This window comes from Camellia sinensis, chromosome 7 (genome assembly GCF_055761805.1).
Source record: "Camellia sinensis isolate YWXY chromosome 7, ASM5576180v1, whole genome shotgun sequence".
NCBI classification, from domain to species: Eukaryota; Viridiplantae; Streptophyta; class Magnoliopsida; order Ericales; family Theaceae; genus Camellia; species Camellia sinensis.
In genome coordinates, this window is record NC_138967.1 from 88782997 (window position 1) to 88927175 (window position 144179).

The 144179-nt window shown below is 40.3% G+C and overlaps 1 protein-coding gene and 1 long non-coding RNA gene across 2 annotated transcripts; both read left to right on the forward strand.

Annotated features, from left to right (window-relative positions):
- The first annotated feature begins 9034 nt into the window (after positions 1-9034).
- LOC114269727 (uncharacterized) lies at positions 9035-21585 on the forward strand. Its single transcript, XR_014335612.1, has 9 exons — positions 9035-9458; positions 11287-11466; positions 13244-13366; positions 15532-15579; positions 15728-19724; positions 19867-19943; positions 21043-21144; positions 21294-21386; positions 21542-21585. It is a non-coding gene; the product is annotated as an uncharacterized LOC114269727 (long non-coding RNA).
- Positions 21586-22305: 720 nt separating this feature from the next.
- Positions 22306-92168, forward strand: LOC114297792 (uncharacterized). Its single transcript, XM_082878580.1, has 9 exons — positions 22306-22318; positions 85801-85905; positions 86048-86123; positions 86817-86913; positions 87837-87916; positions 88649-88718; positions 88803-88910; positions 89281-89362; positions 91656-92168. Exons 6-9 carry the CDS (start codon positions 88674-88676, stop codon positions 91913-91915), a joined length of 495 nt encoding a protein of 164 aa, XP_082734706.1. The 5' UTR covers positions 22306-22318; positions 85801-85905; positions 86048-86123; positions 86817-86913; positions 87837-87916; positions 88649-88673; the 3' UTR covers positions 91916-92168.
- Positions 92169-144179: the final 52011 nt, after the last annotated feature.

The following is a 144179-nucleotide window of genomic DNA, read 5'->3' on the forward strand; positions in this document are numbered from 1 at the left end:
GCCATCTTTGGAAAGGATACGGTCCTTGTTAAATCGGGCTACGGGCCTAAGTAACACAAGTCCCTTGTGCTGGAGGACTCTAAACTTTCGCAGTACCTAGTATAAAAGGATACGGTCCTTGTTAAATCGGGCTACGGGCCTAAGTAACACAAGTCCCTTGTACTGGAGGACTCTAAACTTTCGCGGTACCAAGTGCACAAGTCCCTTGTATTGGAGGACTCTAAACTTTCGCAATACTTTTGACCAAACGATTACGGATCGTACAGCTTTTGATATTTGATGATGAATACGGTTCATCCCTTGTCTCGCCGATGTTACGATATTTGATGATGAATACGGTTCATCCCTTGTCTCGCCGATGTTACGATATTTGATGATGAATACGGTTCATCCCTTGTCTCGCCGATGTTACGATATTTGATGATGAATACGGTTCATCCCTTGTCTCGCCGATGTTACGATATTTGATGATGAATACGGTTCATCCCTTGTCTCGCCGATGTTACGATATTTGACGATGAATACGGTTCATCACTTGCCTTGCTAAAGTTTTGGTGTGTTTCGTTTTGAAGGACCTCGGCTTTATTCATGTAAAACCTTTATTTTTAGTACCATTCACTGAGTTTTGTACTCACCCCTCTATATATATGTAGGTGATGAGCAGGACGGCGGCGACGCCTAGTTCGTTGGGATACTTGTTTTGGATTCGTGTATCTGTCGGCCTTACTTTGTATTTACGTCGGCGATGCTCTGTTTTGCACGTCGGCAGATCTTGAAAATCATGCTTCTTGAATTGTATTAATTGTATTTTGTATATGTCGGCTCGAGAAGCCTTTTGATCAAGATGTGATATGGAATTTTACTTGTTGTATTCAAGTTGTAAGTTAATTGAAAATGTTTGGCACTGCTTTAATCTACGCACAGCTCTTATGGACCGCTTGTAATTGATTTATCGCTTCCGCATTTGTGAGCCCCCTATATTCGTACTCTGATTGTGTTAAGTTTTGAAAAGTTGGCCTTCGGTAATTACGGATTACTGGCCATCACGGCACCAAACTACTAGGGGCGGTTTGGGGTCGTGACAAATTTATTGGGAATTTACTAATTGATTTACTGAGAATTGACTAGGAATTTAATGAGTAATTTATTGAGAATTTAGTAGGAATTTACTCAGTAATTTACTAAGAATTTACCAGGAATTTACTGAGTAATTTACAAAGAGTTTACTGGGAATTTACTAAGTAATATACTGGGAATTTACTGAGTAATTTACTAAAAATTTACTTGGAATTTACTGAGTAATTTAATGAGAATTTGTTGAAAATTTATTAAGTAATTTATTGAGAATTTATTCAAAATTTACTGAACAATTTACTATGAATTTACTAGTAATTTATTGGGAATTTACTCAGTACTTTACTAAGAATTTACAGGGAATTTATTCAGTAATTTACTGAGAATTTATTAAGTGATTTATCGAGAATTTACTGAAAATTTATTTAGTAATTTTGTGATAACCCTGTCCCGTATTATGCTAATTAATCTTAATTATAATTGTGATTTTGTGTTTGATATGCTTTGGTGTGCCATTTATATGAATATATGTGGTTTTGAATTTCTACCTGTTCACCGTAAGAAAATCTATTTGATTACCTGCTTCGGAAATTAAATTGAAGGCCCTATCGGCCACAGAAATCAAATTTGACTACGCCATTGTGATTAGCGTAATTTTTAGAGCCTACGGTGAAATTTAATTGAAAATTGATTCGGATCAAATTAAATAGATTAAATTGATGTAATAATGCTCAATTAATTAGCATTAATGCCTTGTAATTAAGAGAGCCTATAAATAGGCCCCACTACACTTATCTTCACTTTTGTTTGAACTCAAAATCTGAATTACACACTAGTGAGAGTGAGGGGCCGGCTCTAGAGAGGAAGAAAGAAGGAGAATTGTGTGTTTGGCTCAAAGATTGTGAAATTGGAAGGTTGGACTCAAGATTCAACTAGAATTTGCGAAGATTAAAGCTCCTAGGTGAGTAAATTCATGGGTTTGAGCTTGTGATTTTGTGAATTCAAGATTAAATGGTGATCAAGAAAATGAATTGAATTGATTATGATGAAAATGAGTTGGTTTTGATAAATTGAAGGTCAATATACACATGCATGTAGGAAATTGCCTTGAAAGACATGATCCATGTGAATCTTTGATTGAAGTTCATGCTTTTGATCATCTCTTCATCATTTAAATTGAAAATGAGAGCTATATCTCACATGCATGTACAATTCATAAGAGTATGAGTTTTGAATACATGAAATTGTTATGTTGGAAATAAATTTGGTGTAATTTGGGACATGCATGTGATTAATTCATGAAATTGAGCTTCATAATGTAATGAATTTGGTGTTGGATCGTGTTAGTAAATGTATATGTGAAGTTTGAGTCATAATATGCAAGATATGTTGATTTGAATGCAAGTTTGAAGCTCAAGAACAATTCTGGATTTTTCAGAATTTGGCATGTTCACTCGAGAGGGGAAAGCGCCGCTCGAGCGGGAAATGCGAGCTCCCAGAAGTTTTGTAGACATTGATGTCCGCTCAAGCGGGGAAGCTCACGCTCGAGCGGTGAGCTATGTAGAGTGACTTTCAGCTCGAGCGATTCAAGTGACTCCGATGAAGGGCCAAATGAGGTTTGGAAATAAGGGTAAATTGTCACCCCGTTACATTAGGCCATTTCAAATTATGGAAAGGCTTGGTCCAGTTGTTTATTGAGTCGCTTTGCCATCGGGATTCGAACAAATCCATAATGTATTTCATGTATCAATGTTGAAGGGTTATCTTCGAGACCCGTTTCATGTGATTGACTATCACTGGGTAGCTCTTGATGAAAATATGGAGTACGCCGAATGGCCAGAACGAATCATTGACCGGCAAGTGAAACAATTGAGAAGCAAGTCCATCCCAATGGTGAAAGTGGAATGGAAAGAACACTATGGGACAGATGCCACATGGGAAAAAGAGGATGAAATGTGACTATGCTATCCGCATTTGTTTCCTGACGAAGGTAAAATAAGTTTGGAGGACCAAACTTCCTAAAGGGGGGAAGACTGTGATAACCCCGTCCCGTATTATGCTAATTAATCTTAATTATGATTGTGATTATGTGTTTGATATGCTTTGGTGTGCCATTTATATGAATATGTGCGATTTTGAATTTCTACTTGTTCATCATAAGAAAATCTGTTTGATTACCTGTTCGGAAATTAAATTGAAGGCAGAGGTCAAAATAAATAAATAATATAGGGAGAGGGGGACCTCTGCCTTGAATATTTTTTCCAATTAAAGAATTTCCAAGCTGGCGATGATCATGAAAATGCTAACATTTTTCTAAGCTTAAAATCCCTCAGATATTTTATCCTCTTCTAAATTCTCCTTTTTATTTTACTAATTTAAAATAAATAAATAAAATAGGAGAGCTCAATTCAATGTGATAGTCTTTTATAAGCATAATTATAAGAGTTCCTATTTGCAAGAGATTCAGAACTAGAACTAAAACGAGACGAGGAGAGGCATGGCTGGACCCCTAGTCCCACCAACATCCTCCTGAAGAGCTACAGTTGGGATATGAGAATCACATCACTCTCACAATGACTCGAACCTAAAGTTATATGTTGGCTAAATTCATGAGATGTTCGAAGAGCCCTATGTTACGATAATAAAATATAATCCTTTGGTAGTAGGGCCCGTCACTTCGAGTTAGTATGAACTATGTTAACATATGTGGTATTTAATATTTTGTTATTGAAGTATTAGGCTTTTGGAGTAAAATTATATGACAAGTAGCACGCAACACTCTAAAACATCTCAATAATTTTATGTGACAGAAGCTGAGAAATTATCAATATTTCCTATTCTTCCTATGGTGTAGAGTTTGAAATGCATTTTATATTTGACAGTTGTGGTTGGGATTAGCGGCTGTAGGGGACAATACACAGACAAATTATTGGGTTGGATCGGTTTGAAATACAAGGTTTAGTTTAGTTTGATAAAAATAAAATAAATAATAATAATTAACTATCCTAATATCATATGTATGCATTGTAATGTTTGGACCACTGAACTCTTAAGCAATAAAAGTATGTAACTCACAGGTAATTGAAGATTTCAAATATTAGGACATGGTACAATCTTATGATTTTATTTTGAGGTTGTAAGATATACTCGTGGTTCAGAGATCAATATTTTTTTTCATTGTATGTAATATGGATGTAAGTCTCAGGGCATTTCTTTTATTTGTATATAAATGACATTGTTGTGTAGCGAGAGGGAACATGCATATTTATTTATTCATCAAAAGATGAATTGTCATTTGTAAATGGACTAAATTAATGAATATTGGTAATGTTATCCGACTAATAAAATACAGGGCATTACACGGACGACCGGTAAGATGAAATTCGAGCCATTCGGGCCAAGCTCAAATTTGAGCTACGTAGCAGAGCTCTTTTTAGATTCACTCAATTTAAATACACTTAAAACGTATAAAATTTATGATCTTTTTTTTATATAAAAAAAAAATCGCTAAATATTAACAAATATACAAAAAAAAATTAATATATATTTTTTGTATTTATTAAATTTTTTAAAGATTTCTCCAATCATTTTTTTTAGCTTTTTAGGTACATGTATCTGAAAAACAAGTGGCCATATATGAAAAAATTTCATTATAAATATAAAAAAAAATATATGAATTAAAAATTTAAAAATTATTTTTGAATATTTTTAAACCAACCAAAATTTTAAAAATTAGTTACTCATTCCACATTGATCATCCAAATTTAAATTTAACACATTTTTTTTCACAATTTTCATAAATATTTTTTTTATTAATTCGATATACAAATTCATTGTATTTTAGATTTGGGCAAATTACATATACACCCCTCGAGGTTTGGCTAAATTACAGATACCCCCCTGAGGTTTCGGAAATTACATCCCGCCCCCTGAGGTTTGTATTTTCATAACAATTTGCCCCCTGAGGTTTATATTTCATAACAAATAACCCCCTAATTTCTTATGCAAATATAGTATTCAGGGGGGAATTCGTAATTTCTCAAACCTCAGGGGGGCATCTGTAATTTGGCCAAACCTCGAGGGGTGTATATGTAATTTGCCCTTTAGATTTTTATATGAATTAGTAACAAATAACTTCTTTAAAAAGTTTCATAATTTTTTTTTTTTAAAATTTAGATTAATTTGAAAATATGATGTACTGCATACTTCAACTTAGATATTGGTTCAGTTAATGCAGCTTTGGTAATAGAGCTAAAGTTGATTTGAAATAGTTTTGGAAATAGAGATAATTTGGAATTGGTTTGAAATATATTGAATATAATGACCTAAATGTTAATCCTTCATCAATTTTATTTGACATAAATAGACAATTAATTTAAATTAAAAAATTAAAGTTTAAATTGACACAAGTAAAAACTCATAATTTATTTTATTAGAATGGTTAAACCATTTTTTTTGAATTTTTTCTATATTTTTAATTAAAAAAAAAAGAAAAAAATTCAGTGAAACTAATTGGTCATTCCCATAATGAATAAATTACAAATACATCCCTTACGATTTGCTTAAAATATAGATTGTTCTCTGTACTTTAAAAAATTACAAATGCCCACTTGTCAAAATATTTTATTCGATAGAATTAAATAAAAAATAAAATTCCTTATTGATTTACCATACAATAATAAAAAGGAAAATTAGTGAAACATTTCTCGCCAATTTTTTAATTTTAAAATATAGTGTTGTCTCTATAATTAAAATAAATGTCTCTTAATTTTGTATTGAATCTTGTTTCGTAATAATTATTTTTTAGTCAATAATGAATATTTATAATGTATAAAATAAATTGATCATTCTATTTTATTTCATTCCAACAATATTAGTTAGGAGAAATTATCCAAAAGAAAAAAAAAATGATCCTTATAACAAAATGAATCTTGAATTTTTAATTTGATCAATTTAAACCTTAATATTTTGATTAGTTTTCAATCTAAATCATTTATCTATTTTTCTTAAGTAAAATTAACAACAAAAAAAAAAAGCATTTTAATTACTAAACTTAATGAAAAATGACATTAAATTTAGCAGAATTGGGTAGTTGGGATCAGTGGTTGTGGGTGACAATACAAAGGCAAATTATTGGGTTGGAACAGTTTGAAATGCAAGGCTTAGTCTAGTTTGGTAAAAAAAAAATTTAAACTATTCTAATATCATATGTATGCATTGTAATGTTTGGACGGGAGAACTCTCAAACAATAAAAGTATGTAAATAAAAATGAAAAATGTCAATAAAAAACACATAATAAGAAGAACATATAACAAAAATTGATGTGGTTGGGATCAGTGGCTGTAGGGGAGAATATACAGACAAATTATTGGGTTGGATCGGTTTGAAATACAAGGCTTAGTTTAGTTTGATAAAAATAAAATAAAACAAATAATAATAATTAACTATCCTAATATCATATGTATGCATTGTAATGTTTGGACCACAGAACTCTTAAGCAATAAAAGTATGTAAATAAAATGAAAAATGTCAATAAAAAACACATAATAAGAAGAAAATATAAAAATTGATAATTATTAAAAGATAGAATGAACCTTATGCATTGTAAAGTTTTTGGCAATGGTAAAGTTTATTCGATCGAAACCGGATACCGGTCAATAAGAACTTTTAGAAAGTTGTTGCAGAGACCTAGGTGCTATGAAGTATCGACACTTTAAAATAAGTGTTGCAGTCATGTTGGATAAGAACGCAATTGTCGTCAATTTTGTTGGTGAAAAAGCAAAAATTAAATAAGTTATAGTTATCAAATGGACTTAATTTTTTGTGTATATGAAATACACAAAGTGCTTGATAAAATGAACGATTCAGATTATCAAAACGGGGCATGTGGTAGGCCTCATGGGCCAAAACAATGCTCTCTAATCCAAATTTTAAATTGGAACGGATCTTCCTCTTAATTCGATTCCCTATGCCCTATGAAACCTCTTAAATTAGAGAGAGAGAGAAAAAAAAAAAAGAAACACAATCACTAACGTAGTTATTTTATATGAGGAAATTCTTTTCAGTCCATAATTTGAACTGAAGAGTGATATTTAGTCTTGTGATATCTATCATAGATATCGTTTTGATAATTTGAACTATTAAGTATGTTGGACATTTCATTTTTTTCTTTCGTGAACATATAAAAATTATATCGATTCAATAATTATAACCTATTTAATTTGCATTTGTCACAAAAAAAAGGGACAATTGTAATCTATTCAATTTAAATTAATTTTACAAACCTGTATCTCAACTCTCCGAAAGCGAGCTATGCTCCATCCTCATGCTTCAATGCATAATATTATAGTACATAATATTTTAATTATTAAAGTATTTGTAATAAGTGAAATATTATTATATATTTTTATGTATGTTGGAACGTTAGATTTGATGACTTTTTAATACAATTTTTATTTCATAAAAATTAGTTCGCTCACATTTAAAATATATATATATATAATAATAATAATTGGAATTCAAAATTATATTATACTATTAATTTTACATTTGACTTAAATTGATTACATCAGCTCAACACAAATTGCTTATAAAGTGATAAAATTTTGGTCCGGTCCGACCTGGCCAATGCCCAACTCCTACCCCGACCGGTTGGAGAAGTTATAAATAGGAATGGCAACGAGACAAGAAGGGTGAGTTTTACACTCTCTGTTCCCAATCTCCAATTATTATTATTTTTTTCCATTTCCATTCCTCATCCCTAACGAAGACCATTTTTATTCCACCGTCTCGCCTCTAATGGGGTTCGGTTTTTCCCGCCCCACAAATCTTTGACCCATTTTCGTGACCAGGAATGTTACATTCATCTAATTTGGTGCCGTCTGAATTGCATGAATTTGTTCACACTAGTCATCTAGATGACAGGATGACAACTGCGGTAGACGAAGGTGAAACCAATCGTCCAGCTGGCACAAATTCAAACGATTCGAGTGACAACAAATTCGATAAATAAATCATTTCACTTTTGTGATTTATTCAAAGTTACGTTGCTTCAGTTTATATCCCCATAACGAACAAAAAGATAAAAAGAACAAAAAAATGAATAAGAGCAGAAAGTGAATGAAAGTGACTTCATCAAAGATTAAAAATATACAGTTTTTATTATTTATTTATTTTTTATCTTACTTACTTATTTATTTTTGCTTTCAATATTTTCAACTTTCTTTTATTTTAAAATTATTTTAACTGAAAAAGTAATTTTTTTATATATAAATTTAAAAAAATGTTAAAGAGAAAAAAAGTGTAAGGCCTTAATTATAAATTAGATTACGCAAACTTGATTATGAAGTTGAAAGGCTTAAATAAAATAATTTTAAATTTACATTAAAAATTTTGAACATCGCATTGAAATAGAATGAGAGGGTTTAAATAAAAAAATTAATAGTGCGATGATTAGTTGCCAAATTTAATGGACAGAAATGAAGGGCGAACAGATGTGGTGCCTGTTAGCAATGGGTAGTCAAACTTATTTGTCGAATTTAGTAGTTGGACGATGTCGAAGAATATGAGATGACCTGAAGAATACCAATTGATAATTGAAAATCACAACGGCGATCACCCATTTGCTAGAGAGTTGTCGAAGTTTGGTCAGAACTCGCCATTCATTGATAGTTGTGGTGAGTGGTGACTAAAAGTGATGAGCGAGATGAGAAAATAAAAATTTATTTAAAAAAAATTTGAAAACAACTTATATATATACAAAAACATAAAGATAAAACTAATACCCATATTATAAGACATAACAACTTTTGAAAATATGTTAAAATGTATTTATTTGAACAATTTTTGAAAATATGTTACATTTTATTTGAATAACTGAAATAATTTTTAATCAATATCTACGGTTGGCATTATTTTTTTTTCCGCCCAAACACTCTCTGCTCTCTCTCCCACGTTTGCCAAACGTCTCTTAACGTCTCTTAACTCTCTCTCCAGGTACTCTCTCAATGTGTTCTAGTTGAGTGAGAGAGATGAGATGGGTGTTCACACTCTCTCTCTCTCTGAAAATCATCCTTATCCCTACATTCATAAGTCCTTCACCGTTTTCTCTCTCTAATCTCTCTCATGGCGTCGACTCTCCGCCAACATTCCCTTCTCCATCCCCTCGCTCCGATCCAAACCCCCACAAATTCGCCTTCCAAAACCCTAAAATCTCCTCCCGATTGAGTCTCTCTCATCAAGCCCTCACTGTCTCTCTAGGGTTTCCGATTCTGCACTCTGTCCGTGTTCACTGCTCGATGGTCCCGTTGTTTCGGTGCCGAACAGACAATCTTCTGCAGGCTCTTCGCTACGCTGCTCAATTTGGCGACGGTGCTCTCGCAAGGTAAGACCGATTGAGTCTTTTCACCCCTTCTCTCTCTGTCTTTGTTTTTGACTGATTTGGCTAAACCCCACTGTCGTCTTCAAGAAGAGAGGTATTTTATTTTACCCCAATTTCGGGCTTCCTGTAGTTCTTTATTGTTCATTCGCTCTTCAAGGTTATGTACATTTTGTTGATTGGTGTGATGTGGGTTTGATATTTTTTCCCTTCTCTCCCTGTTCTTCTCCTTTATTTCATGAATACATACATTTTTAGAGTTGTTTATTTGTTATTTTTTTCCCCTTCTCTCTCTGTTCTTCTTCTTCATTTCATTTATACATATGTAATTTGGGGTTTGATTTCCTGTTTTTATTAGAATTCCGTGGCCAATACAGACTTACAGGTTAAATGGAGGATTTTCTTATAATTGTTGCCAGGGACATAGAAGCTTGTTCATTTTTATTGTCATCATGATCATCATCATTTTGTTTAATATTTTTTTGGTACCACTAAGAACATCCTTAAATTTATATTTCTTTAACAAAAATCTTGTAAACAAAAAATATTGATGAGTTAGCAACCTACACATTTAATTAAGTTAGCAGTTTGTAAAAGTTTCTTTATATCAATTAATTATTATTAGTATAGGTTGTATTTATTTAAAGTTTAATATTATGATTATAATTTATTGAATTTTTTTAATTAAAAAAAATGTTGGGTTGGGTTGGGTTAGGTTTGGTCAATTCGAATTTGGATTAGAACAGACGTAAGTCTCCTCACGTCCACAGACGTAACTAGTAGTCTTCTTCTTCAGCTCCAATCCAAGTCGTTGTTAGTTCAGTTGGTGATAATCTGTGTCTGTCTGTAAATTTCAATGGCGGACTGGGGGCCTGTGCTAGTAGCAGTGGTGTTGTTTGTGGTGTTTACACCGGGGTTGCTGTTCCAGATACCTGGTAAGAACCACCTTGTCGAATTTGGGAGCCTCAACACCAACAGCAAGTCCATCGCTATTCACACTCTTCTCTTCTTCGTCCTCTACTCCATCCTCATCGTCCTCCTCCATCTCCACATCTACACTGCCACCTGATTCTTCTCTCCAATCCATTTCAACAAAACAAAACAGATCTTAGATGTTACTCAACAAGATCTCTATGTCATCTTTGTGTATTTTGTATCTTTTCTTCTTCTTCAATATTTCTGTTTTTATTTTTATTTTTTAAGTATGTGAAATCAAAGCATAAAAACAGAAATTTCTTACATAAGCAAATGTGTGTATTAATTAATCTGTTTGTAATTAAATGTATCTGCTGCTTGTAAATGTTAATGTCATGTATTGGTTTTTTTCTCTCTGAATCAATTAATTTGATTACTATCATATACATACATAGGGATTCATGTTACTGTTTTCTATACATGAATTCAGAGCCCTGATCATCTGAATGGACAAAGAGTAAAAATCGCCTCTTTTTTTTTTTTTTTTCTTTTTCTTTTTCTTTTTTATAAATAAAAATTCTTTCCTTGACAAAAAAAAAAAAAAATTACCCTAGAGCTGACTTTCCCAGTCATTTGCACCCTAAAAATTATTCATCTCAGTGGACCATACATGAAACTTTAAATACAACCTCTTCCCAGTCATTTGCACCCTAAAAATTTATGCAAAATGATGTGTCGCATTTATATCCCTTCATTGATAGTCAAATGCCCATCACTATGGTTCATAATTGCAAGAGTGTCATTGTCACATTATTTTTGTCTTAAATTCTGTACGAAAATTGTGTGAGAATATCATTTTCCTATTAATACAACCTTTTCCGAGTTATTGTCTAATTTGAACTACTCTCTAAAATGGCAGGGAGTGGGTGGAATTATTGAATTGGCCCCAGGTTACTTCCCTGCCGTATACAGCAGTATTAAGAAAACAGGAGGGCTTTGTATTGCCGATGAGGTTCAATCTAGGTTTGCTCACACTGGGAGCCATTTTTGGGGATTTGAGACCCAAGGCATTGTGCCTGACATAGTGACAACGGCAAAGGTAAATCTATATAATATGGCAGGATGATTTTTAAAAATGTTCAAAATGATTTTTAATGGTCTAAATTAATTCTAAGTGTATATCAATGGTTAAGATCAATCCTTTCAAATGTACCAAACACTTGATTCCCGCCCAAATACTCTTCGCTCTCTCTCTCTCTCTCTCACTCACATCTCAAACACTTAATATGGCAGGATTATTTTTTTGGCCTTTATAGATTTGGCCTCTTCTTCTTGGGGGGTAGCAAAGTGTGTTTTGAGGGGAGAGAGAGAGAGTGAGTGTGTGTTTTAAAATTTGAAATTTGAAAAAGTGAGATGAGCGAGAAAGGATTGATGGGTGGGTTGGGGTGAAGAGTTTTTTTTGTTTTTTGTTTTTTGTTTTTTTGGGCTGTTGTGGCTCTTGGACACAAAGTGTGTTTTGTTGTCCGTCGCGGCCACCGCCACCGTTGCCTCACTCTCTTGGGAACAAATTATGTTTTTGTTTTTGTTAGTATTTATTTTATATAAAATATAAAAAAATAATTAAAATGTATTATTTACTATAATTTGAGTTCAAATACTTAAAATACATAAAAATACATAAATCATGCAAAATTATAAAATTTTATTTTAAATTTGTAAAAATTATTTAAAAAATTTTTAAGGGTAAATTTTATGACATTACTCTAAATTTTATAATTTTTAAGTGTATTTAGATTGAATGGATCTGAAAAAGTAAAAAATGTTGATTAAAATATTTAAAAAGTTGACTAAAAGTAATAAAATATAGATTGAAAATTTTAAAAATTATTTTTGAAAGCTGTAAACCAAATAAGTTTTGAATTTCAAATTTGTAAAAATTATTTTCAAAATATACAACCAAACTTTAATTATAAAATTATTTGAAAATCCAAACCAAACGGACCATCTATTTATATTTTGACCTCAAAATTTTTTTTTGTGCAACAAATTAGATAAATTATATTTTAATCCATAAGATGAATATTTCTTTATATTTTTTTAGTATTTTTATCAAAAAAAGTTACAGATTTTAGCATGATATGTATAAATTATAACTGCATTTTGATCTCAACAATATTTATACCGTGCCTTTAGGCACGTGCATACACTAGTATATATATATATATAAATTATTAATTTCAGTTCCATATCAACATTTTAAGGTAGCTTGGTTGGTTGAAGCTTGCTTCCACTTACCCCCAAGGTAACGTGTTAAAAATTAGGGTTTCACAACTTTCACTCTCTTTTCCCTCCTTTGTTTCTAGACCCCTCTCTCTCGCTAATCTTCCACCGCTTCAAAATTAGGGTTTTATAACGGTCTCCTCTCTCTTTTCACTCCTTAGTTTATTAACGCCTCTCTCTCTCTCTCTATTATCTTTCATCACCGCTCTCTCTCTCCGTAAACCTAAACCCTTTCGATCTCTCTAGCTTCTATCCATCTGAGAAACCCAAAACCTTTGAAATTGACTCATTCAAATCGTCTTTCTGATGGAGAACATGAAGACGAAGCACAAAAAAACCCTTAGACGAATCAGCAGAAACCCCCTAAACCACACTGAAAGCCTAAGACGAAGTAGAAGAAGAAGAAGAAGTGTGAGATCGTCTGAAATCCATCATGCATCTTGAAATCTAGTTATTTATTTTTCTGAAATCGTCTTTCTGATGATGGAGAATTGCTTAAATTTTGCTTCAAATTGCTTGAGATTAATTGAAATTTGTATAAAATTGCTTGATTATTCTTGTGATTATTTTTGTTTATGTGATTTCAATATGATCAGGTGAACAAGCTTCATGAAGTGTGTTGAAGATTTCAGAGCTAGGGTTTATCTGCAACTTAACAAGTTTTTTCAATGCTCAGTGGCTTTGATTTCGCAATCTCAAAGAGTGGTCTTCTTTTACTGGTATTGATTTCTCTATCCATTGATTGCTTTATGACCACACACCCTCATCAAACTCTTAATCACCACTGTCACTATCTCTCCTCTCTCTCTTGATGTGTATTTTGCTATAGCATTGCATGATGTCAATATTTTCACTTTGACTCTATTCTTGATGCATGTCACAATATTTTCACTCTGTATAGTAATTTTGAAATTCATGTTCTGTTTTAGCTTTAATATGTGTTTCAGCTTTAATATGTGCATTGGTTCCGCTACTTACAGTGAAAACCTTTACTCTATTTATAGACCAAATTTTCTCTTATGAGGTAAAAAAGTTATGTTAATAGAATTGAGACAAGTTTTGTTTTGGTATTACTCTGAGGCTTTTATTGGAAAAGCTTGAAAATCAAAGCATTCAATGTATATTGTGTCATGGCAGGCTGCAACTTGCCTACACCTTTGCTTGTGGATGTACAAATAATTTTCCATCACTACCGCCATAGATTTTAGTTATAAAAATGCAGTTCCCATTAAATAATGTTGTTGCTTCTTTTTTTTTTTTGGGTGACTCCTATATGCATGTCCCCACTTTTCCATTGTTAAAAAATGTGTATTGTTTTTGTCTCATCTTATTTAATTTTGCTTTTACTTCACGTTCAGAGTTCTACATACATTGCAATTCCTGTTAGTGTAGTCCATGTAATTTGGAGATGTTGATGGAGATTGAGGGCGAGGCAACCGCCGAGATTTTCAGTTATTTAGAAGTTTAATTTTATAAAAAATAGCCCTTCAACCAAACAAGAAACAAATAAAACTTGGAAAAAAATGACTATGAATTGATTGCAGGTGTTACTAACTTGTAGTTACTATTTATTTGGAATGTTGAAGTATTTTTGGTGCTTGATATTTGCCTCTCTCCTAGTTCTTCCCCTCATCATTATGCTTACATATGTGATGATGTAACCATTGTTCTTCTATTCTATACTTTTACTCATGAAATTCGTCTATTTTTTCTTTATTTTGGAGAGGTGGTTCTACATGATGTTGATCCTAGTATGGGGACCTTCATTCATTCATGTTTGAGTCGGTAAAGATGATTCTATTTTTATTTTTTTTGTTGAGTAGGAAAGTCAATTTGTAGACATAAGTCGTAACTCAAAAATAAAATACTACTCATGCCAATTAGTTTCTCAATTTTCTCTTGACACCAGGCTCTAAGGATTCTTTTAGATCCTCCTTTTTGAAATTAAACATATGTGTTTAGTTGTCAAAATCTCCATTAAGCTCAATTAGTTTCAGTACGAAATTACTATACCATATTTTGTTCCAACAAGGTCGGGAAGGTGCATAATAACTTTAAACATACAAAATAAGATGTGGCATCACATAAGGAACAAAATTTATTTCTGAAGTAGCATTGACAGGACGAAAATAAAATAAAACTACAATTATGAATACCAATATATGAAGGGTCTTGTTAACAAGTGCCTCGAGGACACGAAAAGTAGACCAAAAAATAAATTTGAAAACACAAGACACTTTTTATTAAATTTAATGCAGTTTTTATTGAAATTAATGCACTTCTTTTAACTGTTTGACCTATTTTCAAGACACTTCTTTATTTCAATCCTAATATCCAGCACTTTTAGCATTTGTCATATGCAAATATCTCGAGGACACCACAATTACACGAATTATAACTAAGACTATTCCAATAAAATAAATTACATATATCTATTAAGAACAGAACAAAAAGATGATATGAGGAACTTGCTTCTCTACATTTCAGGAGCTTTAGCAATAATGGAGAAAACTACAAATGCAAGACTGATGTTACAGGAGGATAAGTTGTCAAAAAATTTGATATCCATGTTTCATATTTCTTCTTTTCTACTTCTAAATCTCAAAATTCAGTCAAATAAAGAAACTAAATCCTAAGCAAAGACTCATGCCAATCTCAAATCATACCGGAGGGAGTAATGTAGGGAAATTAGTTAGAAGTTTTCTCTTGTTAAGATTTCGAAATTTTAGTGTAGCTTCTACAACAACATGGTCTAAAAATTCACTTAGTAGTTTATTGGTGGTAGTTGCTACATAATTAATGTCTGTTGGGCTATATATAATAAATCCATGTGTTTTTTGGGCGATTAATGGAGACCTTTTTTTATTCAATGGCAACTGAGCAGCGAGTAGTAACACAAGTGATGAAGACTAAAGAACTCCTCAACTGAGCAGTGAGTCAACAACCATGTAATCTTAGTTATCACTCAAGAATTCCTTTACTTATGTTGCTGCCATTGCTTGGAAATGGAGACTAAATTGGGCCCTAGTTTTTTTTAGTTTTTATTTTTTTCATTTATCCTTTTTGATGTTGTGATGCAGAGTGTGATTCTTGGGAAGCTAACATGGGCATGGAGATAGAAGGTGATGGGGGTGCCTGTATATCGTCAACCTGATCTGGAAGCAGATCTCGTCTTGCCTCTGGCACCAGCTAATAGAGTCGACAACCATGTAATTTCTAATCTCAGTTATCACTGAAGAATAAATTCACTTACATTGCTAGAATTCCTTGGAAATGGATATTGTATTTCATGAGTAACTGATCAAAATAATTCTATTGACACTGCTTTTACAGGTTCCAACTAGTATGGTGTTAGAATTGTATGATGCATGATTCGATTCATACAATTTAATATGAGTTTCAACCAAAATTATTTGAATTGTGTTGTTTGAAAATTGGGTGTGCTGTTGAATTGAGAATTGAGTAGTTCATAGGTTTTTGTTTACATAATGTATTGAAATGACGCCTTTTTCAACTACTCTATGATGAAACAAAAATAGGCCAATTGGTTATACTGATATACGTGGTGTTATATATATATGTAATATATAATTTATTTATATTGATCCTGTGATGTATTTGATTGCGATTGCTATAGTGTTCCAACATATATGTGAGGTTTGGAAATTCCTTTCCAATAATTTGGGCTATATTTCATGATAAGCATCCGGTGGATCTTGTATGAGAAGGGAAAAAGAAATGGAAGGAAAAGTGGGAAAAAAAAACTTTGTTAATAGTTTCATGTGGAAAAAAACATGCAAAGAGTGAACTGCTAATACATGTATTATCTTATGCAATTTTATCTCTTCTTTTGTGGAGATTTTGTTGGAATTTTGTGTTTCATTTGTTGTGGCGCGTTATAGAAACCAAGAACACCCTTTTCGTAGTTTTTAGATAATTAGAGATCGACGATTCCAACTTCCTTTACTCCATTCAAAAAGTTGTTCAAAATAATTGATCAAAATTTCCAATGATCCGATTTGTGCATGTTATTCAAAATAATGTTACTTTTAGGAGTTGTTAGTTTTTCGTTTGTATTTTTTTTCCTTTATGTTTTTGGCGCTAACCCTTGCAGGCAATGGCACATATAGACATGGTAATCATTTAAGGTAATCTCCTTAACTTTTTGATTTTATTTTTTACATTCAGGACAATGCATTTAGTTTGGGGGGAGAAAATACTTATTTTGAGAAGAATTTATATATTTGCTTGCAGCTATGAGTTAGTTATTTTGTTAAAAAAAAATAAAAATTTAGTGCTCATGGTATTCTTTTGTTCTATACATTGAGTGATTGGGCATACTTGTGGTATTTAATTGCTTTAACTCGAGAATTGTTTTGAAGTTTGATATGCTAGCTACTTTGTTAAAGTATTCTGTGTGTTCATATTTGGAAATCATTGCACTGCACTTCAGCCACATGAATATGATTTTTAGTTGATAAGCGGGTATGACTTGAAAATCTTGAGGAATGATAGTGGAGACTTTTAACCCTGTGAGTTTTGTGCCAATCATTTATTGGAGGGTCATTATACATCTACTCTTAATTTTTCTTTGGAAGCGCATTAATTTGTTGTTTAGTCTCATTATTTTTTCATTTTTGGTTGAATGCTGAGAACAAATCAATTTGTTATCACACTTTTTACTCCCTCGAGGATGATGCATCGTTTAGGTTGGGGGGAGAAAATACTTATTTTGGGAAGAATTTATATGTTTGCTTGCTACAATGAGTTAGTTGTTTTGTTTAAAAAAAGAAAAAAAGGTGTGCATGGTAATGTATTGTTCTATGCATTGAGTGATTCGGCATACTTGTAGTATTTTATTGCTTTAACTTGAGAAATTGTGTTGAAGTTTGATATGCTAGCTACTTTGTTAAAGTATTTCATGTGTTCGTATTTGGAAATAATTGCACTGCACTTTAGCCACATGAATATGATTTTTAGTTGATAAGTGGATATGACTTGAAAATCTTGAAGAATGATAGTGGAGACTTTTAACCCTGTGAGTTTTGTGCCAATTATTTATTGGAGGGTTACTATACGTCTACTCTTAATTTTCTTTGGAAGGACATTAATTTGTTGTTTAGTCTCATTATTTCTTCATTTTGGTTGAATGCTGAGAATAAATCAATTTGTTATGACACTTTTATTCCCTTGAGATCATGAAAGTTGAAGGACCATACTAATTCTTGAGAGATGATTTTAGGCCATCTTTGTTTCTTTGAGCCTTTTATTTATTTTTCTTTCTTTTATTATTACTTCACGAACCATTAGAAACCAATTTGAGCCTTTTATGTTAGCCTTTCTTTGTTTAACCCCACAACCCATACTTTCTTTTTACTTTTGTAGATATGTTGGGATTATTTGAGTTTGACAATGGCAAATTTGTTTGAAAAAAAAAAAAGAAAAAAAAAGGAGAAAAGCTGAAAAAAAGAAGAAGAAATAAATTGTGTTCAATGAAGGGAAAAAAAAAACAAGAAGAAAAAAAAAAGAGGAGGAAGTTGAAAAAGACAAAAAGAAAAGTAATAGAAAGAGCAAGGCATTTGGAATAATGCTCTAATTGTGTTTATTTTTATGCCAATTGTCTCTCAGACGTCCTTTTTTTTATTCACCTTTGGCTTTTTATTATTTTTTCTTAATTCCTCAACCCAAGCATTACAACCAAATAAAAGTCCTATTTGATCTTGAGTGTGGTATAGTTTACAAGTGGACATGATGGATTGGGGTGATGGTGTGGTAATTTTAATTCTCAGTATTTGATATTCCATTCATGAGACTATTTATTCTTTCATTATAGCGTTTTTTCAAAAAATTAGTATGCGGGATATTTTGCCTTTGATTTACATTATTCTACTCGCATATATTGAGAGTAATTTTTACACCATATTCTGAGTGATTTATTTGTTGAGTGCAATAACTGGTGAGATTTGAGTCGAAGCATGTTTCAGAAAGAGATTTGGGTTATATTTCACTTTAAGGCTAAGGTTGTATATGTGTTGGCTAAACTTTTTCACACGCCAAATTCTGAATGTCATGAGATATCTTTACTTGCTGCTAGTGTCTTGAACTTTGATTGGTTATCTTGTTAAGGTTGTGAAATTCATGACTTGTTCTTGAACTTTAGCATGAGAACGAAAGAAATCCTTCGAGTAAAGAAAATTTTTGACGTTTGTGGGTAACATTTCTAGAAATTTTATTTCTCAGTATTTGATATTCCATTCATGAGACTATTTATTTATTTTTTCATATTAGCGTTTTTCAAAAAAATTAGTATGCGGGATATTTTGCCTTTGATTTACATTGTTCTACTCGCATATATTGAGAGCAATTTTTGCACCATATTCCGAGTGATTTATTTGTTGAGTGCAATAACTGGTGAGATTTTAGTCGAAGCATGTTTCAGAAAGAGATTTGGGTTATATTTCACTTTAAGGCTAAGGTTGTGTTTGTGTTGGTTGAACTTTTTTCACACACTCCAAATTTTGAAAGTCATGCAATATCTTTACTTGCTGCTAGTCTTTTGAACTTTGATTGATTATCTTGTTAAGGTTGTGAAATTCATGACTGGTTCTTTAACCTTGGCATGAGAATGAAAGAAGTCGTTTTAGTAAAGAAATTTTTAGATGTTTGTGGGTAACATCTTTGGAAACACGAGACTTTAACTCGTCCATGAGGGGTAATCTATTGGATTAAGGGCTTGTTGCATGTGCTAAATTCAATCGTGATTTCTTGCGGAAGTGGTTTAGAGTAGTTGCTTTTATTTTTCTTTTTGATTTTATTTTAGTCGCCTTAGTTGCTAGGTTCTAAAATTAAAGCTGGTTGGGAGGTGTGATGAATGCTTAAAATTACGTAGTTATTCTAGGAATTTTGGATATTATATTCATTCTCTCAATTTATATTTAATTGTGATTTAATGTATTTAATTTAAATTTTTAGAAAAACTACATTTGAGCCATCAACAATATAAATTGCTCAACCAGGCCCATAAGACTTGGTTTGCTTTGAAATCATCTCATAACATCCACAGAATCTCTCTCAAAGGTTAGACAAGATTTCATTGTACCTCCAGTCCTTTTATATTTTGATTTTGTTCTTCAAATATTTATTTATTTTTCCTTTTAATTACTACTCATCTTTTGTTCCTTATTTGTTCCTTTTATGTAATATATATTGGGTGACTTAGATAATAGCAAGAACCCTAGATCTGACCGCAATGTTGTCAAGGGTGCTTGGGCTGCTCGAATTCAGCGCAAGAAGATGGTAATTTTTATCTTAATTTTGTACCCCTCTACATAAGATGTATACCTTTTTACTCACAACGGTCTTGTGTTTGTAGCTTTTCATCGAATAAAGGATAATATTTCTATTGCCTAAAGGCAGGATTGCATATTTTTGTTGATAAGGGAGCAGAAAAGGTGTGCTGTTTTGGAAGAAAAAAGGGCATCTAGTTGATTGACTAGTCCTCCCCGTGTCATTGTATATGATATGTTTTTAATGTTAATATTGTTTGTACTCGAAGGAATTGTTAATCCTTCACAAAAGGTTCTTTTGTATAAAACTAGACTACATTTGTTTCCTGGTAAATTGAGATCTAGATGGACCGGCCCTTTCATAGTTAAAACTGTTTTTTCTCATGGGGCCGTTGAGATTGAAAATCCCAGGAATGGTAATGTTTTTAAAGTGACTAGCCAACGTCTTAAACCAGTTTTGGAGAATTTCCCACCTGAAGAGGAGAGGAGTCCATTGAATTGAAAGGGCCCTATTTATCGAGACCCATAAACATAATAATAAAAGTAATGTTACTTTTAGGAGTTGTTAGTTTTTCGTTTGTAATTTTTTTCCCTTGTGTTTTTGGCAATAATCCCATGCAGGTTCATGGTTCATCTTTTCTTTTTTAATAAATTTTTTGTTGACGCTCAAAAAAAAAAATATATATATATATATATATAGACATGGTTCATTATTTAAGGTAATCTCATAACCTTTGTGATTTTGTTTTTTACATCGAGGACAATGCATCGTTTAGGTTGGAGGGAGAAAATACTTTCTTTGAGAAGAATTTATATGTTTGCTTGCTGCAATGAGTTAGTTGTTTTGTTATAAAAAAAAAGAAGAGACCTTGTCTAGCTTAAGAAGTTGTCAAAGCTCGAGCCATGATGGTTCTCATTCAAAGCAGAACCAAACAAACCATGGAAAAAAATGACCATAAATTGATTGCAGGTGTTATTAACTTGTAATTTCTATTTATTTGGAATGTTGAAGTATTTTTGGTGCTTGATATTTACCTCTCTCCTAGTTCTTCCCCTCATCATTATGCTTACATATGTGCTAATGTAAGCATTGTTCTTTTATTCTACAGTTTTATTCAGGAAATTCGTCTATTTTTTCTTTATTTTGGAGAGGTGGTTCTACATAATGCTGATCGCAATAGGAGGACCTTCATTCATTCATGTTTGAGCCGGTAAAGATGGTTTAGTTTGTAGTCCTTTCACAATAGTTTATTTGTGGGGAAAAAATGAAATTATGATTTCATCTAACAATTATTCTCTATTTATGCATATCATATGATAAATCATATTTGAAAATCACTCTTCCAATGTTTGATTGCAGTGAATTTTTAGACCGTGTTGTTGCTGCTACACTGACTTTTGAAATCTTAACAAGAGAAAACTTCTAACTAATTTCCCGACATTACTCCCTCAGGTATGATTTGAGATTGGCATGATTCTTTGCATAGGATTTAGTTTTTTTATTTGACTGGATTTTCAGATTTAGAAGTAGAAAAGAAGAAATATGAAACATGTATATCAAATATTTTGGTAACTTACCCTCCTCTAACATCAGTCTTGCATTTGTAGTTTTTCCCATTAATGCTAAAGCTTATGAAATGTAGAGAAGTAAGTTCCTTGTGTCATCTTTTTGGTTCCATTCTTAAAAGATATATTTCATTTATTTTATTGAAATGATCTTAGTTATAATTCGTGCAATTGTTGTGTCCTTATAACTTGATATTTGTATATGACAAATGTTAAAAGTGCTGAATATTGGGATTGAAATAAGGAAGTGTCTTGAAAATAGGTCAAACAGTTAAAAGAAGTGCATTAATTTCAATAAAAACTGCATTGAATTTAATAAGAAGTGTCTTGTGTTTTCAAATTTATTTTTTAGTCTACTTTTCGTGTCCCAGGGCACTTTTTAGCAAGACCCTTCATATATATTGGTATTCATAATTGTAGTTTTATTTTATTTTTGTCTTGTCAATGCTACTTCAGAAATAAATTTCGTTGCTTATGTGATGCCACACCTTATTTTGTATGTTTAAAGTTATTATGCGCCTTCCTAACCTTGTTGGAACAAAATATGGTATAGTAATTTCGTATTGAAACTAATTGAGCTTAATGGAAAATTTGACAAACACATATGTTTAATTTCAAAAAGGAGGGTCTAAAAGAATGCATTCAGAGATACTGTGGACTTAATCTGCAGTGAAGGGCATTACTGACTTTCATACATATATTTTTTTTCTGTTTTCTTTTTTGATGCAGATCAGAAAAATCGTTTCTAAGTGTGCTTCTAGCATTGATGTCTCTTGGATCATTTGTTCAGCTTATTTCCATCTCTCGTTGACTTACCAAGTGAGTTTGTTTTCCAGGATTCCCTAGTTACATTATGCTCCTTTTCGTGTCTTTCTTTTGTGGTTTTCATCTCTTGCCATATTTCACCAATGAGCAAAATGCCTAGGGATACGCAAAAATTTACCAAAAAATCTACCACGCACATGGGTGTGGGACCAACACCCATGTGAGTGTTTGCTAGAACATTTGGGGTCTTGCATTATTGTTCGCTAATTGAAGTTCTACTTACTCTATTAAAAGTTGCACCGTGTTATTTTCCTTCCATTAATTTATTGATTAGTCAAATAGGCCATTTTGAAATGCCTTAATTAAATTTGTTCAGAAATTTAAAATCTACATGCTTGGTACTAGTTGGAAAACTAGATTTTATTATTTTGAATGAAAGCTAGAAAGAATAATATTTCTTATTCTCATATTTAAACAATGTACACACAACACCTCTATTAATAGGAGATACATGGCATAAAATAAGGGATTGATTAGCTACTGATTCTGAGGACTGATTAGCTACTATTTAGTTACTAATTCTAATTCTAAATATAAACTTTCCTATTCTATAGTATTGACTAAATCTAGATATTTACAGCTGTGATATCCTAAAGAATTTTGCCATATCCTGGCAGAATTATTTTCTTCCCATTTCCAACACTCCCCCTCAAGTTGGCTTGAATATGTCTTCCATGGCCAACTTGTAGATTAGGTGGTCGAACTGCTTCTTGTGTAGTCCCTTTGTACGAACATCTGCAATCTGCTCCGCAGTGGGTATATAAGACATGTAGATCAATTCCTTCTCAATCTTTTCGTTGATAAAGTGCTTGTCGAGCAATTGCATTTGCTGCCTTCTTGTTACAGTAAACTTCCATTGGTGATGTTCTTGGAATTTTTAAGTCTTCCATTAATCTCTCGATCCACAAAGCTTTACAAATTCCATGAGCCATTGATCTAAATTCAGCTTCAACACTATTTCTAGCCACTACGTTCTGTTTTTTTAGAGGGTCAGAAATTAAACCCCAAATTAAGTATGGGCCTAAGTACTGAGGTCGTCGCAAAGAGGCGACCAAGAATGAAAAAGGAGCATGGGCTAAAGTCCAAGGGAAGTGGGCCGGAGTAGGTCCGACCCGCCAAGGGTCCAAATAGACTCCACGAGGGAAAATGACGAAGTCAAGTTGCAGAGGGAATACATGCAGCGGGGAAGTTGCCGAGGTACTTTGCCTCAGCGCTGCCATTCCTAATATCTTCAGCTCCGCCGCCATCCAAAGTTGATGAGGGAAAGAGAAAGCCGAGGCAACTAAGTTGCAGAGGTGACAGTTGCGACGACCAAGTTGCGGAGGCACTTTGTCTTAGCGCTGCCATTCCAAGTATTCTCGGTTCCGTCGCCACCTGGAGTTGCTGAGGGAAGAAGAGAACCGAAGCAACTAGGTTGCAGGGGCGCCCAAGTTGCAGAGGCACTTTGTCGGCGCCGCCATCTCCAATATTGTCGGTTATGCCATTTGAACTTGCCACGGGAAATGACTGCCGCAGCAACTACTGCCGCCGCAACCAAGTTGCGGAGGGAACATCCCGCCAAGGTGATAGCAGTCTCTCGGAAAAGCTTTCCCTCTGCAAGGAGAGGGTAATGCTTGGCGCTGATAGCAGTCCTCAAGGCATTACTAGCCCAGGGCTGATAGCAGGCTCCAAGACTTATTGGTTGGAGTTGATAGCAGGCCCAGGGTACCAGTTTACCGCGACGTGAAGATGGGAGCAGGGTAGCCCTAGCATAAGGGACTCCCTTTCCATTACCCAGGTCATAGACCTGCCTTAGTCGCACAGGCAGGACTAAGGAAGCCCCTTGGGCTTGGTACTAAGGAACAACAAGGCTGATGGTAGGCTTGGCTGTGGCCTTCGCCTGGGGAAGCTGGGGAGTTTGTGGTTAGGTGGCTAAGGGTGAAGGCTTCGTTGCGGTGAGCACGAACATTGTCGATAGCAGACTAATGGAGTTCTGAGAATGCATGTAGTGGCCAAGTAGAACTGAGAAGGCAAGTGTAGTAGCAAAGTTTATTGCTGCAAGTGCACTTGCTGAAGTTCGAGCTGAGAAGGCAAGTGCAGCGGCAAACGCTCCCGTTGCAACTGCACTTCCTCAGGCTCAAGAGGGAGTTGCAGCGCCAAACACTCCCGTCGCAACTACACTTGCTGAGGCTCAAAAAGGTAGTTGCGGAGGCAAACAGATAGTACACAGTACATGCAAAAGGACACGTGGCACCTTCAGCCTAGTGACTCAAGGCAGAATATTCCATGTGATCCTCTAGGACACATGTCCTCTCTCTATTTGGCCACTTAGTGTCCTCTTGGTGCCAAGGAAAAGCCTATATAAATAGGACCCATTTCCCATGGTTCAACAAGAGGAATTTTGGAGATTTGGGGTAGATGTTGCCCATTTTGGCACTGCTATACATTTCTTCTTGAGCTACTTGCTTCACCCTCGCCCAGCTGCACACTCTCTAACTTCCAGACAGTTGCTGTTGCTCATTCTCAAGCCACTTTCACCATTTTTGGACCATTAGCATAGTTTTGCCTCTCTAATTACCTTCTCTAACCTCGAACCCCTTTACATTTCTGGCGACTCCGCTGGGGAGGCTGCTTTGTTGATGGTTCATACCGATAGTGGTTTACATACCTCACTGGAAAAAAATGGCAGAGGATGAAGTTCAGCAAGGCTCTTCAAATGGCGGAGTAGCACATGCGGAGGATCGTGACCACAGTGTTGTGATTGAGGCAGTTCAGTCACTCCAGGATACACAGGGGGAGATCCTGGCAGCTTTGCAAACTCTCACTGAGGTTGTTATGGCCATGGCTTCTCGACCAGCTCCAGCGCAATCATCTCCGCCCGTAGCAGTCCCAAACCCAGTGCCTAACTTGTTCCCTAAGGTTTGGGTTCCAATCCAGGTGCCTCCGGCGGTACTTCAGGCGAACGGTGCGGCCGCTGGTTCAGCTACCCAGGAGCAGACTGGACCATTCCAGCCCACTCCCTTTTTCTCTAGCTGATGTACAAGCTATGCTCGAGCAAGAGCGTAGCAAGAAGCCACTCCCATCTCTCCCCGACTCAGATGTGAAGGCCCCATACTCTCAGGAGATATTGACCATGCCATGCCCAACTGGGTATACAGTGCCCAAGTTTATTAAGTTTGATGGGAAACAAGGTAATGCCAGAGAACAGGCGGTGAGGTTCATTGAAACTCTTGGTGTCCATGGCCGTGACCACTCTCTGCGCCTTCGGGAGTTCTCCAAGTCCACTTACTGAAAGGGCTTGCAGCTGGTATGTGAACTTGGCTCCCAACTCGATCAAGAGTTGGGAGGAGATGGTGAACAAGTTCCACACGAAGTTCTTCCAAGTCCAAGAGAAAGCTACAACTCTCACCCTTGGGCGAAATGTCCAAAAGGGGGGTGAAGATATACTGGACTATGTTAAGCGGTTCCAAGATAAGACTATTGATTGTCATGAACTAATGGATGAGGCCCATTTAGTCGGCATATGTGTGGAGGGGTGCCATACGCGACTACAAAATTTTCTTGGTGAATCATAATCTGCCTACCATTTCAGTCTTGATTGAGGCAGCTAGGAACCTCAGTACCACTGGTCCTTTGCACAGATCTCGTGACAGCCACCGCTACCCTCGCAGTAGCAGAGTTGCTGCGGTAACCTCTACAGGAGGGAGCCGCTCGCAAGGGGAGGCGACGTCCTCTCGGAAGAGAAAGAGTTATGAGGACAGAAATCCATGTCCTTGCAGTGTTGAGAATGTTAAGGCTCTGGTTAAAGAATGGGTAGCTGATGGTGAACTTACGTTGCCTCCAGTTAATGTCCCTCCAACTAAGAAGGACAAAGAAAGCTCGGATTATTGTGTCTATCACAGAACCACCTGACACCCTATTAGGGATTGTTGGACTTTGAAAAGTATCTTCAAGAAAAAAGTTGACGCAAATGAGCTGAAGTTCATAGATGCCGGTAACTGTCATGTGCGGAAGGACCCTTATCCTAACCACAAGGAGAAGGGAAAGAATATACATATATGATTGGCTATCTCGGGCCTGTGCATGATCAAGTGCATATGGCGTCTTACTATGATGAGTTAGAAGAAATTACAACCGGCCAGCTCCCTGAGACAGTACCTGCAGAGGCAAAATTCGCAAAGGATGCTAATGCCTAGGGCCTTGCAAAACTCTGTTAAGTTTCGTGCCTTCTTTGACCATTTGGGGCTGAGCTAAGCCGCCAGGTTGGAAGCAACAAAAGCCCTCATTAATATCTTTGAAGTGCACCATGATGAAGTTGCTGAGGCTAAGGAGTATGTGCCTCGGTGCATGCAGGAAGCTTATGGGGCCATTACCTTTTTAGAGGCAGACAGAGCATACCTATTTCCCTATAATCGTCCTTTTTTTGTCACAATATGCATCGATGATGTAGAGTTCAAGCGTACCTTCCTTGATGGTGGGGGCGTCCATAAACATCATCACTACTGACACCTTTGCAAAGGTTGGGATCCCAGAGTCCAGGATGGTTCACCAACCCATCACTGTGATGGGTTTTGGCGGCGAGAAAAAAGATACCAAGGGCCATGTGGTCATGGACTTAGCAGTTGGTGAGATCTGTTCCGCAACCAAGTTTCATGTGATTGAAGCGGACACAAAATTGCCACATGATACTTGGCAGAGCTTGGATGCACCGATATGGAGCTCTCCCGTCGAGTTATCACCAATGCGTGAAGGCAAAGTTGGGAAAGCGCACAGTAACCATATAAATGCGTTTGAACAGCCATTTGGGGTTGAAGAGGCACACTATTTGGATGCAGTTTTCTTTACTGAGTTGTCAACGGGTGAAACTCCAAGGATCGGTAAAGTTGCAGAAGTAAAATAGCCAAAATGGGAAGGCATTTGGGATGCAGGGGCTCCAGAAAGTAGTGGGCAAAAGAGAAGCAGCAAGTCCACAAGTCCACCGCCCAAGATTGTTAAGGTGCGGGAGGGCGGTAAGACAGTTTACTACCTAAGACGGGTCTTGGAGGGCTGGCTTCATACCTTGGGAGGAAGGCCCCGAGGCAAATAAATGTGACGATGATGAGTCCTAAGAAGAGTTGGTGGAGACACCTGAGCCCGCCCCTGAATGCGTGCAAGATAGACCCAAACCGCAGCAGGAGGTGCTTGCTGAGGTCAACCTCAGTGACTTGCCAGGGCAGAGCAAGCCCCGTGTTCATCAGGGACACAATGGCTCCAACAGCTGAGGCAGAATTGATAACACTACTGAAGCGGTACAGTGACGTCTTTGCTTGGACATATGATGAGATGCCTGGTCTTGACCCGTCTCTTGTCACCCATCACCTGGATACTTTTCCCAACTCTAGGCCAATTAAGCAGCATGCTCGAAACTATCACCCTGACCTTGAGGAAAAGATTAAGGAAGAGGTAGAAAAATTGCCGAGGGCCAAGTTCATTGAGCCTATACAGTACCTAACTTGGCTAGCAAATATTGTGCCTGTGGAGAAGAAAAACGGCCAGATCAGGGTCTGCGTAGACTTTCCCGACCTGAATGAATGAGGCCTGCCCGAAAGATGAGTTTTCATTGCCCCATGTTGACACACTTGTCGATTCTACTGTAGGCCATAAGATGCTCTCCTTTATGGATGGGTTCAGTGGTTATAACCAGATCAAAATGGCCTCAGAAGATGCAGAAAAAATGGCATTTAGAACGCCCTTAGGAAATTTTTTCTATACGGTGATGCCTTTCGGTTTGAAAAACGCGGGGGTAGCCTACCAACGGTCTATGACTGCTGTGTTCCATGACATGTTGCATCATGAAGTGAAAGTATATGTGGATGATCTGGTGGTCAAGTCTACCGAGGCAAACCGACACCTCTGCTACTTGGAAAAAGTTTTTCAGCGGTGCCGCAAATTCTGCCTAAAGATGAATTCTCTCAAGTGTGCCTTCGGAGTTACCGCCGGCAAGTTCCTTGGCTTTTTTGTACTCCGGCGGGGGATTGAAGTAGATGGGGATAAAATTATATCAATCATGCAGATGCCACCACCACACTCTCAAAAGGCTTTGAAGAAATTCCTAGGCAAAGTGTCATACCTCAAGAGGTTCATTCCAGCCCATGCTAAGATAACCTTTTCCTTTGGGACACTGTTGAAAGGGAATCGCAAGTTTGAATGGTGGCATGAACACCAACAGGCATTTGATATGGTGAAGAAAGCACTTACAATGATTGCCCTACAACCCAACAAGCCTCTGCTACTGTACCTGACGTCTACACTTCGGTCTATTGGGGCAGTCTATTACATCAGTCGCAAAGTCAATGGTGTCGAGTGGCGATATACCCCAGTTGAGAGGCATTGTTTAGTCTTAATCTTCACAACGCAGAAGTTGTGCCACTATTTTTTGGCACACCCGATCCATGTTGTGACCTCGGAGTGATCCAGTCCGCTACTTGCTAAGCAAACCCGCTCTGACTGGAAGAATGGCAAGATGGCTTTTGGCTCTAGCAGAATATGACATCACTTGTGTTAATCTCAAGGCTATTAAGAGCCAAGCAGTTGCAGACTTACCGGCCCAATTCCGATCTGGAACCTACAGAGGTATCTCTACTAGAGGTGAGATCCATGTCTCCGCAGTTGCAATTGAGGCTTATTGGAACTTAAAATTTGATGGAGCTTCGGGAACTTAAAATTTTGAATGTTCAAACAACGAGGCTGAATATGAGGCATTGATACAGAGTCTAATCGCTGCCCAAAAGAAGGGACTTCGCAAGTTGAAAATTTTGGGAGACTCCGAGTTAGTTGTCAGGCAAACAATGGGTGATTTCGCCTTAAAGGAGCCTCTGTTGGGCCCGTATCGCACCGTGGTTCAAGGGTAGCTCACTCAATTTGATGATGTCGAAATCCAGCATACCCCTCGAACACACAACTGTTTCCCCGATGCCTTGGCTACACGGCAAAGGTGGATATACCAGATGATAGTATAGCCATCGTCATCGAGAAAAGAACAACACCAGCAGTGTTAGCTGAAGAACATACAGAGCAAGATGCCGAGGGATAGAAAACAGATATAATCCAACAGAACAGTTGAAAACAGGCCAGGGAACAAGCAGACCAGCAGAACTTGCATAATTTCTGCTCCTCAGAGGAGAGTTGTATTTTCGCGGTGCCAACAACTTGCTGGCAAGGTGCGTCGATAGACAAGAAGCAACTTACAGACTTAAGTAGATCCATGCTAAGTCTCGTGGAGATCGAGATATCAGTCTATACCGACGGATACAGAGGCAAGGGTATTACTGGCCAGAGATGGAAAAGGAAAGTACTGAGTTGCAGAGGCAATGTGCAAAATGCCAATCCCATCCGAAGGAAGAGGAAGCCCATTTCTTAAGCAGTTAAGAATGGAGGCAGCCATATGTCAACTACCTTGGAAATGGCACACTGCCTGAGAACAAAGTCGATGCAATCAGAGTTAAGAGGCGGGCCCTCCGCTTCTTCCTTGACCAAAGGATAAGGCAAATGAGGTGCCGAGGGAAGCCCACAAGACAGAACATCAAGGAGGACAGCGATTATATGGACATCTCATTCACCTCGGCTACTACTGGCCGACAATGGAAGAAGATGCTAAAAACTTTGTAAGGAGATGCTAATCCTGCCAGAAGTTTAGGAACTTGATACATGCACCGGCGGTTGAGCTGCACAACATCAAGACCCCTTACCTGTTCCATACTTGGGCATTTGACAACGTAGCAATCGAAAGGCCACAGATTGCAGCGACTGAAGTTAGTACCAAGTGGGTGGAGGCTATACCGATAAGGAAGGTAGACGGGGCAGGTGTAGCCAACTTCATCAGAGAAAGCATAATCTGTAGGTTTGGCATACCAAAAGTAATGCTGTCCGACAATGGAACTCTCTTTGTAAATCGTCATGTGGGAAGACTTCTGAACGCCTACCAGATCAAGCAGCACAAATCTAGTCCATACTACCCCCAAGGGAGTGGACAAGCTGAGGCGACCAACAAAACCATCATCCGAATATTGAGTAAAATGATGGATGAAGCAGGGGGCACTTGGTCTGAACGACTCTCCGTAGCACTCTGGGCGTATAGAATATCAAAGAGAAAGCCAACTCAGGCAACCCCATTTTCCCTAGTGTACGGCTCCGAAGTTGTGTTACCAGTTGAGTTGGCAGTACCCTCAGCAAGAATGGCTATGTCAACACACTTAGTTCTAGACAGCAGAAAGAATGACATAGAGGCAGCTGAAGAAAGAAGAGATCGGGCCTCGAGGGCAATGGAAAAGTATCATCAATCCGTAGCTCGTGCCTACAATCAATCTGTTCAGCACAAGAAGTTCAATAAAGGGGACTTGGTATGGAAGACAGTGGACGCAATTATTCGGGGGCAACCTATTCCCAAGTTCTCACCATGATGGGAAGGCCCCTACAAAGTTGCTAAGGCAAGCAGCAGCGGGTACTACAAGTTAACAAGAGTAGATGATGGGTTCAAAACTGGCCCTATCATCGCCACATTGTCTGCATGCTCGAGGAAACCATCGACTGCCTGAAGCCTATCCCTTATCCACGATAGGTCCAAACCGTTCCTCTCAAAGCCGCTCTGGTTTGCCTCGGCACTTTCCACGAACTTGCTAGGGGTTGTCAGAATCTTCTTAGTAGCAAGGTTGCGAATGAAGCTGGCGAGTGACTCCAGCAATGCGGTTTGCACCATAGATCTAAGAACGTTAAGCAAGAAAGGTGCCGAGGTGCAGCACCTGGATGTGGGGCGTGAGTGGAAGCAGCTACAGAGGAGACCCAGTAACTTAGAAAAGAAACTTTCTCTGAGGGCTGAGGGGACTCCCTCACAACCCCACCAGCTTCAATCACTGGAGGGAGACTAGTGGAGCGACCAAAGGTCTGAGGACGACGCACTTCCCCTGAAGATGATTGCCCAGCAGCATTGGAATGGGTAGATGTAGCGTTGGCGATTGGGTGAACTAATCTTATGAGAAAGACTGAAGCTGCCTGCACCGTCATGTCGCTCTGAAAAGAGGTTATCCATCTGCTTGTCTCCAATGTTCAGATCTGGAACAGTAGTGGTATCCATCCCAGTATAAAAATCTTGGGATACCCCAAGGTCAATTGGCACTTCCGGAAAGTGAGTGGGCTACAAGTCTGCCAGCTGTTGAGAGGTTGCCGAATCAACTGGGTTGGAGGTCCCAGCGACAGCAGTAACAGTGTGGGTGGCTAAAGTGACAGTTACCTCTGCAAGTCGGTCCAAATTTAGAGGGGTCACAGCAGGAACAGTGGAAGTAGCCGCTACACTTGCACTCTCCTCCGCCACTTGGGCGTTCGGAAGTGGGGTCTGCCGATCCAATGGAGACTCAGTGGATTGGGAGGAACCACCAGATGCAACTCCAGATGCAACTTCTAGCGGCTCTCTCATGCCGGTATCTTCCCTTGGGGTCTCGGGGAAAAAATCATTTCCGCCGACAGAGGAACGGTCGGAGTGCACAGAATCAGCGGGGTTTGGAGGCTCTGCACCCTCAGCAACTAGGCCGCCCGCAACAACTTCCACAGTAGGGGGAACTTCATTTTCTGCAGCCTCCACAGCTGGCTCAGCCTCAGTAGTTGGTGCGCCCCCAGCACTTGGTTCTTCTTCAATATCTGGAAGTACTGCCCTGCGGGTCCTGAACCTTGTGACCCTTGTAGCAGTGGGAAGGTCGTCGTCGTTGTCGTCATCTGAATCTGAGGAAAGTCCGATGGTAGTAGAAGAATCTCCGGGGCCGGTGGGCCTTGAAAAGAAAAAAGGTTATGTGATTACCAAAGTAAACGTAAGAAGTCCAAGGAAGCAATGCAAAATATTTTCTAAGTATGGGTACATTTCGGAGTATCTTCCTACTTGGTGAGGCACGTGCCTCGGCAACTGATGCCGCTGCCTCTTGGGCTGCCCTTAGTCTGGAGCGGGTCGTCTGTAACTGTCGTGCGGACTTGAGGGGGAGCAATTTGCTCCAGATGGGTGAGACTTCTCCACGGTAGTCAGGGATAGAAGTTTGAAACGACAGAATATACTAGTCTGTTTCCCTCGGCCAGAGGGCAGACGAAGAGATAAGTCAGGCTGCGGGATGGGTTCTATCGCAGGGACTACGGGAGCACTGTTGCAAAAGTTGAAGAAAGAGTTGAGGTTGCGGTGCCAGAACAGCCTTTTACTGGGAGTAAAGGCGCCCTCTCTTCTAAGTGAGAGAAGCTCCATGAAGCCTAAGCCCTCCACAAGTCGAGCGGTATAATCACGGGCAAATCGCTGAAAGCTCTGGTGGTAATCAGTCTGAAGCGGAGGGGCATCTGGGACGCCCTGATCCATGCTGAACTGGTCAGGGACCCTGTTCGGTCGATATATGACGCTGGACATGCCCTTCTTGTTCCATACGGGTTGAAATCCGGGGCGTATCATGGCAGCAATAAGAAGGCAGTTTGCCTGGACACTGTCGAGGGAGAAATCAACATGGCGAGCCTCGGAAAAATTGAATGGAACCATATGAATGCCTGGAAGAAGCTGAGTGAAAGGGCGGAACACACATTCTTCCATGCGGTCTACATAATCTGCAAAGGGTCTGTTGGTGCCAAGACTAGACCACCGAGAGATGCGAGAGAGGAAGGGAGTGGCGCACTTGTCTCATGACAGGTTGACCCTTTGTATCTAGAACTGGACGACCCTCTGCATCAAGGACTTCGTCTATGATGAAAGGCTCATGTTCTTTAGGGACACGGCCTGTGGCAGGAAATCTCTCATAGAAGAAAGCGGTCAGGAACTGAGTGTGTACAAAGCTCTACACATCATAGCGGGCCCATGGATTGAGTCTGAATGGATGAGATCAAGGCGGAAGTATAAGTTCCCCAAGAAGAGGGGGGCCAGAGGGATCTGGCTGCCGTTGCAAAGTTTGACAGCTAAAGGGAACCCTAGAGGGTTAAAACTTTCAGCAGGGTTGCTGGGGAGAACAAAACAAAAAAAATGAAGTAATTGACGAAGGCGGCCAAGTACAAGTCGCTGCGGCAGCCCGGCCCAACTATGGAGTTGTGACTCTCCTCTGTGATGTCGCCCACAACTTGTTGCAGGTCCTTGAAGAAATGCTTCAGCCAAAAAGATAAGTGGTTTTGTCCCTCTTGGGCCTTTCCTGGAGTAGTTCCGCAGTCCTAAGATCAGACCAAGAGCCATACTTCCGCGCCTCTCGAAAGGCTCCTTGGAGGGCAGTGACAGCAACTTGTTCTGCAGGAGTCAGGGACGCTGGTTCGAAGGGGTGATCTCCACGAGTGCTCAACCGTAGAAGGACGGCAACATCTTCGAGGGTTGGAGTTATCTCCCCCCATGCCAAAGAAAAAGTGTGAGTGTCGCGCGGCTCCAGCGGGAGACAACCATATCAGTGTTGGTCTGTACTTTGCGCACTGATAACACCCTTGAAATCGAAACGACATTGTAGAGAAGAACATCCTGCAATTTCTGCTCGAACCCACCATCTGCAATGATGTTATCAACCCAGAGGGACCAGTCTGTTGAAGGGCTCGAGTGAGTGCGATAGTAGATGTATGAATGGGGAAAGGCACCACGCTCCATGCGAAACTGCAGCACAGAGATTGGGTTCACCATGTCAGCATCATCCAAAGCAGCCTCACTAAAAGGAAGCGGAGGCTCCTCCAAAGGAAGGGCATGAGGAATGAAGGAGTCAACGGCCTTCCAGATAGGGTCAGCTAGCCCTCCGAAGTATGAGGCCCTCCTTCATTCAGTAGGGGGTGGGTCAGCCCTGTCGGGTAGAAACCTTGTATAAAGAAAAGTAAAGAAGACTTTGGAAAGTGGGGACAAGGAAGAGAAGAAGACAAGGAGCCATAAAGTGTGTTTGGGCGTAAGTGGGGGACCAGTGGACCCATGGGCGCTATTTATAAAGAAAGTAGCAAAAGGGCGCCGATATGCTTCCCTAGGCCTATTATGACCCATCAGTCAAGAGGGTAATCCTTTTCAGAGTCGACACAACTTCTGACCCAACTGACGCAACCCTTTGGTTACTTGCTGGCGTCATGCACACACGGGAAACCAGGAACGTGTCCCCCACTGGGGCAGGGGGCAAATGTAGGGGGTCAGAAATTAAACCCCTAATTAAGTATGGGCCTAAGTACTGAGGTCACCCCAAAGAGGCGACCAGGAATGAAAAGGAGCATGGGTTAAAGTCCAAGGGAAGTGGACCAACAGCGGGCCGGAGTAGGTCCAACCCGCCAAGGGTCCAAACAGACTCCACAAAGGAAAATGACCAAGTCAAGTTGCAACGGGAACACGTGCGACGGTCAAGTTATAGAGGGAACACATGCAGCGGGGAAGTTGCTGAGGTACTATGCCTCAGCGCCGTCATTCCTAATATCTTTGGCTTTGCCGCCATCCAAAGTTGATGAGGGAAAGAGAAAGCCGAAGCAACTAAGTTACAGAGGCGACAGTTGTGATGACCAAGTTGCGGAGGCACTTTGTCTTGGCGCCGCCATTCCAAGTATTCTCGGTTTTATCGCCACTTGGAGTTGCTGAGGGAAGGAGAGAACCGAAGCAACCAAGTTGCAGAGGCGCCCAAGTTGCATAGGCACTTTTTCGGCGTCGCCATCTCCAATATTGCCGGTTATGCCATTTGAACTTGCCACAAGTAATGACTACCGCAGCAACTACTGCCGTTGCAACCAACTTGCGGAGGGAACATCCCACCAAGGTGATAGCAGCCTCTGGGAAAAGCTTTCCCTCTGCAAGTAGAGGGTAATGCCTGGCGCTGATAGCAGGCCCCAAGGCATTACTAGCCCAGGGTTGATAGCAGGCCCCAAAATTCATTTAACTTGGCACTGATAGTAGGCCCCAAGACTTACTGGTTGGAGCTGATGGCAGGCCCACGGTATCAGTTTACCACGGCGATCCCGCGAAGATGGGAGCAGGGTTGACCGAGCATAAGAGACTCCCTTTCCATTACCCAGGTCATAGACCTGCCTTAGTCGCACAGGCAGGATTAAGGAAGCCCCTTGGGCTTGGTACTAAGGAACAGCACGGTTGATAACAGGCTTGGCTGTGGCCTTCGCCTTGGGAAGCTGGGGAGTTTGTGGTTAGGTGGCTAAGGGTGAAGGCTTCGCTACAGTGAGCACGAACATAGTCGGTAGCAGACTAATGGAGTGCTGAGAATGCATGCAGTGGCTAAGTAGAACTGAGAAGGCAAGTGCAGCAGCAAGGTTTACCGATGCAAGTGCACTTGCTGAGGTTCGAGCTGAGAAGGCAAGTGCAGCGGCAAACGCTGCCGTCGCAACTGCACTTGCTGAGGCTCAAGAGGGAGGTGCAGCGCCAAACACTTCCGTCGCAACTACACTTGCTAAGGCTCAAAAAGGTAGTTGTGGAGGCAAACAGATAGTACACAGCACATGTAGAAGGACACGTGGCACGTTCAGCCTGGTGGCTTAAGGCAGAATATTCCATGTGATCCTCTAAGACACATGTCCTCTCTCTATTTGGCCACTTGGTGTGCTCTTGGTACCAAGGAAAAGCCTATAAATAGGACCAATTTCCCAAGGTTCAACAAGAGGAATTTTGGGGATTTGGGGGAGATGCTGCCTATTTTGGCACTGCCATACATTTTTTCTTGAGCTACTTGCTTCACCCTCACCCAGCTGCGCACTCTCCAACTTCCAGACAGTTGCTGCTGCTCATTTTCAAGCCACTTCCACCATTCTTGGACCATTAGCATAGTTTTGCCTCTCTAATCACCTTCTCTAACCTCGAACCCCCTTACATTTCGGGCGACTCCGCTGGAGAGGCTACTTTGTTGATGGTTCATACCCGCAGTGGTTTACACACCTCACTGGAAAAAAAATGGCAGAGGATGAAGTTCAGCAAGGCTCTTCAAATGGCGGAGCAGCACATGCGGAGGACTGTGACCAGAGTGTTGTGATTGAGGCAGTTCAGTCACTCCAGGATACGCAGAGAGAGATCCTGGCAGCTTTGCAAACTCTCACTGAGGCTGTTATGGCCATGGCTTCTCGACCAGCTCCAGCGCAAGCACCTCCCCCCGTAGCAGTCCCAAACCCAAGGCCTAACCGGTTCCCTGAGGTTTGGGCTCCGATCCAGGTGCCTCCGGTGGTACTTCAGGCGAACGGTGCGGCCGCTGGTTCAGCTACCCAGGAGCAGACTGGACCATTCCGGCCCACTCACTTTTTTACTCTAGCCGATGTACAAGTTATGCTCGAGCAAGAGCGTAGCAAGAAGCAACTCCCATCTCTTCCCGACTCAGATGTGAAGGCCCCATACTCTCAAGAGATATTGACCATGCCATACCCAACTGGGTATACAGTGCCCAAGTTTATTAAGTTTGATGGGAAACAAGGCAATGCCAGAGAACAGGTGGTGAGGTTCATTGAAACTCTTGGTGTCCATAGTAGTGACCACTCTCTGCGCTTTCGGGAGTTCTCCAAGTCCACTTACTGAAAGGGCTTGCAGCTGGTATGTGAACTTGGCTCCCAACTCTTGAGAGTTGGAAGGAGATGGTGAACAAGTTCCACACAAAGTTCTTCCAAGTCCAAGATAAAGTTACAATCCTCACCCTTGGGCGAGATGTCCAAAAGGAGGGCGAAGATATACTGGACTATGTTAAGCGGTTCCAAGATAAGGCTATTGACTGTCATGAACCAGTGGCTGGGCCCATTTAGTCAGCCTATGTATGGTGGGTGCCATACGCGACTACAAAATTTTCTTGGTGAATCATAATCTGCCTACCATTTCAGCCTTGATTGAGGCAGCTAGGAACCTCAGTACCACTGGTCCCTTGCACAGATCTCGTGACAGCAACCGCTACCCTCGCAGTAGCAGAGTTGCTGCGGTAACCTCTGCAGGAGGGAGCCGCTCGCAAGGGGAGGCGACATCCTCTCGGAAGAGAAAGAGTTATGAGGATAGAAATCCATGTCCTTGCAGCGTTGAGAATGTTAAAGCTCTGGTTAAAGAATGGGTAGCTGATGGTGAACTTACCTTGCCTCTAGTTAATGTCCCTCCAACCAAGAAGGACAAAGAAAGCCCGGATTATTGTGTCTTATCACAGAACCACCAGACACCCTACTAGGGACTGTCCCATTTGGTGAACATGAACCTGCAGAGGTATCTCTACCAGGTGCGGTCCATGTCTCAGCAGCTGCAGTTGAGGCTTATTGGGACTTAAAATTTGATGGAGCTTCGGGAGCTCGGAAAGGCGGAGCTGGCATAACACTAACCAGTGAAGGAGAGAAGTTTCATCTATCATATAAACTTGATTTTGAATGTTCAAACAACGAGGCTGAATATGAGGCGTTGATATTGGGTCTAATCGCTGCCGAAAAGAAGGGACTCCGCAAGTTGAAAATTTTGGGCGACTCCGAGTTAGTTGTCAGGCAAACAATGGGTGATTTCGCCTTAAAGGAGCCTCTGTTGGGCCCGTATCGCACCGTGCTCCCTCAATTTGATGATGTCCAAATCTAGCATACCCCTCGAACACATAACCGTTTCCCCGATGCCTTTGCTACACTAGGGGCAAATGTGGATATACCAGATAATAGTATAGCCATCGTCATCGAGAAAAGAACAACACCAGTAGTGTTAGCCGAAGAACATACAGAGCAAGATGCTGAGGGATAGAAAGCATATATAATCCAACAGAACAGTTGAAAACAGGCCAGGGAATAATCAGACCAGCAGAGCTTGCATAATTTCTGCTCCTCAGAGGAGAGTTGTATTTTCGTGGTGCCAACAACTTGCTAGCAAGGTGCGTCGGTAGACAAGAAGCAACTTATAGACTTAAGCAGATCCATGCTAAGTCTCGTGGAGATGGAGATATCAGTCTATACCGATGGATATAGAGGCAAGGGTATTACTGGCCAGAGATGGAAAAGGAAAGTATTGAGTTGCAGAGGCAATGTGCAAAATGCCAATCCCATCCTAAGGAAGAGAAAGCCCATTTCTTAAGCAGTGAAGAATGGAGGCAGCCATATGTCGACTACCTTGGAAATGGCACACTGCCTGAGAACAAAGCCGATGCAATCAGAGTTAAGAGGCGGGCCCTCCGCTTCCTCCTTGACCAAAGGATAAGGCAAATGAGGTGCCGAGGGATGCCCACAACATCAAGGATTATATGGACATCTCATTCACCTCGGCTACTACTGGCCGACAATGGAAAAAGATGCTAAAAACTTTGTAATGAGATGCCAATCTTGCCAGAAGTTTGGGAACTTGATACATGCACCGGCGGTTGAGCTGCACAACATCAAGACCCATTAACTGTTCCATACTTGGGCATTTGACAGCGCAGCAATCGAAAGGCCACAGATTGCAGCGACTGAAGTTAGTACCAAGTGGGTGGAGGCTATACCGATGAGGAAGGCAGATGGGGCAGGAGTAGCCAACTTCATCAGAGAAAGCATAATCTGTAGGTTTGGCATACCAAAAGTAATGTTGTTCGACAATGGAACTCTCTTTGTAAATCGTCATGTGGGAAGACTTCTGAACGCCTACCAGATCAAGCAGCACAAATCTAGTCCATACTACCCCCAAGGGAGTGGACAAGCTGAGGCGACCAACAAAACCATCATCCGAATATTGAGTAAAATGATGGATGAAGCAGGGGGCACTTGGTCTGAACGACTCCCTGTAGCACTCTGGGCGTATAGAACGTCAAAGAGAAAGCTAACTCAGGCAACCCCATTTTCCCTAGTGTACGGGTCCGAAGCTGTGTTACTAGTTGAGTTGGCAGTACCCTCAGCAAGAATGGCTATGTCAGCACACTTAGTTCCAGATAGCAGAAAGAATGACATTCAAAAGAAGAGATCGGGCCTCGAGGGCAATGGAAAAGTATCATCAATCCGTAGCTCGTGCCTACAATCAATCTGTTCAGCACAAGAAGTTCAATAAAGGGGACTTGGTACGGAAGACAGTGGACGCAATCATGCGGGGGCAACAAATTCCCAAGTTCTCACCAAGATGGAAAAGCCCTTACAAAGTTGCTGAGGCAAGCAACAGCGGGTACTACAAGTTGACAAGAGTAGATGATGGGTTCAAAACTGGCCCTATCATCGCCACGTTGTCTGCATGCTCGAGGAAACCATCGACTGCTTGAAGCCTATCTCTCATCCACGATAGGTCCAAACCGTTCCTCTCAAAGCCGCTCTGGTTTGCCTCGGCACTTTCCACGAACTTGCTAGGGGTGGTCAGAATCTTCTTAGTAGCAAGGTCGCAAATGAAGCTGGCGAGTGACTCCAGAAGTGTTGTCTGCGCCATAGATCCAGGAACGTTTAAAGATAGGAAAGGTGCCGGGGTGTAGCGCCTAGATGCGGGGCTAGAGTGGAAGCAGCGGCGGAGGAGACCCAGTAACTTAGAAAAGAAATTTTCTCTGAGGGCTGAGGGGACTTCCTCACACCCCCGGTAGCTTCAATCACTGGAGGGAGACTAGTCGAGCAACCAAGGGTTTGAGGACGACGCACTTCCCCTGAAATTGATTGCCCAGCGGCATTGGAATAGGTAGATGCAGCGTTGGCGGGTGAACTAGCCTCGCGAGAAAGACTGAAGCTGCCTGCACCGTCATGTCGCCTCCGAAAAGAGGTTATCCATCTGGTAGTCTCCAACGTTCAGATCTGGAATAGTAGTTGTATCCATCATAGTATAAAAATCTTGGGATACCCCAAGGTCAGTTGGCACTTCCGAAAAGTGAGTGGGGTACAAGTCTGCCAGCTGTTGAGAGATTGCCAAAGCAACTGGGTTAGAGGTCCTAGCGACAGCAGTAACAGTGTGGGTGGCTAAAGTGACAGTTACCTCTACAAGTCGGTCCAAATTTAGAGGGGTCACAGCAGGAACAGTGGAAGTAGCCGCTACACTTGCACTCTTCTTCGCCACTTGGGCGTTCGGAAGTGGGGTCTGCTGAACCAATGGAGACTCAGTGGACTGGGAGGAACCACTAGATGCAGCTCCAAAGGGAGGTGGTGCGACTTCCAGTGGCTCTCTCATGCTGGAATCTTCCCTTGGGGTCTCGGGGAAAAAATCATCTCCGCCGACAGAGGAACGGTCGGAGTGCACAGAATCAGCGGGGTTTGGAGGCTCTGCACCCTCAGCAACTAGGCCGCCCGCAACAACTTCCACAGCAAGGGGAACTTCATTTTCTGCAGCCTCCACAACTGGCTCAGCCTCAGTAGTTGGTGCGGCCCTAGAACTTGGTTCTTCTTTAAACATCTAGAAGTACTGCCCTGCGGGTCCTGAACCTTGTGACGCTTGTAGCAGTGGGAAGGTCTTCGTCATTGTCGTCGTCTGAATCTGAGGAAAGTCCGATGTCAGTAGAAGAACCTCCGGGGTCGGTGGCATGGCCGGTGGGCCCTGAAAAGAAAAAAGGTTATGTGATTACCAAAGTAAATGTAAGAAGTCCAAGGAAGCAATGCAAAATATTTTCTAAGCATGGATACGTTTCGGAGTCTCTTCTTATTTGGTGAGGCACGTGCCTCGGCAATCGATGATGCTGCCTCTTGGGCTGCCCTTAGTCTGGAGCGGGTCGTCTGTAACTGTCGTGCAGACTTGAGGGGGAGCAATTTGTTCCAAACGGGTGAGGCTTCTCCACGGTAGTCAGGGATAGAAGCTTGAAGCGACAGAATATACTGGTCTGTTTCCCTCGGCCAGAGGGCAGACGAAGAGATAAGTCAAGCTGCGGGATGGGTTCCATCGCAGGGACTATGGGAGCACTGTTGCAAAAGTTGAAGAAAGAATTGAGTTTGCGGTGCCAGAACAACCTTTTATTGTGAGTAAAGGCGCCCTCTCTTCCAAGTGAGGGAAGCTCCATGAAGCCTAAGCCCTCCACAAGTAGAGCGGTATAATCACGGGCAAATCGCTGAAAGTTCTGGTGGTAATCAGTCTGAAGCGGAGGGGCATGTGGGACGCCTTGATCCATGCCGAACTGCTCAGGGACCTTGTCCGGTCAATAGATGACGCTGGACTTGCCCTCCTTGTTCCACAAGGGTAGAAATCCGGGGCGTATCATAGCAGCAAATAAGAAGGGAGTTGGCCTGAACACTGTTGAGGGAGAAATCAACATGGCGAGCCTCGGAAAAATAGAATGGAACCACATAAATGCCTGAAAGAAGCTGAGTGAAAGGGCGGAACACACATTCCTCCATGCGGTCTTCATAATCTGCAAAAGGTCTGTTCGTGCCATGACCAGACCACCGAGAGATGCGAGGGAGGAAGGGAGTGGCGCACTTGCCTCTTAACAGGTCGACCTTTTGCATCTAGAACAGGACGACCCTCTGCATCAAGAACTTCGTCTGTGAAGAAAGGCTCATGTTCTTTAGGGACGAGGCCCGTGGCAGGGAATCTCTCATAGAAGAAAGTGGTCAGGAACTGAGTGTGTACAAAGCTTTACACATCATAGTGGGCCCATGGATTGCTCTATGTTCGAATGGATGAGATCAAGGCGGAAGTATAAGTTCCCCAAGAAGAGGGGGGCCAGAGGGATTTGGTTGCCGCTGCAAAGTTTGATAACCAAAGGGAACACGAAAGGGTTAATACTTTTAGTAGGGTTGTTGGGGAGAACAAAAAAAAAAAAATGAAGTAACTGACGAAGGCGGCCAAGTACAAGTCGCTGCGGTAGCCTGGCCCAACTGCGTGATGTCGGTCATAACTGGTTGCAGGTCCTTGAAGAAATGCTTCAACCAGAAAGATAAGAGGTTTTGTCCCTCTTGGGCCTCTCCTGGAGTAGTTCCCCTGTCTTAAGATCAGACCAAGAGCCATACTTCCGTGCCTCTCGAAAGGCTCCTTGGAGGGCAGTGACAGAAACTTCTTTTGCAGGAGTTAGGGACGCTGGATCGAAGGGGTGATCTCCACGAGTGCTCAAGCGTAGAAGGACGGCAACATCTTTGAAGGTTAGAGTTATCTCCCCCCATGCCAAAGAAAAAGTGTGAGCGTCACGGCTCCAGCGAGAGACAACCATATCAGTGTTGGTCTGTACTTTGCGCACTGATAACACTCTCGAAATCGAAACGGCATTGTAGAGACGAACATCTCGTAATTACTGCTCGAACCCACCATCTGCAATGATGTCATCAACCCAGAAGGACCAGCCTGTTGAAGGGCCTGAGTGAGTGCGATAGTAGATGTATGAATGGGGAAAGTCACCACGCTCCACGTGAAACCTCAGCACAGAAACTGGGTTCACCATGTCAGCATCATCCAAAGCAGCCTCACTAAAAGGAAGCAGAGGTTCCCCCAAAGGAAGGGCATCAGGAACGAAGGAGTCAACGGCCTTCCAGAAAGGGTCAGCTAGCCTTCCGAAGTATGAGGCCCTCCTTCTCCACTCAGTAGGGGGTAGGTCAGCCCTGTCGGGTAGAAACCTTGTGCGGGCCATAAGGAAGTATAAAGAAAAGTAAAGAAGACTCTGGAAAGTGAGGACAAGGAAAAGAAGACAAGGAGATAGAAAGTGTGTTTGGGCGGAAGTGGGGGACTAGTGGACCCAAGGGCGCTACTTACAAAGAAAGTAGCAAAAGGGCGTCGACACACTTCCCTTGGCCCATTATGACCCGTCAGTCAAGAGGGTAATCCTTTTAAGAGCCGACGCAACCCTTGGGTTACTTGCTGGCGTCATGCACACGCGGGAAACCAGGAACGTGTCCCCCACGGGGGCAGGGGGCAATTGTAGAGGGTCAGAAATTAAACCCCCAATGAAGTATGGGCCTAAGTACTGAGGTCGCCCCAAAGAGGCGACCAGGAATGAGAAAGGAGCATGGGCTAAAGTCTAAGGGAAGTGGGCCAACAGTGGGCCGGAGTAGGTCCAACCCGCCATGGGTCCAAACAGACTCCACGATGGAAAATGACCAAGTCAAGTTGCAGCGGGAACACATGAGTTGTAGAGGGAATACATGCAGCGGGGAAGTTGCTGAGGTACTTTGCCTCAGCACCACCATTCCTAATATCTTTGGCTCCGCCGCCATCCAAAGTTGACGAGGGAAAGAGAAAGCCGAAGCAACTAAGTTGCAGAGGCGACAGTTGTGACGACCAAGTTGCGGAGGCACTTTGTCTTAGCGTCGCCATTCCTAGTATTCTTGGTTCCATTGCCACATGGAGTTGCTGAAGGAAGGAGAGAACCGAAACAACCAAGTTGCAGAGGCGCCCAAGTTGCATAAGCACTTTGTCGGCGCTGCCATCTCCAATATTGTCAGTTATGCCATTTGAACTTGCCACAGGAAATGACTACTGCATCAACTACTGTCGCTGCAACCAACTTGCGGAGGGAACATCCTGCCAAGGTGATAGCAGCTTCTGGGAAAAGCTTTCCCTTTGCAAGTAGAGGGTAATGCCTGGCGCTGATAAGGCCCCAAGGCATTACTAGCCCAGGGCTGATAACAGGCCCCAAAATTTATTTAACTTGGCACTGATAGCAGGCCCCAAGACTTACTGGTAGGAGCTGATGGCAGGCCCAGGGTACCAGTTTACCGTGGCCATCCCGTAACGATGGGAGCAGGGTAGCTCGAGCATAAAGGACTCCCTTTCCATTACCCAGGTCATAGACCTGCCTTAGTCGCACAGCAGGACTAAGGAAGCCCCTTGGCGTTGGTACTAAGGAACAGCACGGCTGATAGCAGGCTTGACTGTGGCCTTCGCCCTGGGAAGCTGGGGAGCTTGTGGTTAGGTGGCTAAGGGTGAAGGCTTCGCTGCAGTGAGCACGAACATAGTCGATAGCAGACTAATGGAGTCTTGAGAATGCATGCAGTGGCCAAGTAGAACTGAGAAGGCAAGTGCAGCAGCAAGGTTTACTGCTACAAGTGCACTTGCTGAGGTTCGAGCTGAGAAGGCAAGTGCAGCAACAAACGCTCTCGTCGCAACTGCACTTGTTGAGGCTCAAGAGGTAGTTGCAGCGCCAAACACTTCCGTCGCAATTACACTTGCTGAGGCTCGAAAAGGTAGTTGCGGAGGCAAACAGATAGTACACAGCACATGTAGAAGGACACGTGGCACGTTCAGCCTGGTGGCTCAAGGCAGAATATTCCATGTGATTCTCTAAGACACGTGTCCTCTCTCTATTTGGCCACTTGGTGTGCTCTTGGTACCAAGGAAAAGCTTATAAATAGGACCCATTTCCCAAGGTTCAACAAGAGGGATTTTTGGGATTTGAGGGAGATGCTGCCTATGTTGGCACTGCCATACATTTATTCTTGAGTTACTTGCTTCACCCTCACTCAGCTGCACACTCTCCAACTTCCAGACAGTTGCTGCTGCTCATTTTCAAGCCACTTCCACCATTCTTGGACCATTAACATAGTTTTACCTCTCTAATCACCTTCTCTAACCTCGAACCCCTTTACATTTCTAGCGGAATGGACCATTAACATAGTTTTACCTCTCTAATCACCTTCTCTAACCTCGAACCCCTTTACATTTCTAGCGACTCCGCTGGGAAGGCTGCTTTGTTGATGGTTCATAGCCGCAGTGGTTTACACACCTCACTGGAAAAAATGGCAGAGGATGAAGTTCAGCAAGGCTCTTCAAATGGCGGAGTAGCACATACGGAGGACCGTGACCACAGTGTTGTGATTGAGGCAGTTCAGTCACTCCAGGATACGCAGAGGGAGATCCTGGCAGCTTTGCAAACTCTCACTGAGGTTGTTATGGCCATAGCTTCTCGACCAGCTCCAGCGCAAGCACCTCTGCCCGTAGTAGTCCCAAACTCAGTGCCTAACCTGTTCCCTGAGGTTCGGGCTCCGATCCAGGTGCCACCGGTGGTACTTCAGGCGAACGGTGCGGTCGCTGGTTCAGCTACCCAGGAGCAGACTGGACTATTCCGGCTCACTCACTTTTTTTCTCTAGCCGATGTACAAGTTATGCTCGAGCAAGAGCGTAGCAAGAAGCAATTCCCATCTCTCCCCGACTCAGATGTGAGGGCCCCATACTCTCAGGAGATATTGACCATGCCATACCCAACTGGGTATATAGTGCCCAAGTTTATTAAGTTTGATGGGAAACAAGGCAATGCCAGAGAACAGGTGGTGAGGTTCATTGAAATTCTTGGTGTCCATGGCCGTGACCACTCTCTGGAGTGAACTTGCAGCTGGTATGTGAATTTGGCTCCCAACTCGATCGAGAGTTGGGAGGAGATGGTGAACAAGTTCCACACGAAGTTCTTCCAAGTCCAAGAGAAAGTTACAACCCTCACCCTTGGGCGAGATGTCCAAAAGGAGGCGAAGATATATTGGACTATGTTAAGCGGTTCCAAGATAAGGCTATTGACTGTCATGAACCAGTGGATGCGGCCCATTTAGTCGGCATATGTGTGGAGGGGTGCCATACGCGACTACAAAATTTTCTTGGTGAATCATAATCTGCCTACCATTTCAGCCTTGATTGAGGCCGCTAGGAACCTCAGTACCACTGGTCCCTTGCACAGATCTCATGACAGTCACCGCTACCCTTGCTGTAGCAGAGTTGCTGCGGTAACCTCTGCAGGAGGAAGCCACTCGCAAGGATAGGCAACGTCCTTTCGGAAGAGAAAGAGTTATGAGGACAGAAATCTATGTCCTTGCAGCCATGAGAATGTTGAGGCTCTGGTTAAAGAATGGGTAGCTGATGGTGAACTTACCTTGCCTGCAGTTGATGTCCCTCCAACCAAGAAGGACAAAAAAAGCCCGGATTGTTGTGTCTATCACAGAACCACCAGACATCCTACTAGGGACTGTTGGACTTTGAAAAGTATCTTTAAGAAGAAAGTTGACGCAAATGAGCCGAAGTTCTAAGATGCCGGTAACCGTGGCGTACAGAAGGACCCTTATCCTAACCACAAGGAGAAGGGGAAGAATGTACATATATGATTGGCTCTCTCGGGCCTGTGCGTGATCAAGTACATATGGCGTCTTACTATGATGAGTTAGAAGAAATTACAACCTGCCAGCTCCCTGAGACAGTACCTGCAGAGGCAAAATTCGCAGAGGATGCTAATGCCCAGGCCTTGCTAAACTCTGTTAAGTTTTGCACCTTCTTTGACCATTTGGGGCTGAGCCAAGCTACCAGGTTGGAAGCAACAAAAGCCCTCATAAAGATTTTTGAAGTGCACCGTGATGAAGTTGCTGAGGCTAAGGAGTATGTGCCTCGGCGCATTCATGAAGCTTATGGGGCCATTACTTTTTCAGAGGCAGACAGAGCATACCCATTTCTCCATAATTGTCCTCTTTTTGTCACAGCATACATGAATGATGTAGAGTTCAAGCGTGCTTTTCCTGATGGCGGGGGCGTCCATAAACATCATCACTACTGACACCTTTGCAAAAGCTGGGATCCCTGAGCCCAGGATGGTTCGCCAACCCATCACTGTGACGGGTTTTGGCGGCTAGAAAAAAGATACCAAGGGTCATGTGGTCGTGGGCTTAGCAGTTGGTGAGATCCGTTCCACAACCAAGTTTCATGTGATTGAAGCGGGCACAAATTGCCACATGATACTTGGCAGAGCTTGGATGCACCGATATGGAGCTATCCCGTCGAGTTATCACCAATGCGTGAAGGTAAAGTTGGGAAAGCGAACAGTGACCATAAAAATGCGTCTGAACAGCCATTTGGGGTTGAGGAGGCACACTATTCGAATGCAGTTTTCTTTACTGAGTTGTCAACGGGTGAAACTCCAAGGACCGGTAAAGTTGCAGGAGTAAAATTGCCAAAATGGGAAGGCATTCGGGATGCAGGGGCTACTCTAGAAAGTAATGGACAGAAGAGGAGCAGCAAGTCCACAAGTCCTCCGCCCAAGATTGTTAAGGTGCGGGAGGGCGGTAAGACAGTTTACTACCTAAGACGGGTCTTGGAGGGCAGGCCCTGAAACAAATAAATGTGACGATGACGAGTCCCAAGAAGAGTTGGTGGAGACGCCTGAGCCCGCCCCTAGATGCGTGCAAGATAGACCCAAACCGCAGCAGGAGGTGCTTTCTGAGGTGAATCTCAGCGACTTACCTGGGCAGAGCAAGCCCCGTGTGCATCAGCGACACAATGGCTCCAACAGCTAAGGCAGAATTGATAACACTACTGAAGCGGTACAGTGACGTCTTTGCTTGGACATACAATGAGATTCCTGGTCTTGACCCATCTCTTGTCACCTATCACCTGGATACTTTTCCCATCTCTAAGCCAATAAAGCAGCATGCTCGAAAGTATCACCCTGACCTTGAGGAAAAGATTAAGGAAGAGGTAGAAAAATTGCCGAGGGCCAAGTTCATTGAGCCTATACAGTACTCAACTTGGCTAGCAAATATTGTGCCTGTGGAGAAGAAAAACGGCCAGATCAGGGTCTGCGTAGACTTTCCCGACCTGAATGAATGAGGCCTGCCCGAAAGATGAGTTTCCATTGCCCCATGTCGACACACTTGTCGATTCTACTGCGGGCCATAAGATGTTCTCCCTTATGGATGCGTTCAGTGGTTATAACCAGATCAAAATGGCATCATAAGATGCAGAAAAAACAGCATTTAGAACACCCTTGGGAAATTTTTTTATACGGTGATGCCCTTCGGTTTGAAAAATGCAGGGGTAGCCTACCAACGGGCTATGATTGCAGTGTTTCATGACATGTTGCATCATGAAGTGGAAGTATATGTGGATGATCTGGTGGTCAAGTCTGCCAAGGCAAACCGACAGCTCTGCGACTTGGAAAAAGCTTTTCAGCGGTGCCGCAAATTCTGCCTAAAGATGAACTCTCTCAAGTGTGCCTTCGGAGTTACCGCCGGCAAGTTCCTTGGCTTTTTTTTTACACCGGCGGGGGATTATAGTAGATGGGGATAAGATTAAATCAATCATGGAGATGCCACCACCACTCTCAAAAGGCTTTAAAGAATTTCCTAGGCAAAGTGTCATATCTCAGGAGGTTCATTCCAGCCCTTGCTGCGATAACATTTTCCTTTGGGACACTGCTGAAAGGGAATCAGAAGTTTGAATGGTTGCAAGAACACCAGCAGGCATTTGATGTGGTGAAGAAAGCACTTACAATGATTGCCTTACAACCCAACAAGCCTCTGCTCCTGTACCTGACGTCTACACCTCGGTCTATTGGGGCTCTACTTGTCCAAGATATAGATGGTATTGAGAAGCCAGTCTATTACATCAGTCGCAAAGTCAATGGTGTCGAGTCGCGATATACTCCAATTGAGAGGCATTGTTTAGCCTTAATCTTCACAGCGCGGAAGTTGCGCCACTATTTTTTGGCACACCCGATCCATGTTGTGACCCCGGAGTGATCTGGTCCGCTACTTGCTAAGCAAACCTGCTCTGACTGGAAGAATGGCAAGATGGCTTTTGGCTCTAGCAGAATATGACATCACTTGTGTTACTCCCAAGGCTATTAAGAGCCAAGCACTTGCAGACCTACTGGTCCAATTCCCATCTGGTGAACATGAACCTGCAGAGGTATCTCTACCAGGTGCGGTCCATGTCTCAGCAGCTGCAGTTGAAGCTTATTGGGACTTAAAATTTGATGGAGCTTCGGGATCTGGGAAAGGCAGAGCTGGCATAACACTAACCAGTGAAGAAGAAGAGAAGTTTCATCTATCATATAAGCTTGATTTTGAATGTTCAAACAACGAGGTTGAATATAAGGTGTTGATATAGGGTCTAATCGCTGCCCAAAAGAAGGGACTCCGCAAGTTGAAAATTTTGGGCGACTCCGAGTTGGTTGTCAAGTAAACAATGGTGATTTCGCCTTAAAGGAGCCTCTGTTGGGCCTGTATTGCACCGTGGTTCAAGGGTTGCTCACGCAACTTGATGATGTCGAAATCTAGCATACCCCTCGAACACACACCGTTTCCCCGATGCCTTGGCTACACTGGGGGCAAAGGTGGATATACCAGATGATAGTATAGCCATCGTCATCGAGAAAAGAACAACACCAGCTGTGTTAGCCGAAGAACATACAGAGCAAGATGCTGAGGGATGGAAAACAGATATAATCCAACAAAACAGTTGAAAACAGGCCATGGAACAATCAGACCAGCAGAACTTGCATAGTTTCTGCTCCTCAGAGGAGAGTTGTATTTTCGTGGTGCCAACAACTTGCTGGCAAGGTGCGTTGGTAGACAAGAAGCAATTTACAGACTTAAGCAGATCTATGCTAAGTCTCGTGGAGATGGAGATATCGGTCTATACTGACGGATACAAAGGCAAGGGTATTATTGGCCAGAGATGGAAAATGAAAGTACTGAGTTGCAGTGGCAATGTGCAAAATGTCAATCCCGTCCTAAGGAAGAGGAAGCCCATTTCTTAAGCAGTGAAGAATGGCAGCAGGCATATGTCAACTACCTTGGAAATGACACACTGTCTGAGAACAAAGCCGATGTACTCATATTTAAGAGGTGGGCCCTCCGCTTCTTCCTTGACCAAAGGATGAGGCAAATGAGGTGCCGAGGGAAGCCCACAACATCAAGGAGGGCAGCGATTATATGGACATCTCATTCACCTCAGCTACTACTGGCCGACAATGAAGAAGATGCTAAAAACTTTGTAAGGAGATGCCAATCCTGCCAGAAGTTTGGGAACTTGATACATGCACCGGCGGTTGAGCTGCACAGCATCAAGACCCCTTACCTGTTCCATGCTTGGGCATCTGACAGTGCAGCAATCGAAAGGCCACAGATTGCAGCGACTGAAGTTAGTACCAAGTGGGGGTGAAGGCTATACCGATGAGAAAGGCAGACGGGGCAGGAGTAGCCAACTTCATCGGAGAAAGCATAATCTGTAGGTTTGGCATACCAAAAGTAATGTTGTCCAACAATGGAACTCCCTTTGTAAATCGTCATGTGGGAAGACTGCTGAACGCCTACTAGATCAAACAGCACAAGTCTAGTCCATACTACCCCCAAGGGCACATGGTCTGAACGACTCCCCGTAGCACTGTGGGCGTATAGAACGTCAAAGAGAAAGCCAACTCAGGCTACCCCATTTTCCCTAGTGTAGGAGTCCGAAGCTGTGTTACCAGTTGAGTTAGCAGTACCCTCAGCAAGAATGGCTATGTCAGCATACTTAGTTCCAGACAGTAGAAAGAATGACATAGAGGCAGCTGAAGAAAGAAGAGATCGGGCCTCGCGGGCAATGGAAAAGTATCATCAATCCGTAGCTCGTGCCTACAATCAATCTGTTCAGCACAAGAAGTTCAGTAATGGGGACTTGGTATGGAGGACAGTGGACGCAATCATGCGGGGGCAACCAATTCCCAAGTTCTCACCAAGATGGAAAGGCCCATACAAAGTTGCTAAGGCAAGCAGCAACGGGTACTACAAGTTGACAAGAGTAGATGATGGGTTCAAAACTTGCCCTATCATTGCCACGTTGTCTGCATGCTCGAGGAAACCATCGACTGCCTAAAAAGCCTATTCCTCATCCACGATAGGTCCAAATCGTTCCTCTCAAAGCCGCTCTGGTTTGCCTCAGCACTTTCCACAAATTTGCTGGGGGTTATCAGAATCTTCTTAGTAGCAAGGTCGCGAATGAAGCTGGCGAGTGACGCCAGCAGTGCGGTCTGCACCATAGATCCAGGAACGTTAAAAGCAGTAAAGGTGCCGGGGTGCAGCGCCTAGATGCGCGACGAGAGTGGAAGTAGCTACGGAGGAGACCCAGTAACTTAGAAAAGAAACTTTCTCTGAGGGTTGAGAGGACTCCTTCACACCCCTGCCAGCTTCAATCACTGGAGGGAGATTGGTGGAGCAACCAAAGGTCTGAGGATGACGCACTTTCCCTGAAGATGATTGCCCAGCAGCATTGGAATGGATAGATGCAGCGTTGGTGACCGGGTGAACTAGCCTCGCAAGAAAGACGGAAGCTGCCTGCACCGTCATGTCGCTCCGAAAAGACGTTATCCATCTGGTAGTCTCCAACATTTAGATCTGGAACAGCAGTGGTATCCATCCCAGTATAAAAATCTTGGGATACCCCAAGGTCAGTTGGCATTTTCGGAAAGTGAGTGGGGTACAAGTCTGCCAGCTGTTGAGAGGTTGCCGAAGCAACTGGGTTAGAGGTCCCAGCGACAGCAGTAACAGTGTGGGTGGCTAAAGTGACAGTTACCTCTGCAAGTCGGTCCAAATTTAGAGGGGTCACAGCAGGAACAGTGGAAGTAGCCGCTACACTTGCACTCTCCTCCGCCACTTGGGCGTTCGAAAGTGGGGTCTGCTGAACCAATGGAGACTTAGTGACTGGGAGGAACCACCAGATGTTGCCCCAAAGGGAGGTGGTGCAACTTCCAGCGGCTCTCTCATGCCGGTATCTTCCCTTGGGGTCTCAGGGAAAAAATCATCTCCGCCGATAGCGGAACGGTCGGAGTGCACATAATTAGCAGGGTTTGGAGGCTCTGCACCCTCAGCAACTAGGCCGCCCACAACAACTTCCACAGCAGGGGGAACTTCATTTTCTGGAGCCTCCACAAGTAGCTCAGCCTCGGTAGTTGGTGTGGTTCCAGCACTTTGTTCTACTTCAACATCTAGAAGTACTGCCCTGCTGGTCTTGAACCTTGTGACCCTTGTATTAATGGGAAGGTCGTCGTCGTTGTCGTCGTCTGAATCTGAGGAAAGTCCGATGGCAGTAGAAGAACCTCCGGGGCCGGTGGCATGGTCGATGGGCCCTGAAAAGAAAAAAGGTTATGTGATTACCAAAGTAAACGTAAGAAGTCCAAGGAAGTAATGCAAAATATTTTCTAAGTATGGGTACGTTTCGGAGTCTCTTCCTACTTGGTGAGGCAGGTGCCTTGGCAACTGATGCCGCTGCCTCTTGGGCTGCCCTTAGTCTGGAGGGGGTCGTCCGTAACTGTCGTGCCGACTTGAGGGGGAGCAATTTGCTCCAGATGGGTGAGGCTTCTCCAACGTAGTCAGGGATAGAAGCTTGAAGCGACAGAATATACTGGTCTGTTTCCCTTGGCCAGAGGGCAAACGAAGAGATAAGTCAGGCTACGGGATGGGTTCCATCGCAGGGACTACGGGAGCACTGTTGCAAAAGTTGAAGAAAGAATTGAGGTTGCAGTGCCAGAATAGCCTTTTACTGGGAGTAAAGGCGCCCTTTCTTCCAAGTGAGAGAAGCTCCATGAAGCCTAAGCCCTCTATAAGTAGAGCGGTATAATCACGGGCAAACTGCTGAAAGCTCTGGTGGTAATCTGTCTGAAGCGGAGGGGCATGCGGGACGCCTGATCCATGCCGAACTGCTCAGGGACCCTGTTCGGTCGGTGGATGACACTGGACATGCCCTCCTCTTTCCACACGGGTAGAAATCCAGGGCATATCATGGCAGCAATAAGAAGGGAGTTGGCCTGGACACTGTCGAGGGTGAAATCAACATGGTGAGCCTCGAAAAAATAGAATGAAACCACATAAATACCTGGAAGAAGCTGAGTGAAAGGGCGGAACACACATTCCTCCATGCGGTCTACATAATCTGCAAAGCGTCTGTTGGTGCCAAGACCAGACCACCGAGAGATGCGCACTTGCCTCGTGACAGGTCGACCTTTTGCATCTAGAACTAGACGACACTCTGCATCAAGGACTTTGTCTGTGAAGAAAGGCTCATGTTCTTTAGGGACGGGGCCCGTGGCAGGGAATCTCTCATAGAAGAAAGCGGTCAGGAACTGAGTGTGTACAAAGCTTTACACATCATAGCGGGCCCATGGATCGCTCCATGTCATGAGGTCAAGGCGGAAGTATAAGTTCCCCAAGAAGAGGGGGGCCAGAGGGATCTGGCTGCCGCTGCAAAGTTTGACAGCCAAAGGGAACACTAGAGGGTTAATACTCTCAGCAGGGTTGCTGGGGAGAACAAAAAAAAAAAAAAGAAGTAACTGACGAAGGCGGCCAAGTACAAGTCGCTGCGGTAGCCCGGCCCAACAACGGAGTTGCGACTCTCTTCTGTGATGTCGCCCACAACTGGTTGCAGGTCCTTGAAGAAATGCTTCAGCCAGAAAGATAAGTGGTTTTGTCCCTCTTAGGCCTCTTCTGGAGTAGTTCCCCAGTCCTAAGATCAGACCAAGAGCCATACTTCCGCGCCTCTCGAAAGGCTCCTTGGAGGGCAGTGACAACAACTTGTTCTGCAGGAGTCAGGGACGCTGGATCGAAGCGGTGATCTCCACGAGTGCTCAAGCGCAGAAGGACGGCAGCATCTTCGATGGTTGGAGTTATCTCCCCCCAAGCCAAAGAAAAAGTGTGACTGTCGCGGCTCTAGCGGGAGACAACCATATCAGTGTTGGTCAGTACTTTGCGTACTGATAACACCCTCGAAATCGAAACGGCATTGTAGAGACGAACATCCCGTAATTGCTGCTCGAACCCACCATCTGCAATGATGTCATCAACCCAGAGGGACCAGCCTGTTGAAGGGCCCGAGTGAGTGCGATAGTAGATGTATGAATGGGGAAAGTCACCACGCTCCACGCGAAACCGCAGCGCAGAGACTGGGTTCACCATGTCAGCATCATCCAAAGTCGCCTCACTAAAAGGAAGCAGAGGCTCCCCTAAAGGAAGGGCATCAGGAACGAAGGAGTCAACGGACATCCAGAAAGGGTCAGCTAGCCCTCCGAAGTATGAGGCCCTCCTCCTCCACTCAGTAGGGGGTGGGTCAGCCCTGTCGGATAGAAACCTTGTGTTGGCCATAAGGAAGTATAAAGAAAAGTAAAGAAGACTTTGGATAGTGGGGACAAGGAAAAGAAGACAAGGAGACAGAAAGTGTGTTTGGGCGGAAGTGGGGGACCAGTGGACCCAAGGGCGCTATTTACAAGAAAGTAGCAACAGCGCGTTGACACACTTCCCTAGGCCCATTATGACCCGTCAGTCAAGAGGGTAATCCTTTTAAGAGCCGACGCAACCCTTGGGTTACTTGCTGGCGTCATGCACGCGCGGGAAACCAGGAACGTGTCCCCCACTGGGGCAGGGGGCAAATATAAAGGGTCAGAAATTAAACCCCAAATTAAGTATGGGCCTAAGTATTCAGGTCGCCCCAAAGAGGTGACCAGGAATGAAAAAGGAGCATGGGCTAAAGTCCCAGGGAAGTGGGCCAACAGTGGCCCGGAGTATGTCCGACCCGCCGTGGGTCCAAACAGTCTCCACGAAGGAAATGACCGAGTCAAGTTGCAGCAGGAACACATGCGACGGCCAAGTTGCAAAGGGAATACATGCAGCGGGGTAGTTGCCGAGGCACTTTGTCTTAGCGCCGCCATTCCAAGTATTCTCGGTTCCGTCGCCACCTGGAGTTGCTGAGGGAAGGAGAGAACCGAGGCGCCCAAGTTGCATAGGCACTTTGTCGGCACAATATTGTCGGTTATGCCATTTGAACTTGCCACGGGAAATGACTACCACAGCAACTACTGTCGCCGCAACCAACTTGCGGAGGGAACATCCCGCCAAGGTGAGAGCAGCCTCTGGGAAAAGCTGCCCCTCTGCACGTAGAGGGTAATGCCTGGCGCTGATAGCAGGCCCCAAGGCATTACTAGCCCAGGGCTGATAGCAGGCTCCAAAATTCATTTAACTTGGCACTGATAGTAGGTCACAAGACTTACTAGTTGGAGCTGATGGCCGGCCCAGGGTACCAGTTTACTGCGGCGATCCCGCTAAGATGGGAGCAGGGTAGCCCGATCATAAGGGACTCCCTTTCCATTACCCAGGTCATACACCTGCCTTAGTCGCACGAGCAGAACTAAGGAAGCCCCTTGGGCTTGGTACTAAGGAACAGCACGGCTGATAGCAGGCTTGGTTGTGGCCTTCGCCCTGGGAAGCTGGAGAGTTTGTTTTTGGGTGGCTAAGGGTGAAGGCTTCACTGCAGTGAGCACGAACATAGTCGATAGCAGACTAATGGAGTGCTGAGAATGCATGCAGTGGCCAAGTAGAACTGAGAAGTCAAGTGCAGCAGCAAGGTTTACCGCTGCAAGTGCACTTGTTGAGGTTCGAGTGAGAAGGCAAGTGCAGCGGCAAACGCTCCCGTCGTAACTGCAGTTGCTGAGGCTCAAGAGGGAGTTGCAGCGCCAAACACTCCCGTCGCAACTACACTTGCTGAGGCTCAAAAAGGTAGGTGCGGAGGCAAACAAATAGCACACAGTACATGCAGAAGGACACGTGGCACCTTCAGCCTGGTGGCTCAAGTCAGAATATTCCATGTGATCATCTAGGACACATGTCCTCTCTCTATTTGGCCACTTGGTGTCCTCTTGGTGCCAAGGAAAAGCCTATATAAATAGGACCCATTTCCCAAAGTTCAACAAGAGGAATTTTGGGGATTTGGGGGAGATGCTGCCTATTTTGGCACTGCCATACATTTCTTCTTGAGCTACTTGCTTCACCCTCACCTAGTTGCACACTCTTCAACTTCCAGACAGTTGCTGCTGCTCATTCTTAAGTCACTTCCACCATTTTTGGACCATTAGCATAGTTTTGCCTCTCTAATCACCTTCGCTAACCTCGAACCCCCCTATATTTCTGGCGATTCCGCTGGGGAGGCTGCTTTGTTGATGGTTCATACCCGCAGTGGTTTACACACCTCACTGGAAAAAATGGCAGATGATGAAGTTCACCAAGGCTCTTCAAATGGCGAAGCAGCACATGCAGAGGACCGTGACCACAGTGTTGTGATTGAGGCAGTTCAGTCACTCCAGGATATGCAGAGGGAGATCCTGGCAGCGTTGCAAACTCTCACTGAGGCTATTGTGGCCATGGCTTCTCGACCAGCTCCAGCGCAAGCACCTCCGCCCGTAGTAGCCCAAACCCAGTGCCTAACCTGTTCCCTGAGGTTCGGGCTTCGATCCAGGTGCCTCCGGTGGTACTTCAGGCGAATAGTGCGGCCGCTGGTTCAGCTACCCAGGAGCAGACTGGACAATTCCAGCCCACTCACTTTGTTACTCTAGCCGTTGTACAAGCTATGCTCGAGCAAGAGCGTAGCAAGAAGCAACTCCCATCTCGCCCTGACTCAGATGTGAGGGCCCCATACTCTCAGGAGATCTTGACCATGCCATACCCAACTAGGTATACAGTGCCCAAGTTTATTAAGTTTGATGGGAAACAAGGCAATGCCAGAGAACAGGTGGTGAGGTTCATTGAAACTCTTGGTGTCAATGGCAGTGACCACTCTCTGCGCTTTCGGGAGTTCTCCAAGTCCACTTACTGAAAGGGCTTGCAGCTGGTATGTGAACTTGGCTCCCAACTCGATCAAGAGTTGGGAGGAGATGGTGAACAAGTTCCACACGAAGTTCTGCCAAGTCCAAGAGAAAGTTACAACCCTCACCCTTGGGCGAGATGTCTAAAAGGAGGGCGAAGATATACTGGATTATGTTAAGTGGCTCCAAGATAAGGCTATTGACTGTCATGAACCAGTGGATAAGGCCCATTTAGTCAGCATATGTGTGGAGGGTGCCATACGCGACTACAAAATTTTCTTGGTGAATCATAATCTGCCTACCATTTCAGCCTTGATTGAGGCAGCTAGGAACCTCAGTACCACTGGTCCCTTGCACAGATCTCGTGACAGCCACCGCTACCCTCGCAGTAGCAGAGTTGCTGCGGTAACCTCTACAGGAGGGAGCCGTTCGCAAGGGGAGGCGACGTCCTCTCGGAAGAGAAAGAGTTATGAGGACAGAAATCCATGTCCTTACAGCGTTGAGAATGTTAAGGCTCTGGTTAAAGAATGTGTAGCTGATGGTGAACTTACCTTGCCTCCAGTTGATGTCCCTCCAACCAAGAAGGACAAAGAAAGCCCGGATTATTATGTCTATCACAGATCTACTTGACCCCCTACGAGGGACTGTTGGACTTTGAAAAGTATCTTCAAGAAGAAAGTTGACCCAAATGAGCTGAAGTTCAAAGATGTTGGTAACCGTGATGTGCGAAAGGACCCTATCCTAACCACAAGGGGAAGGGAAAGAATGTACATATATGATTGGCTATCTCGAGCCTGTGCGTGATCAAGTGCATATGGCGTCTTACTATGATGAGTTAGAAGGAATTGTAACCGGCCAGCTCCCTGAGACAGTGTACCTGCAGAGGCAAAATTCGCAGAGGATGCTAATGCCCAGGCCTTGCAAAACTCTGTTAAGTTTCACGCCTTCTTTGAGCAATTGGGACTGAGCCAAGCCGCCAGGTTGGAAGCAACAAAACCCCTCATTAATATCTTTGAAGTGCACCATGATGAAGTTGCTGAGGCTAAGGAGTATGCGCCTCGGCGCATCCAGGAAGCTTATGGGGCTGTTACTTTTTCAGAGGCAGACAGAGCATACCCATTTTCCCATAATCGTCCTCTTTTTGTCATAGCATACATCAATGATGTAGAGTTCAAGCGTGCTTTCCTTGATGGCGGGGGCGTCCATAAACATCATCACTACTGACACCTTTGCAAAGGCTGGTGTCCCAGAGTCCAGGATGGTTCGCCAACCCATCATTGTGACGGGTTTTGGCGGCGAGAAAAAAAAAAACCAAGGGCCATGTGGTCGTGGACTTAGCAGTTGGTGAAATCCGTTCCGCAACCAAGGTTCATGTGATTGAAGCGGACACAAATTGCCACATGATACTTTGCAGAGCTTGGATGCACCGATATGGAGCTATCCCGTCGAGTTATCACCAATGCGTGAAGGCAAAGTTGGGAAAGCGCACAGTAACCATATAAATGCGTCTGAACAGCCATTTGGGGTTGAGGAGGCACACTATTCAGATGCAGTTTTCTTTACTGAGTTGTCAAAGGTTGAAACTCCAAGGTCCGGTAAAGTTGCAGGTGTAAAATTGCCAAAATGGGAAGGCATTTGGGATGCAGGGGTTGCTCCAGAAAGTAGTGGGCAGAAGAGGAGCAGCAAGTCCACAAGTCCTCCGCCCAAGATTGTTAAGGTGCGGGAGGGCGGTAAGACAGTTTACTACCTAAGACGGGTCTTGGAGGGCAGGCTTCATACCTTGGGAGGATGGCCCCGAGACAAATAAATGTGACGATGACGAGTCCCAAGAAGAGTTAGTGGAGACGCCTGAGCCCGCTCCTAAATGCGTGCAAGATAGACCCAAACCGCAGCAGGAGGTACTTGCTGAGGTCAACCTCAGCGACTTACCAGGGTAGAGCAAGCCCCGTGTTCATCAGCGACACAATGGCTCCAACAGCTAAGGCAGAATTGATAACACTACTGAAGTGGTACAGTGACGTCTTTGCTTGGACATACGATGAGATACGTGGTCTTGACCCGTCTCTTGTCACCCATCACCTGGATACTTTTCCCAACTCTAAGCCAATAAAGCAACATGCTCGAAAGTATCACCCTGACCTTGAGGCAAAGATTAAGGAAGAGGTAGAATAGTTGCCAAGGGCCAAGTTCATTGAGCCTATACAGTACCCAACTTGTCTAGCAAATATTGTGCCTGTGGAGAAGAAAAACGGCCAGATCAGGGTCTGCGTAGACTTTCCCGACCTGAATGAATGAGGCCTGCCCGAAAGATGAGTTTCCATTGCCCCACGTCGACACACTTGTCGATTCTACTGCGGGCCATAAGATGTTCTCCCTTATGGATGCGTTCAGTGGTTATAACCAGATCAAAATAGCATCAGAAGATGCAGAAAAAACGGCATTTAGAACACCCTTGGGAAATTTTTTGTATACAGTGATGCCTTTCAGTTTGAAAAACACGAGGCCAGCCTACCAACGGGCTATGACTGCAGTGTTCCATGACATGTTGCATCATGAAGTGGAAGTATATGTGGATGATCTGGTGGTCAAGTCTACCAAGGCAAACCGACACCTCTGCGACTTGGAAAAAGTTTTTCAGCGGTGCCGCAAATTCTGCCTAAAGATGAACTCTCTCAAGTGTGCCTTCGAAGTTATCGCCGGTAAGTTCCTTTGCTTTTTTGTACACCGGCGGGGGATTGAAGTAGATGGGGATAAGATTAAATCAATCATGCAGATGCCACCACCACACTCTCAAAACGCATTGAAGAAATTCCTAGGCAAAGTGTCATATCTCAGGAGGTTCATTCCAGCCCTTGCTGAGATAACATTTTCCTTTGGGACACTGCTGAAAGGGAATCACAATTTTGAATGGTTGCAAGAACACCAGCAGGCATTTGATGTGGTGAAGAAAGCACTTACAATGATTGCCCTACAACCCAACAAGCCTCTGCTATTGTACCTGACGTCTACACCTCGGTCTATTGGGGCTCTACTTGTCCAAGACGTAGATGGCATTGAGAAGCCAATTTATTACATCAGTCGCAAAGTCAATGGTGTCGAGTCGCGATATACCCCAATTGAGAGGCATTGTTTAGCCTTAATCATCACAGCGCAGAAGTTGCGCCACTACTTTTTGGCACACCCGATCCATGTTGTGACCCCGGAGTGATCCGGTCCGCTACTTGCTAAGCAAACTTGCTCTGACTGGAAGAATGGCAACATGGCTTTTGGCTCTAGCAGAATATGACATCACTTGTGTTACTCCCAAGGCTATTAAGAGCCAAGCACTTCCAGACTTACTGGCCCAATTCCCATCTGGTGAACATGAACCTACAGAGGTATCTCTACCAGGTGCGGTCCATGTCTCAGCAGCTGCAGTTGAGGCTTATTGGGACTTAAAATTTGATGGAGCTTCGGGAGCTGAGAAAGGCGGAGCTGGCATAACACTAACCAGTGAAGAAGGAGAGAAGTTTCATCTATCATATAAGCTTGATTTTGAATGTTCAAACAACGAGGCTGAATATGAGGCGTTGATACAGGGTCTAATCGCTGCCCAAAAGAAGGGACTCCACAAGTTGAAAATTTTAGGCGCCTCCGAGTTAGTTGTCAGGCAAACAATGGGTGATTTCGCCTTAAAGGAGCCTCTGTTTGGCCCGTATCGCACCGTGGTTCAAGGGTTGCTCACTCAATTTGATGATGTCCAAATCCAGCATACCCCGAACACACAACTGTTTCCCCGATGCCTTGGCTACACTGGGGGCAAAGGTGGATATATCAAATGATAGTATAGCCATCGTCATCGAGAAAAGAAGAACACCAGCAGTGTTAGCCGAAGAACATACAGAGCAAGATGCTGAGGGATGGAAAGCAGATATAATCCAACAGAACAGTTGAAAACAGGCCAGGGAACAATCAGACCAGCAGAACTTGCATAATTTTTGCTCCTCAGAGGAGAGTTGTATTTTTGCGTTGCCAATAACTTGCTGGCAAGGTGCGTCGGTAGACAAGAAGCAACGTACAGACTTAAGCAGATCCATGCTAAGTCTTGTGGAGATGGAGACATCAGTCTATACCGACGAATACGGAGGTAAGGGTATTACTGGCCAGAGATGGAAAAGGAAAGTACTGAGTTGTAGAGGCAATGTGCAAAATGCCAATCCCATCCTAAGGAAGAGGAAGCCTATTTCTTAAGCAGTGAAGAATGGAGGCAGCCATATGTCGACTACCTTGGAAATGGCACACTACCTGAGAACAAAGCCGATGCAATCAGAGTTAAGAGGCGGGCCCTCCACTTCTTCCCTTGACCAAAGGATGAGGCAAATGAGGTGTTGAGGGAAGCCCACAAGACAGAACATCAAGGAGGGCAGCGATTATGTGGACATCTCATTCACCTCGGCTACTACTGACCGACAATGGAAGAAGATGCTAAAAACTTTGTAAGGAGATGCCAATCCTGCCAGAAGTTTGGGAACATGATACATGCACCGACGGTTGAGCTGCACAACATCAAGACCCCTTTCCTGTTCCATACTTGGGCATTTGACAGCGTAGCAATCGAAAGGCCACAAATTGCAGCGACTAAAGTTAGTACCAAGTGGGTGGAGGCCATACCGATGAGGAAGGCAAACGGGGTAGGAGTAGCCAACTTCATCAGAGAAAGCATAATCTGTAGGTTTGGCATACCAGAAGTAATGTTGTCCAACAATAGAACTCCCTTTGTAAATCGTCATGGGGGAAGACTGCTGAACGCTAGAAATGGCAACGGGGCGGGGCCGGGGACTGCCCTTCCCGTCTCCGATCCCCCAAAGATTAAAAAATCCCCGCCTCCGCCCCTGATTCCCGCCAGGGGAGCCCATCACCCTCTCGTTCCCGTCCCCTAATGAGGATCGGGTTTCCCGGACCCCGAAATATCCCCGAGCTTTTTTTTTTTTTTTTTGAATTTTGTTCAACAACTCACTTACTAATCAATATATATCACAAATCAAAAAAAAATTAACAGATCAATATATAACAGATCTAACAGATCAATTTTGTTTAATATATAACAGATCAATATATAACTAACACAGATTAAAAAAAATTATTCTGAACAATACAGATCAACAACATCAGATCAGAGAGAGAGAGAGATAACAGATCTGAGTACAACTCCATCGTCTGGCACAGATCTGAGCGATGCCAATGACCAGGCTCTATGGCGAGATCGACGGTGGTTGTGGTGGTGGGTTCGGTGGTGATGAGAAAGAGATGGACCTTCTGCTCAAGAATAGAGAGAGATGAAGTGGAGATAGAGAATGAGAAACTAAGGCGAGGAGAAGTGAGAGAGAGGGGGGTCGGGGCCAGCGGTGATGGTGGCGATGTCGCCGTGTCGTGACTATGAGAGAGTTGAGTTGAGAGAGAGAGAGAGAGAGTTGAAAACGAGAGAGTGAAGAGAGAGAGAGTTGAGAGAGAGAAGATAAGTGTCAGAGAGAGTGAGATAGTTGAGAGTCAGTGAGAGAGAAGATAAGATCAAAAGTGAAATAGATATTTATATAATACAACTAAGAGGAACAGAGGCGGGGATGAATCGGGGAAATTTCGAGGCGGGGCCGGGGCCGACAAGCCTATTCCCGTCCCCGGCCCGAAAATTATCAGGGATGTATTTTTCAATACCAGCCCCGGCCCTATAGTAAATAATTTTCGGGGACAACCCAATTTATCGGGACAGGGCGGTCCGGTTCTCGTTGGGCCGAGTTGATATTGCCATCCCTACTGAATGCCTACCAGATCAAGCAGCACAAGTCTAGTCCATACTACGCCCAAGGGAATGGACAAGCTGAGGCGACCAACAAAACCATCATCCGAATATTGAGTAAAATAATGGATGAAGCAGGGGGCACATGGTCTGAATGACTCCTCGTAGCACTCTAGGCGTATAGAACGTTAAAGAGAAAGCCAACTCAGGCAACCCCATTTTCCCTAGTGTACGAGTCTGAAGCTATGTTACCAGTTGAGTTGGCAGCACCCTCAGCAAGAATGGCTATGTCAGCACACTTAGTTCCAGACAGCAGAAAGAATGACATAGAGGCAGCTGAAGAAAGAAGAGATCGAGCCTCGCGGGCAATGGAAAAGTATCATCAATCCATAGCTCGTGCCTACAATCAATCTGTTCAGCACAAGAAGTTCAATAAAGGGGACTTGGTATGGAAGACAGTGGATGAAATCATGCGAGGGCAACTAATTCCCAAGTTCTCACCAAGATGGGAAGGCCCATACAAAGTTGCTGAGGCAAGCAGCAGCGGGTACTGCAAGTTGACAAAAGTAGATGATGGGTTCAAAACTGGCCCTATCATCACCACGTTGTCTGCATGCTCGAGGAAACCATCGACTACCTGAAGCCTATCCCTCATCCATGATAGGTCCAAACCGTTCCTCTCAAAGCCGCTCAGGTTTGCCTCGGCACTTTCCACGAACTTGCTAGGGGTGGTCATAATCTTCTTTGTAGTAAGGTCGCAAATGAAGCTGGCGAGTGACTCCAGCAGTGCTGTCTGCACCATAGATCCAGGAACGTTAAAAGCAAGAAAGGTGCCGAGGTGCAGCTCCTGGATGCGGGGCGAGAGTGGGAGCAGCTGCGGAGGAGACCCAGTAACTTAGAAAAGAAACTTTCTCTGAGGGCTGAGGGGACTTCCTCACACCCCTGCAAACTTCAATCACTGGAGGGAGCCTGGTGGAGGGACCAAAGGTCTAAGGACGACGCACTTCCCCTGAAGATGATTGCCCAGCAGCATTGGAATGGGTAGATGCAGCATTGGCAACCGGGTGAACTAGCCTCGCGAGAAAGACTAAAGATGCCTGCACCGTCATGTCGCTCCGAAAAGAGGTCATCCATCTAGTAGTCTCCAACGTTCAGATTTGGAACAGCAGTGGTATCCATTCCAGTATAAAAATTTGGGGATACCCCAAGGTCAGCTGGCACTTCCGGAAAGTGAGTGGGGTACAAGTCTGCCAGCTGTTCAAAGGTTGCCAAAGCAACTAGGTCAGAGGTCCCAGCAACAGCAATAACAATGTGGGTGGCTAAAGTGACAGCTACCTCTGCAAGTCGGTCCAAATTTAGAGGGGCTACAGCAGGAACAGTGAAAGCAGTCGCTAAACTTGCACTCTCCTTAGCCACTTGGGCGTTCGGAAGTGGGGTCTGCTGAACCAATGGAGACTCAGTAGACTGGGAGGAACCACCAGATGTAGTTCCAAAGAGAGGTGGTGCAACTTCCAGCAGCTCTCTCATGCCGCTATCTTCCCTTGGGGTCTCTGGGCAAAAATCCTCTCCGCCGACAGAGGAACGGTCGGAGTGCACAGAATTAGCGAGGTTTGGAGGCTCTGCACCCTCCAACTAGGCCGCCCGCAACAACTTCCACAGTAGGGGGAACTTCATTTTCTGCAGCCTCCACAACTGGCTCAGCCTCAGTAGTTGGTAGGGCCCTAGCACTTGGTTTTTCTTCAACATCTAGAAGTACTGCCGACAAAGGAACGGTCGGAGTGCACAGAATCAGCGGGGTTTGGAGGCTCTGAACGCTCCAACTAGGCCGCCCGCAACAACTTTCACAGCAGGGGGAACTTCATTTTCTGCGGCCTCCACAACTGGTTCAGCCTTAGTAGTTGGTGCGGCCCTAGCACTTGGTTCTTCTTCAACATCTGGAAGTACTGCCCTGCTGGTCCTGAACCTTGTGACCCTTGTAGCAATGGGAAGGACTTAGAAAATATGAAGAAGAAGAACTCCGAAAATATGAGGAAGAAGGAATATATTTCTGTTATATTCAAAACTTCTTATCTTACAAGACCAAATGACACTCCTTATATAGGAGATATTACAAACATCATCATAACCCATTATATGCCACTTACATATTATATATTACCACTATCTACCACTATCTTATTATATACATGCCACTATCTACCACCAACACCACTATCATATTCTATACATGCCACTATCTACAACCAACACCACTATCATATTCTATACATACCACTATCTACCACCAACACCACTATCATATTCTATACATGCCACTATCTACCACCAACACCACTATCATATGAACACAATTTCCAGCACTCCCCCTCAAGCTGGTTTGAAGATATCTTCCATAGCCAGCTTGCTAGTCAGCTTATCAAATTGCTTCTTGTGTAGTCCCTTCGTTAGCACATCAGCTAATTGTTCACCTGTTGGAAGGTAGGTCATACAGATTATGCCAGCATTGATTTTCTCCTTGATGAAATGTTTATCCACTTCTATATGTTTTGTGCGATCATGTAGAACTGGATTATGAGCTATAGATATAGCTGCTTTGTTGTCACAATAGACCTTCATAGGTGTCGGGTGAGAAAGCTTTAATTCTTCAAGAATTCTTTTAATCCACATTACTTCACAGATTCCATGAGCAACAGCTCTGAACTCTGCTTCTGCACTACTTCTAGCTACCACATTCTGTTTTTTACTCCGCCATGTAACTAGGTTCCCACCTACAAAGGAGCAGTATCCGGATGTTGATCTCCTGTCTGTAACACTTCCTGCCCAGTCTGCATCTGTGTATACTTCAACTTGAAGATGTCCATGTTTCTTGAATAGTAAGCCTCTCCCTGGAGTTCCTTTCAAATATCTTAAGATCTTATAAACGGCCTCAAAGTGCTCTGCCCCTGGTGAGTGCATGAACTGACTTACCATGCTGACTGCAAAGGCAATATCAGGCCGCGTATGAGACAAGTAAATCAATTTCCCTACAAGTCGCTGATATTGTTCTCTCTCTTTGACTTCTTCAGCCTTAGCAGCTTGTAACTTCAAGTTAGGCTCGATCGGAGTCTCCGCCATCTTACAACCAAGCATACCTGTTTCTCCAAGGAGATCAAGAACATATTTTCTCTGATTAACGAATATACCTTCCTTGGATCTTGCAAATTCCATTCCGAGGAAATACTTGAGGGCTCCCAGATCCTTAATGTGAAATTCTTTTGCGAGTTTCTCTTTGAGGGCTGCTAACTCTGCTTCATCATTACCAGTTAAAATGATGTCATCAACATAAACAATCAAAATTGCAATTTTACTGTTTTTTGAATGTTTATAAAATATTGTGTGATCTGCTTGACTCTGCGAGAAGCCACAACTGATAACTGCCTTCCCAAAGCGTTCAAACCACGCTCTTGGTGATTGTTTGAGTCCGTATAATGACTTGTTCAATCTGCATACTCTGTCACTTCCAAGTCTCTGCTCAAATCCCGGCGGTAGGCTCATGTACACCTCCTCTTCAAGATCACCATTGAGAAATGCATTTTTAATGTCAAGTTGATGTAGAGGCCAATCTGAATTTACTGCAAGAGATAACAGTACTCTGATGGAATTTATTTTAGCAACAGGAGCAAACGTCTCCTGATAGTCGATCCCATAAGTTTGAGTGAAGCCTTTAGCTACCAGTCTCGCCTTGTATCTCTCAACGCTTCCATCTGCGTTACATTTTATCGTAAACACCCATTTACACCCAACTGTTTTCTTGTCTTTGGGTAGATCAACTATCTCCCAAGTACCACTTCTCCTTAAAGCATTCATCTCCTCCATGACTGCTAATTTCCAATTCGGATCATCCAATGCTTCCTGTATATTCCTTGGAACAAACAAGTGTGAAATCCTAGATGTGAAAGCTCTATGGTTTTTAGACAGTCTTTGATAGGAGAGGTAATTTGCAATAGGATGTTTAATGCAATTTCGGACACCTTTCCTAATTGCTATAGGTACATCAAGGTCGGAAATAGAAGGAATAGGATTACCTAAAATTTCGATGCCAGAACTCGGGTGGACATTCGGGTCATTAGGATGGACATTCGGGTCATTATTCCTCAGATGAAATCGCTTCCTAGTATAAACCTGAAGCTCAGGATTTAGATTATTTTGTAGTACTTCTCCCCCTAAACAAGAATCTTCTTGACTAGGCACCATAGAACTTGGTTCTCCTAAGTGATCATTATCAGACAGATGTGGTTTTTGTGTAGGATAAATGACATTGGGGAGCGGGATAGAAATATCCCAAAAACGGTCTTCTACTCCACTTGTCTCCCCCTGAAGAGAAGTGTTGGGGAAATAGGATTTTGTTTCCACAAATGACACATCCATACTCACATGAAATTTCTTGTTTTGAGGATCGAAGCACTTATACCCCTTTTTGTTTGAGGAATAACCCAAAAAAACACATTTTATAGCACGGGGGTCAAGTTTTGAACGAAATTGACTGGGAACATGAACATAGGCAGTACATCCAAAAACTTTGGCGGGTAAATCAGAAAACAACCTCGTGTCAGGAAAAAAAGTTTTGAGACAATCAAAAGGTGTTTTGTATGTTAACACCTTTGTAGGCATCCTGTTTATCAAATACGAGGCTGTTAAAATTGCTTCACCCCATAAATATTTAGGAACATGCATGTAAAACATTATAGCACGTGCTACTTCAAGTAGATGTTTATTTTTTCGTTCTGCAATGCCATTTTGTTGAGGGGTATCCCGACATGTAGATTGATGAAAAATCCCCTTTTTTTCCAAAAACTCACCCAACTGCTCATTGAAATATTCTGTTCCATTATCAGAATGTAAAATACCAATTTTGGTTTGAAATTGGTTTTCAATCATATTGTAAAAATTTGTGAATAAATTTTTCACGTCAGATTTTTTATTCATCAAATAAATCCAACATAAGCGGGTATGGTCATCAATAAATGTAACAAACCATCTTTTACCAGAAAGAGTAGTGATTTTAGAAGGGCCCCAAACATCACTATGAATCAAATAAAAAGGTTTTGAAGCCTGGTAAGGTTTTGGCAAATAAGTAGAGCGATGAAATTTTGCAAAAATGCAACTTTCACAATGAAAAGAAGAACAATCAATCCCTTTAAATAATTCTGGAAATAAATGTTTCAGATAAAGAAAACTAGGATGTCCTAGCCTATAGTGCCATAGCATTATTTTTTCTCGAACAGAGATTGAACTGGTACTATTAAAGCTCTGAGCTTTTTTATTACTAACAGGTACTTCATCAAAGTAGTAAAGACCTTCAAGCATCCTAGCACGCCCAATCATCATCCCCGAGTTCTGGTCCTGAAATTCACAATGGGATTCAAAAAATGTAACACGACAATTAGAATCCTTAGATAGTTTACTGACAGACAAAAGGTTACAGGCTAAGTTGGGGACGTGAAGAACAGCATTGAGATTAATTTTCTCAGTTAGTTTAATAAATCCTTTTCCTGCAATAGGTGAAAAACTACCATCGGCTATTCTGATTTTGTCATGACCAGAACAAGGGAAATAGGTACTAAATAAATGGGAAAAACTAGTCATGTGATCGGAGGCACCGGAATCTATGATCCACGGAGAGAAGTTTAGGCAAGAGAAGGCTTTAGGATTTCTACCTGTTTGTGCCAACAAAACACTAGGAGTACCGGTTGAGGAGTTGGATTTTATCAGCTTTAAGAGTTGATCAATCTGCTCTTTGTTGAAGGGACCTGAATCGGCTTCATTAGCGGTAGGAAAGCCACGATTCTTCTCTCCTTGTTTGCTGCTTTTCCAGTTGACAGGTTTGCCATGAATCTTCCAACACGTTTCGCGTGTATGGCGAGGCTTGTTGCAAAAATTACACCAGACCCGTGGCTTATCATCAAACCTGCGCTGGTAATTTGCAGCCTTGTTGGTCGCAGCATCGCTAATTAAAGCAGAAATTTCAATTGATTCACCATTACCTTTTTTCTTAAGCATGACGCTCCTTCGGCTCTCTTCCCTTCTGACTTCGGCAAATACTTCGCCAATGGATGGGAGAGGAGGTCTGCCAATAATTCTTCCTCGCACTTCATCGAACTCAATGTTGAGGCCGGCAAGAAACTTGTAAATACGGCTGTCTTCCACAGTTTTCTTGTGGTGGTTGCAGTCGTCAACTGATTTCCATTCGTATGTGTTGAAGATGTCAAGATCCTGCCACAACCTTTTCAACGAATTGAAATATTTGGTGACGGAATCATCTCCTTGACGAATCTCTCCCAACTTCAAAGTTAATTCGAAAACTTGAGATTGATTTCCTAGGTCAGAATACATCTGACTAACATTATCCCACAATTCTTGTGCAGTAGTATAGCACATGTAATTAGAGCTTATATCCTCCTCCATGGAATTGACCAACCATGTCATAACCATGGAGTTTTCAGCGTCCCAATTGTCGAACAGCGGATCATTAACCGCAGGAGCCTTCTTGTCACCAGTGATGTAACCGATCTTTCCTTGCCCACGGATATACATCCGGACAGATTGTGACCAGCGGAGAAAATTATCACCATTTAGGCGGATGGTGGTGATTTGGACAGAGTGAGAGTTGGACGTTTTCACCGGAATGGCAGCGGCAGGGGTTGAAGTGGTTCCGGACGTGACTTCCGACATGGCTATGACGGTTTTAGGGCTGCTGTGTTTTTTGTTGCTCTGATACCAACTTAGAAAATATGAAGAAGAAGAACTCCGAAAATATGAGGAAGAAGGAATATATTTCTGTTATATTCAAAACTTCTTATCTTACAAGACCAAATGACACTCCTTATATAGGAGATATTACAAACATCATCATAACCCATTATATGCCACTTACATATTATATATTACCACTATCTACCACTATCTTATTATATACATGCCACTATCTACCACCAACACCACTATCATATTCTATACATGCCACTATCTACAACCAACACCACTATCATATTCTATACATACCACTATCTACCACCAACACCACTATCATATTCTATACATGCCACTATCTACCACCAACACCACTATCATATTATATGCATGAACACAATTTCCAGCAGAAGGTCATCGTCGTTGTCGTCGTTTGAATCTGAGGAAATTCCAATGGCAGTAGAAGAACCTCTGGGGCCGGTGGTATGGCCGGTGGGCCTTGAAAAGAAAAAAGGTTATGTGATTACCAAAGTAAATGTAAGAAGTCCAAGGAATGTGATTTCCGGTTAGTGATGCTTCCAACCCAATTTGCATCTGTATGTACTTCCACTTGAAGATGTCCTTATTTTTTAAATATCAAGCCTTTATCAGGAGTTCCCTTTAGATACCTTAGGATCCTGTATGCTTCTTCAAAGTTCTCCTTTCTTGGTGACTGCATGAATTGGCTTACTCTGCTTACTGCGAATGCTATGTTGGGACGTGTGTGAGATTGGTATATCAGTCTTCCAACAGGTCTCTGAAACTGGTCTATATTCACCACATCTTCAATTCTAGCATGCTGTAACTTCAAGTTGAGCTCGGTTGGTGTTTCAGCAGCTTTACATCCGAGCAAGCCCGTTTTTTTGAGCAAGTCAATTGTGTACTTGCGCTGAGTGACAAAAATGCCCTCCTTAGATCTAGCGAACTCCATTCCAAGGAAGTATCATAGTGCTCCAGGACCTTTATCTCAAAATCTTTAGCAAGTCCCTTCTTTGACTTTTTCGATTCGGCACTATCATTACCTGTTAGAATTATGTCATCTACATAAACAATCAAGATAGCTACTTTACCTTCTCTTGAGTGTTTATAGAACATAGTATGGTCTGCTTGGCTTTAACTGTATCCAAGGTTTTTTACAACCTTCCCAAAGCGTTCAAACCACGCCCTTGGGGATTGTTTGAGGCCGTATAGAGACTTGTTTAATTTGCAGCCTTTATCTATACCAAACTTCTTTTCAAAACCTGGAGGTAGGTTCATATAGACTTCTTCTAGATTTTCATTTAAGAAGGCATTTTTTACATTTAATTGATGTTGAGGCCAGCTGGAATTAACTGCTAGTGACAGTAAAACCCGAATTGAGTTCATCTTGACAACTGGAGCAAAGGTTTCTTGGTAGTCAATCCCGAGGGTTTGTGTAAACCTTTTTGCCACGAGTCTCACCTTATATCTTTCCACGCTACCATCAGCTTTGCACTTCACTGTAAATACCCATTGGCACCCTACTGTCTTTTTGTCTTTAGGCAGATTAACAGATGTCATATAGCATTTTATGCATAATATGAGTTTGATTATTAAATATGCTTATGGGTGAATATCCATCTACACATCGTACACCTGAGATCCTTACCCACGTAACATAGGTCGTGACCTAACCTACTCAATCATGACATGACCTATTGATGCGGAACGCATCACCTATTCATGGGCTCTTTGGGTTTATATGGCTTGGTGGTTAGAGCCAAAAGTTTTCCATGGTGTATTTTCCCTTTTCAAGACTCACACCTTGACCTTGAGGTGGCCAATCTCTCTGTGTGTGTGTGTGTGTGTGTGTGTGTGTGTGAGAGAGAGAGAGAGAGAGAGAGAGAGAGTTGCGTCTCACTGGTGCATGGGATTCCCTATCCTCAGGGGATGCAGTCATGCTTTGTATATCCTCTGTACCTGGGAGCACATTTAGTGTACTCCATTACCCATGCCTCCAGTCTTTGGTTAGGTCTTGTAATGGCCATCACTGTCAGAATCAGCAGAGGCTGCCACTTGGCAAGCCCTCTTCTGTGCTGCGTTTCTATACACCAGGAGGTCTTCTTCACCATCATGAATGTAATGGTAATCTTAATATCTCTCTCCTAGTGAAAGGTTTTGCAGCCCTTGCTATCTTTTCTGACTATTATCTTTCTTACTTTTCCATCTGGTGTTATTTGAAATCTTTTCATCATCTTGTCACCTATCCCTACCCTACTTAGAATCAAACCTAAAATGGTATGATGAACAGATTGTACAGAAAAATAATAATTAGGGGGCATCTGTTGTATTATAACTTATCCTTTAGCCTGTGTTTGAAATCTTTGATTTTCGTAGGGATTTCCCTCCCTCTTCTTTTCCCCCCACAAATTGGTACACATTCAAGATCCAAGCACATCCTTATAGAAAATTGAACTGTTTAAAAAAAAATGATTTGCTTATATTGCTTGCACGCTTATTCTAAATCTGCAATGTATATAATTGATGATAGTACCGTTATCATCCCAGCAAAAAAATCTTTTTACTATTTTTTATTAGTAGTATTATAAAATTATTATTATTATTTACTATTCCACTTGGTTGTTCTTACAAAGTGCTACTCGCAGATTATAGAGGCAGCAGATGAGGTGATTGGTAGTGTTGACACAGATGAATTAGCGAAGTACTTTTCTTTCAAAAGTGATCCAGAAGATGAGGGGGCTGAGGTTTGTATCTATGTTTCCAGTGTCTTTTCTTCTCACTCAAAATCCTCAGGAAACTGAACTACTGAGGTATTATCTTCTTTTCTATGGAATGGTACGAGGAAGGCACGATCTTAGTTCTCTATAATTGTGGTTTCAAACTTTTGAGTGCTACCAATAAAAACATGTAATGAACTGACATCTAGCTGTGGAGTGAGGCACTTGCAGATGTTCTCCCTCTGAGTTTGTTTTGTTGTTTGCCTGACTGGTTCACATTATAAAGTAATGGAAGCTTATATTACTTTTTTCTCTGTTATTAACAGAAAATGAAGAAGAAGATCGAGACAGCACGTGACCAATTAGCGGAAGCTCTTTACCAAAAAGGATTAGCTATGGCAGAGATTGAATCCATGAAGGTAAAGATTTATTTTCTAGTGTAATGTCTAGTGTACGCTTTTTAAATTCTGCGTAGAAGAAATGGTGATTTTATGGCCCTATCCTTGTCTTTAGGAGCCATAGGGCCTCTAAATGAATGGAAAGATGTCACCAACCCAAAGACAGTGGGTAACCAATCCAAGACCAGGAGTCCCTACTATTTAGGACAGTGGCTGGATGCTGGATGTCACCGACCTACTGTCTTTTTGTCCTTAGGCAGATTCACTAACTTCCAAGTACCGTTCTTTTCTAGAGCATTCATCTCTTCCATAACTGTTGATTTCCAATTAGGATCATCCAAGGCTTCCTTAATAATTCTAGGAACAAACAGGTTAGATATTTTTGAAGTAAATGCTCTATGACTTTTGGAAAGTTTGTCATAATATAAATATTACAATATGTGGGTATAACATTAGGTAAAACCGCTGAAGGAAATGGAGATGAAGTAGAGACAGATGATGGAGGAACCAGATTAGGAATACCTGAACTACTTGAGGGACCTTTTTTAAGAGATTCTGATTGGCTTTGTGGTAGAGTGGTTGGCTAGTCTTTACTTTTTCTTTGAGTATTTTTCCGAGCATAAACCAAAAACTCAAGTTCGGGAACAGTTTGCTCCAATTGTAGTATTTCTGCCCCTGCTTGTGAGCCTTCTATGTTTGGAGAAGTTGGACTGGGATTTCCTTCGTTCTGCATATCTTGAATACCCTGTTTCTGTTCTCGTTTTTCAGAAAACAAGGTATGGAGATCGAATAGGATTTGGTAAGAGATCCGAAGTTGTCTGCCAAAAATTTTCTTCCTTTTTCTTTTTCTCCCCTTGAAGAGAATTTTTGGTAAAATAGGATTGAGTTTCAAGAAAGGAGACATCCATAATCACCCAAATGTTTTTGTTTGAGGATTATAGCACTTGTAGCCTCTTTTGTTTGGAGCATACCCGATGAAAACACATTTTTCTGCTCTAAGATCAAGTGTGGATCGAATTTGGCTGGGTATGTGAACGAAAATAGTATAGCAAAAAATTTTTGAAGGCAAATTTGAATTAATTCTGCAATCAAGAAAGGTTTTTTTGAAATATTCTAGGGGTGTGACATATTGCAAAACCCGAGTAGGCATTCTGTTAATTAAATAAGAGGCTGTCAAAATGGCATCTCTCCATAGATATTTGGGAACATACATAGAGAACATTATGGTTTAGGCTACTTCCAGTAAATGCTTATTTTTTCTTTCGGCAATACCATTTTGTTGAGGAGTGTCACGACATATAGATTGATGAAAAATACCTTTTTCCCAAAAAAATTCCCTAGATATTCATTGAAGTATTCTTTTCCATTATCAGCTTGAAAAATACTAATTTTTGAATGAAATTGATTGTCAATCATTTTGTAAAAATCTTGAAACACGTTTTTTACTTCAAATTTGTCTTTCATCAAATAAACCTAGCAAAGCCAAGTGTGATCATCTATAAAAGTTACAAACCACTTTACACCAGTCATGGTGGTAACCTTGGAGAAACCCCACATCACTATGAATTAAGTAGAATGGTTTAGAGGCACGGTAGGGTTTTGTAAGATAAGTAGTTCGATGACTTTTAGATAAATAACAACTTTCACATTGAAAAGATGAGCAATCCAAATTTTTAAACAAGTTAGGAAACAAATATTTAAGATATGAAAAACTAGGATGTCCTAGTCTAAAATGCCAAAGCATTATTTGCTCACGAGCCGAAAGTGAACTAATACTACAACCATAGCCTTGAGTTGTTTTATTGCTGGATATGTCATCATCAAAGTAGTAAAGAGCATTGACCATTCTAGCACTGCCAATCAACCTCCCCAAGTTTCGGTCCTGAAATTCACGATGAGAGTCAAAGAAAACAACACGAAAGTGAGAGTTTTTGGATAATTTACTGGCAAACAACAACTTGCGGGTCAGTTTAGGAACATGAAGGACAGAGTGAAGAGTAATATTTTGTAAAATTTTTATTTGAACTTTTCCTACAATGGGTGAGAAAATGCCATCAGCAATCCTAACTCTTTCACTTTCAGAATAAAATAAATAAGTATTGAATAAAGAAGAGAAAGAAGTCATGTGATCAGATGCCCCCAAATGTACATCTGGATAGACTGAAACCAACGCAAGAAATTATCACCGTTGAGTTTAATGCTGGTGATTTGCACCGAGTGAGAATCAATGTTGGAGACATGTTTCTCAATGTTTTTCGGTGAAACGGTAACAGTGGATTCAGATGTGGTTTCTGATATGGTGAAGGACAGCTTGCTGGTTCTAGGATTACCTCAGAAGGGTCAGAGAATAAGTCCTCAGCTTTGATACCATGAAAGCTAGAAAGAACAATATTTCTTATTCTCATATTTAAACAATGTACATAGCACCTCTATTTATAGGAGATACAAGGCATAAAATTAGGAATTGATTAGCTACTAATTAGCTACTGATTCTGAGGACTGATTAGCTATTATTTAGCTACTAATTTTGATCCTAATAAACTTTCCTATTCTATAGTATTGACTAAATCAAAATGTTTACAGTTGTGATATCCAAAAGAATTCAACCATATCCTGGAAGAATTATTTTCTTTCCATTTCCAATATTGAATATAGTTGATATTTGTTAGTTTTCCTTTTCTCAGCTTCTGTGGCGCATAGGCATTGTTCGTCATGCTATGCTTTTTAAGGGGTAAGTGTTTTATTGCCATAAAAGAGGATTTACAATGAAGTTCATGACATGCCAAAGGCAATACCGCCTCTAAAAGAGAGCTTACGCCTAGCCTGTAGAACAATTAAACCTCAACAATTGGCATTTTAGGATAGAAATTTGTGTGCTTTGCAAATCCTTAGAGCCTGGGGTCAAGAGAAAATTGAGAAACTAATTGGCATGAGTAGTATTTTATTTTTGAGTTACTGCTTATGTCTACAAATTGGCTTTCATACTTAACCAAAAAAAAAAAGAAAAACAAAAGAAAAAACAAGAATAGGGTTAAGTTAGTAGTTTATTGGTGGTAGTTGCTACATAATTGATGTCTGTTGGGCTATATATAATAAATCCACGTGTTTTTTGGGAGATAAATGTAGACCTTTTTTTATTCACTAGCAACTGAGCAGCGAGTAGTAACACAAGTGATGAAGACTAAAGAATTCCTCAACTGAACAGTGTGTCAACAACCAGGTAATCTTAGTTATCACTCAAGAATTCCTTCACTTACATTGCTGCCATTGCTTGGAAATAGAGACTAAATTGGGCGTAGGTTTTTTTTGGTTTTTATTTTTTTCATTTATCCTTTTCGATGTTGTGATGCAAAGCGTCATTCTTTGGAAGTTGACATGGGCATGGAGATAGAAGGTGATGGGCGTGCCCGCATATCTTCAACTCGATCTGGAAGCAGATCTCGTCTTGCCTCCTGCACCAGCTGGCAGAGTTGACAACCAGGTAATTTCTAATCTCAGTTGTCACTCAAGAATAAATTCACTTACATTGCTACAATTTCTTGGAAATGGATATCGTATTTCATGAGTAAAAGATCAAAATTATTCTGTTGACACGGCTTCTACATGTTACAATTAGTATGGTGTTAGAATTGTATGATGCACGATTCGATTCATACAATTTAATATGAGTTTCAACCAAAATTATTTGAATTGTGTTGTTTGAAAATTGGGTGTCCTGTTGAATTGAGAATTGAGTAGTTCGTCTATGTTTTTGTTTACATAATGTATTGAAATGACGCCTTTTTCTGTTACTCTACGATGAAACAAAAATAGGACAATTGCTTATATTGATATACGTGGTTATATATAATTTATTTATATTGATACTATGTAGTATTTGACTTTGATTGCTACAGTGTTCCCACATATGTGTGAGGTTTGGAAATTCCTTTCCAATAATTCGAGCTATATTTGATAAGCATCTTGCGGATCTTGTATGAGAAGGAAATAAGAAATGGAAAAAAAAAAAAAAAACTTTGTTTATAGTTTCATGTGGAAAAAACATGCAAAGAGCGAACTGCTAATACATATATTATCTTATGCAATTTTATCTTTTCTTTTGTGGAAATTTTGTTGGAATTTTGTATTTCATTTGTTGTGACGGGTTATAGAAACCAAAAACTCACTTTTCGTAGTTTTTAGATAATTAGAGATTGACAATTCCAACTTCCTTTACTTCATTCAAACAGTTGTTCGGAATAATTGATCAGAATTATTTTGAGGAACCGGTTTGTGCATATTATTCAAAATAATTTTACTTTTAGGAGCAGTTAGTTTTTCGTTTGTATTTTTTTTTTCCTTTGTGTTTTTGGCGCTAACCCCTTGTGGGCAATGACACATATAGACATGGTTAATCATTTAAGGTAATCTCCTATACTTTTTGATTTTATTTTTTACATTCAGGACAATGCATCATTTAGGTTGGGGGCAGAAAATACTTATTTTGAGAAGAATTTATATATTTGCTTGTTGCTATGAGTTAGTTGTTTTGTTTTTTAAAAAAAAAAAGTTAGTGCTCATGGTATTCTTTTGTTCTATACATTGGGTGATTGGGCATACTTGTGGTATTTTATTGCTTTAACTCGAGAATTGTGTTGAAGTTTGATATGCTAGCTACTTTGTTACAGCATTCCATGTGTTCATATTTGGAAATCATTGCACTACACTTCTACCACATGAATATGATTTTTAGTTGATAAGTGGATATGACTTGAAAATCTTGAAGAATGATAGTAGAGACTTTTAACCCCGTGAGTTTTGTGCCAATCATTTATTGGAGAGTTATTATACATCTACTCTTAATTTTTCTTTGGAAACGCATTAATTTATTGTTTAGTCTCATTATTTTTTCATTTTTGGTTGAATGAATAAATCAATTTGTTATCATACTTTTACTCCCTCGAGGACAATGCATCGTTCAGGTTGGGGGGAGAAAATACTTATCTTGAGAAGAATTTATATGTTGCTTGCTACAATGAGTTAGTTGTTTTGTTTAAAAAAAAAAAAAAAAAAAGTGCGCACGGTAATCTTTTGTTCTGTGCATTGAGTAATTCGACATACTTGTAGTATTTTATTGCTTTAACTCAAGAAATTGTGTTGAAGTTTGATATGTTAGCTACTTTGTTAAAGTATTCCATGTGTTCGTATTTGGAAATCATTGCACTGCACTTTAGCCACATGAATATGATTTTTAGTTGATAAGTGGGTATGACTTGAAAATCTCGAAGAATGATAGTGGAGACTTTTGAGCCTACGAGTTTTGTGCTAATCTTTTATTGGAGGGTTGTGATACATCTGCTCTTAATTTTCTTTGGAAGCGCATTAATTTGTTGTTTAGTCTCATTATTTCTTAATTTTGGTTGAATGTTGAGGATAAATCAATTTGTTACCATACTTTTATTCCCTTGAGATCATGAATTGAGAGATGATTTTAGGCCATCTTTGTTTCATTGAGCCTTTTATTTATTTTTCTTTCCTTTATTATTACTTCATTAGAAACCAATTTGAGCCTTTATGTTAGCCTTTCTTTGTTTACCCCACAACCCATACTTTCTCTTCAATTTTGTAGATATGTTGGGTAAGTTGAGTTTGGCAATGACAAATTTGTTTGAAAAAAAAAAAGTAAAAAAAGGAGAGAAGGTGGAAAAAAAAGAAGAAGAAATAAATTGTGTTCAACGAGGGGGGGGGGCAAAACGAAAAGAAAAAAAAAAGCAGGAGGAGGAAGTTGAAAAAGACAAAAAAAAGTAACAAAAAGAGCAAAACATTTGGAATAATGCTCTAACTGTGTTTATTTTTATGCCAATAATCTCTCAGATTAGAGCTTATTTTTATGCCAATAATGTCTCAGACATTCATTTTTTTATTCAACTTTGCGTTTTTATTATTTTTTCGTAATTCCTCGACCCAAACATTACAACCAAATAAAAGTCCCTATTTGATCTTGAGAGTGGTATAGTTTACAAGTGAACATGATGGATAGGCGTGATGGTATGGTAATTTTAATTCTCAGTATATGGTATTCCATTTATGAGACTATTTATTTATTCTTTCCACACCATATAGCGTTTTTCCAAAAAATTAGTATGCGGGATATTTTGCCTTTGATTTACATTATTCTACTCGCATATATTGAGAGTAATTTTCACACCATATTCTGAGTGATTTATTTGTTGAATGCAATAACTGGTGACATTTGAGTCGAAGCATGTTTCAGAAAGAGATTTGGGTTATATTTCACTTTAAGGCTAAGGTTGTGTCTGTGTTGGCTAAACTTTTTCACACTCCAAATTCTGAATGTCATGAGATATCTTTACTTGCTGCTAGTGTCTTGAACTTTGATTGATTATTGTGAAATTCATGACTTGTTCTTTAACATTAGCATGAGAACGAAAGAAATCCTGAGTAAACAAATTTTTTGACGTTTGTGGGTAATATCTCTAGAAATTTTAATTCGGTGCCGTTTGATAACACTTACGTTTTCAATTTTCTGTTTATATTTACAAAAATTTTAAAAACTCAAATAAAAACTTGTTTGGTAAAATTTTTGATTTATAAATCAGTGGTCTCAGTTTATAAATTTGGCCAAAAATGTGTTTTCATTTTTTGTTTTCAGTTTTTTTTTTTTATCACCCAACATTAGCCATCACCCGCCACCATTTTTTACCACCGTCTTCTGCCACCACCACCCACCGCCCTCCACCACCACCTGCCACCACCACTCACCACTCACCACCCACCTGCTACCACCAGCCACCACCCGCCACCACCACCCACCAACCTGCCACCCACTCGCCACCACCACCCACCGCTCGCCCCCACCACCACCACCACCACCTACCGCTCGCCGCCACCACCACCACCGCCACCACCCACCTGTCATCCACCCGCCACCACCCACCACCTGCCACTACCATTCACCGCCCACCGCTACCACCACCCGCCACTTACTTGCCACCACCACTCACTACCCACCTATCACCACCAGCCACCCGCCACCACCAGCCACTTGCCACCCACCTACCACCACCACCCACCACCCACCACCACCACCACCCACTCGTTACCACTTACCACCCACCACCATCACTCACCCACTCGCCACCGCCGCCGCCGCCGCCGCCACCGCCACCACCACCACCACCCACTCGCTACCACCTACCACCCGCCACCGTCACCCTCCCACCCACCACCACCACCACCACCACACGCCACCTACCCGCCATCCGCCACCCACTTGCTACCACCACCCGCCGCCGCCACCACCACCACCACCACCCACTCGCTACCATCCATCACCTGCCATGGTTACCCACCCGCCACCACCACCACCACCACCACCCACTCGCTGCCATCCATCACCCGCCATCGTCACCCACCCGCCACCACCCACTGCCGCCACCACCACCGTCACCCACCCACCCACCCACCACCACCCGCCATCGGCCACTCACCATCCACCAACCGCCACCCACCACCACCCGCCATCCGCCACCCACCTGCCACCACCATCCACCACCCGCCACCACCACCTCCCACTCACTACCACCCGCCACCGTCACCCACCCACCCACCACCACCACCCACCCGCCACCACCCACCACCACCACCACCCACCACTTGCCATTTCTCGCTCTTTTTTATATTTTTAAAATTTTTTAAACATTTTGTCAATTACCAAACGCGTTTGTAGTTTATGTTTTTTTAAAAATAAACAAAAACCAGTTTATAAATTTTTTGTAAATATAAATTGAAAAGGTAAACGTTACCAAACACACCCGTATTTGATATTCCATTCATTAGACTATTTATTTATTCTTTCATATTAGCGTTTTTCAAAAAAATTAGTATGCGGGATATTTTGCCTTTGATTTACATTGTGCTGGAAATTTGTGATAATGTATATAATATGATAGTGGTGTTGGTGAAGGATAGTGGCATGTATAGAATATGATAGTGGTGTTGGTGGTAGATAGTGGCATGTATATAATATGATAGTGGTGTTGGTGAAGGATAGTAGCATGTATAGAATATGATAGTGGTGTTGGTGGTAGATAGTGGCATGTATATAATATGATAGTGGTAGATAGTTGTAATATATAATATGTAAGTGGCATATAATGGGTTATAATGATATTTGTAATATCTCCTATATAAGGAGTGCCATTTGGTCTTGTAAGATAAGAAGTTTTGAATATAACAGAAATATATTCCTTCTTCCTCATATTTTCGGAGTTCTTCTTCCTCATATTTTCTAAGTTGGTATCAGAGCAACAAAAAACACAGCAGCCCTAAAACCGTCATAGCCATGTCGGAAGTCACGTCCGAAACCACTTCAACCCCTGCCGCTGCCATTCCGGTGAAAACATCCAACTCTCACTCTGTCCAAATCACCACCATTCGCCTAAATGGTGATAATTTTCTCCGCTGGTCACAATCTGTCCGGATGTATATCCGTGGGCAAGGAAAGATCGGTTACATCACTGGTGACAAGAAGGCTCCTGCTGTTAATGATCCGCTGTTCGACAGTTGGGACGCTGAAAACTCCATGGTTATGACATGGTTGGTCAATTCCATGGAGGAGGATATAAGCTCTAATTACATGTGCTATACTACTGCACAAGAATTGTGGGATAATGTTAGTCAGATGTATTCTGACCTAGGAAATCAATCTCAAGTTTTCGAATTAACTTTGAAGTTGTGAGAGATTCGTCAAGGAGATGATTCCGTCACCAAATATTTCAATTTGTTGAAAAGGTTGTGGCAGGATCTTGACATCTTCAACACATACGAATGGAAATCGGTTGACGACTGCAACCACCACAAGAAAACTGTGGAAGACAGCCGTATTTACAAGTTTCTTGCCGGCCTCAACATTGAGTTCGATGAAGTGCGAGGAAGAATTATTGGCAGACCTCCTCTCCCATCCATTGGCGAAGTATTTGCCGAAGTCAGAAGGGAAGAGAGCCGAAGGAGCGTCATGCTTAAGAAAAAGGTACTGGTGAATCAATTGAAATTTCTGCTTTAATTAGCGATGCTGCGGCCAACAAGGCTGCAAATTACCAGCGCAGGTTTGATGATAAGCCACGGGTCTGGTGTGATTTTTGCAACAAGCCTCGCCATACACGCGAAACGTGTTGGAAGATCCATGGCAAACCTGTCAACTGGAAAAGCAGCAAACAAGGAGAGAAAAATCGTGGCTTTCCTACCGCTAATGAAGCCGATTCAGGTCCCTTCAACAAAGAGCAGATTGATCAACTCTTAAAGCTGATAAAATCCAACTCCTCATCCGGTACTCCTAGTGTTTTGTTGGCACAAACAGGTAGAAATCCTAAAGCCTTCTCTTGCCTAAACTTCTCTCCGTGGATCATAGATTCCGGTGCCTCCGATCACATGACTAGTTTTTCCCATTTATTTAGTACCTATTTCCCTTGTTCTGGTCATGACAAAATCAGAATAGCCGATGGTAGTTTTTCACCTATTGCAGGAAAAGGATTTATTAAACTAACTGAGAAAATTAATCTCAATGCTGTTCTTCACGTCCCCAACTTAGCCTGTAATCTTTTGTCTGTCAGTAAACTATCTAAGGATTCTAATTGTCGTGTTACATTTTTTGAATCCCATTGTGAATTTCAGGACCAGAACTCGGGGATGATGATTGGGCGTGCTAGGATGCTTGAAGGTCTTTACTACTTTGATGAAGTACCTGCTAGTAATAAAAAAGCTCAGAGCTTTAATAGTACTAGTTCAATCTCTGTTCAAGAAAAAATAATGCTATGGCACTATAGGCTGGGACATCCTAGTTTTCTTTATCTGAAACATTTATTTCCGGAATTATTTAAAGGGATTGATTGTTCTTCTTTTCATTGTGAAAGTTGCATTTTTGCAAAATTTCATCGCTCTACTTATTTGCCAAAACCTTACCAGGCTTCCAAACCTTTTTATTTGATTCATAGTGATGTTTGGGGCCCTTCTAAAATCACTACTCTTTCTGGTAAAAAATGGTTTGTTACATTTATTGATGACCATACCCGCTTATGTTGGATTTATTTGATGAATAAAAAATCTGACGTGAAAAATTTATTCACAAATTTTTACAATATGATTGAAAACCAATTTCAAACCAAAATTGGTATTTTACATTCTGATAATGGAACAGAATATTTCAATGAGCAGTTGGGTGAGTTTTTGGAAAAAAAGGGAATTTTTCATCAATCTACATGTCGGGATACCCCTCAACAAAATGGCATTGCAGAACGAAAAAATAAACATCTACTTGAAGTAGCACGTGCTATAATGTTTTACATGCATGTTCCTAAATATTTATGGGGTGAAGCAATTTTAACAGCCTCTTATTTGATAAACAGGATGCCTACAAAGGTGTTAACATACAAAACACCTTTTGATTGTCTCAAAACTTTTTTTCCTGACACGAGGTTGTTTTCTGATTTACCCGCCAAAGTTTTTGGATGTATTGCCTATGTTCATGTTCCCAGTCAATTTCGTTCAAAACTTGACCCCCGTGCTATAAAATGTGTTTTTTTGGGTTATTCCTCAAACAAACAGGGGTATAAGTGTTTCGATCCTCAAACCAAGAAATTTCATGTGAGTATGGATGTGTCATTTGTGGAAACAAAATCCTATTTCCCCAACACTTCTCTTCAGGGGGAGACAAGTGGAGTAGAAGACCGTTTTTGGGATATTTCTATCCCGCTCCCCAATGTCATTTATCCTACACAAAAACCACATCTGTCTGATAATGATCACTTAGGAGAACCAAGTTCTATGGTGCCTAGTCAAGAAGATTCTTGTTTAGGGGGAGAAGTACTACAAAATGATCTAAATCCTGAGCTTCAGGTTTATACTAGGAAGCGATTTCATCTGAGGAATAATGACCCGAATGTCCATCCTAATGACCCGAATGTCCATCCTAATGACCCGAATGTCCACCCGAGTTCTGGCATCGAAATTTTAGGTCATCCTATTCCTTCTATTTCTGACCTTGATGTTCCTATCGCAATTAGGAAAGGTGTCCGAAATTGCATTAAACATCCTATTGCAAATTACCTCTCCTATAAAAGACTGTCTAAAAACCATAGAGCTTTCACATCTAGGATTTCACACTTGTTTGTTCCAAGGAATATACAGGAAGCATTGGATGATCCGAATTGGAAATTAGCAGTCATGGAGGAGATGAATGCTTTAAGGAGAAGTGGTACTTGGGAGATAGTTGATCTACCCAATGACAAGAAAACAGTTGGGTGTAAATGGGTGTTTACGATAAAATGTAACGCAGATGGAAGCGTTGAGAGATACAAGGCGAGACTGGTGGCTAAAGGCTTCACTCAAACTTATGGGATCGACTATCAGGAGACGTTTGCTCCTGTTGCTAAAATAAATTCCATCAGAGTACTGTTATCTCTTGCAGTAAATTCAGATTGGCCTCTACATCAACTTGACATTAAAAATGCATTTCTCAATGGTGATCTTGAAGAGGAGGTGTTCATGAGCCTACCGCCGGGATTTGAGCAGAGACTTGGAAGCGACAGAGTATGCAGATTGAACAAGTCATTATACGGACTCAAACAATCACCAAGAGCGTGGTTTGAACGCTTTGGGAAGGCAGTTATCAGTTGTGGCTTCTCGCAGAGTCAAGCAGATCACACAATATTTTATAAACATTCAAAAAACAGTAAAATTGCAATTTTGATTGTTTATGTTGATGACATCATTTTAACTGGTAATGATGAAGCAGAGTTAGCAGCCCTCAAAGAGAAACTCGCAAAAGAATTTCACATTAAGGATCTGGGAGCCCTCAAGTATTTCCTCGGAATGGAATTTGCAAGATCCAAGGAAGGTATATTCGTTAATCAGAGAAAATATGTTCTTGATCTCCTTGGAGAAACAGGTATGCTTGGTTGTAAGATGGTGGAGACTCCGATCGAGCCTAACTTGAAGTTACAAGCTGCTAAGGCTGAAGAAGTCAAAGAGAGGGAACAATATCAGCGACTTGTAGGGAAATTGATTTACTTGTCTCATACGCGGCCTGATATTGCCTTTGCAGTCAGCATGGTAAGTCAGTTCATGCACTCACCAGGGGCAGAGCACTTTGAGGCCGTTTATAAGATCTTAAGATATTTGAAAGGAACTCCAGGGAGAGGCTTACTGTTCAAGAAACATGGGCATCTTCAAGTTGAAGTATACACAGATGCAGACTGGGCAGGAAGTGTTACAGACAGGAGATCAACATCCGGATACTGCTCCTTTGTAGGTGGGAACCTAGTTACATGGCGGAGTAAAAAACAGAATGTGGTAGCTAGAAGTAGTGCAGAAGCAGAGTTCAGAGCTGTTGCCCATGGAATCTGTGAAGTAATGTGGATTAAAAGAATTCTTGAAGAATTAAAGCTTTCTCACCCGACACCTATGAAGGTCTATTGTGACAACAAAGCAGCTATATCTATAGCTCATAATCCAGTTCTACATGATCGCACAAAACATATAGAAGTGGATAAACATTTCATCAAGGAGAAAATCAATGCTGGCATAATCTGTATGACCTACCTTCCAACAGGTGAACAATTAGCTGATGTGCTAACAAAGGGACTACACAAGAAGCAATTTGATAAGCTGACTAGCAAGCTGGCTATGGAAGATATCTTCAAACCAGCTTGAGGGGGAGTGCTGGAAATTTGTGATAATGTATATAATATGATAGTGGTGTTGGTGAAGGATAGTGGCATGTATAGAATATGATAGTGGTGTTGGTGGTAGATAGTGGCATGTATATAATATGATAGTGGTGTTGGTGAAGGATAGTGGCATGTATAGAATATGATAGTGGTGTTGGTGGTAGATAGTGGCATGTATATAATATGATAGTGGTAGATAGTGGTAATATATAATATGTAAGTGGCATATAATGGGTTATAATGATGTTTGTAATATCTCCTATATAAGGAGTGCCATTTGGTCTTGTAAGATAAGAAGTTTTGAATATAACAGAAATATATTCCTTCTTCCTCATATTTTCGGAGTTCTTCTTCCTCATATTTTCTAAGTCATTGTTCTACTCGCATATATTGAGAGCAATTTTTGCACCATATTCTGAGCGATTTATTTGTTGAGTGCAATAGCTTGTGAGATTTGAGTCGAAGCATGTTTCAAAAAGAGATTTGGGTTATATTTCACTTTAAGGCTAAGGTTGTGTCTGTGTTTGCTAAACTTTTTTCACACTCCAAATTTTGAATGTCATGAGATATCTGTATTTGCTGCTAGCGTCTTGAACTTTGATTGATTATCTTGTTAAGGTTGTGAAATTCATGGCTGGTTCTTTAACTTTGGCATGAGAATGAAAGAAATCCCTTTAGTAAAGAAATTTTTGGATGTTTGTGGGTAACATCTTTGGAAACCCTCACGAGACTTTTACTCGTCCACGAGGGGTAACCTTTTGGATTAAGGGCTTGTTGTATGTCCTAAATTCAATCGTGATTTCTTGCAGAAGTGGTTTAGAGTTGTTGCTTTTATTTTACTTTTTGATTTTATTTTAGTCACCCTAATTGCTAGGTTCTAGCAATAAAGTTGGTTGGGAGGTGTGATGAATGCTTAAAATTACATAGTTGTTCTATGAATTTTGGATATTATATTCATTCTCTCAATTTGTATTTAATTGTGATTTAATGAATTTAATTTAAATTTGTAGAAAAACTACATTTGAGCCTTCAACAATATCAATTGCTCAACAAGGCCCATAAGACTCGGTATGCTTCTAAATCATCTCATAACATCCACAAAACCTCTCTCAAAGGTTAGACAAGATTTCATTGTACCTCCAGTCCTTTAATATTTTGATTTTGGTCTTCAAATACTTATTTGTTTTTCCTTTTAATTACTACCCGTCTTCTGTTCTTTATTTGTTCCTTTTATGAAATATATATTTGGTGACTTAGATAATAGCAAAAACGCTAGATCTGACCGCAATGTTGTCAAGGGTGCTCGGGCTGCTCGAATTCAGCAAAACAAATGGTAATTTTTATCTTAATTTTCTACCCCTCTACATAAGATGTATACCTTTTTACTCACAAGGGTCTTGTATTTGTAGCTTTTCATCGAATAAAGGATAATATTTCTATTGCCTAAAGGCAGGATTGCATATTTTTGTCGATAAGGGAGTAGAAAAGGTGTGCTGTTTTGGAAGAAAAAAGGGCATCTAGTTGATTGACTAGTCCTCCCCGTGTCATTGTATATGATATGTTTTTAATGTTAATATTATTTGTACTCAAAGGAATTGTTAATCCTTCACAAAAGGTTCTTTTGTATAAAACTAGACTACATTTTTTTCCTGGTAAATTGAGATCTAGATGGACTGGGCCATTTCATAGTTAAAACTGTTTTTTCTCATGGGGCCCAGATTGAAAATCCCAAGAATGGTAATGTTTTTAAAGTGATTGGCCAATGTCTTAAACCAGTTTTGGAGAATTTCCCACCTGAAGAGGAGAGGAGTCCATCGAATTAAAAGACCCTATTCATTCATTCATGTTTGAGCTGGTAAAGATGTTTGTAGTCCTTCTTTCATAATAAGTTATTTATGGGGAAAAAAAGAAATTATGATTTCATCTAACAATTATTCTCTATTTATGATGGCATATTCTCTATTTATGATGGCATATCATATGATAAATCGTATTTGAAAATCACTCTTCCAATGTTTGATTGCAGTGAACTTTTAGACCTTGTTGTTGCTGAAGCTACACTGGACTTTCGAAATCTTAACAAGAGAAAACTTTTAACTAATTTCCCTACATTTCTCCCTCAGGTATGATTTGAAATTGGCATGATTCTTTGCTTGGGGTTTAGTTTCTTTATTTGACTGAATTTTCAGATTTAGAAGTAGAAAAGAAGAAATATGCAACATGTATATCAAATATTTTGGTAACTTATCCTCCTCTAACATCAGTCTTGCATTTGTAGTTTTTCCCATTAATGCTAAGTTCCTCATGTCATCTTTTTGGTTCTGTTCTTAAAAGATATATTTAATTTATTTTATTGGAATGATCTTAGTTATAATTCGTGCAATTGTTGTGTCCTCGAGATATTTGTATATGACAAATGCCAAAAGTGCTGGATATTGGAATTGAAATAAAGGAGTGTCTTGAAAATAGGTCAAACAGGTAAAAGAAGTGCATTAATTTCCATAAAAACTGCATTGAATTTAATAAAAAGTGTCTTGTGTTTTCAAATAAAAAATTTGGGTCTACTTTTCGTGTCCCCGGGACACTTGTTAACAAGACCCTTCATATATTGGTATCCATAATTGTAGTTTTATTTTATTTTTGTCCTGTCAATGCTACTTCAGAAATAAATTGTGTTGCTTATGTGGTGCCACATCTTATTTTGTATGTTTAAAGTTATTATGCACCTTCCCGACCTTGTTGGAACAAAATATGGTATTGTAATTTCGTACTGAAACTAATTGAGCCTAACGGAAATTTTGACAACTAAACACATATGTTTAATTTCAAAAAGGAGGATCTAAAAGAATGCTTTCGGAGATACTGTAGACTCAATCTGCAGTGAAGGGCATTACTGACTTTCATACATATATTTTTTTTCTGTTTTCTTTTTTGATGCAGATTTGAAAAATCGTTTCTAAGTGTGTTTCCAGCATTGATGTCTCTTGGGTCATTTGTTTAGCTATTTCCATCTCTCGTTGACTTACCAAGTAAGTTTGTTTTTCAGGCATGGTTGTTAATTCTCTACACAGGTTTGGCTTTGCGAGAGAACATACTTAGAGTGAATGGAAGTGATATTCGCCCATGGTAATTTGATATGATCTTATATGCATTTAGTTGAATTTTGTGCTAAGATTGCCTTGTATTTATTCTTCATCATTTAAACTATTTGTGTATTTGTGATTGAGATTTTTTTAAAACATATTTTCATAGTCAGACATTAGTAATTTCATCTCCCATGCCTTTCAGGAGGGAAAGTGAATATGCAATTTTATTGGCAATGAATTTATGCTATAAAATAGAGTTGCCAGAAGAATCTTTTGACTTCAATGCTTAAAATTATAGCATGATATTCAGTAAATGAATTTATACAGTGTGTTGTCAAACTGCATATTGCAATGAATTAGAAAATGAACAGAGGGTAGAGTATATGAAAAAAATAATGGTTGTCAATAATGAAAGGAGGATATTACTCTAGATGGAGCTGCATGTTGCAAAAGAATTCATTGAGTTGACTCCAAATAGACATGTTTAATTTTGTTAAATTGAGTTTTTCTGGCAGTATCTTGTTCTCTTATATGCAGCAGCAGCAACTACATTCTAATTCCAGCGAATTTCTGTCATGTTCAATATTACTGGACTCATATCATGCTTTTTATTCAACTGGCAGGCTCATTCTCTTTATTTTTCGAATTGTGTCAGAACTTGGATGAAAATGTGAAAATGCATTGGATTTTTTTTTGTGATTCTTATCTGCCTCCTAGATTAATATGCATACAACCACAGAATATGTTAATGCTTGCACTTGTGCTGATGTAGGTGGATAAAATATCACTACTTCGCTATGGCCATGGCACTTATCAGTCTCACTTGGGAGACCCAGAAGCAGGTTATTATCCTTCTTAAGTGCATATTGAAATTTTGTTTTGTTTTTTTTTTTTTTAATGAGTGAGACTGTACATGTACTGTGCAGAGAGGGGTGCAATTGTTCCTTCAATGGGCTATCATGCAAGGAGTTGCAATGCTTCTACAAAATAGATATCAACGGCAAAGGCTTTGTACACATATTGCACTCGGCAAGGTGTAATTGAAAAGAAAAAAAAAAAAAAACTCCTTTCACCAACGAATTTCTATGCATGCTTCATTTTTTCCTTTATTATCTTTAGTTCTTTCTGCAGTCTACTTTGCGTGTGTGTCTGCACTTGGTTGTGTGCTCTTTATGAAACCTTGTCGTCCTGCATGGTTTGCAGAACTTCAATGAGTTCTTTTGCTTCTGCTGGTTGGAATAACCATGTTTTTGTCTTCTAGCCGATCTGTGTTAGTTTTTTATGGCCCACTGAAATACAGATAGAACTTTTTTTTGGTGGGCATATAATGTTTATTGCAATTGTTCTCCTCTGCAAGTCTGGGATGACTCTTACCATTTGATCCCGTTGTTAATTGCAGGCTAGGAGAATGGATGTTGTTTGGGGAGAAACTGTTGGAGTCGACGGTCAACTATGGTTGTTGGCACCCATTCTATTCATATTACAGGTGATTTAAGCTGTACAAATGCTAGTTTTGGGAACCATGCCCACAAAAGATCATATTAATGTATGCTTTGCCATCCAAGTCATGTTGAATCAAACAAACACTAAAGCGATTTAAATTAAGGTTGTTAAATATTCATTTTTTTTCCTACATAACTTGCCAAAAGTTATGTACATGTATAAATAATTAAATATATATAACAGCTAGGGAAGGGAAGTTTTTGTTACTATCAAACATCATCACATTCCTTTTACTTGATGAAGTTGAAGTCATATTATCATTCTCTTCTAGTTTGCCATCCAGCAATCCTAGTTTTATACATGTAATGCAACTTGCTCTTTCATCACAGCTCTCTCTCTGTTTTGAACTTCTTTGGCTCACATGTCATGATGTCACCATGAAGTTACTTGATTTTTTTTTTCATTTTTTTCTTTGAAGATATTAGGAAGAGGCATGCTCACCAAAAAAAGGAAAGAATATGTACATCATTGCATGATGATCATTAATTGCCCAATGCTTCAGTGAAAAAAATAATGATACACTATAACAAAAAACATTTTTTTGGCGACATTTTTTAGCAACCAAACTGAAATTAGTCGCCAATTTTATGTAATCGGCGACAATTTAATTGTTAGTCGCCAAAAATTACACTATTGGCGACGAGTTAAGATTTTTAGTCACTAAAAGGTTTGGCGCCAAATTAATTTTTTGTGCGGGAGCGCCAAAAATATTTTTGCGACCATATTAACATATAGCGACGAAATTTTGGTTGCCGATTGTAAAGTTTTGGTGACACAAATGAAATAGTCGCAGAAAAGATGAACGGTACTTATGGCGACCGAAGGATTTTGTCGCCAATAACTTAGCAAACGAAACTACGCCGTTTTGCATTTTTCAATTTTTTTTTTTTTTTTAAAGATTGGACCGACCCTTTTACTGAATAAACAAATAAGCTCTAACTCTCTCTCTCCCTTTCACTATCACTCTCACTCTCACTCTCACTCTTTCTCAATCCACAGCCTCAAGCGGCGCAAAACAGAGGTATGTCTCCCGCTCCCTCAAACTCTCTCACACCGCCTCCTCCTCCTCCTCCTCCTTTTCGTCTTCGTCTCTCTTCCTCTCGCTCTCTCTCGCCACCGATTGATTTCCACCGACGGCATTCACTTCTCTCTCTCTCTGATATTTTGAAGACAGATATATATATATATATATATATGAGTATATGATAAATATATGATAGATTGTTGTCCTAAAATCAGTCTTCAAGGATTTATATATATATATATGAGTATATGATAGATTGTAGTCCTAAAATCTGTCTTGAACGATTTATATATATATATATATTAAAATCTGTCTTTTAAATATATATTAAAATGTCTTTTAAATTTTTTCCTCCTTTTATTGGAATATGTTGCTCTTTTAAATTTTTAACTAAATGCACTTTTATCAACAATGAATTTGAAATTGATTGATTTTTCTTCAAGCATGGAGTGATCTTGTGAGTGAACCCATTGTATTGTTTGTACCAAAATTATCCTATTTATGTATGTTGTAATGCAATTAACTAGGACTGAGAACCCATTGTATTGTCCATCTCCCTCTACAGATGGGCATAGGCCTCTCACTCTACAAATGCTATCTCAATCTGTCAATCTCCCTCTCTCTCTCTCATGACGATTTCAAGGTCCCGAACCAAAACCCTAAGTTTTCCCCCTTTTTTTCTAGATTGGAACTTGGAAGATCTTCACCATTCTTAGAAAAAGTTAGAACTCTGTTTTTTTTTGTTCTTCTTAGCAGACCGTTACCTCTCTCACCATTCTTGGGATTTTGGTGAATGGTTTGGTTATTTCACCTATGTATCTAGCTATTGTCTATACTTTCATTTTTTTCTTATGTTAGTTTGAAGGGCATCCCCTGCCCTAGTTTGGTTTCGGTGAGTAATGTGAAGCAGTACACTTGAGAACTAATATTAATAAGACTTATACTAATATGCACTTTTACAACTTGTATTAATAAGAATTATTTATGATGACATTGACTCAGAATTTTCATTATATCTATAGGTGTCCCATGTGGTATGGTTTCTATAGGACAAAATGATATGTTTATAGATGTAATTATGCATTAGCTTCTGGATATTATGCCTTACTTTCACTGTTTTATGGGTATTAAGTGTCATTGTTTGTATTTATTTTGTGGTTCACATGTTTTAATACATTATTTTGTGTTTGAAGAATATAAAGTCCTATTTATTGTGTACAGAGGATGGTTAGTGATTTGTATATATTGCCAGCTAAATCAGTCATTCCTTCAGAGAATGAGTGGTTCTTCTTTTCTTCTCGTGGAAGGAAGTACCCAAATGGCTCACAAAGTAAGAGAGCAACTGAATCTGGCTATTGGAAAGCCACTGGGAAAGAACAAAATGTGAAGTTAGGATCTAATTTGATTGGCACTTATTCACCCAAAAAAAAATTTGATTGGCACAAAAAGGACACTGGTGTTCCACACTGGTCGTGCACCAAAAGGGGAGTGGACAAAATAGATAATGCATGAGTATTGTATGAATGGAAATCCTCAGGTGGTGGTGTTAATACTTTTTGACAATATTTTATATTCTCATAGATGGTTTGGTTATTTCACCTATGTAGTGTATCTTAGGCGTTAATTAGTTTTTACTTTTAATTAGTACATGGGCAAAATTATAATTCTATTAGATTGAGTAAACAACACTAGTCATTATCATTTTATTATTATTATTATTATTATTATTATTATTATTATTATTATTATTATTTATTTGAATAACTAAACTTATTTCAGCAGCAAAGAGTAGACACAAATATTGCAAATGGCTGTGATGCTCTGAATCTGGGTGTGGCTGCTGATAGCGTTTGGTTGTTTTTATTTGCGGTGTTTGGCTTGGGGTTTGATCTTGTAGTTGAAGGTTGGTAATGGTGAAGATTGCATACCTCGTAATGGACGATGGAATTTTAACAAGGTATTCCCTTGGTTTCGTTATAATAATGGAAGAGAAGTGTTCCAACTTTAGGTGGAGGGTTGTAGAAATTGATAATTCTTTTACATTCCCTATTTTGCTTAAATTCAGCAACTTTGTGAACTAATTTGGCAGTTACTTGTTCTTGTTTTATTCTTTTAAAGCAACTCTTCACCCCCATCCGAATAGAACGGTGGGAAGTTGTCAACGTCTCTGCTCATTGTGATACAAGTCATCTTTCCCGAGAACTTATTAACTGTGGAAGGAACAAGGGCCTTGTAAGTACCCTGTATTTGTTTCTATGATGGGTATTATTGTTTCAAACAAGCTTTGCTTGATATAATTAATTGTTTTCTTTACATTCAGAATATTCCTTTTTGTCTTGAAGGAAGAACATGAGAATCCTTGATTTTTTTTATTTATTTTTTTCTTTTTTTTACTATAATGCGATGTTGGTTGTAGGCATCAGGCTCAGGATAAGCGGGTTTGTGTTTGCTTCATGATCCAAGCATCATAGTTTTTGTGTTGCTGCGGTTTTGACAAGTTTCTGGTTATGCACTGGACTTGCTTGTGGCAAGGTCTCAGAGAGGGATTTTGGGATTTTGGAATTGTTTTGTTTGTACTTAGCTCTTGTAAGTGTTGAATAGATTTGGGTCATCCATTTTTGTGGGGCCCAAAAATGGGTTACCCAGATCTGTTTGTGACATGGTCTCTTCAGATTTTTGATCTTTGAATCTGTTGTCTTTTAAAATGAGGCCTTTGGCTGTCCTGTTTGTTTCTTCCTCTGTTTGGTTGATTGATTGATTAAATCTGTGTCAACAATCTTGAGATATAAATGTTAGTTTAATGTGTGCAGGAGGTAAATAAGATGTGGGCAGGTTTTAGGTTATTACAGACGGGCATGATATCTACTAGAGATGAGCTCTTTTTTTGACTCATGTGCATCTAGATATTTGTAACACTATTCGATATGAATCTATTTCTTGTTGGATTTCATTTGGTATTTAAAAATGGCATTCTTAATGGATAGGATGTGCTCTTTCAAGTTCATTGGTTGACAGCGATGCTAACCAATTTCTTATTCTCTATGGCAAGAGACTCCATGTGAGCTACTAAGGTATTTGGTCTCATGTCTTGCATTTTATGAAATATCCATGTTGGCGTGTCACATGTTGTATCCTGTCTTTGTTTGTGCTTGTGTCCTAACCTCTTAGCTCTACTGTTAATCATTTTTTTACTAGTTTCAGTTTCACCAATGCAGCAGATTCTGACGCTGTATCTACTGAATGGGAAGTTGAGAGTGATGATGAAAGTGAGGAAGAATCTGAATGTAAGTTTCTTAAAACCAGAATGTGGCAGATCCTGTGCACTTTCTTATTGGCTATTCCCCCTTTGTAGTATTATTTATTTGAATATTAGATATACTTTCCTTTCATTCAGCTCCACTTCTATCTTCATTACCTTCTTCCAGGTCTTATTTAACATTTATCCTGTTGACTTGTAATTTTTCTTTTGAATTCCACTGCATGTTGTATGCCTTCCAAATTATTTTGAAGCCTTCTTTGGGTGCATTAGTATTTGGCATTAGCACAAATGCACCTGAAGCTTCATTTGTTGTTTTCTCTCGTATCTTTGTGTTAGTAAAACAAATATAACTATAAAGATGTGATGCCTGGGTTGCAAATTGTTCTTTTTCTTACTGGTTTTCTGTTTTATCAGTTCAGCTGACTTGTGACTTTTTGCATATTATTGTCCTTATGGTTTTGGTTCCACTTCCTGATATAATTTATGGTATTTGCTGTGTGGTGTCTTGGTTTCTTTTGTGAAGATACTCTAATTTTACTTGATTTTGCTTTAATGTCAAGGGTAAGAAATGCTTCTTTGAAGTTATAATTAATCGTAAAAATAAAAATAAAATTTAGTTTATTATTTATGTTTTGTTGTAATAGTTCATAAAAGCTCTGCAAGAGGATCCGTCAACATTAAAAATACTCACTCAAAGTTGAACTTTACTCATTTCCTCACCTGCAGAATTTTCTTCTTCAAGCTATTTCTCTTAACTGCTGTCTTCAATTTTTTGTTTGCCCTAGGTGGGTTAACAACTTTGGTTGACATGCCTCGTAACAGTTTTCCATCTACAGTTTCTAAAGAAACTTTTGAACTCAAGGTATGGATGGTTGAACTCAACTTTGGTTGACATGCCTCTTAGCTTCACTTTTTAATTAGGTAGTTAGAAACTTAGCTTCACTTTCATATTCTTATTGTACAAAAACTTGACAACCTATTGCATTTTCTTGTTATCTTTTTTCCATCTACATAACAGATCAAGGCTGCAGCAAAGAGGATCTATGTTGATGTTGGTATGCTCTTAGAACTATATATGAGAAATCTCATATTTTAATCACTTGTTTTAATCATAGTAAGGCTGTGCTGCAATGTTAGTAAATAGACTTGTAGGAACAAACCGGACCTCTATTGGATCTCCGGTTAGAAAATTAGGAGGAAAATTGTAAAACACAAGACTTAAAATGCCCGTTCAGGGGCCAAAATTTTGAAATGACCACCGAAATCACAGAAACTTGGCACGGACAGCCTTTTGAAGCCTAACGGGACATGTATTGGATCTCCGGTTAGAAAATTAGAAGGAAAGTTGTAAAACACAAGACTAAAAAGGCCCGTTCGGGGGCCGAAATTGCGAAATGACCACCAAAACCACCGAAACTTGGCACGGACAGCTTTTTCAAGCCTAAACAGACTTGTAGGAACAAATTGGGACCTCGATTGCATTTCCGATTAAAAAATTAGAAGGAAAAATGTAAAACACAAGGCTAAAAAGGCTCGTTCGGGGGCCGAAATTTTGAAATGACCACCGAAACCACCGAAACTTGGCACGGACAACCTTTTGAAGCCTAAAATAGACTTGTAGGAACAAACGGACCTCTATTGGATCTCCGGTTAGAAAATTAGAAGGAAAGCTGTAAAACGCGAGACTAAAAAAGGCCCGTTCAGGGGCCGAAATTGCAAAATAACCACCGAAACTTGGCACGGACAGCTTTTTCAAGCCTAAACAGACTTGTAGGAACAAACGAGACCTTGATTGCATTTCCGGTTAAAAAATTATAAGGAAAAATGTAAAACACAAGGCTTAAAAGGCCTGTTCAGGGGCCGAAATTTCGAAATGATCACTGAAACCACCGAAACTTGGCACGGATAGCCTTTTAAAGCCTAAATAGACTTGTAGGAACAAACGGGACCTCTATTGGATCTCCAGTTAGAAAATTAGAAGGAAAATTGTAAAACACAAGACTAAAAAGGCCCGTTCGGGGGACGAAATTGCGAAATGACCACCGAAACTACCAAAACTTGGCACAGACAGCTTGTTCAAGCCTAAATAGACTTGTAGGAACAAACGGGACCTCGATTGAATCCCCGGTGAGAAAATTAGAAGGAAAATTGCAAAACACAAGACTTAAAATGCCCATTCGGAGGCCGAAATTGCGAAATGGCCACCGAAACTAGGCACGGACAGCTTGTTCAAGCCTAAATAGACTTGTAGGAACAAACGGGACCTCGATTGGATCTCCGGTTAGAAAATTAGAAGGAAAATTGTAAAACACAAGACTTAAAATGCCCGTTCGGGGGCCGAAATTGTGAAATGACCACTGAAACCCACCGAAACTTGGCACGGACAGCTTGTTCAAGCCTAAATAGTCTTGTAAGAACAAACGGGACCTTGATTGGATCCCCGGTTAGAAAATTAGAAGGAAAATTGAAAAACACAAGACTTAAAATGTCCGTTCGGAGGCCGAAATTATGAAATGACCACCAAAACTTGGCACGGACAGCTTGTTCAAACCTTAATAGACTTGTAGGAACAAACGGGACCTCGATTGGATTTCTGGTTAGAAAATTACAAGAAAAAATGTAAAACACAAGACTTAAAATGCCCGTTCAGGGGCCGAAATTTCGAAATGACCACCGAAACTTGGCACGGACAGCCTTTTGAAGCCTAAATAAACTTGTAGGAACAAACGGGACCTGTATTGGATCTCCGGTTAGAAAATTAGAAGGAAAATTGTAAAACACAAGACTTAAAAGGCGTGTTGGAGGGCTGAAATTGCGAAATGACCACCGAAACCTCCAAAACTTGGCACGGACAGCTTGTTCAAACTTAAATAGACTTGTAGAAAAAAACGGGACCTTGATTGGATTTCCAGTTAGAAAATTACAAGAAAAAATGTAAAACACAAGACTTAAAAGGCCCGTTCGGGGGCCGAAATTTCGAAATGACCAACGAAACTTGGCACAGACAACCTTTTGAAGCCTAAATAGACTTATAGGAACAAACAGACTTCTATTGGATCTCCAGTTAGAAAATTAGAAGGAAAGTTGTAAAACACAAGACTAAAAAGGCCCGCTCGGGGGCCGAAATTGCGAAACAACCACCGAAACCATCGAAACTTGGCACGGACAGCTTTTTCAATCTAAAACAGACTTGTAGGAACAAACGGGACCTTGGTTGCATTTCCGGTTAAAAAATTATAAGGAAAAATGTAAAACACAAGGCTTAACAGGCCCGTTCAGGGGCCGAAATTTCGAAATGACCACTGAAACCACCGAAACTTGGCACAGATAGCCTTTTGAAGCCTAAATAGACTTGTAGGAACAAACGGGACCTCTATTGGATCTCCGGTTAGAAACTTAGAAGGAAAATTGTAAAACACAAGACTAAAAAGGCCCGTTCGGTGGCCAAAATTGCAAAATGACCACCGAAACTTGGCACGAACAGCTTTTTCAAGCCTATATAGACTTGTAGGAACAAATGGGACCTCGATTGGATCCCCGGTTAGAAAATTTGAAGGAAAATTGCAAAACACAAGACTTAAAATGCCCCTTCGGGGGCCGAAATTGCGAAATGACCACCGAAACTTGGCACGGACAGCTTGTTCAAGCCTAAATAGACTTATACGAACAAACGGGACCTCGATTGGATCTTTGGTTAGAAAATTAGAAGAAAAATTGTAAAACACAAGACTTAAAATGCCCGTTCGGGGGCCAAAATTGCGAAATGACCACTGAAACCACCGAAACTTGGCACGTACAGCTTTTTCAAGCCTAAATAGACTTTTAAGAACAAACGGGACCTTGATTGGATCCCCGGTTTGAAAATTAGAAGGAAAATTGTAAAATACAAGACTTAGAAGTCCCGTTCGGGGGCCGAAATTGCGAAATGACCACCGAAACCACTGAAACTTGGCACGGACAGCTTGTTCAAACCTAAATAGACTTGTAGGAACAAACGGGACCTCGATTGGATTTCCGATTAGAAAATTGCAAGAAAAAATGTAAAACACAAGACTTAAAATGCCCGTTCGGGGGCCGAAATTTCGAAATGACCACCGAAACTTGGCACGGACAGCCTTTTGAAGCCTAAATAGACTTGTAGGAACAAACGGGACCTCTATTGAATCTCTTGTTAGAAAATTAGAAGGAAAATTGTAAAACATGAAAGGCGTGTTCGAGGGCTGAAGTGCGAAATGACCACCGAAACCACCAAAATTTGGCATGGACAGCTTGTTCAAACTTAAATAGACTTGTAGGAACAAACGGGACCTCGATTGGATTTCCAGTTGGAAAATTACAAGAAAAAATATAAAGCATAAGACTTAAAAGGCCCGTTCGGGGGCCGAAATTGCAATATGACCACTGAAACCACCGAAACTTGGCACGGGCAACTTGTTCAAGCCTAAATAGACTTGTATGAGCAAACAGCACCAGATTGGACTTCCTGTTACAAAATTAAAATCAAAATTGTGAAATTTTTATCGATTTTTTTTTTCTTTTTTTTTTGTCAATCTAAAATTTGTTTTTTCTTTTTCCATGTGATAGATTAGCAATGGTGGAAAACAGTTCGGGCTGCATCAGAAGATTTGATTTTTTGTTTTTGGAAATATTTTGACATAGGATTTTGGTAAATGATTTATGGATGAAATGTTTAGTATCAAAATATTTAGTTTTGTGTTTTTGAAAATATTTTGACATAGGATTTGGTAATGTATTTATGGGTTTGATATTAATAGTTTGTAAGTACTTTGGTATGCATGTTTTAGATTGTCAGAGAATTGTAATTATGTTTATTGGGATTTTTCATAGTTATTAATTTTGAATTAGTATGAATGTCTTGCACAGGTGTATTATTATTTACATTACATTTGTGTATATATTGTGCACAGGAAAACAGGTGTTTTGGATTATTTTGAACAGGAAAATTATAAAAATCAAAATTTGTGTAGTGAATTTTTAGTGACAGGTGGTGTTTTTGTCGCTGTTAATATATTTGGCGACAACATATTGTTTTTGTCGCTAAAAGTTAGTGGTTATTCCAAGAACTTTTAGCAACCAAAACTTACTCGTCACTAAAAACGTGATTTTTAGCGACCAAATTAATTTTGTCATTAAATAATACTTTCGACGACACATTTATTTGTCGCTAAAACTACATAGCCTATCCAAATTTTAATCTTTTAGCAACAAATTGTAATTTTATAGCGACAAAATATATGATTTTTAGCAACCAATTTTGCTTGTCGCTAAATGTCTATATACAGTGACAATTTCTGATTTTGTCGCCAATACTTTTAGTGACAGGGCTTTGGCGACCAATTGTATACTTTGTCGTCGATTCTTTTAGCGACGAAATTTGTACTTTTGGCGACAAATTTTTGGGTCGCCAAATGTGTTTTTTGTTGTAGTGAAAGAAGATCCAATACTTCAAAAGAAATTTACTTAGAGCAAATTTTCTTCAGTAATAGGTCTCGCAAATTAATTGTTCACTTTCATTTGTTAGTTGCTACTAATCCAATAGATGAAGCAACAATATGTCACCATAGAGATTTGAGCTAAATTGAAGTGACCTTTATTTGTATGTTCTTGATTTCAGGGTTTTGAAGCATATGTCGGAATTTTGCTACTTAAAGCTGCACTGGCTGGTGTTGTTTTTGAGTGGCGGGTAAGAAGTATGTTTTGAGTATTGTTATGTGGATGCTTGGAGAAGTATTGCCATGGGTTTTATATTTGTGATTTACTTTGCTTTTAAGATTAAATTCTTAATTCTATTTCAGTATTTGCTCGAGTAATTTAACATCTTAGTTGGACTCATAGTCAAGGTTGTTAAAATCGGGATCCTAGGTAGGATCGTAAGGTGAAAAATCAAAAAATCAACGATCCTATTTATGATCCTACCTATGATCTTATACGATTTTACACGATCCCATATGATCCTACTTGTGATCCTATTATAGCACCCATCCTACAACAATATGGATCTTTTTAGCAATATAGGATCGTATCCTATGATCCGGATCGCGATTTTAATAACCATTCTCATACTGGGATAAAACTTAATGGATTATCTAATTTACTTTTGGTCAGGTTGTTACCTGTGGGGTGCTACTGATTGTTATGGCAGTTGGGAATTTTGCAAACGCAATGCAGACGATAGTGGCAAAATCTCAATTTAAAGCGAAAATGAAGAAAACTAAAAGTAAGCTAGAACTAAATTAGGGATCCAATCCCATTCCTTTTAATTTGTGACTGGGAAGACTGTTGTGCTAGTTGAGTTTGAGGATATGAGAATTTCTTTCGCAACTCGTTATTCCTTGTAACAACCTTTTCACCTTTATACGCTTAGACTAGTGATGTTGTTTGTGAGTGTCCTTTAATTGCATCAAATAGAGCTATATTTTGGTTGTTACAGTTGTGCTAATAGTCTATTATACCTATTATTTTGTGTAATTTGTCTTTTTGTGAATTAAGTAGACACATTATACCGTTACCCTTCCAGTGCTTTTTTGTGTGTCTTCTGTCATTTTGAATCTGGTTGTTTTGTTTTATTTATGGGCTAATTACACGGACTTCCCTGTGGTTTCTAAAATGAAATTACACTGTTCTCTCTTAGCAACGGAAATGTCTTATTTATATCAGTATATTTTGGCAACTAGATGCCAAAATTACCTTTTATTTCTTAAATACTAAACACCCAACTAAATCCATCCGGCCGAGGCCCTTGTGGCCGACTGGCATGTAGCCGCGCCTTAGGGTTACCGCGGTGAGTGGAAAGTTTGAGGTTCGAGTTGATGGATCAACGGCGGTTCCTTAAATTTATAATCTAATTTTACTAACATACTAACATTCTCTCTTTGACCCCAAAAAAAAAAAAAAAAAAAATTGAATCTATCCTTGCAACCAAACAAGCCACATTAATATTAGCATAACAAGCAAACACCCCCTTATCTTCGACTATTTTCTTCCATCTTCTTCCCGTTCCTTCTCCATTGGCAACACCACCACATTTCACAGTGGGAGCAAAACCTTGAGTAGGGAGGAGATGGCGACAACTCTTTCTTATAGTCTCTTTTGAAAATCCCTCTTTCCTTCCCTCCAACAACACACACTAAATCCATCAGAACCATTGTAAACTTGGGCTACTACAATTGGTTTTCTAGTGCACTTGTGTTGTTGGTCGGTTGCTGGTTGGTTGTTGGTTTTCTGTTGGAATGCTTGTTGCTGATGATGGTTTAAATGCGAGCAAACAAATTTTTATAAAATATATATATAAATAAAATTGTATATATTTTAAATGCGAGCAAACTAATTTTTATAAAATAAAATTGTATTAAAAAGTTTTCCAATATAACATTCCAACATACATAAAAATATATAACAATGTTTCACTTACTACAAACACTTTAATAATTAAAATATTATGTACTCTAATATTACGCATTGAAGCATGAGGAAGGAGCATAGCTCGCTTTCGGAGAGTTGAGATACAGGTTTGTAAAATTAATTTAAATTGAATAGATTACAATTGTCCTTTTTTTTTCGTTGTGACAAATGCAATAAATTAAATAGGTTATGATTATTAAATTGATATAATTTTTCTGGGTTCACGAAATAAAAAATGAAATGTCCAACATCTTTAATAGTTCGAATTATCAAAACGAGATCTATGACAGATCTTATAAGACTAAATAGCGCTCTTCAATTTAAATTATGGACCGGAGATAATTTCCTCATATAAAATAACTACATTAGTGGTTGTGTGTTTTTTTTTTCTCTCTCTAATTTAAGAGTGGATCATAGAGAATTCCCTCATATAAAATAACTACATTAGTGATTCTTTTTTTTTCTCTCTCTAATTTAAGAGGTTTCATAGGAAGTAGGGAATCGAATTAAGAGGAAGATCCCTTTCATTTCAAAATTTGGATTAGAGAGCATTATTTTGGGCTATGAGGCCTACAACATGCCGCGTTTCGATAATCTGAATCGTTCATTTTATCAAGCACTTTGCGTATTTCATCTACACAAAAAAATTTAAATCCAAACAAAATACATTTAAATTAAGTGCATCTAAAAAATACATTTTAGTGCATCTGAAATATAAACAAATCATGATCATGAACTAGCAATTCTCTCACCATCGCTTCACATTCTTCATTAATTTTTGTTGCTTCAGACAACTGAACAACATCCAAATCATCTGACATGAGCTCCTCAAAAGTGAATTCAACTTCCTCATCATCTCCTTTCCATGAATTGTCTCTCTTACTCTTCATCTCTTCAAGAGACATCAATAAATAGGACTGTTATTTGTCCAAATTACTCGCATATTCTTTCAGATTCGACAAGTTAAACTTCGAAACATCCACAGGATGCCAATTCAATTTGCAAAGCGCCGTCGCCAAATCAGAAGGAGTGTCGACGGGAGAAAAAGCGACGCCGGCGATGTGGAGACGAGAGAGTTCCACAACTTTCTTAAAAAGGATTTGACGGCCAGTGACGAAGCCAGAAAATTAAATTAGAGGCACTTATTAATTACAATATCGAAAATTTTTACAAAAATATTTCATGCAAGTTTTTATAATTGATTTCGAGAAACATCAAAAAAATAATGCTATTTATAACAAGTGTATCATGGACAATATAAAAAAATATAGATATAAGTCTTAAAATAAATTATATAATGATAAATTATTTTTTTATACAAAATTTGATTAAAAATTCAATATAATGGTAATACCACGTCATTATTAGTATGTGATATTACCAACAAATAGTAAATAAACACATAGAGAGTGAACCTCACATGTCAAGTGTAACTAACAATCTAATAAATTTCATATCTTTATAGTGAGATTACTTATACTTGCATATCAATAATAATGAACTCACCGTTACATTCAAAAAAATTTCATAGATAATATGATTTATAATAGTCTCTTCATTTTCAATCAAAATAATCATTATTATTCTCATAATTTTTAAAATGTCATTAACATTTTACTCTAATAATATTTTTGTAATTTTTTTTATTTAAAATATTTTCTTTATATTTGCAACAAAAAAAGAAGAAGAAGAAGAAGAAGAAGCCCAATATCTAGGGAGGGCACGTGACCCCCCTGGTCCTCACTTCCCTCCGCCACTGTTGGCGGCACTTTGTGAAGCAAATGTTACAAGATTTTGGACAATCAATCCTCGCAATTCGTCTTTGTTTCTTCTCCATCATTGTCATTGTTAGGGTTTTAGGGTTAGATCGATATAATCTAAAATATGTAGATTGAGAGGCACGAAGAGCTCACAATCAATCCTCGCAATTCGTCTTTGTTTCTTCTCCATCATTCTCCATCTCTGTCAACTTGACAGCCTTTCTTTTATGGTCATGTTTGAATTTGAGTTGTGACAATTGCTTTCTTTTAATGATTTTTTTTATTAAAAAAAATGGATTCTATCAAACTAAAAAACTCTAAAAACTAAAAGCATAAAATCAGTAACGATTCTACCAAAATGATTGGAATTGTGGGCTTTAAATTGAGAACAAAAGCATAAATCCAGAAAGGATTCACAGGTCTTCCAAAAAACTATAAGTAGAAGTACTCACCCATAATACCAATAGAGAAAGTAAAAAAAAAAAAAAAGTCTTTTGGTTGATCAACCTTAAATATATCATCCTCCAAATGCATAGACCAAGTTGATAGCATTTTGCTAATAAACAAAGTAAAAGAAAATCTGAATGCAAAGTATAACAAGAAAATTTTAAACGATAACCTTCTTGGCATCAGGATCTAGAACCTCCTTTGGGATATCATCATAACCCTATGAAAACAAGAAAATGTTACAGTCCAACTGCAAAACCAATATTCTAAGTAGTCAAATGAATTCAGGAAAAAACAAAGATGGTTTGGTAATGCAATATTCATTACCTCTAGCTTCTCATCCCAATCTTTTGGCTATCACCAATAAACAGTGGAGTCATTAAAAAAAACCTTAAATATATTATCCTCCAATTGCATAGACCAGTTTTATGTTAGAATAAAATCTTTGTGATTGTGTTAGAATAATATCTTTGTGATTGCAATTCTACTTAGCTGTCATTAGTTATAGTTTCCTTTTGAAACCTTTTTCATCAAAGGCACCTCCTCCCTATCAAGCCGTTAATCTCTGCCCATGTCTTCCTCTATTTGAAACGAAGTATCACCCTGAAACTCATCATTAGCAACCATTGCCAAAGGCTTCACCAGCAAAGACAACTCTCGCCCCTCATACCCAGCTCCCTCTATCGATATTATCGGCCCAAGACAAATTTCTCCACTTTCTCCTGCCGAAACACCTCCTTCTCCGCCTCTTGTCGAAACACCTCAACCCCTTGTCGAAACTCAGCACCCTCCAAACGATCATGATCACATACACCATCGTCATCCAATCCTTGGTTAGCCACATTGACCACTGAATCGACAAGGTCTGCCTTCTTCGATGAGAATGGCCCATCAAATCGATCAGCCCTAGACTCAACTGGATCGACGACCTGATTGCCCACATGTCCACCTGTCTCGATGACCCGACCCACCAAAATTGAGTCCAAGCCTTGGCGTAAAGAGTAAAAGATATATGACACTAGTGGGTTTGACCTAGTCTGCTTTCTTAGGCCTTGAGGCATCGAGCCCACATTTCGCATAGCCATTTCAGCTTCATTTACTTGGCCTAAACCACTTTTATTTGGCACAAGACCCAAAGAAAAGTCTTTGAGCCTATTAATAGCAGGCCCAAAAACCTTATTAACCCTCACCCTTTGTTTACCCAAATGCAATCTCCTCTGCTCAAAAACTTTTGGTTTCCATACTTGAGGAGGCCCATGTGAAATCATGCCTGAAATCACGTTAAGCATATATCACTGAAGACCATTCTCACCCCACGAAGCTTGCCTACCTCCGACGACCTCCATTCTTCCACCACCGAGCCTTCTTCTGACCAAACAGGTAAGGTATACCTCCATCGGCCCCAACGAACATTGATTCCCATTGGAACACCAGCTGCAGAAGCACGGACTCTAATTCGAACACACCCTATAGATTCCATATTCAATGTCGCACCATCTACCTTTAAAAAGCCACCGTATCGATCTCCAATCCCAAAATACCTATTCCCCTCGAAGATGAACTGACAGCCCCAAGACCTGAACCCAATTACTCTACTTTAGTAGAGGATTACGACCCCTCACACACAACACTACTGGCAATCACCAATCCAACAACAATGGTCAGCCTTCAACCACCCAACGACTAGTTAAAATCCTTGCAGCATCATCTCTAGTCAGAAAGGCGAAAAGCACAAATTGACCACCACTCGCCACCACCTGCACCCCTCTGGGAACTTCCACAATCAATTTGCCCACTTTGACATTCGTAGCACCTCCATTCTTTTTTCCCCATCCAGCCCACTAGTTCCACAAAGAACGAGTCCAAAAACGAAACCTAGGTTGCCTCAGACCCCTTCTGAACCTCCACATCACAACCACCAGTCCCATGAATCACCATAGCCCCTCCAATTGCTCATGCTCTCCTTTTGCTCTCACGAACTCCACCCATTCGCTTTACCCATCCATTCCCAATAGCAAATCTTTCCAACAACAAAGGCCCCTTCCCATCTATCCCCAAAAGAAGATTATGGGAAGAAAATCTGATTTCGGTGATCATCTATCTGCACCACCATCTAGATCACAACCCTATCCTCCTCCAACCAAAGCCAAACAATCACACTCCGCCGCCCACCCAAGAAACGTCCATCGGCGATAGCCCTCTTAGAAGCCTTGCGTAACTGGCCCACCACCTATTTTATCTCTCCACCAAACAACTCAATTGCCCTACAAATCCCTTGGCCACACTCAACAATGTCAGCCCTACGTTAGCCAATCGCATCTGTTGTCCCTTAATTGAATTCAAAAAAATGATCGCCAAGGAAAATCAGTCTCCGACCAAGCCCATCCAACCCCGTTCTATATCATTTTAGAAGGGCTCTGTATTCATCGCACCCTACTAGACTGTATCGTCAATTTATATTTGACATAGCTGGATCTAGATCTAGGGTTCTTATTCTATTAAGTATGGGGATGGTAGTTGGTAATATTGTTAGATTGCATGTTTGAATAGATTATAGCTTTCTATTATATTATTGAAAATAACATGTTATTCCTACATACAATGGAATGAATCACTTAATAATATTGTTGGTACTATTGTTTGATCTGTCCGAGTTGACGTCCTCCTAATGCTTATCTACAAAATCCTTACCGACAATGTGGACAACCAAACTAGTAGTTTGTACTCTGATAGGGGCCTTTTTCCACCAAAGAAAATCTAGGACCCTGAGCCAACAAGATAATTTCTTATTCTGCCTAGATACTAATTAGGTCTTCAATGTTTTTTAATTTATTTTATTAATGACTCTACTATATGTTGATGACAGCCAAAAGATTTGGATGAGAAGCTAGAGTTAATGAATATTGCATTACCAAACCATCCTTGTTTTTTCCTGAATTAATTTGACTACTTAGAATATTGGTTTTGCAATTGGACTAAACATTTTCTTGTTTTCACAGGGTTATAATGATATCCCAAAAGTGGTTCTAGATCTTGATGCCAAAAAGGTTATCATTTGAAACTTTCTTATTATACTTTACATTCAGATTTTCTTATCCTCTGTTTATTAGCAAAATGCTAGGAGAAATCGAACTTAGGGAATGATGAGACCATCAGTCTCTTATATATTAATAATAATAATATGAAACGTACAATAAAAGCCTCAAGGCACAACTAATGACAACTAAGCAGAATCACAGTCACAAAGATATTATTCTAACACTCCTCCTTAAGCTGGTGCAAAAAAATATCTCTCATGCCTAACTTGCTAATAATATCATGGAACGGTTTACTTGCAACTCCCTTGGTGAGAATATTTGCCAATTGTTCTCCAGACTTCGCAAAAGGAGTACATATAGTGCCACTAGTGAGTTTCTCCTTGATGAAATGACGATCCACAAAAGTTCATACACACCTTGTGCCATGGCTCTAAACTCCACTTCTGCATTAGATCAAGCTACCACATTCTGTTTTTACTTCTCCAAGTAACCAAATTTCCCCCAACAAAGGTACAATACCCCTATGTAGACCTTCTATCAGTTACCTATCCTACCCAATCAGCATCTTTATAAGCTTCCACACTAAGATAATCATGTTTGGAGAAATAGAGGCCCATTCCAGGCGAAGAGTTTAAGTATCTAAGAATTCGCATAACTGCAGCCAAGTGTGCCTCATGAGGAGCATGCATGAACTGATTGACCACACTAACCGCAATAGCAATGTCTAGACGTGAATGTGATAGGTAAATGAGCTTATCCACTAGCCTCTGATAGCTCCCCCTATCAACAGGAACTCCTCCACTATCATCACCAAGTTTTTGGTTTGGCTCTAGCAATGTGTGACAAGCTTGACTACCTAGCATCCCGATTTCTTCTAACAGATCAAGCACATATTTCCTTTGACAAATGAAGATTCCATCCTTGGACTGGGCAACCTCAATACCATATGAAATACTTCAAGTTCCCCAAGTTTTTTTATTTCAAACTCGCTTGCCAAATATTCCTTTAAACGAGGAATTTCTTTAACATCATCTCTTGTAAGTACTATGTTATCCATATATATATAATGAGAGATGTAGTCTTAGCATGTAAAGAATGTTTAACAAACAGAGTATGATCAGCTTGACTTTGTTTGAATTCATATCTAAGCATTTCCTGAGTAAGGCACTATTTGGCATAAACTAAATAAGTGCACTTATTTGGATAACATCACCTCTCTACTTTTCTGCACATCTTTTCGTAAGAAATCAAAAAGTATACTTATTTAGATAATCCCAAACAATCCCTAAATCTCTCAAACCAAGCCCTTGGGAACTGTTTGAGATCATATAATGATTTTCTAAGCCTACACACCTTACCTTTTGTTTTAAGATATTCAAAGTTAGGAGGAATGTCCATATAAGAAAGTGTAAGAAAGTGTTGAATTCATCTAGATTACCATGTAAGTGTTCTTCACATCAAATTGGTGAATTAGCCTGTCCAGATTAGCTTCTAGAGAGAGGAGTACCATGACTGAATTCATCTTAGCAACTGGTGCAAATGTCTCTTGATAGTTTACTCCATAAATTTGTGTAAAGCTCTTTGCCACAAGCCGAACCTTGTAGTGCTCAATCAAACCATCTGTCTTGTGCTTCACAGTATACACCCACTTGTATTTCACATTTCGTTTGCCCTTAGGTAACTCTGTCAATTCCCAAGTGCCATTCTTATAAAGTGTTTTCATCTCTTCAATCATAGCACGTTTCTACTCAGTGGTGGCAAAAGCATCCTGAGGGAGACAAATTAGAATAGGATACTTAGAGATAAGATTCCGGTGGGTAATAAGAATATCAAGATCTATGTATTCGAGGTTATCAGAGTTACCTGGACTCTCATTAGTTGAAGGAGAGGGCAGTGGAAGATTAGGAGAAGTGGTCTCTTGGATTCCAGTAACCTTCTATCTTTTTCTGTCCCTAACATAAATTTGTCCTTGCTCCTTGAGTGTATCAACTTCTATATTCCCAATAGCTGGTTCACATTGTGGTTTACATGATATATCCTCAACAACTAGTAATGGTTTAGAAACAGGTACTATGTCAGGAATATCTTCACACCAAGGCTCCCCCTGAAAGGATAACTGGGAAATTGGAGAGGACAAGAAGTAGGACTGGGACTCAAAAAATGTGACATCCATGGACACAAACCACTTACGTGAAGGAGAATAATAACACTTATACCCCCTTTTGAGTTGGTGAGTACCCAAGAAAGACACATTTAAGAGAACGAGGATCCAGTTTACCACGAGCAGGGGAATGATTATGAACAAAGCAGACACACCCAAAAACTTTAAGGCGAATAGAGTGCGAATTTTTACAACAATCCCAAATTAAGTGCAAATCATCTGATGAAAGGTTTGAAACACGGAAAAAAAACCTCAATCTTTTCTTTTAGTAAAATACACCCAAGTAATGCGAGAAAAATCATCAATGAAGGTGACAAACCATTTGTAGCCTTTTCATGAAACAACACGAGAAGGACCGAAACATCAGAATGAATCAATGAAAAAGGAACGAAACTTTTGTTAATACTTGGAGCAAAAGAAGCTCGGTGTTGTTTGCCAAGTTGACACGACTCAATTAAAAGAATGAAACAAATGCTTAAGTAATAAAAAAAAAATGGATGTCCTAGACGCCAGTGCCAAAGCCAAATGTTGTCCTTGGTAGTTGGAGACTGGATGGTATGATGAGCCATGTAATCTGCTTGATCCAAGATGTAGAGACTATATTCTCTACTCTACCACTGCCAGTCGTCCTCCTCGTGATAAGGTCCTGAAAAAGACAATGATCAGGATAAAAGGTTACACTACAATTCAAATCCTGAGTAAGACGACTCAATGGTAGAAGATTAACTGAGAAACTGGAAACATATAAAACTGATGACAAAGATAAAGAAGATGTGGCATGAATTAGACCTTTCTCAGAAACAGAAGAAATGGTACCATCAGCAATCCTAACCTTGTCCTGACTTGAAGAGGGCTTATATTTTGAGAAAAGATTAAAAGATCCGAGGCACCAGAATTAATAATCTAAGGCAAAGTTCTATGAGATAAGAAAGCATTTGTAGAAGATGTTAAGTTACCTAAATAGGTAAACAAAAAAGAAGATGCACCAGTAAGAGTTGTGGAAGGCCGACGGTCTAGCAAGTAACGTAGAGCATCCTCAAACTCAGAAGAAGACCCGGAGCAGAGTTATATGTATCAACTGCACTAGCATGATGGGCACGTGGATTAGACCCAAGTCCTCTAGACTGACCAAATCGACCCCCTCGACTACCAGAGCGGTCACCACGACAGTAGTCACAGAACAAAGTAAAGTTTTTGGCAATGGTAAAGTTCATTTGATCGAAACCGGATACCTGTCAATAAGAACTTTTAGAAAGTTGTTGCAGAGACCTAGGTGCTATGAAGTATTGACACTTCAAAATAAGTTTTGCAATCATGTCGAATACGAACACAATTGTCGTCAATTTTGTTGGTAAAAAAGCAATAAATTAAATAAGTTATAATTATCAAATGGACTTAATTTTTTGTGTAGATGAAATACACAACGTGCTGGATAAAATGAACGATTCAGATTATCGAAATGGGGCATGTGGTAGGCCTCATGGGCCAAAACAATGCTCTCTTTATATTGCATTTCTTTCTTTTTGCTTTTGTACTTGGTTTGCATAAGAAGCACATTGCATCTCATAGCTTGTATGAGACACAAGATGCATTTTGTTTTTCCTTTTCTGTTAATAATTGAAAATCAGGCAGATGACTACTATATTATCTTTTTTGGTTGACCTTCAAACTAAATGATGGATCTATTGCAGCTCTTATTGTCTACATTTCTCTATTGGAACAGCAACCAAGGTTGGACATGTTTTGGAAATTCTTTGTAAAACTAGATGTACAAGTATGTATGTATAATTGTTGTGTGCATACTGTATGTATGTATAAGCATTCAATTACTGAAGCTTGAACTCAACAGAATTGCAAGGAATTGCTTACAAGTTTCTGGGATAGGTATGCTTTTAAGATTTACCTACTTAAATCCATCGCCACATGTTTGCAGCAAAGTATTTAAGTTGTTTATTATTACTTTTTAGTTTTCAAGTGTAAAATGGTGGGCCAAGCTATTTTAGCTTTATTTATAGGAAATTTCTTTAAGCTTATATCAATCTAACCCTAAAATACTACCTTCTTTTTCCCATTGTTGTTGTGAGCTCTGCGTGCCTCTCAATCTCTATATTTTAGATTATATCGATCTAACCCTAAAACCCTAACAATGACAATGACGGAGAAGAAACAAAGACGAATTGCGAGGATTGATTGTCCAAAATCTCGCAACATTTGCTTCACAAAGTGCTGTCAAAGCCTCTTCAAGAAAGCTGTGGAACTCTTTTGCCTCCACATTGCCGGTGTCGCTTTCTTTCCCGTCGGTACTCCTTCCGATTTGGTGGCGGCGCTCAGCAAATTGAATTGGCATCCTGTGAATGTTTCGAAGATTAACTGGTCGGATGTGAAAAAGTATGCGACTATTTGGAGAAATTAAAGTCCTATTTATTGATGTCTCTTAAAGAGATGAAAAGTAAGAGAGACAATTCATGGAGAGGAGATGATGAGGAAGTTGAATTCACTTTTGAGGAGCTCATGTCAGATGATTTGGATGTAGTTGTTTAGTTGTCTGAAGCAGCGAAAAATAATGAAGAATATGAAACGATGGTGAGAGAATTGCTAGTTCATGATCATGATTTGATTACATTTCAGATGCACTTAAATGTATTTTTTAGATGCACTTAATTTAAATGTATTTTGTTTGTAATGAACATTTAAAATATTTTAATCAATATTTTTCATTTTTTAGATGAAAAATGTTTGGTAGCTAGAATTGAGCTACCCCGAATGGTTCGAATCACTATTCACCACCCAGACGACCAGGTGAAACACTTGTCTACCGGGGCTATCAGCCTTTTCACCGAACGACCGGCCGATTGACCGGGTGGACTGTAACGACCCTGCCATGTATAATATTTGTCATTTAATTAATTAAGGGGATTCATATTTTAATTAGTCATTATTTTGATTAATTTGAGAGTTATGAGAATTATTCAGTCTGATTCGTGTATGATTTGATTGAGGATTTATTTTGTAATTAGAAATTGAAAGCTTAAATGGCTTAATGATGAGTTGAATCAATTCAATTTTGAGTATTTGACAATATAAGAGTTTAATTAAATATTTGATTCAGTTTGGTAAAATTAAAATTTGATCAATTGGGTCCAAATTGAAGTTAATTAAGTTATGAGGATTGAGAATTAAGATTATTATGAATTAAATTTATTTGTGAGACGTTCAATTTGAATATATAAGTTATTGACGGAGATTTTGAGTTTGATTTGAAATTGAGGGCCTTAAAGATTTGGGAAACCATAATTGATGATAGTAATAAGTTTCATTTGAGATTTGGAGCCTTTTTGGCAGTTTGATTAAAAATCTGATTCAGATTGATAAATGTAAATATAATTAATTGGCTTTTAATGGAAGTCAATTTGACTAATTAAATTATGTGTGATTTGTGATTAGTTATGATTAATTTAATTATGTGTTAATCAAAATTTATTAAGACAAATGTTGCTTAATTAAATTAATCCAAAACATAAATTGAATTATGGAAGAATCTAGAATTGAATGTATGTGGTTGTGGGTGTGGGTGTATTAAGCAATTTTGTGGGTGTGCTGAGAATTATATGTGTGTGTATATATGTTAAGAGTTAAAGAGTTGAAGTCGTTGTTGCTTTGGGAAACAACAGAGAGAGAGAGAGAGTGAGAGTGAGAGTTACTGGGACAAAAAGAGAAGAAGAGAATTGAGCTCAAAAAAGAATCAAAGAAGGAAAGTGTAGAAAGGAAGGAAAATTGAGGAAATCATCAAGGAACTCATCAATTGCTGGAACAAAAACAGAAGAAGAGAATTGAGCTCAAGGAAGAATCAAAGAAGGAAAGTGTAGAAAGGAAGGGAAAATTGAGGAAATCATCAAGGAACTCATCAATTGAATAACTTTAGGTAAGATTTCTCCATCTTTTTCATGTCTTGACCTTGTTTTGCATGGATTCACATACTAGAGCTTGTGTTTTGGGTTTTGTAGAGAAGTTCATGAAACTTTGCAATCTGGGGTTTGAGATTGATGAGTTCATGCATCTATCTTGTGTTTCATCCTTGTATTCATGCATTTTTCATGATTTCATGAGAGAAATCATGTATCAATCTTGTTTGTAAGATCAATTGCATGTGTACTTGAAGATTCAAGAAAGTTTCATCATATTTAAAATAGCGAATGAGAAATTTTGAAAATTTGTTTTTGTTTTTAATCTTGAATAAATCTTTCAATTGATGTTATCTAACATATTTTTTGAACCTTATGACTCATTTTATGAAAGGAATTTGAAGTTTGTTAATGATTTTTTGAGATGAGTTTTCATGTTAAATTTACGAATCATAAAACTTGGAGGTTGTTTTCAATCTTGAATTATTCTCTCAATTGAAGTTATTGAGGTTGGTCAATTTGAGTTTGAGAATGTTATTTTGAAAATGAGTTTTATATTTAAATTTACGAAACAGAAATCATTAAATTAGGCTTTGATTCATGGATTAAGTTTTCAATTGGCCATGCTTTTCATGTTTTCTTGCATATGGTCCCCTCGGGACATATAGAACTTGCATTTTAGCACTCTAAGAACATGTTAGCAATGTTTTTGTTGGAAATGGTTATAAAATTCTGGGTAAAACCAGAATTTTTTCCTAAGTTTGGTCTATTTTTTAGGTGGGCTCCGTACGCCGTTTTACACTGGTCAAAGTGGTAACGCGTTCTATGCCGCGTTGTGATTCACGTGGTATATTTGGTTGCTCAAAACCATTACCGAGTGAATGGGAAATTGAAGCCAAAGTGTGCTCCATGGAAATAGAGTTTTGGTAGAAATTCCTTAAGGTTGTAAAATGGCTTGTCCCACATTGATTTGGTGGGAGGTTTTGAATGGGTTTATAAAGCTTGGGTTTGGTACTTAGGGTGTGCCCCAAGGGGTACCCAAGTGTTTTAAAGGGAGAGGTTATGGGCAAAATGGGCTAGACCCATTGGACCCAAAAATCACCACACGGGCGCGCGCCGCCGGCCGTCCGGGCTGGGCTTGGGCGCAGGTGCATAGTGTGAGGTTGGGCTTGTTCGGCCCAATACTAATCTTTTTGGGCCAAAAACATTTGAATTTAATTTTATTTTTTGGTAAAATAAAATCCATAATTCAAAATTAAACTGGTTTGGTTTTACTGTACATCCAAACAGGGCCCTTCCCGAAATAAACCAGTCTGCTATTATTGCACACCCAAACAGGGCCCTTCCCGTTTTGTTATCTGTTTGAAATATAACCCAACAGATTCAAATCTGTTTGAATTCAAAACCAACAGGTTTCATACCTGTTCAATTCAAAACCAACAGCCACCTTTACATCTATAAATAGACTAGCCTTGCATTTGGATTAATCTCCAATTTTCGTACTCCATCCTCTGCTATAAACCTCTGCATTTTGCTGCATTTATTTTTTGAAAGAAAGAGTGTAAACACTTAGTGTGTTCGTAAGGCAAACAATTTGTAGTGCTGCTATTGTTTGTAGTAGATCATTTCATCCTGGGAGATAGACGTCCAATTTTTGAAAGCACCGTAGAGAGGATGAATCTGTCTTAAGGACACAGTGTCAAACACTGGACTTGATCAGATTATAATTCGAAGAAATTAAATCAAGTAAGTTATTTAATTTATTTTCAGTGTTTTATTATTTATTTAAATCAAATTTTAATTTTGTTTTTGTAACAAAATAAAATCTATTTTTATTTATTTATTTTTAATTCGAGTTTGATTTTTGTAATCAAACAAATTCTCTCCTTTCCTTTATTTCTTTTTATTCTGGTTGTTGTTTAGTACACAATAGAATTTAATTTATTTAAATACAGTGAAGATTGTCCAACAATCTTAAGACATAATATTTTTGGTATCTTCATTGTATTTAATTTTCTGCATTTTCAAAGTAATATTCTGGTTGGAAAAACAAATAGTCATTTATGCTAATTGACAGATAGTAGTAATATACTGTCTCTTTTCTTTGACAACTAGTAGTAATATACTGGTGTCATTAACAATTGCAGAATATTATTTGGTGTTACAGAAAATTATCTTGGAATTTTATTTTTCTAGTTTTAGTAACAAGGAAAATAAAATTATTTTGTTGTTATCATTTATTTTCTGGTTTTAGTAACTAGAATTTATTTTCTGGTTTTGGTAACCAGAAAATTGTTTTGTGTTTTTTTCTGATTTTTGTAATCAGATATTATTTCGGTATTTTATTTTTCTAGTTTTAATAACAAGAAAAATAAAATTATTTTATTTTCTAATTTTAGTAACAAGAAAAATAAAATTATTTTGTGTTATAATTTATTTTTTGGTTTTAGCAACTAGAAAATTAATTTGTGGTATTTTATTTTCTAATTTTAGTAACATAGAAAATAAAATTATTTTGTATTATAATTTATTTTATGGTTTTAGTAACTAGAAAATTAATTTTGTTAATCAATCATGTAACTTTGTGTATCGGTCACAATCTGTAAATTTTGTACGTGACTTACGATTTCGTTTGTAAGATCACTTAATTTTGAACCTTTTGTGAAAAGGTGTTAATTCTTTTGACTTTATCATAGTTCATTATGAGTATACATGGTAGAATTTGTTTCTAGAATAAAATATTAGTTTTTCAAACTAATTTCATTTTTATTACGAAGAAACCTTTGTGGCAAGATTATTTTCTTTATTTTTTTGAATCATTCTTTATTTTCTGTGTGTGGATCCGTAGTCGTGAATAGTTTCTGCACATGAGTCGGAAAATATATATATTCAGAAGAACATTTGAATGCATATTTAATTAGTTTATTTATGTACAAATCAAACTGATTAAATGAAAGTATGTTTTGTGATTTTGGAGTTTAAAATTCAAAACGCATTGAATTTTATTTATGAGTCGAGAATCTTTTTATTTCATGATGCAAGTTTTGGGATCATGCATGATTAATTTATTTTGTTAATTCATTTTTTTAGTTGATGCGTTTGATATGCATGTATGACATCAACTCAAGTTATTTCTTAATAATAATTTCATGTGATTTGGAATGACAAACTGATATGTTGACCTTATACACAAGCGGATTAATTTGAGTTTTTCCAATAAATTTTTGATGGGTGTTTAAACACCAGAGAAATTTAAACATGAAGATGCATGTAGTTATATCATTCCATTTAATTGGGAAGTAAATTTAAGAAATCTTTTATGTTGATTTTTGTTTATTTTGAATTATGTGACATGAGATGTCATTAATAATTATTTTACTTGCGTAGTAGAATTTGTTAAACCATGAACCATTTTATTAATATGGGGGTGTATCTCTTGCATTAGTTGAGATAATTTATTTTTCTTCTGTCACAAACATTTTATGACAGTGACATTTATTTGTTATTGAGTTGCAAGAATATATACAAACAAATGGGTTTTTGAATTGTTTGATTCTTAGGCAAAATTTTTTATGAGGATATGATTTTGTCAAAACTTTAATTCTGATTTGTGTAGTCATAATTATTTTGGATTTTTCATTTGAAATTTATGAATCATGATTTGAAATTTCTGAATCCAGCACATCATAGACAACAAATGATGAATGTCATGTTACTAAATTCAAGCTTACAACAGAACTTGTGGGGGGAAGCAATATTGTCTGCTTATTTTGTTCTTCACAGAATACCCCATAAGGAAACCAACAGCACTCCTTATGAATTGTGGAAAGGTCGACCGCCTTCCTACAAATACTTAAAAGTATGGGGGTGTTTGGCAAAAGTTGAAGTTCCTGTTCCTAAAAAGACTAAGATTGGACCAAAAACAGTAGATTGTGTGTTTATTGGTTATGCTCAGAATAGTAGTGCATATCGGTTTCTGACTTATAAATCAGAAATACCTGATATAACTGTGAACACTATTATAGAGTCAAGGAATGCTATTGTAACAACCCTCATACTGTTTACCGACTTATGACTGATTGATTACCGATAACCATCGATTACCGTTAAACTGAATTGATTATGACTGATAATTGAACTGATTAAAGTACTGAACTGACTGACTGAAATTGGAAACCGAATTGATTGAGTATATGTTAGTTAAATTGCATTTTATCTGTTTGACTGTATGATTATCTGTTCATGCTTATATGTTTAAACTGCTAATTGAAGGCCATATCGGCGGCCGAATTAGAAACCGATTGATGGTCCTTGACCCTCGTAATTAATGTGATTTTATGGTGTATTTATCTGAAAACTGATTAGGTATGATTAAATTAGATTAAAATAAGCTAATTAAAGAATTTGACGTAATTACACTTTTGCCATCTAGTGGGGCCTTTGTTTACTCATATTTGAAGCCTTGTGTATGCTTTATCAAAACATTTCATCAGCCATTTCTTCTTGTTCTAGCCGACCTTAGAGAGAGAGACTTGAGGAGTTGATTTCATCTCAATTTTGCTTGTGAATTGTTTGGAAATTGAAGAAATTGTTGAGGAAATTGCATGTTTGAACTCCCTTCTTGAAATACAAGACTTAAGGTAGCTCCATTGTCTTCTTATTCATGTTTTAAGTTGAATCTTGCATGGTTCATGTCATGTTGATGGAGTTTAGAGCCAAAACATGGTTTAGATGTTGAATTGTAGCTTAATTGTTGCATGCATGTACATATATTGAAGTTTTGAGGTTGTAGTTCATAATGCCTCACATGCATGTCCATCTTTTGGTCATACTCCATGAGTTCATCTTGTTTTTGAAGGTTTGAGCTCTTTTGAAACAGCATTGAAGCTTTGAAAATGATTTAAGATCATGCATGTCATGTTTGAGGGTTGTTCTTGGAAAATGGTTTGAAATTGGGTTTGAATTAAACACCCTTGGGCTTTGATTTCTCGAATTGAGCTTTGAAACATGTTATTCTATGTGTTTATAAATGTTTTCCAGAAAATGAGCCCAAGAGGATCGGTTTTGATGCATTTTAGCTTGAGTTTGAGCTTGGAGGTGCAATCTGGGTTTCCCAGATTTTGCACTTCCGCTCGAGCGGAGAAGTTGGCGCTCGAGCGGAGAATCCGAGCATCCAGCATCTCTCTGCACTGTTCTACTGTCCGCTCGAGCGGAATATTGGGCGCTCGAGCGGAGTTCGTCTTAAGCTCGAACGTGCGTCGAGCGGAGATTTCACCTATCCAGTACTTTTACAGTACGCTCGAGCGGGAAAGTTTACGCTTGAGCGTGTACCTTTGTTGCATGACCGCTCGAGCGGGGAAACCTGAGCTCGAGCGTGACTCTGTTTTTCTGAAAATTCTGAAAATGCTTTTGAATGTACATCTTTGCATCCTCATCCCATCCTAGGCATTCTTAGGCCTAGTTTAGGGCATCTTAATGAGGATTTAGATGTAGAACACACCGAGGCAAATTAGGATTAAGTTATGTTATTTTCCCAACTGTGTAGCTTAGTGTGTTCGATCTGTTAACTGTGTAGGGTTGGCGACTGGAGAGACACGCTCTAGCATACCGTAGCCCAAACTCTGTGAGTAACGATTGTGTAAAGATATGTTCACAAATGATTATTTTCTGAACAACTGAACTGTACTGTTTTCTGAACTGATTACTGTTAACTGAATGAATGTATGTCCTTTATTTCTGAACTGTACTGTGGCATCCTTAGCACCTACCGTTACTGTTACTGTTACAGAGATCTCTGTCGGTTCCCTCGTGGAACCACTACTGTTTACTGACTGATGGCCATCATTACTGTTCGGTCTTTCAAGACCTACTGTTACTGTTATGCTAATGGATGTACCACATATGACTATTTACTGTACTGAACGACTGAAATACTGATTGAATTGAACTGTTTCCATTACTGTAAGGACATTCATTCTAAACCTCTTTACGCTTTATGTTATTCACTGGGTTTTAGCTCACTGTTTATATATATATGTAGGTGCTCAGCCACCAGATCGGAGCTAGGAGCATGGGTTAGACTCCAGTTTTGTCAAGCCAGCCTATGTGCCTCACTGCGAGGTTCCGAGTTGCCATGCTATGGCTTTGGGGTGTTTTGTTTGTTTTCCCCCGTCTGTCTCCATACTGTTTGGACTACTGTACTGTTATAAAGGGATTAGGTCCCTGTACTGTGTGACTGTAAATTTTGTATAGATCGTACTGTTTTGTACAGACGGAATGTTTTCTGTACTGCTTATGTATGAATGCATGAAAAATCTTTTCGGCATACAGACTGTCACAGCTCATTGGACATTATTTAATTACTGTATTGGCTTCCGCCAGGCCCTGTACTCTGTTTTACTGTATTACTGTTAAGCAGGCCTTCGGTAATCTCGGATTACTGGCCGGTTACGGTGCTAAACCCATAGGGCCGGGTTTGGGTCGTGACAGAGTGGTATCAGAGCGATACTTACCACGAGTTATACCGCACACACATGTTCAAATGAGCTATAGGGTGTCCTAGAAAAGTGATTAGGGCATTTCATGAACTTGAAAAGTGTGTGGTTACGTTATGACTGAATATCTGCTAGGGTGTTAAACTGTTAACCAAATGACTGCTTATGTTTAAAACTGTTATTATAACTGCTTATTGTGAAATGGACAATGCAAATGAACCTGAGTCCTCATCTACTGAGGCAAGAATGGAAAGAATGGAAAGAATGATGGAACTGATAACTGCTAGACTTGAACAACAGAACCAACAGCCTCCTCCTCCTCCGGTACAGCCGGAACCTAATGTGAATGTGAATGACGGGGATATTATTGCTCTGACCCAGAAGTTCAGTAAAATGAAACCGCCATCCTTTCAGGGAGGCCTTGAACCGTTAAAAGCTGAAGCTTGGGTTCTGGAAACAGAAAAATTATTTGAAGTGTTTCCGTGCTCAGAAGCGAACAAAGTATTGTTAGCTACCTTCACCTTACAAGAAGAAGCTAGAAGGTGGTGGATGTTGATCCGTGATACAAATACTGTTATGACTTGGGCTCAGTTCAAGGAGTCCTTCTTTGAAAAGTATTTCCCTCAGTGTGTCAGGGATAGAAAGGTGACTGAATTCGAACAGCTAAAGCAGGGCACAATGACTGTTGCGGAATATGAAACCAAATTTACTGAACTTGCCCGTTATGCACTGCACATGGTGGATACTGAATATAAGAAGGCCAGAAAATTTGAAGGTGGCCTTAATGTGGCAATACTTGACCGGATAAATGTTTTGAAATTACCGACTTTTGTAGGTGTTCTCGACCGGGCATTGATGGCCGAGTCGAACATTGCAGCAGTGAAACAATCTGAAACACCAACAGCTGAATGGCATGGTAAAAGGTAGGGTTTCAAATTCAAGAAAGGCAAGCACAACCCAGCCAACAAGAAACAGAACACGGGGTCGACAACTAGCCCCAGCCAAGTGAGTGGGTTCATACCACCCTGTCCTGAGTGTGGCAAGAAGCACAAGGGGGTCTGCTACAGAATATCTGGAGCCTGTTACAGGTGTGGTAAGGTGGGCCACATGGTTAAAGACTGCCCCTCTGCTCCACAAGCCAGTAGTAAAGCTGCACCAAGCGCAGCAGCATCAAATGCTCCACCAAAGCCTAACCCCAGAGCTACCGGGAAAGAGCCCATGAGGCAGGGCCGAGTGTTCGCCCTAGTACCGGGAGACGTGCAAAATACTGAGACCGTTGTGTCAGGTATCCTCTCTATCTGTACGCAAAATGCATATGTATTGATTGATTCGGGGTCTACACATTCTTATGTATCGCATGCTTTCTCACGGAAATTGAATAGACCCTTAGAACCTATGAACTATCTGCTAGCCGTATCATCACCCGTAGGAGGATCTATGACCTGTGCATATATGTATCCCGCATGTGAAATTATGGTTGGGGATATGCATCTGTTTATTGATTTACTGCCATTGAACATTGATCATTTTGACGTAATATTGGGGATGGATTGGTTACAAAAATATCATGCCACTATTGACTGTGTGACCAAGCAAGTTGTTTTTCGTCCACCTGATCTGCCTGAATTTGTGTTTAATGGGAGTGGAGTAGTACCTCCTCCGTATTTGATTTCGTCAGTGAAAGCTGTTAAATTAATTAAAAAGGGGTGTAAGGGATATCTGTGTTCTGTACTGACTGTGTCTACTGATGATAGTGTTAAAACTGATGTGAATTGTATTCCTATAGTCAGAGAATTTCCAGATGTTTTTCCAGATAATCTTCCAGGAGATTTGACTGACAGGGAGATTGAATTTACTGTTGATGTGATTCCCGGAACACAACCAGTTTCTAAAGCTCCATACCGAATGGCTCCAACTGAACTGAAAGAACTGAAAGTGCAACTGCAAGAATTGTTAGACAAAAAGTTCATTAGACCCAGTACCTCACCATGGGGTGCACCAGTTTTGTTTGTAAAGAAGAAAGATGGCTCGTTGAGGTTGTGTATAGACTACCGTGAACTGAACAAGGTAACTGTGAAAAATAAATACCCTTTGCCACGTATTGATGACTTATTTGATCAGTTACAGGGTGCACAAGTGTTTTCCAAGATTGATCTCAGATCAGGATACCATCAACTGAAGGTTAAACCGGAAGACATTGATAAAACTGCTTTTAGAACAAGGTATGGACACTACGAATTTTTGGTTATGCCTTTTGGAGTCACGAATTCCCCTGCTGCCTTTATGGACCTTATGAACAGAATTTTTAAACCATACCTTGATGACTTTATTGTTGTATTTATTGATGGCATATTGATTTACTCCAAGGGTATAGAAGAACATGAACATCATCTGAGACTTGCCCTGCAAACCTTAAGAGAACATAAACTGTATGCTAAACTGTCTAAATGTGAATTTTGGCTTGACCATGTTATGTTTTTGGGGCATGTTGTTAGCAAAAATGGAATTTCTGTTGATCCGCAGAAAATTGAAACTGTAGTGAACTGGCCTAGACCAACAAATGTGACTGAAGTCCGAAGCTTTTTGGGATTGGCTGGATATTACAGAAGATTTGTCAAAGATTTCTCCAAAATTGCCCTACCACTGACACAGTTAACACAAAAGGGAACATCATTTGACTGGACTGACCAAAGGGAATCTGCCTTCCAGGAGTTGAAAACTCGATTAGTGACTGCACCAGTTCTTACCTTACCTTCAGGTACGGATGGTTATACTGTATTTAGTGATGCTTCTCATAAGGGTCTGGGGTGTGTTTTAATGCAGAATGGGAGAGTTATTGCTTATGCTTCCCGACAACTGAGACCACATGAAAAGAACTACCCGACCCATGATCTGGAACTTGCTGCAGTAGTATTTGCACTGAAAATCTGGCGTCACTATCTGTACGGGGTGACATGTGAAGTATACACCGACCACAAGAGTTTAAAGTATTTCTTCACACAGAAAGAACTGAATATGAGACAGCGGAGATGGCTGGAACTAATTAAAGACTATGACCTACAGATATTGTACCATCCGGGAAAAGCCAATACCGTTGCCGATGCATTGAGCCGGAAATCGATTGGAAACTTAGCCTGTTTGCTTACAGGACAGAAAGAGTTGCTTTGTGACCTTGAAAAATCTGAAATCGAAATTGTTTTACGAGAACAAGGTGGAATCCTAGCGGCTATTGCTGCTCAACCGGCGCTGATTGAGGAGATTAAAGAGAAACAGCAACTGGATGACTTCTTGAAAAAGATCATCGAAGAAAGAGAATCTAAACCGAGACCGGGATTCAAATTTGAGAACAATGTACTGAAATTTCATGAAAGACTGTGTGTACCGAATGATACTGAACTGAAAAGAAGAGTTCTGCAAGAGAGCCACAACTCAAGATTTTCTATTCACCCGGGAAATACGAAAATGTACCAAGATCTGAAACAGAATTTCTGGTGGCCGGGGATGAAGAAAGAAATTGCTGATTTTGTATCCAAATGTCTTCATTGCCAACAGGTCAAAGCTGAACATCAACGACCTGCCGGGCTATTGCAACCCCTACCCATACCAGAGTGGAAATGGGAGCATATCACGATGGATTTTATCGTTGGATTGCCTCGCTCCAGAAAAGGTATGGATTCAATTTGGGTTATTGTTGATAGACTAACCAAATCTGCTCACTTCTTACCTGTCAAGACAATCTATAATGCGGACAAATTGGCCGTTATCTATATTGATGAGATTGTAAGACTGCATGGAGTGCCTGTGTCTATTGTTTCTGACAGGGATTCGAAGTTTACATCGAGGTTTTGGCAAAGCCTACAAATTGCACTGGGTACTGAACTGAGACTGAGTAGTGCCTATCATCCTCAGACAGATGGCCAATCAGAAAGGACCATCCAAACTCTGGAGGATTTACTGAGAATGTGTGTCCTTGATTTTCAGGGAGACTGGGAAAGTCATCTGCCATTAGTTGAATTCGCCTACAATAACAGCTACCATTCAAGTATTGGTATGGCGCCCTTCGAGGCATTGTATGGCAGAAAATGTAGATCTCCGATTTGCTGGGCAGAAGTTGGAGATAGGCCTTTGCTTGGGCCCGACATTGTGTATGAAACAACTGAAAAAGTGAAACTGATACAACAGAGACTGAAAACTGCGCAAAGCAGACAGAAGAGTTATGCAGATATTAGAAGACGAGACCGAGAATATGAAGTGAGTGATCACGTTTTTGTGAAAGTGACACCGACGAAAGGCCAGACTCGTTTTGGAGTCAAAGGCAAGTTAGCACCAAGATACGTCGGACCGTATGAGATTATCGAGAAAATCAATCCGGTGGCGTACCAAGTTGCGCTTCCCCCTGAAATGGAACACATGCATAATGTTTTCCACATTTCTATGTTAAGAGATTATCTCCGGGATCCCTTCCATGTAATAGAGCCTACCCACGTAGTGTTGAGTGATGACTACACTTACGAGGAACGACCTATACAGATTGTAAACAGACGAATCAAGAAACTGAGGAACAAAGAGATCCCGTTAGTGAAAGTTGACTGGCAAAACCACGGTGGCGTGTATGCCACTTGGGAAAGGGAAGATGACATGGCCAAACGATATCCTGAACTGTTTCCACTGAATCCTGTTTTCTTCCAGAATGAAGGTAACTCGAGTTTAGAGGACTAAACTCTTTATAAGGAGGGGAGACTGTAACAACCCTCATACTGTTTACCGACTTATGACTGATTGATTACCGATAACCATCGATTACCGTTAAACTGAATTGATTATGACTGATAATTGAACTGATTAAAGTACTGAACTGACTGACTGAAATTGGAAACCGAATTGATTGAGTATATGTTAGTTAAATTGCATTTTATCTGTTTGACTGTATGATTATCTGTTCATGCTTATATGTTTAAACTGCTAATTGAAGGCCATATCGGCGGCCGAATTAGAAACCGATTGATGGTCCTTGACCCTCGTAATTAATGTGATTTTATGGTGTATTTATCTGAAAACTGATTAGGTATGATTAAATTAGATTAAAATAAGCTAATTAAAGAATTTGACGTAATTACACTTTTGCCATCTAGTGGGGCCTTTGTTTACTCATATTTGAAGCCTTGTGTATGCTTTATCAAAACATTTCATCAGCCATTTCTTCTTGTTCTAGCCGACCTTAGAGAGAGAGAGACTTGAGGAGTTGATTTCATCTCAATTTTGCTTGTGAATTGTTTGGAAATTGAAGAAATTGTTGAGGAAATTGCATGTTTGAACTCCCTTCTTGAAATACAAGACTTAAGGTAGCTCCATTGTCTTCTTATTCATGTTTTAAGTTGAATCTTGCATGGTTCATGTCATGTTGATGGAGTTTAGAGCCAAAACATGGTTTAGATGTTGAATTGTAGCTTAATTGTTGCATGCATGTACATATATTGAAGTTTTGAGGTTGTAGTTCATAATGCCTCACATGCATGTCCATCTTTTGGTCATACTCCATGAGTTCATCTTGTTTTTGAAGGTTTGAGCTCTTTTGAAACAGCATTGAAGCTTTGAAAATGATTTAAGATCATGCATGTCATGTTTGAGGGTTGTTCTTGGAAAATGGTTTGAAATTGGGTTTGAATTAAACACCCTTGGGCTTTGATTTCTCGAATTGAGCTTTGAAACATGTTATTCTATGTGTTTATAAATGTTTTCCAAAAAATGAGCCCAAGAGGATCGGTTTTGATGCATTTTAGCTTGAGTTTGAGCTTGGAGGTGCAATCTGGGTTTCCCAGATTTTGCACTTCCGCTCGAGCGGAGAAGTTGGCGCTCGAGCGGAGAATCCGAGCATCCAGCATCTCTCTGCACTGTTCTACTGTCCGCTCGAGCGGAATATTGGGCGCTCGAGCGGAGTTCGTCTTAAGCTCGAACGTGCGTCGAGCGGAGATTTCACCTATCCAGTACTTTTACAGTACGCTTGAGCGGGAAAGTTTACGCTCGAGCGTGTACCTTTGTTGCATGACCGCTCGAGCGGGGAAACCTGAGCTCGAGCGTGACTCTGTTTTTCTGAAAATTCTGAAAATGCTTTTGAATGTACATCTTTGCATCCTCATCCCATCCTAGGCATTCTTAGGCCTAGTTTAGGGCATCTTAATGAGGATTTAGATGTAGAACACACCGAGGCAAATTAGGATTAAGTTATGTTATTTTCCCAACTGTGTAGCTTAGTGTGTTCGATCTGTTAACTGTGTAGGGTTGGCGACTGGAGAGACACGCTCTAGCATACCGTAGCCCAAACTCTGTGAGTAACGATTGTGTAAAGATATGTTCACAAATGATTATTTTCTGAATAACTGAACTGTACTGTTTTCTGAACTGATTACTGTTAACTGAATGAATGTATGTCCTTTATTTCTGAACTGTACTGTGGCATCCTTAGCACCTACCGTTACTGTTACTGTTACAGAGATCTCTGTCGGTTCCCTCGTGGAACCACTACTGTTTACTGACTGATGGCCATCATTACTGTTCGGTCTTTCAAGACCTACTGTTACTGTTATGCTAATGGATGTACCACATATGACTGTTTACTGTACTGAACGACTGAAATACTGATTGAATTGAACTGTTTCCATTACTGTAAGGACATTCATTCTAAACCTCTTTACGCTTTATGTTATTCACTGGGCTTTAGCTCACTGTTTATATATATATGTAGGTGCTCAGCCACCAGATCGGAGCTAGGAGCATGGGTTAGACTCCAGTTTTGTCAAGCCAGCCTATGTGCCTCACTGCGAGGTTCCGAGTTACCATACTATGGCTTTGGGGTGTTTTGTTTGTTTTCCCCCGTCTGTCTCTATACTGTTTGGACTACTGTACTGTTATAAAGGGATTAGGTCCCTGTACTGTGTGACTGTAAATTTTGTATAGACCGTACTGTTTTGTACAGACGGAATGTTTTCTGTACTGTTTATGTATGAATGCATGAAAAATCTTTTCGGCATACAGACTGTCACAGCTCATTGGACATTATTTAATTACTGTATTGGCTTCCGCCAGGCCCTGTACTCTGTTTTACTGTATTACTGTTAAGCAGGCCTTCGGTAATCTCGGATTACTGGCCGGTTACGGTGCTAAACCCATAGGGCCGGGTTTGGGTCGTGACAGCTATGTTTTTTGAACATGTCTTTCCTTACAAGAAAAGACAAAAATTAAGTTCACAGAAAAGAACTTATGATTGTACACAAAGTCAAGAGACTAATGACAATCAAACACAAGAGACTAGTAATGGTCTCGACCAACAGGATTTAACTGATGATGAACCAAGACGAAGTAAGAGAGCGAGAACATCAAATTCCTTTGGTCCAGATTTTCTAACATACTTGTTAGAAAATGAACCTCAAAGCTTTAACGCAGCAATAACAGGTCCTGAAGCACCTTTGTGGAAAGAGGCTGTTAATAATGAAATTGAATCCATTATGCAAAATCATACTTGGGAATTGATGGATCTTCCACCAGGTTCTAAACCTCTTGGATATAAATGGATATTCAAGAGAAAAATGAAAATAGATGGTTCAATTGACAAGTATAAAGCAAGACTTGTAGTTAAAGTTTACAGACAAAAGGAAGGTCTGGACTATTTTGACACATATTCCCCTATGACAAGAATAACATCCATTCGCGTGCTTATTTCTATAGCAGCGTTATTTAATTTAGAAATACATCAAATGGATGTTAAGATAGCTTTCTTAAACGGTGATCTAAATGAAGAGATCTATATGGAGCAACCCGAAGGGTTTGTAGTATCAGGGCAAGAAAATAAAGTTTGTCGACTTGTAAAATCCCTTTATGGATTAAAACAAGCACCTAAGCAATAACATGAAAAATTTGATTATGCAATGCTTACTAATGGGTTTAAGATAAACGAATGTGATAAATGCGTCTATGTTAAAAACACTGACCAAGGATATGTCATAGTTTGTCTTTATGTGGATGACATGCTTATCATTGGAAGCAGTCAAAACATGATCAAATCAACTAAACAGATGTTTAACAAAAGATTTGATATGAAAGATATAGGGGTCGCAGATGTTATATTAGGAATGAAAATTATTAAAACATCTGACGGATATGCATTATCTCAATCACATTATATTGAGAAAATTCTTGGTAAATTTATCAAGGATGATATGAATTTAGCTAGAACACCTGTAGACGTCAACCTTTATTTATCGAAAAATAAAGGTGATGCAGTGTCTCAGTTAAAATACTCCCAAATTATTGGAAGCCTAATGTACCTAATAAATTGTACTCGTCCTGATATAGCTTATGGTATCAGTAAATTGAGTAGGTACACTAGTAACCCCGGAGAAGACCATTGGAAAGCGATCATTCGGGTTCTTAGATATCTAAGATTCACCCGTGATCATGGTTTGAACTTTACTCGATATCCAGCAGTACTTGAAGGTTATTGTGATGCCAATTGGATATCGGATACTAAAGATTCAAAATCCACTAGTAGATATGTCTTTACTCTAGGAGGCGTTGCTGTTTCTTGGAAATCCACGAAACAAACATGCATCGCACGATCCACAATGGAATTCAAGTTCATTGCTTTGGACAGAGCAGGAGAAGAAGCAGAATGGCTTCGTCACTTCTTAGAAGACATTCCAATGTGGTCAAAACCTGTGCCAGCTATTTGCATTCATTGTGATAGTCAATCTGCAATAGGCAGGGCACAGAATCATATGTATAACGGTAAGTCACGACATATTCGTCGTCGACATAATACCGTAAGGCAATTGTTGTCAAACAGAATAATCTCAATAGATTATATAAAATCTAAAGAGAATATTGCGGATCCGTTAACAAAAGGTTTGACAAAAGAGCTAGTGTATAGTTCATCGAAGGGGATGGGATTAAAGCCTATTACATAAGAGTCGTCATAATGGTAACCCTACTTATATGACTGGAGATCCCAAGAACTAAGTTCAAAGGGACAACTAAGTTATGTATGGCTCGCCAGAAATCACCAAGGGATTAAAAATTCCCTACCCATGCCTATGGTGAGAGTGATATCTGCAACATATGTTGTATGCAGGGGTATAAGGATAAGCTTTGCTTTTAATGATTACTTATATCTTGATTAAGGCATAAAATCAAGACGAGTATAAGGAGATACTCACAATAAGTCGAACTGGGGCCGATTCTATGAGAATGAAAAGGCTAAATTCTCTAGAAACATTCATGAAAACCAGGCGCGTTCAAGGCCAAAATGAACACAACAGTGAGAACCACGATGTGTTAGAAGATATTTTGTGTGAAATCTATTGTCTTGGCTTACACAAACGGCTGAACAATTCAAGGCATCGCATCCATTGGTTAGCCAGTAAGTCCGATAGGTTATCACTAGGGAAGGTTCAAGGCCAAAAGCTACCTATCTTAATGCAAGATATTTTCGACTTATACTCTTTCGATAAAGTCTGCATATTGTTGCATTTCTGTTGTCATCAAATTCCATTCATGTGGGAGATTGTTGGAAATGGTTATAAAATTCTGGGTAAAACCAGAATTTTTTCCTAAGTTTGGTCTATTTTTTAGGTGGGCCTCGTGCGTCATTTTACACGGGTCAAAGTGGTAACGCGTTCTATGCCGCGTTGTGATTCACGTGGTATATTTGGTTGCTCAAAACCATTACCGAGTGAATGGGAAATTGAAGCCAAAGTGTGCTCCATGGAAATATAGTTTTGGTGGAAATTCCTTAAGGTTGTAAAATGGCTTGTCTCACATTGATTTGGTGGGAGGTTTTGAATGGGTTTATAAGGCTTGGGTTTGGTACTTAGGGTGTGCCCCAAGGGGTACCCAAGAGTTTTAGAGGGAGAGGTTATGGGCAAAATGGGCTAGACCCATTGGACCTAAAAATCACCACACACGCGCGCGCGCCGGAGTCCGTCCGGGCTGGGCTTGGGCGCGGGTGCGTGGTGTGAGGTTGGGTTGGGCTTGTTCGGCCCAATACTAATCTTTTTGGGCCAAAAACATTTGAATTTAATTTTATTTTTTTGGTAAAATAAAATCCATAATTCAAAATTAAACTGGTTTGGTTTTACTATACATCCAAACAGGGCCCTTCCCGAAATAAACCAGTCTGGTATTATTGCACACCCAAACAGGGCCCTTCCCGTTTTGTTATCTGTTTGAAATATAACCCAACAGATTCAAATCTGTTTGAATTCAAAACCAACAGGTTTCATACCTGTTCAATTCAAAACCAATAGCCACCTTTACATCTATAAATAGACTAGCCTCGCATTTGGATTAATCTCCAATTTTCGTACTCCATCCTCTGCTATAAACCTCTGCATTTTGCTGCATTTATTTTCTGAAAGAAAGAGTGTAAACACTTAGTGTGTTCGTAAGGCAACAATTTGTAGTGCTGCTATTGTTTGTAGTAGATCATTTCATCCTGGGAGATAGACGTCCAATTTTTGAAAGCACCGTAGAGAGGACGAATCTGTCTTAAGGACATAGTGTCAAACACTGGACTTGATCAGATTATAATTCGAAGAAATTAAATCAAGTAAGTTATTTAATTTATTTTCAGTGTTTTATTATTTATTTAAATCAGATTTTAATTTTGTTTTTGTAACAAAATAAAATCTATTTTTATTTATTTATTTTTAATTCGAGTTTGATTTTTGTAATCAAACAAATTCTCTCATTTCCTTTATTTCTTTTTATTCTGGTTGTTGTTTAGTACACAATAGAATTTAATTTATTTAAATACAGTGAAGACTGTCCAACAGTTTTGAGCTCGGCATATAAGGTTGAAGTTAGGTTTAAGCCGTTTGTTGCATCATTTATGTTCTAAGTCTTCAAGTACATGCTATGTGTGATATGTAGGTCTTGCGCCAAGCGTTGAGCTGTCTGTTTAGAGGTTTTCTCATCTTTTCTTTTTTTGAGGTAGAGATTTCTAGTTCTCTTTCAATACTTTCATTTATAGATAGATTTATGGTATTTTTCCTTATGCAAAATATTGTCTTTTATGCATTTTGTGATAAACCATGAGATTAGCGGTTTGGGTTTGATGTTCTGGGGCTTTCCTTTTTGGGTTGGGTTATGATTTTTGGTGAATAATGAATAGAAAAGTTGGAATCAAAAGTGCTTTTGTGAAAAGTTTCAATTTCTTCAAAAACCCTAGTTGGCTCATAAAGATGGTTGATGGTTTTTGCTTAAATTAAAAGTGGCATCACGAAGTTGAGGTGTTAAATTGCACATATCCATGTTTAATTGAATTTTGAAAATGTTTGGAAAAATCTATATAACAAATTGCGATTGAACTCTTGTTGTTGATATTCTAAGTTGTGCTATGAGATGAGATTAAGTTTGGGGATTTTGAATTTATGAATTGTATTAATGATATGAGATTTGTGATAAAATGATAAAGTGGAGATTTAAGAAATGCATTGAGTTGTGTTGTGTTGAGTTGTGTTGAGTAGTGTTGGGTTGGGTTGTAATTGGTATCCACACGGGGAGTCAAGGTTCCCAATTGCCCTGTCTGCGCTTATCATTAGACGAATGTGGAAAAATATTTTTGGGTGTCCATTAGTCCTACCATATAATAGTCGACAAAAGTGAAAAAAATGGATGATTTTGGTACCTACGTCCTGCCGTATAATAGTCGGTAAATGTGCGGATTGTATTAAATGTTTCTAGGTGCCCACATCCTGTCGTATAATAGTCGGTAAATGTAGGGATTGTATTAAATGCTTTTTAGGTGCCAACGTCCTGCCGTATAATAGTCGGTAAATGTAGGGATTGTATTAAATGTTTTTGGTTGTCCGCTCGAGCGGGTCTTTTTGCGCTCGAGCGGGGTTTACACACTTCCAGTATTTTGTAGCCCTGCAAAACTTCTGTAGGTGTGTTTTCTACGCTCAAGCGGGTTTCTTGCGCTCGAGCGGGTAGCGCTCGAGTGGGATTGTTGGCGCTCGAACGGGTAGTCCATTTCCTGTAAAGTTCTGGGAGATGAAAATCTGTGCTCGAGCGGACTGGTTTTCACGCTCGAGCGGATGTGTTTTGCTTTTGTTTCTTGGCGCTGGAGCGGTTATATATGCGCTCGAGCGGGACCAAATGTTTGTGCTTTACGCTCGAGCTCTCTATTCTACGCTCGAGCAGGTCATGCGTATATGAGTTATCCGCTGGGTGATTTTAAATCACCTTTTACTTTTTTTTCTCTCTCTTACTTTTTCTAAAACCCATTTTTGAGAGCCCCTCTCTCTAGAAACTCCCTTATCTCTAGGGTTTGATCTAGTTAGAGTGTCCTCCTTCTCTTCGGCCTTTGTAAAAGTTGTGTTGATCGTTGAGGGCGTCGTTTTGATCCGAAAATCTTGGCTTTTGGAACACTTTGGCTTTGGTCTCTTCTCCATCCGAGCTCTAACTTCAAGGTAGGGATATCCTACTCCTCTTTATGAGCTTTGTCTTTAAATTTTAGCATTTCGATATGTTGGGGGTTGTTGGGACCAGATGTTTGTGCTTTACGCTCGAGCTCTCTATTCTACGCTCGAGCAGGTCATGCGTATATGAGTTATCCGCTGGGTGATTTTAAATCACCTTTTACTTTTTTTTCTCTCTCCTACTTTTTCTAAAACCCATTTTTGAGAGCCCCTCTCTCTAGAAACTCCCTTATCTCTAGGGTTTGATCTAGTTAGAGTGTCCTCCTTCTCTTCGGCCTTTGTAAAAGTTGTGTTGATCGTTGAGGGCGTCGTTTTGATCCGAAAATCTTGGCTTTTGGAACACTTTGGCTTTGGTCTCTTCTCCATCCGAGCTCTAACTTCAAGGTAGGGATATCCTACTCCTCTTTATGAGCTTTGTCTTTAAATTTTAGCATTTCGATATGTTGGGGGTTGTTGGGTGATTTTGAGAGAGTTTGGGCCTTTGTGTAATTTTACAAAAGTTGGGTTTTTAATTATATAAAACCTAAATGCATGTTTGGCATGAAGGAATGAAATTAATGTTGAAACATTGATGAAAATGAAACCGTGGGGGTTGAAATGTTAATTATGAAAAATGCCCTAATTACATTGATTGATTAATTTGTACAATTAATTGTTAGAAATGAGGGATTGAATTGAGAATGAGGAGATTGGAAAGGGAAATGATTAAAGGGTGTAATTGGATCATTTACCGCTCACCAAATTGAAATGTTGATTTAATATCCATTTTGTGCATTTATTTTCTGTTTAGAAATAACTGCTTTGGGCTATCGGTGGAGGATAGCCTTGATTGTTGTAGACAATGCATGATGATTAGGCAAACTAAAACTAATCGATTGAATGCGTCATAGAGTATGACGGTGGTTGAATACATTAATTTTATGTATTGATTGACTGTATATAGAACCTTTGAGTTTATATGCATTATGTGTAGAGGAGGAGATGGGGGATGTACTCCGCGGTTTAGGGGAAGATGGGGGATGAACCTCTAAACTGGATAGTGTTGGGAGGAGATGGGGGATGAACTCCGTAGATACAGCTCATATGCTTTTCTAGAGAAGTGAAGATACAGCTCATAGGCTTATCTTTGAGAAGTGTAGATACAGCTCATATGCTTGTCTAGTGAAGTGTGGATACAGCTAATATACTTATCTGTTGATGTGTAATTTGTTTATCTGTTGATGTGTTGATACAGCTAATATGCTTATCTATTAAATAAAGGTGGAGAATGAAAAGTGACATAGACTTGTATGTTATGAAATTGTAATGTGATATATATGTGGACGTATCAGTGTTGGCCATCTATCAATTGCTAATCTTTTAGTCATTGTTCATAGTTGGTTTAGTATATTTCTGCTGGGCTGTGGCTCACCCTATATGGGAACATCATTTTCAGGTACAGGTAGCATGCCACCTCCAAGGACATAGCTTGGGAGGCTGGAGGCGGACAGACTTTTGTTGTTTTATTTCCTTTTGATGTATTACATGTAAATTCAAGCCAAGGGCTTAATGTGTAATCGAGTTAGTACCTTTTTGTAACCAAGTGTTAACTTGGAAAGCTGTAAGCCCGTAGGGCATTTGCTTTTGTTGTTAACATGTAATACTTATGTAATGAAATACTCTGAAGAATTAAAGAATATGAATCTTTTATATATAAATGCATGTTTATATTGATGGGTTTAATGTTATTATTTTGAGGGCGTTACAATTTGATATCAGAGCGTACCGGGTTCGAATACTTTAGGTACGTGGGAAGTGATTAGGATCACAATGGGTTTGTCTCGCTTGATAGAGACTTAGATGTAGTGTCATATGCTATGTGTTTAATTGATAACATGCTTATGTGACTATGTGGGTATGGGATTTAGTTTCTAGGATGTTGATTGGATCCTTGGGTTTCTGTGAGTCTTGTTGGAAAGGTACTTGATCAATACTGTTTCTAACCGGAACTCTAGTAACGCCTCGGGACTATCATTATCCGAAAATGAAATTCGTAAGTGCTTATGTGTTTATGTGCTTACGTAGAATGAATTACAGTTGTCTATGCATTAAGACGCGAGTGTTATAGCTTCGACACATTTGTGAATGTGCTAATAGTCTTGGTTACCTTTATTAGGATGTTAGAACGAGGGCGTGGTAGGCGTGGCAGGCATGGTAGGCAGGAGGCACCTTTACCGGATGACGTTCCGGCAGTGCAGGAGGGAGTTGGTCAGGCCAACGTGGCCGAGCTAGTGGGTCAGCAGGCTATAGGCGCCTTGGCCCGAGAGATAGCGGGGGCTTTGGGTATTCTCAGAGTTGAGAATCAGGTTGCTGAGGAAGAGCCTTCTTTCTTGAAGAGGGAATTCTTCCGGTCTAACCCAGACAAGTTTGTTGGGGATCCGAAGGAGCCACTTAAGGCTGACGAGTGGTTGGAACAGATGGAGAAGACGTTCGAGATGCTTGGCATCGAGGACGGGACTTTGAAGGTGACCTTGGCATCCTTCCAGCTGAAGGGAGATGCGGGTCAATGGTGGAAGTACGAGAAGGGCAGTGTTGGTGGTGCATGGGAGGCGTTTGTGAATGCTTTCCAGGAGAAGGATTTATCTTCAGCTGCAAGGGAGAAGCTGAGGGAACAGTTTTGCCAGCTTAAACAGCAGGGCTTGTCAGTGGCCGAGTTTGAGGCTACTTTTACTAGTCTGTCCAGGTTTGCACCTGAACTGGTGGCATTCGAGGAACGCCGTTGCTTTGAGTTTGAGTGAAAGTTGAAGCGAGGCCTCAAGTTGAGGGTTGGTGGATCTTTCATCCGAGAGTATAGGCGTTTGGTGGATGCTGCTGCTCATATGGAGATTATGATGCAGAAGGAAGACGAGGGGCAGAGAGGCTCCAAGAGGAGCCAAGATGGTCAGGGTGACGGCAGGAGACAGAGGGGTTCTAACCCTCAGCAGTCTCAGGGTGGTTTGGCTAGGTTGACCTTTTCAGTGCCGATTGCAGGCTCCGGGAGAGGTAGTCAGGGGGATTTCACCTGTTACAAGTGTGGCCAGCTGGGTCACAAGGTTTCGGTTTGCCCGCAGAAGGGAGGGGGTCAGCGAGCTGCTTCTTCATCAGCTAGACCTCAGGGCCAGAGTCAGGGCAGGGGCCAGTCCTTGTCTTGCTATCAGTGTGATCAGCCCGGGCACCTGAAGAGGTTTTGCCCGCAGTTGAGTGCCACTTTGGGAGCGTCTGGTTCTAGGCAGACGTAGAGTTTTCAGCCAGCTCAGTCTGCGCAGGCCTCGAGGGCCAATCCGGGAGCTTCGTCATCCCAGTCTGTGCAGCAGTCTTTTGCTCCTAGAGGTGAGCAGCTGGATCAGGGGCCTACAGGGCGCGTGCATGCTGTTACCGCGCAGGATCTAGTACCGGCTCCATCAGTAGTGAGAGGTACTTTTCTGTTTTGCAACTCGGTTGCTAGTGTGTTGATTGATACGGGTGCGCCTCATTCTTTTGTATCTGCTGCATTTGCATCTGTGTTGGAGTTGGAGATAGCACTATTGGCATCTCCTATATGTGTAGTATCGCCTGTTGGTGGTGAGTTGATCTTGAAACAAGGTGTTAGGGGTTGTGATATAGAGGTCGCCGACCATAGGCTTCCTTTTCCTTTTGTTGTCATGCCCATGAAGGATTTTGATGTTATTTTGGGTATGGACTGGCTATCGTCATACCGAGCTGTTATTGATTGCTACCGCCAGAGGGTCACCGTATGTACCTTGAGCGGGGAGTGTTTCCATTTCTTGGGGGACCGGGTGGGTAGTGTGTTGCCACCGGTATATAATCCGCGAGGGCGGGGAGAGCTTAGTGGTCTACTTGCTAGCTTTATCAATAGTGAGTGTGATGAGACCCAGATTCTATTGCCGAGGGTGGTTTGTGAGTATTCGGATGTCTTCCCCGAGGATCTCGTTAGTTTGCCACCTCACCGAGAGATTGAGTTCTCTATTGATTTAGTGCCCGGCACAGCGCCGATTTCTATGGCACCTTATCATTTTGCCCCAGCCGAGTTGAGTGAGTTGAAGATCCAACTCCAGGAATTGCTAGATAAGGGTTTTGTTCGCCCTAGTGTTTCGCCGTAGGGAGCACCGGCCCTCTTTGCTAAAAAGAAAGATGGTGCCTTGAGATTGTGTATAGACTACCGGAAGTTGAATCGGGTTACGGTCAATAATAAGTACCCTATGCCCCGTATAGATGATCTGTTTGACCAGTTGAAGGGTTCTCGTTGTTTCTCTAAGATAGACTTGAGATCGGGTTACCACCAGTTGAGGGTCAGGGAGGAGGATATTCCTAAGACGGCATTCCGTACGCGGTATGGCCAATATGGATGTAAGCCTCAGGGCATTTTTTTTATTTGTATATAAATGACGTTGTTGTGTAGCGAAAGGGAACATGTATATTTATTTATTCATCAAAAAATGAATTGTCATTTGTAAATAGACTAAATTAATGAATATTGGTAATGTTATCCGACTAATAAAATACAGGGCATTACACGAACGACCGGTAAGATGAAATTCGAGCCATTCGGGCCAAGCTCAAATTTGAGCTACGTAGCAGAGCTCTTTTTAGATTCACTCAATTTAAATACACTTAAAACGTATAAAATTTATGATCTTTTTTTTTATTAAAAAAAAATCGCTAAATATTAACAAAGATACAAAAAAAATTAATATATATTTTTTGTATTTATTAAATTTTTTAAAGATTTCTCCAGTCGTTTTTTTTTTAACTTTTTAAGTATATGTATCTGAAAAACAAATGGCCATATATGAAAAAATTTCATTATAAATATAAAAACATATATATGAATTAAAAATTTAAAAATTATTTTTGAATAATTTTAAACCAACCAAAATTTTAAAAATTAGTTACTCATTCCACATTGACCATCCAAATTTAAATTTAACACATTTTTTTTCACAAGCTTCATAAACATTTTTTTTATTAATTCGATATACAAATTCATTGTATTTTAAATTTTTATATGAATTAGTAACAAATAACTTCTTTAAAAAGTTTCATAAAAAAATTTTAAAAAAAAATCGATTAATTTGAAAATATGATGTACTACATACTTCAACTTAGATATTGGTTCAGTTAATGCAGCTTTGGTAATAGAGCTAAAGTTGATTTGAAATAGTTTTGAAAATAGAGATAATTTGGAATTGGTTTGAAATATATTGAATATAATGACTTAAATGTTAATCCTTCATCAATTTTATTTGACATAAATGGACAAATAATTTAAATTAAAAAATTAAAGTTTAAATTGACACAATTAAAAACTCATAATTTATTTTATTAGAATGGTTAAACCATTTTTTTTTTTGAATTTTTTTCCATATTTTGAATTAAAAAAAAAGAAAAAAATTCAGTGAAACTAATTGGTCATTCTCATAATGGATAAATTACAAATACATCCCTTACGATTTGCTTAAAATATAGATTGTTCTCTGTACTTTAAAAAATTACAAATGCCCACTTATCAAAATATTTTATTCGATAGAGTTAAATAGAAAATAAAATTCCTTATTGATTTACCATACAATAATAAAAAGGAAAATTAGTGAAACATATTATAGCGATCCTGGTTCTTCCTACATTGATTATTGTATCCGGACTTAGGTTCCGTGGAGTTGATTGTTGTATATGTCTTGTTGTCATCATTCAATTTTCTATATATTTGAGTTTTAGGATGTATTGGGCATGTTTCGAACAGGTTGGTTGAGCTTTAGTCTAATTCCTTGTTGCCCAGATTTTTGGTGGTCCGCTTGAGCGGGTCCCATTGCGCTCGAGCGGAGTTTACACACTTTCAGCATTTTGTGCCTCTGCAAAACTTCTGCAGGTGCGTTTTTCACGCTCGAGCGGACCTATTGGCGCTCGAGCGGGTGTTCAAGGTCTGTAAAAATACTGGAAAGGGTTAATCTACGCTTGAACGGCTTTTCTTTCGCGCTCGAGCGGGTGTGTTTTGCAGTTGTGTCTTGGCGCTCGAGTGGGCATTTTTGCACTCGAGCGGGTTCAGTTTTTTGTACTTGACGCCCGAGCGTCCTATTCTCCGCTCGAGCGGACTAGTCGTATATCAGTTGGCAGCTGGGTGATCTTAGATCACTTTTACACTTTCCTTCTCTCTCTTACTTTTCAAAAAGCCATTTTTGAGAGCTTCTCTCTCTAGAATCTATCTTCTCTCTAGGGTTTGATCTAGTTAGAGTGATCTCCTACTCTTAAGCCTTTACAAAAAGTGTAGAGCTTGGTGTGGGCTTCCTATCAATCCGAGAATTTGTGGATTTGGAGCATTTCGGGATTTCTTCATCTTCTCCTTTGGTTTCATCTCTTGAGATAGGGATTCCTACTCATCTTTATGAGCTTTAACCTAAATGTTGAGTTTTTGTATAAATTGTTTGATTTGGGAAGTTAGGGTTTGTAATGTGTTATATTGAAAAGAGGGGTTTTTGCTCTTTTGATTCAAACAAATGGGTTTTGGGTCTAAAAAGGAGGTTATTGATGTTGTTGATAATATTTGGACCTTTGAGTCACTATTGAGAAAAAGGGAAAAAATGCCATGTTTGGGTATATTTGGGTCATTAGTATAATTAATGACAATTGTTATAGAATTATGAAATTGAGTTCGAAATAATGAAATTGGTTCATTATGTAATAAAATGGTGGAGTTGGAATTATTAATCACTCACCTTCGAAAATTATTGATACTTATCTGTTGAATGCATTTATTATCTGTTTAGAAATAATTGTTTTGGGCTATTGGTGGAGGATAGTCTTGATTGTTGTAGACAATGCATGATGATTAGGCAAATTGAAACTAATCAATTGAGTATGTCATCGGATATGACGGTTGGAATAATACATAAACTTAAGTATTGATTGATTATGTATATGATATGTGTTTATATACATTGTATTGTGTGGGAGGAGATAGGGGATGTACTCCACGGTTTAGGAGAAGATAGGGGATGGACTCCTAAACCGGATATTATTTGGGAGGAGATAGGGGATGGACTCCATTGATACAACAAATATGTGTATCTATTGAAGTATTGATACAGCAAATCTGTGTATCATTTGTGAAGTATGGAAGTATTTTTATGTATTTTGATACAGCAATTATGTGTATCTATTGAGGCTTATGGAAGTGTTTTGATATGAGTTGTTATCTTATTGAATTGTTGAAATGGATGAATTGTTGATATGAGATGTAATCTCATTAAAGTATATGGTCAGGTTCTGAGCCAGGATTATGAATTGAGAAATTGGATAAGGAATGGAAAATGGAATGAAACATGGACACTTTTGTCTTGTAATTGAAATGGTTTATGAATTGATTTATATGAGTTAAATATTTATCAAATGCTAATGTTTTAGTTATTGCTCATATTATGTTTAGCATATCTCTACTGGCGTTGGCTCACCCTATATGGGACATCATTTTCAGGTCCAGGTATTATGCCGCCTCCAAGATCTTAGCTTGGATGGCTGTGGGAGTTGAAAACTCTTTGTTTATTTTTGTTGTATTACCTATATATCAAGCCACGGGCTTATTTTGTGTAGAGTTAGTACTCTCTCTTTGTATCCAAGTGTTGACTTGGAAAGTTGTAAGCGTATAGGGCATTTACTTTAATTGTCAACATGTAATACATTTTGTAATGAATACTCTGATGAAATGTAATTATGCTTTATTCTCTTATGTCTAAGCATGTCATGAATGTATGATTTATGGGTTTATTTTGAGGGCATTACAACTTGGTATCAGAGCGTACTGGGTTTGAATGCTTTGGGTACGTGGGAAGTGATTAGTATCACAATGAGTTTGTCTCGCTTGTTAGAGACTTAGATGTAATGTTGTGGGCTTATGTGATAATATGCTTATGTGATTACTTGGGTATGAGATTTAATTTCTAGGATGTTGATTGGATCCTTGGGTTTCTGTGAGTCTTGTTGGAAAAGCACTTGATCAATGTTGTTTCTGACCGGAACTCTAGTAACGCCTCGGGACTGTCATTATCTGGAAATGAAATTCGTAGGTGCTTATGTGATTATGTGCTTACGTGGAATGAATTACTGTTGTCCATATATTAAGACGCGAGTGTTGTAGCTTCAGCACATTTATAAATGTGTTAATGTCCTTCGTTACCTTTATTAGGATGTCAGGACGAGGACGTGGTGGTAGGCGAGGTAGGCCTAGGAGGCAGGAGATGCCAATACCGGAGGAGATTTCAAAGTAGTAAGAGGGAGTTGGTCAGGCCAATGTGGCCGAGCCAGTAGGACAACAGGCTATAGGTGCCTTAGCCCGCGAGATGGCAGGAACTTTGAGGAAGTCCTTGGGCATTCTCAGAGCCGAGAATCAGGTTCAAGCCCATGTTGCTGAGGTAGGGCCTTCCTTTCTAAAGAGGGAGTTCTTCTGGTCTAATCCGGACGAGTTTGTTGGGGATTCAAAAGAGCCACTTAAGGCTGATGAGTGGTTGGAACAGATAACGAAGATGTTTGAGATGCTTGAGATGCTTGGCATCGAAGACGGGGCATTGAAGGTGACCTTGGCATCTTTCCAGCTTAAGGGAGATGCGGGTCAGTGGTGGAAGTTCATGAGGGGCCGTGTTGGTGGTACATAGGAGGCTTTTGTGGATGTTTTCTAGGAGAAGTTTCTGTCTCCCGCTATCAGGGAGAAGTTAAGAGATTAGTTCTGCCAACTTAAGCAGCTGAGTTCTTCAGTGGCCGAGTTTGAGGCCGCATTTACTAGTTTGTCCAGGTTTGCACCTAAACTAGTGGCGTCTGAGGAACGCTGTTGTCTGGAGTTTGAGAAGAAGTTGGGGCATGGCCTCAAGATGAGGTTGGAGGTTCTATGACCCGGGAGTATGGGCGCCTTGTAGATGCCGCAGCCCATATGGAGATTATGATGCAGGAGGAGGAGGAGAGGCAGAGAGGCTCCAAGAGGAGTCAGGATGGTCAGGGGGACGGTAGGAGGCAGACGGGTGTTAACCCTCAACAGTCCCAAGGTGCTTTTGTGAGGTCGACCTTTCCAGTGCCGAGTGCAGGCTCTGGGAGAGGCAGTCAGGGAGACGTCACCTGTTACAAGTGTAGTCAGTTGGGCCACAAGTCTCCAGCTTGCCCACAGAGGGGAGGAGGTCAGAGAGCAGCTTCATCTTCGGCTCGACCTTAGAGCCAGAGTCAGGGCAGAGGTCAGCCACTGTCTTGTTATCAGTGTGGTCAGGCAGGGCACCTAAAGAGGTTTTGCCCGCAATTGAGTGGCATATCTGGTGCATCTGGGCAGAGGTAGAGTTTTCAGCCAGCTCAGTCAGTTCAGGCCTCGAGGGCCAATCAGGGGGCTTCATCGTCCCAGTCTGTGCAGCAGTTTTTTGCTCCGAGAGGTGAGCAGGTAGATCAGAGACCTACAGGGCGTGTGTATGCTATTACCGCGCAGGACCTAGTACCGGCTCTACCTGTTGTGAGAGGTACCTTTTTGTTTTGCAACTCAGTTGCCAATGTGTTGATTGATACGGGTGCATCCTATTCTTTTATATCTGCTACATTTGCATCTATTTTGGGTTTGGAGTTGGCACAGTTAGCATCTCCTATTTGTGTAGTATCACCTGTTGGGGATGAATTAATTTTGAAACAAGGGTGCTGGGGTTGTGATATACAGGTCGCCGACCGCCGGCTTCCATTTCCTTTTGTAGTTATGGCTATGTTGGGTTTTGATATTATTTTGGGTATGGATTGGCTATCGTCATACCGGGCTGTTATCGATTGTTACCGCCAGAGGGTCACAGTATGTACCCCGAGAGAGGATTGTTTTCATTTCTTGGAGAATCGGGTTGGTAGTATGTTGCCACCGGTGTATGATCCGCGAGGGCGGAGTGAGCTTAGTGTTCTTGTCGGTAGCCTTATGAGTAGTGAGTGTGATGAGACCGGGGTTGAGTTGCCGAGAGTGGTTTGTGAGTACTCGGACATTTTTTCCCGAAGATCTTGTTAGTTTGCCACCTCATCGAGTGATCGAGTTCTCTATTGATTTAGTACCCAGCACGACGCCGATTTCTATGGCACCTTATCGTTTTGCCCCAGCCGAGTTGAGTGAGTTGAAGATTCAACTCCAGGAGTTGCTAGATAAGGGGTTTATTCGCCCTAGTGTTTCGCCGTGGGGAGCACCGGCCCTCTTTGCTAAAAAGAAAGATGGTGCCTTGAGACTTTGTGTTGACTACCAGAAGTTGAATCGGGCTACGGTTAAGAATAAGTACCCTATGCCCCGTATAGATGATTTGTCTGACCAGTTGAAGGGTTCCCGTTGTTTCTCTAAGATAGATTTGAGATCGGGTTACCACCAATTGAGGGTCAGAGAGGAGGATATTCCTAAGACGGCACTCCATACGCGGTATGGCCATTATGAGTTTCTGGTAATGCCATTTGGGCTCACTAATGCACCGGCAGTGTTTATGGACTTGATGAATCGGATATTCCGAGAATTCTTAGATCGTTTTTTGGTCGTTTTCGTGGACGACATTCTGATTTATTCGCCTTTGGAGGAGGAGCACAAGGAACACTTGAGAGTGGTGCTTGAGTTGCTCAGAGCCCATAGGCTATATGCCAAGTTTGGGAAGTGTGAGTTCTGGCTAAGAGAGGTTAAGTTCTTAGGCCACGTGGTTTTCGGGGGAGGGGTGTCTATTGATACATCTAAGATAGAGGCAGCGCAGGATTGGGCGCAACCTAAGAGTATTTTTGAAATCCGCAGTTTTTCTGGGATTAACTGGGTATTACCGTTGGTTTGTGAAAGATTTCTCTAGGCTAGCTTCGTCGTTGACTAGATTGACGCGGAAATGGGTCAAATTTGTATGGAGTGAGACTTGTGAAAAGTCGTTCCAAGAGTTGAAGATTAGATTGACCACCGCTCTGATTTTGATTATTTCGGAAAGAGGTTTGGGTTATGCGGTCTATTGTGATGCCTCACGAGAGGGTTTGCATTGTGTGTTGATGCAAAGAGGGAAAGTGGTAGCCTATGGCTCACGTCAGTTGAAAATACACGAGAGGAATTACCCTACACATGACCTAGAGTTAGCAGCAGTGATATTTGCCTTAAAGAATTGGAGGCACTACCTTTATGGTGAGAGATTCGAGGTATTCTCAAATCATAAGAGTCTGAAGTATCTGTTTACATAGAAGGACTTGAATTTGAGGCAAATGAGGTGGATGGAGTTCATTGAGGATTATGACTTTGAGTTACACTATCATCCGGGAAAGGCCAATGTTGTGGCCGATGCGCTTAGTAAGAAATCCATTAGTGATGTAGCTTGTATAGCCATCCGGGAGTGGGAGATGTTGGGTGCACTTGGCGAGTTTGATTTGCTTCTGGACGAATCCGCCGAGGTTGCGGTCTTGTTTTCTGTTGTTGCGCAGCCTACACTTGTGAGTCAAGTGTTAGAGGCACAGAGAGGTGACCTTGAGGTAGAATCCCTCCGAGAGAAGATCTCCAGTGGAAAGGCTGAGAAGGGTTTGTCTGTGTATCCCGACCAGGGTGTGAGATACCGAAACCGTTTGTTTGTGCCGGAGTCTTGCCGAGAGGAGGTACTCTGAGAGTTTCACCATTCACGCCTTGCGGTGTATTTGAGAGGCACCAAGATGTATCGTGATTTGGGTCGCCAGTTTTGGTGGCGGGATATGAAGAGAGATGTGGCAGTTTTCGTATCAAAGTGCTTTACTTGTCAGCAAGTGAAGGCCGAGCATCAGAGGCCAGCGGGTTTGTTACAACCCTTGCTATTGCCGAGTGGAAGTGGGAGTATGTCACTATGGACTTTGTTGTGGGTCTTCTGAGGACTCAGCGGGGTAGTGATGCTATTTGGGTGGTTGTAGACCGGTTGACTAAGTCGGCACACTTCATCCCTATGCGCTTGAGAGATTTGGTAAATCATCTTGCCGACTTGTATATTCAGGACATAGTGAGGTTGCACGGGGTCCCAATGTCGATCGTCTCAGATAGAGACCCTTGTTTTACTGCTAGGTTGTGGCAGAGCTTGTAGAGTGCTTTGGGCACTGGATTGACCTTTAGCACGGCTTATCATCCAGACTGACGGGCAATCCGAGCGTACTATTCAGATCCTTGAGAATATGCTTCGAGGTTGTGTTCTTGACTTTAGTGGGTTATGGGAGAGGCACTTGCCCTTGGTGGAGTTTGCCTACAACCGCAGTTTTCAATCGAGTATCGGTATGGCACCATTTGAGGCCTTGTATGGCTGACCATGTAAGTCTCTAGTTTATTGGGCCGAGGTGGGTGATGCACCTTTGTTGGGTCCGGAGTTGGTGAGGGAAACAACGGAGAAAGTTGAGCTTATCCGTGGGAGGCTTGTTACAGCCCAGAGTCGCCAAAAGAGTTATGCCGACCGTAAGAGGAGGCCTTTAGCATTTGAGACGGGTGATCATGTTTTTCTAAAAATATAACTTAGGCGAGGTTTGATAAGGTTTGGGAAGAGTGGGAAGTTGTTCCCTCGGTTTATTGGTCCTTTTGAGATTCTTGAGAGGATTGGCGAGGTTACTTACCGTTTAGCTTTGTCGCCGCAATTGTCCAGAGTGCGTGACGTGTTTCATGTTAGTATGCTTCAGAAGTATGAGCCGGATCCGTCCCATGTGCTGGATTGGACCGATTTGGAGGTTGACGAGGATACCTCGTATGAAGAGAGACCGGTTCGGGTCTTGGATAGGCGGGATCAAGTCTTGCGAGGCAAGACCATTCCCCTGGTAAAAGTTTTGTGGAAACATCACGGAGTGGAAGAAGCTACTTGGGAAC

Coding starts and splice junctions, on each gene's coding strand:
- LOC114297792 (XM_082878580.1), top strand. CDS start 88,674: ATGGCCATGGCACTTATCAGTCTCACTTGGGAGACCCAGAAGCAG. Junction 88,719..88,802: donor CTTGGGAGACCCAGAAGCAG/GTTATTATCCTT, acceptor TGTACTGTGCAG/AGAGGGGTGCAATTGTTCCT. Junction 88,911..89,280: donor CACATATTGCACTCGGCAAG/GTGTAATTGAAA, acceptor ATTGCAGGCTAG/GAGAATGGATGTTGTTTGGG.